The sequence below is a fragment of the Cetorhinus maximus genome, unplaced genomic scaffold (genome assembly GCF_964194155.1).
Source record: "Cetorhinus maximus unplaced genomic scaffold, sCetMax3.hap1.1 HAP1_SCAFFOLD_578, whole genome shotgun sequence".
In the NCBI taxonomy this organism is placed as follows: domain Eukaryota; kingdom Metazoa; phylum Chordata; class Chondrichthyes; order Lamniformes; family Cetorhinidae; genus Cetorhinus; species Cetorhinus maximus.
Genome location: NW_027596520.1, coordinates 147902 through 251125, shown reverse-complemented (window position 1 = coordinate 251125; position 103224 = coordinate 147902). Strand labels below are relative to the sequence as shown.

The 103224-nt window shown below is 49.9% G+C and overlaps 2 non-coding genes and 9 pseudogenes across 2 annotated transcripts; all 11 read left to right on the top strand.

The window, feature by feature from the left end:
- Positions 1 to 12928: 12928 nt before the first annotated feature.
- Positions 12929 to 13111, top strand: LOC144674178 (U2 spliceosomal RNA). Its single transcript, XR_013574483.1, has one exon. It is a non-coding gene; the product is annotated as a U2 spliceosomal RNA (small nuclear RNA).
- Positions 13112 to 18450: 5339 nt separating this feature from the next.
- LOC144674171 (U2 spliceosomal RNA) lies at positions 18451 to 18631 on the top strand (annotated as a pseudogene).
- Positions 18632 to 23974: 5343 nt separating this feature from the next.
- Positions 23975 to 24154, top strand: LOC144674174 (U2 spliceosomal RNA; annotated as a pseudogene).
- Positions 24155 to 29797: 5643 nt separating this feature from the next.
- On the top strand, positions 29798 to 29980 carry LOC144674170 (U2 spliceosomal RNA). Its single transcript, XR_013574482.1, has one exon. It is a non-coding gene; the product is annotated as a U2 spliceosomal RNA (small nuclear RNA).
- Positions 29981 to 35314: 5334 nt separating this feature from the next.
- On the top strand, positions 35315 to 35488 carry LOC144674179 (U2 spliceosomal RNA; annotated as a pseudogene).
- Positions 35489 to 40831: 5343 nt separating this feature from the next.
- LOC144674172 (U2 spliceosomal RNA) lies at positions 40832 to 41012 on the top strand (annotated as a pseudogene).
- Positions 41013 to 52200: 11188 nt separating this feature from the next.
- LOC144674169 (U2 spliceosomal RNA) lies at positions 52201 to 52378 on the top strand (annotated as a pseudogene).
- Positions 52379 to 55725: 3347 nt separating this feature from the next.
- On the top strand, positions 55726 to 55902 carry LOC144674177 (U2 spliceosomal RNA; annotated as a pseudogene).
- Positions 55903 to 59249: 3347 nt separating this feature from the next.
- LOC144674176 (U2 spliceosomal RNA) lies at positions 59250 to 59426 on the top strand (annotated as a pseudogene).
- Positions 59427 to 62772: 3346 nt separating this feature from the next.
- On the top strand, positions 62773 to 62948 carry LOC144674173 (U2 spliceosomal RNA; annotated as a pseudogene).
- A 19739-nt stretch (positions 62949 to 82687) lies between these two features.
- Positions 82688 to 82858, top strand: LOC144674175 (U2 spliceosomal RNA; annotated as a pseudogene).
- The last annotated feature ends 20366 nt before the right edge of the window (positions 82859 to 103224 follow it).

Here is a 103224-nt window from a genome sequence, read left to right as displayed (position 1 = left end):
TCCCACTCTGAACTGTTTCCACCTGCCTGTATTTCTCTATTCCCCTCAGGCTCCCCTTAAATGTTTGCAATCTGTTCTACTACTCTGTGGTAGTAAGTTTCATCAGAGTATGCAAGTATTTTCTCTTTAAAATCTTGATTTGATTTTAGTGGTTCTTGTATTCATTTAAGCAAATGTGGGACCCCTTTCCCTCAGCAGACTGTCACTGACAGCAATGAGTGTTCATCTGTCCTTGTCGTGTAATTGATCTCCCTATATTTTCTGAACATCAACTTGAATAGGCAAACAAAGCACCCCTCTCAACATCTTTTGCTTTTGGGGGATTTCTGATAGTACAGTGGACACGTGTTGGGGAGTAAGAAGCTGGGGGAAGTCTGGAGGGTATTAAATAATAAAAAGGTACATGTCTTTATTACATCATCTGATTTCTGGATTGTTTAAAAGAATGCAGTCTATTGCATTGAGCTAAAATGAATTGGTGCCAATATTCTACTCTTATTAGGAAGTGAAAACAATTTGGGTACAGTTTCCAGAGATGCTCAACTTGATTTCCAAACCATTAGTATTTTGGCTGTCAACACTGGCAGGGCACCTACAATCATGGCCCTTAAGGGTGTCAAAAATCAATTTCCAGACTTTGTAAACAAACATCCAGCTCTTGGTGCATGAATGGTTTCTTCAGAAGAGCCATTGCAAATCGTTGTAAAGCCTTTTTTATGGTGAAGGAGGGGCAACAAAAGAGAAGGGGCAGCATAGGACGTGAACATGTCCCAACACCGTGCCCTACCCTGCATAGAATGCAATGTACAGGTAACAAAATCACAAGGGCCTTGGTGAGATGTGCATTAGAATTGTATGCCTCAACATAGGGGGTATATGTCATCTCTGCCACCTACTGCATGAAGACCAGCAGCTTATCACCTGTCCAGTTTGAAGGTGTTGACCAAAGTACGTTTATAGCACAGACTCTGAAATGGGGGGGCCTCTGGGACATCTCTGTAATGCCTGAGTCTGTGGGACAGGAGAGCAGGGAAACTGGTCACATTTGTCACCTCAGCAAAGTGGTAGCAAGATGTGGCCATTCAGTCTCACGAGGTCACTGGCTTACTTATGGTCCAGGCTACGTAACTAATGCCATCAATGTTGTGTTTCATTCTCAAATAGAAAAGCACCTCCAAAGGACTTTTACACCCAGAATATACATTGTGCGTGACAACACATGAGGTTTCGGTCAATGTGAAGGATGCTGGAAATTATGATGTGTTCCTTCCAAATTTCTCTTGATCTCATCTTCAAAACAAAATCATTTCAATGGATGGCTTGTGGTTGACCTAAGTTTAGCTCCTCTGCCATGGCTCTGACCTCCAGATGAGTGCTCCAAATGTTACCTGAGGTGTGCCAGTGACAAATTGTGTGTGCCTCTACAACAGGATTGGTCATTTACAGATTCTTTGGGATTTTAAAGGGGCCACTTTTGCTGCCTACACTAACCTGTAGAGGCTCTGCAGTATCTTTAGTTTGTGAATATGGGGATATTTGAAACCTACCGCATGCAGTATAAATTCATCATGCCAAAAAAAGGCCTGAGCTGCTTCATTTGAAGTGCTCGGTAGAACGCAGTTTACCTTGTTGTAGAAGGTGTTGAGCTTCTTGTGTTGTTGGAGCTGCACTCGTCCAACCAAGTGGAGAGCATTTCATCACACTCCTGACTGGTGTCACAGAATTCCCTACACCCATTAGCAATAATGCCGGTAGTTGCAAACGTGTTACAAGAAATTAACAGCGAGTTGTCAACCCCCTGATCTTTCCTTCTAGTAGTTGACCCAGGCTGCTTGGCTAAGCACTTTTATTTTTATTTATTTATTTTTTTGCAACAATTTTTATACCATTGGATGGGCAGGATATTCCATTGACAAGGTCATTTTTTAAAAAATTCATTTATGGGATGTGGGCTTCGCTGGCTGGGCCAGCATTTATTGCCCATCCCTGAAGGAGGAGGAGGAGGTGGTGGTGGTGGTGAGCTACCTTCTTGAACCACTGCAGTCCATGTGGTGAAGGTGTACCCATAGTGCTGTTAGGAAGGGAGTTCCAGGATTTTGACCCAGCTATGGTGAAGGAATAGCAATATATTTCCAAGCCAGGATAGTGAGTGGTTTGGAAGGGAACTTCTACGTGGTGGTTTTCTCATGTATCTGCTGCCCTTGTCCTTCAAGATGGTAGTAGTCGTGGGTTTGGAAGGTGCTGTCGAAGGAGCCTTGGCGAATTCCTGCAATGCATCTTGTAGATGGTACACGTTGCTACTGTGTGTTGATGGTTGAGGGAATGAATGTTTGTGGACAAGTGTAGCTTAAGCTCGATAGGACAACGTGCTCCTTCAGAGATCCAGCACTGATCTGATGGGTAGAATGTCCTCCAGTGCTGTAACCAATGATATTAGATACTCTGTCCATATCCTAGGCTTTCCCTGTCTATCATCCCAGCTGTGTATGATCTGATGGTGTTCCCTTCACAAGCCCCTGTCGAGGTGCTATGTGTTTGCCTTATTTCAATATTAACTGTGTGCAGTCTCTTTGACCTTATACTGTGACTGAGTGCTTGAGAAAGCAGTTCATACATCACCTTCCTCCCTCTTGAGACTTTGGCCTGCTCTGCAGAGCTCTTTCCATATCCAGAGTATTGATCTCAGTCAGACCTCCCACTCATACCATGCTAACTGGCACTAAGTCTCACTTTCTTATGCTGTGCTCAGCACTAAATTTCTTGGCGTTGTGGGTGTGTTTTCCATAGCCTGGCTCTTTCTTTTCCCAGGAAGCCTTCGTAAACGGCCTCAGCATACAATCTGGCAACGTGCTCTCTTTTCCCCAGCTGCTCTACAAAGGTGACAACTTTACACCCCTGGTGGCAGAAATGTTATTCTTGAATCTGCAGCCTTAGCTGAATGCAGCAATTTCTCAGTTGCAGGATCAACCTTGTGTACCTTTTTTTTTCCTGAGTGAGCTTGAGAATGAATGAAAATTTTTCAGAGCAAATGGATTTGCCATCCTCCTTCAAATTCCTCAGGAAGCGCACCCTTTTGTGAGCAGGGCTAGAAGGGGTGGAATGTACAGAAGAATGGGGAGAGAGCAGTCCCCTCGCGTGACTCAAGGGGTTCACACAGACTCGAGGGTCAAATGGCCTCCCTTTGCATTGTTACATTCCATGATGACTCCAAAGCAGGATGGTGTGTTACTCAGCAAGGCTTGCAGGCAATGCTATTGTGAACTGGGACAATCAAGATTGTCTGTCTGTACAATTTGTTGCAGCATCAACTACAGTTGTCATCTGAAGCTTCATATGGCAATGTTCATTTAGTGAAATGCTTCCTTAGAGTAGATCAGGCAGGCATCAATTTGCCCTAAAATCCTGGAGCTGTGTAAAGTCTGAACAAGTGCATGACCTAGATGTTAAGTGTTCTGAATGGGTGCATCACATTTACAACACTTGCATTTGGCAGGGCAGTGATGAGTTCATTTTTGTTTTAAAGAAAGGAAACATGGGCTAGGGCGAGTCCTGAGCTCTGGTAATTAGGACACAAGTGATGTGGTGGGCAGATGCTGATACTGGTCAGATGGAATATTGGAAGTGGAGATGGAGGTGAAATGGGTGCTGTGCCACCACCAATTTTAACATCATTTTAACTTCCCAGTGTTTAATGCAGTTTGTTCGTGTAATACAGGATTAAGTTTAAAAACAAACACTGGAATATGACCTTGGAAACTCAAAAAAAGCCCAAATTTTTAAAGAGCACTACTCTGGTTTGGTTTTCCCTTTTCTTTAACAGTAAGATATGGAGCTGTAACATGGGCCTTCTAAGCAGTGACTCTTGGCAGAATGTTTAGTGGCCAGTTTCTGCTGTGTGATTTCTAGCATTTCCAGCGACTTTCTGCCCTGGGGTTTCACCTCAGCATACGTATTGTGCACCTCTTGTGCACACTTCACAAGCTTGCTACTGCCAGGATTACTACTTTTGCTTTACTTTGCAAAGTAAGCTACACTTGACTGATCCTCTGCTCAGTGCTAATTTTGCTGTTTGGATGGCGCTGAATATGCTAAAGTTCATCCAGAGGCATCCAAGTCCATGATATTACCCTCGCTGCTTAAGCAACACTTGGCCATAGGCACATACCTGCTGCATAATCCATTTGGTCAGCATCAGCCCTGATAATTTTTGTGTGTTAAATAAACCAATATCATTAGAGGATGATGGTAATACTCAAAAGTATAGCACGCGTGCAATTTCCCTTGTTCTCCAGTCTGAAGTTGCTGGCCATTAGTGACTGATACTGATAAACATTTTGATTATTATCAATGACTCAGAATCCTTGCATTTGAAGAACACTCTTTTTTTCAATTTGTGTGATTACGTCTAATAATGACCCTGGAACAAATTCCAGGCAGATTCTGTGAATCTGCTTTTACAAGCTCCGCTCCTTCTTCCAATCACAGCACCTCTTGCAGATGGAGAGCTTCAAATGCAAAGGGGAATGAGCTGGTTGAGTGGGTGAACCTGCTGAAAGTAATGTCTGGGAAGAGTGGAATCAGATTAAAGCTTAACTGTTTTTATTGTTAATTCAACAATTTACAGACTTTATTACATCCTTTAGGAGGAAGGGACTTGCCTGAAGGTGGCAGCTCCAAGTTTTACTTCGCAGACTTTTTTTGTACAATTATCACATGAGAGATCTGGATTTTGCTCATCGTGTCCAGAGGTGAAATGAGAACTACCAGAATGTTGACTGAAGCTTTGCACTTTCACACCGATTTTAATTTGGCGGGGAGGTTTTCTTTCCGGGACAGAGATGAGCATTTTACAAGATGCAGGCAGCAAATCAACTTGCAGATTCACACTGTCGGCACGAAGCTTAAATGACCAAATAGTGTCTATGGGGGAGAATTGTTGATACACGTACCTATAGGTCCTATAGGGTGTAATAGACAGAGATACCTTGATGTCAACTGACTCACAAGTTTCAGTTCCCAGCATGTGCACCTTTTGTATGGAAGCTCAGAGCTGGCAATGTGAATTCATAACTTGCACCTTTTATGGAGCCTGCTATTACATACTGACTCAGCTACAATTAACAATTAATGTTTTCAAAAGCACTTGAAGTTATTAAGCAATTAATTAATTAAGACATTAATTGCGTAAAAAGACAGACAATTAAGCACAGCTTGCTTTTGTGTCTGTCTGGGGGTTGAGTAACTGGAATTTTGATGTTGCTGAAATTGTCTGGAGTTGGATTCCAGACTTTGATTTTTCTTGCATCCCCTCCAAAACTTTCAAGAAAAGGATCATTAAAGGAAATTGCATGATGGTTCAAACCACAATGCAGGTGCTGTAGTGTCCGGACTGTCACATGACCGGCTGCGAGAGAAACACAGCTGGGAAGATGCTGGGTTAACAGCAGTGCAGTAATATTTTAACAGGAGCAATTACAGCACGAAGATATCGGGATTGGGAGGGTCCAAAATAACAGGCAACACTGAATTAACGCAAGAGTTATTTGAATTCATCTCTGAAAACAATACTGTTGTGACTTTCTTAATTCATTGGAGCACTTCTAATGCAGTAACTTTAAACTGGTGCTGAAAACTGACAGGTATGTTGGCTGTATATTTCTGCTCTGTTTCTCTGCAGCATCCTTCCTGCTGCACTAATACTGGTTTCAGGCTAGCTGAGCACTGATCAAACAATCAAACCATTACCAACTGAGGCAGGAGGGGATCTCCTAGAAAAGTTTCAGGTTCTCTTGACATATGAATGATTTCATATTTTGCAATTTACATTAACTAATGACGTGAATGTGTTCAATCCCAAGTACCAATACTTGATAGTAATGCAAAAGGGTTTCACCCTTACAGTAAACAGCTCTTAAACTGCTGTTGGAATTGATTTTTAGTTTCACCCTAGATGAAAGCCAATCCAGTAGATTCCAGATAAATTTTTCCATAAGCCCATTTTCATACTCATAGGTTGCTATATTATTCGATACGTAAACATTGCAAAGAATATGATCGAACCTCTCCAAAATATAGGATTGTGGGAGTGAACAAAGCATTTTGAGAAGCTCTTTTTAGTATAAAAACTCGTGGTCTTAGATTGACAGGTGGCAATTAAACGGTGGAGTTATAATAGGCCCTGATATCTTGGAATGATTTAATAGTAAAAGACAGCCAAGAGTATAAACCGGTACCCAACACTTTCCCTTTCCATCCTCCTTTTTCACTGTCAGTGGTAAAGTAAGAGCTTTCAGCCCAGAGAGCAATTAGTGCAGAGGGATTACTGTACATTGAAAGACACGGCATGTCTAACCCAAGCAAACACTTTCAATGTTTCCTGTCATCCAGCCAGCAGTGATCTGCAGCTGGATATTATCATCTCCACACAGAATAGAATCATAGAAAGTTTATGGCACAAAGCGGCCACTTGGCCCATTGTGTCTGCTCGGGCTGAAAAACGAGCCACCCAGCCTAATCCCACTTTCCAGCATTTAGTCTGTAACCCTGCAGGTTCCGGCATTTTAAGGTGCATATCCAGACACGCTTTTAAATGAGTGTTTCTGCTTCTACTAATCTTCAAACTTCTTGATCATTCCCCCTACATTTACATCCAAATTATTAGATATACCTCAAAAAGCAGGGGATCTAATACACGTCAACCCACAAATGCAACTATTTATATGGAAGTATTTCTTCTAGAGTGGCTGAGGTGGGATGTGGTCGTGTTTTATGGAGAAGGTGATGGTTGGGACTGAGCACAAAAAGATCAGTTCTATTGATTTGAAATTTTCACTTGAACGGCATTGCAAAATAATAAAGTAATAACGAGCATCACTGCGGTCCTGCAGCTGAACCTTGTAGAGTTTAAAGACTTTCCATTCTGGAACTACCTCACTCATTAAAAATTGGTTCCAGTGTCATTATTAGACCTGCATGTTAAGGACTAGCTGACTACACCTTTTGTAGCCTTCATGTGTACTGTGTATGGAAAAGCCTCAAACCATCCTTGTTCCTGTGAAAGGTCTTTGCATTTTGGTGATGTTTCTTTAACAGGATGTGCACAGCAGCTTGACCAGCTCCAGCTCAAAGGATTTTCCCAGCAGTGGCTGCTCTCACTCCAGGCCTTTATCTGTACCTCAGATCAGCAGGAGCTGAATACAAGATTTGTGCCAGCAGGTACAGGCTAGGTTGGGAGTGGACAAAACTGCAGCATTTCAGGTTCTACTTGGAATTTACTCAGATATAAAGAGTCAAATGTTTCTCCTTTAGCAGCCACTACAAAAAGAGTACAGAGCACTGATCTATTACAGAGCATTGTAAACTGTGAGGAGGACAGTATAGAACTTCAAAAGAACATAGACAAGTTGGTAGAGTGGGCAGATAGGTGGCAGATGAAGCTCAATGCGGAGAAGCGTGAGGGGATGCACTTTGGTACAAAGAACATGGAGAGACAATATAAAATAAGGGATACAATTCTTAAGGACGTGGCGGAGCAGAGGGATCGGGGTGTTTATGTGCATAGGTCATTGAAGGTGGCAGGACAGTGGTGCGAGCAGTTAGTAAAGCATGCAGTATCCTGGGCTTTATTAAGAGGAGCATAGAGTACAAGAGTGGAGAGGTTATGCTGAGCTCATATAAGATGCTATTTAGCCCTCAGCTGGAGTATTGTGTCCAGCTCTGGGCACCACACTATAGAACGGATGTGAACACATTGGAGAGAGTGCAGAAGAGGTTTACAAATATGTCTCCGGGGTAAGAAACTTCAGTTACGAAGATAGATTGGAAACGTTGGGACTGTTCTCCTTGGAGAAGAGAAGGCTAAGAGGAGATTTGATAGAGGTGTTCAAAATCATGAGGGGGCTGGATAGAGTAGATAGGAAGAATCTGTTCCCGCTCTGAAAAGGATCGAGACCGAGAGAGCACAGGTTTAAAGTGATTTACAAAAGAAGCAAACGTGATGTGAGAAAAATCTTTTTCACACAGCGAGTGGTTCGAGTATGGAATGCACTGCCTGGAAGTGTGGTGGAGGCAGGTTCAATCGAGGCATTCAAGAGGATTATCACTAGATGATTATTTGAATAGAAACAATGTGCAAGGGTAAGGGGAAAAGGGAGGAGAATGGTGCTAAGTCATAATGCTCATTCGGAGAGCTGGTGTAAATATGATGGGCCAAATGGTCTCCTTCTGAACCCTAACAATTCTGTGATTCTGTGACATTATCTGATTGGTTTTCCTTGTGGGAACTTTTATGTTTTTCATTCTAATGGTTCAGTTTCTGCTGTGTTTCTCAACCAAGAGGCAATCATTTCTATTCCTGCTCGCTACTGGATGGTGCAAAATACTTCAATCAATTAAATATTTTTGAAGTGCTGATATCTGTTGTGATGCTGGAAATGTGTCAGTTAATTTACTCACAGCAAAGTCCCACATACAGAAATGACATCATGACAAATAATGTTTTCAGTAATGTTGGTTGAAGGAGAAATATTGGCCAGGAGACCAGGGAGAATTCGGCCACTCTTTCTTGAATAGTGCCATGGAATATTTTGCATCCAGTTATGATGTTAGCTGGAATATCTGCTCAATTCTCTGGGGTGATACTAGATCTCACACAACCCTCTTCCCACAGAAAAACAGCAGTTTAGAGGTCTACTAATGGAAGTCAAATTACTTTTGGTTATTTTAATGGACTATCTCTTTAAATCTATGAGCAGTGGGCAGCCCAGCTCCACAAGCTTTTCACACACAATCTGGAAACAGGCTTTTTATTGGGGTGTGGGGAGCTGTGTAGCTGTTGGGATGAGGCTCTTTGTCAGAACACAGTACTCTCCAAACAAAGGGTCAAAGGGACTCGAAATGTTAGCTGTGTTTCTCTCTCCACAGATGCTGCTGGACCTGCTGAGCTTTTCCAGCATTTTTTGTTCTTGTTTCAGATTTCTATCTGCATCCAGCATCCATCAGCAGTATTTTGCATTTACTCTCTGATCAAATCATGAGTTGTCTGCAATTTTCCGTTTGAATGTCAGACCTGATCTGCAGGGTGTCTTTGTTTTCAATGTGTCTCACTTCTCACTTCCTTGCATGTCTGACCTATCCACATGTTCTTTGTTTTGCTAATGTCTTTAATTTCTTCAATGCTTCTTTCCATTGTTTCCATCTCACTCAACAATGCAGCAGTTTACATCACAGAAACGAGCTGAGATAATTTCACTTTGGGTACAATCGGGAAATTGCACGGGAAGAACACTTGAAATTGTGCAGGTTAGGTTAGGCTTCTGGCCACCAATTCATTTGGAAAATCATGAATGCAAAATCTCCCTGAACCAACGCAACAAGGCAGAATAATAAAAAGTAACTTTATTTTCTCTGTATTCCTTGATGCATTTGAATGGTAGGTGACAGATAATGTTTCAGTGATATATCTGAAACTGGTTTATTGTAATAAAATGAGAATTTGTAATCTGGGTGACCAGTTGTCCCTGAGTAAGCTGATTTAAAATGGCAGAAAAAAAATTATACTGAACCACTTAATTGTTTCATTGGGACACATCAGTAAGTTTCTTATTAAATTAAACAATTCTGATGCGACAAAAACTTTTAAAACATGCCGATGTCCACTACATGCTTTAACCTGGTCTTGCAGGGTATAGCAGAATGGTGCAACTCCCCTGTTTACGATGAGCAGATGTAACAGTCAACAGAACAATGTTTTTACAGCTGCCTGACCATGCTTTACATTTCTTCTGAAACTGCTCCTCATTAAGAGTTGCTTTTCTCACCTTCAATGTGCCATTTACATGTGGGTATTTGCGCTGAAGTTCAGCTCAGGGCCTTGCAATTTTTCTCCTGTGCAGCTAGGCCAGACACTGCCCCCTGTTGGATTTCTGTGCAACTGCAGGCACAACCACACTAAGGCAGTTGTCCACGTTAGAAAATAGGGTGACAGCACCTGTACCCCGCTTCACCCTGTTGGCTGCAGTTTCTTTTGCCTGTGCCAGCCTTCCTATCCTTTGTGCTGTACTCTCCTTCCCTCCACTTTCCTCAGCACAGCCTTAGCGAACCCAAGACCACGGCTCATTCTTCTAAACTCCAGAAAATATTGGCCACTCCATTCAATCTTTACTGAACCATTGTTGCATCCCTACTATGGAAAATATATCCTTCATTTGGTGAGGAGACCAAAACAATGGTACACAATACTCTGGGTATGATCTCGCCAAAGCTCCGTTTGTTGCAGCAAGAATTCATGTAAACACAAATAAGGATCCTCGGCTTTATAAATTGAGGCGTGGAGTCCAAAGGGAAGGAAGTTATGCCAAACCGTTATGATACACTGGTTAGGCTACAGCTGAAGGAACAGGAAGTGACGGAAGGTAAGAAATGCTTTATCTGATTGTGCTGTGCAGCAACACAAAGGTTGACAATTCTTCAGGTGTGAACCCTGGTGAGCACCACTGATCTTTTCCAACTATTAAACCACTGTCCAACAGCACAGAGTGAAATGTGCTCCTGTTACATTTTCCTGAAACTGAAGTCGGTTAAACACAGCAGCCCATGTTGAGCAATGTACATTGAGTTTGGCTGCTGGGTAGTGATGCAGCAATGATGTCATTAGCACAGTGACCTAAGACGCCCCAATGCTCAGGCCCAAGAATCCAGGCCCAAGTGTCACTCCGTGCTGAGATTCTACCTCTTCCCGGTGTTGGGAAGAATGGATATGGCTATGTTACCAGAGAACGCTCCATTCAGTTGGAACCTGCTGTATCACCTATCCCTTGTGGAACAGTTTATGCAGAAAAACCTGTTGACCACAAGTCCATCAGGCAGTGGGCTGCACATATTGTAATGTGGTCCTGCGGGAAAAGGAGATAATGAATGCTGTCGGGTGGTTTCCTGAGCTGACTGTCAAAGTAATTTGGAAGAATGCCTCATCACCAAAACTTTCAAATTAGTATTAGGATGTAGCTTGGCTGATAGTGACAAAGGCCCTCCCCATCATGTGCATGACGGGTGTGGACACCTGCCTCATCAGCTTGGATCAGGAGAAGGCCTTTGACAGAATACCGCACACCTACATGGTGGAAGTGCTCTCCAAAATGGGGTTTGGGGAGGGAATTCGAAATTGGATCCAACTGCTCTACACTAACATCAGTAGCGCAGTCTCAATCAATGGGTGGGAATCAGATAGCTTTCCGATTAAATCTGGAGTCAGGCAGGGCTGCCCTCTCTCTCCTGTCCTGTTTGTCTGTTGCATAGAACCCTTTACTGAGTCCATCAGGAAGGGTTCAGGCATAAGAGGAGTGACAATCCCAGGCAGTGGAGGCACTCAGGCCAAAGCCTCCCTGTACATGGACGATGTCACCGTCTTCTGCTCGGATCCGCTGTCGGTGCGCAGACGGATCCACATCTGCGACCAGTTTGAACTGGCCTCGGGAGCCAAGGTAAATCGTGGGAAGAGCGAGGCCATGTTCTCTGGGAACTGAGCTGACCGATCCGTTGTCCCCTTCACTGTCAGGGCTGACGGCCTGAAGGTGCTGGGGATATGGTTCGGAGGGAGCAGGGCATGCGTTAGAAACTGGAAGGAGCGAGTGTCTATGGTGAAAAGGAAACTGGGCATTTGGGAGCGACGCTCCCTCTCCATTGCGGGTAAGAACCTGGTCATCAGGTGTGAGGCACTCTCGCTGTTGCTGTACGTGGCGCAGGTCTGGCCCATTCCAGACTCCTGCGCAATGGCGATCACTCGAGCCATCTTCCGCTTTATCTGGAGGTCAAAAAGCGATCGTATCCGCAGGGACGCGATGTACAAGCCTCTAGATAAGGGGGAATAAAACATGCCCAACATCGCCCTCATACTGATGGCCACCTTTGTGTGTGGCTGCATCAAGCGGTGCGTAGACCCTCAGTACGCAAACACCAAGTGTCACTATGTGCTGAGGTTCTACCTGTCCCCGGTGTTGCGAAGGATGGGTCTGGCCACGCTGCCGCGGAACGCTCCAAGTAGTTGGACCGTGCCGTACCACCTGTCCCTGGTGGAAAAATTTATGCAGAGAAACACCTTTGACCACAAGTCCATCAGGCAGTGGTCAGCACGTAACGTCCTAGAGGCCCTGAGGGATAAGGAGAGGGTGGACCCTGTGGGATGGTTCCCCGAGCAGACTGTCAAAGTCATTTGGCAGAATGCCTCATCGCCAGAACTTTCCAACAAGCACCAAGACATAGCTTGGCTGGTGGTGAGAAAGGCCCTCCCCGTCAGATCCTTCCTACACGCCAGGAAGCTCACCCCCTCTGCACGTTGCCCTCGAGGTGGCTGTGGTGGGGAAGAGACCGTTGTCCACCTCCTTGTGGATTGTGCCTTTGCAAAGAAAGTCTGGAGAGAGATGCAGTGGTTGCTGTCGAGGTTCATCCCGAGCAGTTCTGTGACACAGGACTCTGTGCTCTACGGGCTGTTCCCAGGGACACACACCGAGACAAACATCAACTGCAGCTGGAGGATCATCAACTCGGTGAAAGAGGCGCTTTGGTCTTCCCGAAACTTGTTGGTCTTCCAGCACAAAGAGTTGTCCCCGACCGATTGTTGCGGACTGGCACAATCCAAAGTCCAGGACTACGTGCTGAGGGACGCACTAAAGCTTGGGGCAGCTGCCGCAAAGGCGCAATGGGGAAGGGTCGCTGTCTAAGACCTTTCTACCACAGCGCACCGAGAGACTGGGAACTGTTTAGAGCCCCTCGGGCTGTACAGATCAAAATGAAAGGCTGTAAATGATTGTAATATTGTTTGTACTGATGCACCTGGTGATACATTTTGTAAAAGTTTAACCTGGATTGTACCCTTGTAATGTTGTTTTTGAAATGGTTTGGAATGTGATTGAAGATATTTTATGAATAAAGTATATTTTTACAAAAAAAAAAATAAAAAAAATCTGTTCTTATCAGTTTAATATCTGATACGTCCCTTATCTGGGGACCATATATTAAATTGATTTTTGGAGCAGGGAGATGGAATAGGGGCTTGCTCCGTCCACTCCACGCATCGACCCGGTATTGCAGTATCTCTGGGAATGGTGCACCACCCCTTTCCAGGGGATTTTCAATGCTAAAAATAGTTTTCTTACAAACATCTGCTTTCTTTACTTTTCAACATGCACATCTTTCAAAACACAACTTTCTTTCTTTCTCATCGCTTCTCGGCCTTTTGGCTAACATCAAGTGTTGCAGGGGCGACACCATGGTCCTGCCAAGGCAAGGTCGGGATGGAAGGGCGATAACCAATCGCAATCCAAATCCATACCGTGGGTTACCTATCACCGTCCGAGTCACGGTGAACCACAGCGAAGGAGGATCACCTATGGATCGGGGCTTCTTCACCAGGAGGATCCTGTTGAAGGCGTGCGGCTTCCAAGCTACGGAGATCTTCACCCTGCACGACTCCCGCAAAGGCGGTTATTTTGACGTGTCGTTCAAGCGGGTGGCAGACTGCGTCCGGCTCCTGAGGGTGTTCGAGGAGAAGAGAGACCTGCCGGAGATGAAGATCCTGACAGCGGAGCCGCACTTTTCTCTGCCGTTGCAACGGGAACGTGAGGTGATGGTGCATGTGTACAACCCCTTCGTCCCTGTCGCCGACGTGGTCACCTTCCTCACCAGGTACTTCGATAAGGTGGGGAGCGGCACCGAGATTCGAGACGACTTGGGGATCTGGACAGGCAAACGCCTGTTTAAGGTCACGCTAAAGACCGACGGTAAGGGAGCCATTTTCCACCCTCCCTCCAGTTTCGCTATCGGGGGAAACCGGGGCTACCTGGTCTACGCTGGGCAACCCAAGCATTGTCGCTCATGCGGCAAGGCTGGTCATGTGGCGGCCAACTGCAGCGCCTCCCTCTGCAAGATCTGCAAACAGGAAGGGCACCAGACAAAAGACTGCAAACAGGCCAAGTGCTGCAACCTGTGTGGCGAGGCAAGTCACCTCTACAGGACCTGCCCCAAACGCTGCCGTACTTACGCACAGGCAGCCAAAGCCGACCAGGGGGAAGCAGAAGAAATGTTTCGTGTCACTCCAACCACCAAGGCCCCCAGGGAGCTCAACGGGACAAAGGAGGACACAGAGAGAGACAAGGTGGAGAAAGAGATTGAGGCAACAGAGAGCCAATCAACAGCACTACCCCCTGAACCTCCCAGTCCTCAGGACAGCGAATCAATGGAGGAGGAGGCAGCAGTGGAAAAGCAGCAGGGGGAGTGGCGGACGGTGAAGAACAAGAAAAGTAAGAGGGAGCGAAGAAGAAGCAAAGGCGTTTCCCAGAGAAGCGGCAAGAGGCGTCTCCCATCCGACACGGATGACAAGGGCAGCAGCTCTTCGGATGATGAAGTGCCAGAGCGGCACCGACAGAAGAGGCGGCAAAGCTCCAGGGCGTTGGAGGACGAGACACCCGAGCTCCAGAAAATTGGAGACAACAAGGAGACCAGCGCACCCCAACTTTGCCTGCAACCTGAGGAGGCCAGTGCACCACAGCCCCTGGAATCTGGGAGCAGTGAGGCAATCATCGCACCCCAGCTCCAGGAAGCCGGGAACAGCAACACCCCAGAGGGGGTGAGTTTTGGAGAAGCTTCTCCAGCAAAGGTCATCTCAAAACCCGCTCTCTACGTGAACCTCCAGATGCCACCGGAGCAGAACACGGCCAAGGAGATCTACCTCAGCCCATCCAAAGTGAAGGAATTTGAGCTCACTACGGGTATGAAGGAGCAGACTAAAGGTCTGGGACTCTCAGAGACAGTGGGTTTGGTAGGAGAATAAATGCTTTAAAATGGGTTTAAAGATTGTATCCATAAATGTGCGTAGCATTAAATCTACTACGCGATGTGTTGCGACCTTGGACTACCTAGCCAAGGTCAAAGCTGACCTGTTGTTTCTGCAGGAGTGTGCGATACCGCACCTCAGCTCCTACAGGCAATGGTCACGATGGTGGTCCCACGGGCCATCGATCTGGTCGGGCGGAAACGACTCTCGTTCCTCCGGCCTGGGTATTCTGCTGCGGGGAGGCAACTTCACCGTCTCCGAGGTCAAGGAGGTGGTGGGCGGGCGACTCCTGGTAGCAGACGTAATGTACAAGAACGCTCCACTCCGGTTAATTAACGTGTATGGCCCGGCACAAGGGGCTGAGCGGCTGGAGGTTTTTCAGCAGCTCCCACTGCTGCTGGCGACCTCCAGGCCGGTCATTCTGGGCGGGGACTTCAACTGCATCATCGATGCGGCTGGACGATCCGGCAGGGCCGGAAGCAGATTGGACGCTACGTCCAGATCCCTGATGGAAACAGTTAAGGATGCCAAGCTGCACGACGTCTTCAGCAACCCTGCAGACGGAGCGCAGCGTAGATACACCTGGTCACGGCCAGACGGGTCCATTCGTTCCAGGATAGACTTCCTGTTTGTGTCCCGTGCATTCACAGTCAGATCCACCGAGGTCAAGCCGGTGTTCTTCTCTGACCACTGCCTCCTACTGGCGGACTGCCACTTGGAGAAGGACCTGAGGGTGGGCAGGGGGGCATGGAAGCTAAATGTGCAACTGCTGACCCCAGAGAACATTGAGGAGCTCAAGAGGGATTACAAAGGTTGGAGAACCGTGAAACCCCTCTTTGAGTCCCTGACAGACTGGTGGGAAGTGATCAAGGGAAGCATCAAGAGGTTTTTCATCCGTAAAGGCACCCAGAAAGCTAGAAAGGAACAGAGGGAAATGTCCCGACTCCAGAAAAAGATGCAGAATCTGCTCCGGCTGCAGTCGATGGGGGTCGATGTCAAGGAGGAGCTCCAAGAGGTGAAGGGCCAGCAAGCCTCGCACTTTGCCTCGGAGGCCTCCAAGATCATCTTCCGTTCCAGAGTCCGCTCCGTGGAGCAGGATGAGACGTGCTCACGTTTCTTCTTCCAAAAGGTACACAGAGAGCGCTCTGTGATCAGCAGCCTGAAGGAAGAAGACGGCTCAGTAAAGTCATCACGGTCCGACATTCTGAGGATCAGCAAATCCATTTATGCCGGACTGTATGACGTGAAGCCCACGGACAGCACGGCCTCCCAGTCCTTCCTGTCCTCTATCACGGAGGTCTTAGACGACAGTACGCGGGAGAGCCTGGACAAACCGCTAACTCCTGAGGAACTGACTAAGGCCCTCGAGTCCTTCGAGAAGAGTAAAACCCCCGGAAGCGACGGCTTGCCGGCGGAGTTGTATTCGGCTCTGTGGGACTTGATCGGCCCAGACCTGCTAGAAGTGTACGAGAGTATGCTCCTGGCCGGCAGCATGTCAGAATCCATGAGGAAAGGCATCATCACCCTCATCTACAAGCACAAGGGGGAAAGGGAGGAAATTAGAAATTGGCGACCCATTTCACTGTTGAATGTGGACTATAAGATTCTGTCCAAGGTCATCGCCAACCGGGTCAAATCCGCTCTGGAATTGGTGATTCACCCTGACCAGAGCTGCTCTGTGCCAGGCAGGAAGATCTCTGACAGCCTGGCGCTGCTCAGGGATACGATTGCCTATGTACAGGACAGGGGTGTGGATACCTGCCTCATCAGCTTGGATCAGGAGAAGGCCTTTGACAGAATATCGCACACCTACATGGGGGATGTGCTCTCCAAAATGGGGTTTGGGGAGGGAATTCGAAATTGGATCCAACTGCTCTACACTAACATTAGTAGCGCAGTCTCAATCAATGGGTGGGAAACAGATAGCTTTCCGATTAAATCTGGAGTCAGGCAGGGCTGCCCTCTCTCGCCTGTCCTTTACTGTGTTGCATAGAACCCTTTGCCGAGTCCATCAGGAAGGATCCGGGCATAAGAGGAGTGACGATCCCAGGCAGTGGAGGCACTCAGGTAAAAGCCTCCCTGTACATGGACGACGTCGCCGTCTTCTGCTCGGATCCGCTGTCGGTGCGCAGACTGATGCACGTCTGCGACCAGTTCGAACTGGCCTCGGGAGCCAAGGTAAATCGTGGGAAGAGCGAGGCCATGTTCTTTGGGAACTGGGCTGACCGATCCTTTGTCCCCTTCACTGTCAGGGCTGACGGCCTGAAGGTGCTGGGGATATGGTTCGGAGGGACCGGGGCATGCGTTAGAAACTGGAAGGAGCGAGTGGCTATGGTGAAAAGGAAACTGGGCATGTGGGAGCGACGCTCCCTCTCCATTGCGGGTAAGAACCTGGTCATCAGGTGTGAGGTACTCTCGCTGTTGCTGTACGTGGCGGTCTGGCCCATTCCAGACTCCTGCGCGACGGCGATCACTCGAGCCATCTTCCGCTTTATCTGGAGGTCGAAAATGGATCGTGTCCGCAGGGACGCGATGTACAAGCCTCTAGATAAAGGGGGAAAAAACGTGCCCAACATCGCCCTCATACTGATGGCCACCTTTGTGTGCGGCTGCATCAAGCGGTGCGTAGACCCTCAGTACGCAAACACCAAGTGTCACTACGTGCTGAGGTTCTACCTGTCCCCGGTGTTGCGAAGGATGGGTCTGGCCACGCTGCCGCGGAACGCTCCAAGTAGTTGGACCGTGCCGTACCACCTGTCCCTGGTGGAAAAATTTATGCAGAAAAACACCTTTGACCACAAGTCCATCAGGCAGTGGTCAGCACGTAACGTCCTAGAGGCCCTGAGGGATAAGGAGAGGGTGGACCCTGTGGGATGGTTCCCCGAGCAGACTGTCAAAGTCATTTGGCAGAATGCCTCATCGCCAGAACTTTCCAACAAGCACCAAGACGTAGCTTGGCTGGTGGTGAGAAAGGCCCTCCCCGTCAGATCCTTCCTACACGCCAGGAGGCTCACCCCCTCTGCACGTTGCCCTCGAGGCGGCTGTGGTGGGGAAGAGACCGTTGTCCACCTCCTTGTGGATTGTGCCTTTGCAAAGAAAGTCTGGAGAGAGATGCAGTGGTTGCTGTCGAGGTTCATCCCGAGCAGTTCTGTGACACAGGACTCTGTGCTCTACGGGCTGTTCCCAGGGACACACACCGAGACAAACATCGACTGCAGCTGGAGGATCATCAACTCGGTGAAAGAGGCGCTTTGGTCTGCCCGAAACTTGTTGGTCTTCCAGCACAAAGAGTTGTCCCCGACCGATTGTTGCGGACTGGCACAATCCAAAGTCCAGGACTACGTGCTGAGGGACGCACTAAAGCTTGGGGCAGCTGCCGCAAAGGCGCAATGGGGAAGGGTCGCTGTCTAAGACCTTTCTACCACAGCGCACCGAGAGACTGGGAACTGTTTAGAGCCCCTCGGGCTGTACAGATCAAAATGAAAGGCTGTAAATGATTGTAATATTGTTTGTACTGATGCACCTGGTGATACATTTTGTAAAAGTTTAACCTGGATTGTACCCTTGTAATGTTGTTTTTGAAATGGTTTGGAATGTGATTGAAGATATTTTATAAATAAAGTATATTTTTACAAAACAAAAAAAAAAAAATCTGTTCTTATCAGTTTAATATCTGATACGTCCCTTATCTGGGGACCATATATTAAATTGATTTTTGGAGCAGGGAGATGGAATAGGGGCTTGCTCCGTCCACTCCACGCATCGACCCGGTATTGCAGTATCTCTGGGAATGGTGCACCACCCCTTTCCAGGGGATTTTCAATGCTAAAAATAGTTTTCTTACAAACATCTGCTTTCTTTACTTTTCAACATGCACATCTTTCAAAACACAACTTTCTTTCTTTCTCATCGCTTCTCGGCCTTTTGGCTAAGATCAAGTGTTGCAGGGGCGACACCATGGTCCTGCCAAGGCAAGGTCGGGATGGAAGGGCGATAACCAATCGCAATCCAAATCCATACCGTGGGTTACCTATCACCGTCCGAGTCACGGTGAACCACAGCGAAGGAGGATCACCTATGGATCGGGGCTTCTTCACCAGGAGGATCCTGTTGAAGGCGTGCGGCTTCCAAGCTCCGGAGATCTTCACCCTGCAGGACTCCCGCAAAGGCGGTTATTTTGACGTGACGTTCAAGCGGGTGGCAGACTGCGTCCGGCTCCTGAGGGTGTTCGAGGAGAAGAGAGACCTGCCGGAGATGAAGATCCTGACGGCGGAGCCGCACTTTTCTCTGCCGTTGCAACGGGAACGTGAGGTGATGGTGCATGTGTACAACCCCTTCGTCCCTGTCGCCGACGTGGTCACCTTCCTCACCAGGTACTTCGATAAGGTGGGGAGCGGCACCGAGATTCGAGACGACTTGGGGATCTGGACAGGCAAACGCCTGTTTAAGGTCACGCTAAAGACCGATGGTAAGGGAGCCATTTTCCACCCTCCCTCCAGTTTCGCTATCGGGGGAAACCGGGGCTACCTGGTCTACGCTGGGCAACCCAAGCATTGTCGCTCATGCGGCAAGGCTGGTCATGTGGCGGCCAACTGCAGCGCCTCCCTCTGCAAGATCTGCAAACAGGAAGGGCACCAGACAAAAGACTGCAAACAGGCCAAGTGCTGCAACCTGTGTGGCGAGGCAAGTCACCTCTACAGGACCTGCCCCAAACGCTGCCGTACTTACGCACAGGCAGCCAAAGCCGACCAGGGGGAAGCAGAAGAAATGTTTCGTGTCACTCCAACCACCAAGGCCCCCAGGGAGCTCAACGGGACAAAGGAGGACACAGAGAGAGACAAGGTGGAGAAAGAGATTGAGGCAACAGAGAGCCAATCAACAGCACTACCCCCTGAACCTCCCAGTCCTCAGGACAGCGAATCAATGGAGGAGGAGGCAGCAGTGGAAAAGCAGCAGGGGGAGTGGCGGACGGTGAAGAAGAAGAAAAGTAAGAGGGAGCGAAGAAGAAGCAAAGGCGTTTCCCAGAGAAGCGGCAAGAGGCGTCTCCCATCCGACACGGACGACAAGGGCAGCAGCTCTTCGGATGATGAAGTGCCAGAGCGGCACCGACAGAAGAGGCGGCAAAGCTCCAGGGCGTTGGAGGACGAGACACCCGAGCTCCAGAAAATTGGAGACAACAAGGAGACCAGCGCACCCCAACTTTGCCTGCAACCTGAGGAGGCCAGTGCACCACAGCCCCTGGAATCTGGGAGCAGTGAGGCAATCATCGCACCCCAGCTCCAGGAAGCCGGGAACAGCAACACTCCAGAGGGGGTGAGTTTTGGAGAAGCTTCTCCAGCAAAGGTCATCTCAAAACCCGCTCTCTACGTGAACCTCCAGATGCCACTGGAGCAGAACACGGCCAAGGAGATCTACCTCAGCCCATCCAAAGTGAAGGAATTTGAGCTCACTACGGGTATGAAGGAGCAGACTAAAGGTCTGGGACTCTCAGAGACAGTGGGTTTGGTAGGAGAATAAATGCTTTAAAATGGGTTTAAAGATTGTATCCATAAATGTGCGTAGCATTAAATCTACTACGCGATGTGTTGCGACCTTGGACTACCTAGCCAAGGTCAAAGCTGACCTGTTGTTTCTGCAGGAGTGTGCGATACCGCACCTCAGCTCCTACAGGCAATGGTCACGATGGTGGTCCCACGGGCCATCGATCTGGTCGGGCGGAAACGACTCTCGTTCCTCCGGCCTGGGTATTCTGCTGCGGGGAGGCAACTTCACCGTCTCCGAGGTCAAGGAGGTGGTGGGCGGGCGCCTCCTCGTAGCAGACGTAATGTACAAGAACGCTCCACTCCGGTTAATTAACGTGTATGGCCCGGGACCAGGGGCTGAGCGGCTGGAGGTTTTTCAGCAGCTCCCACTGCTGCTGGCGACCTCCAGGCCGGTCATTCTGGGCGGGGACTTCAACTGCATCATCGATGCGGCTGGACGATCCGGCAGGGCCGGCAGCAGATTGGACGCTACGTCCAGATCCCTGATGGAAACAGTTAAGGATGCCAAGCTGCACGACGTCTTCAGCAACCCTGCAGACGGAGCGCAGCGTAGATACACCTGGTCGCGGCCAGACGGGTCCATTCGTTCCAGGATAGACTTCCTGTTTGTGTCCCGTGCATTCACAGTCAGATCCACCGAGGTCAAGCCGGTGTTCTTCTCTGACCACTGCCTCCTACTGGCGGACTGCCACTTGGAGAAGGACCTGAGGGTGGGCAGGGGGGCATGGAAGCTAAATGTGCAACTGCTGACCCCAGAGAACATTGAGGAGCTCAAGAGGGATTACAAAGGTTGGAGAACCGTGAAACCCCTCTTTGAGTCCCTGACAGACTGGTGGGAAGTGATCAAGGGAAGCATCAAGAGGTTTTTCATCCGTAAAGGCACCCAGAAAGCTAGAAAGGAACAGAGGGAAATGTCCCGACTCCAGAAAAAGATGCAGAATCTGCTCCGGCTGCAGTCGATGGGGGTCGATGTCAAGGAGGAGCTCCAAGAGGTGAAGGGCCAGCAAGCCTCGCACTTTGCCTCGGAGGCCTCCAAGATCATCTTCCGTTCCAGAGTCCGCTCCGTGGAGCAGGATGAGACGTGCTCACGTTTCTTCTTCCAAAAGGTACACAGAGAGCGCTCTGTGATCAGCAGCCTGAAGGAAGAAGACGGCTCAGTAAAGTCATCACGGTCCGACATTCTGAGGATCAGCAAATCCTTTTATGCCGGACTGTATGACGTGAAGCCCACGGACAGCACGGCCTCCCAGTCCTTCCTGTCCTCTATCACGGAGGTCTTAGACCACAGTACGCGGGAGAGCCTAGACAAACCGCTAACTCCTGACGAACTGACTAAGGCCCTCGAGTCCTTCGAGAAGAGTAAAACCCCCGGAAGCGACGGCTTGCCGGCGGAGTTGTATTCGGCTCTGTGGGACTTGATCGGCCCAGACCTGCTAGGAGTGTACGAGAGTATGCTCCTGGCCGGTAGTATGTCAGAATCCATGAGGAAAGGCATCATCACCCTCATCTACAAGCACAAGGGGGAAAGGGAGGAAATTAGAAATTGGCGACCCATTTCACTGTTGAATATGGACTATAAGATTCTGTCCAAGGTCATCGCCAATCGGGTCAAATCCGCTCTGGAATTGGTGATTCACCCTGACCAGACCTGCTCTGTGCCAGGCAGGAAGATCTCTGACAGCCTGGCGCTGCTCAAGGATACGATTGCCTGTGTACAGGACAGGGGTGTGGATACCTGCCTCATCAGCTTGGATCAGGAGAAGGCCTTTGACAGAATATCGCACACCTACATTGGGGATGTGCTCTCCAAAATGGGGTTTGGGGAGGGAATTCGAAATTGGATCCAACTGCTCTACACTAACATCAGTAGCGCAGTCTCAATCAATGGGTGGGAAACAGATAGCTTCCCGATCAAATCTGGAGTCAGGCAGGGCTGTCCTCTCTCGCCTGTCCTTTTCGTGTGTTGCATAGAACCCTTTGCCGAGTCCATCAGGAAGGATCCGGGCATAAGAGGAGTGACGATCCCAGGCAGTGGAGGCACTCAGGTAAAAGCCTCCCTGTACATGGACGACGTCGCCGTCTTCTGCTCGGATCCGCTGTCGGTGCGCAGACTGATGCACATCTGCGACCAGTTCGAACTGGCCTCGGGAGCCAAGGTAAATCGTGGGAAGAGCGAGGCCATGTTCTTTGGGAACTGGGCTGACCGATCCTTTGTCCCCTTCACTGTCAGGGCTGACGGCCTGAAGGTGCTGGGGATATGGTTCAGAGGGACCGGGGCATGCGTTAGAAACTGGAAGGAGCGAGTGGCTATGGTGAAGAGGAAACTGGGCATGTGGGAGCGACGCTCCCTCTCCATTGCGGGTAAGAACCTGGTCATCAGGTGCGAGGTACTCTCGCTGTTGCTGTACGTGGCGCAGGTCTGGCCCATTCCAGACTCCTGCGCGACGGCGATCACTCGAGCCATCTTCCGCTTTATCTGGAGGTCGAAAATGGATCGTGTCCGCAGGGACGCGATGTACAAGCCTCTAGATAAAGGGGGAAAAAACGTGCCCAACATCGCCCTCATACTGATGGCCACCTTTGTGTGCGGCTGCATCAAGCGGTGCGTAGACCCTCAGTACGCAAACACCAAGTGTCACTACGTGCTGAGGTTCTACCTGTCCCCGGTGTTGCGAAGGATGGGTCTGGCCACGCTGCCGCGGAACGCTCCAAGTAGTTGGACCGTGCCGTACCACCTGTCCCTGGTGGAAAAATTGATGCAGAAAAACACCTTTGACCACAAGTCCATCAGGCAGTGGTCAGCACGTAACGTCCTAGAGGCCCTGAGGGATAAGGAGAGGGTGGACCCTGTGGGATGGTTCCCCGAGCAGACTGTCAAAGTCATTTGGCAGAATGCCTCATCGCCAGAACTTTCCAACAAGCGCCAAGACGTAGCTTGGCTGGTGGTGAGAAAGGCCCTCCCCCTCAGATCCTTCCTACACGCCAGGAAGCTCACCCCCTCTGCACGTTGCCCTCGAGGTGGCTGTGGTGGGGAAGAGACCGTTGTCCACCTCCTTGTGGATTGTGCCTTTGCAAAGAAAGTCTGGAGAGAGATGCAGTGGTTGCTGTCGAGGTTCATCCCGAGCAGTTCTGTGACACAGGACTCTGTGCTCTACGGGCTGTTCCCAGGGACACACACCGAGACAAACATCGACTGCAGCTGGAGGATCATCAACTCGGTGAAAGAGGCGCTTTGGTCTGCCCGAAACTTGTTGGTCTTCCAGCACAAAGAGTTGTCCCCGACCGATTGTTGCGGACTGGCACAATCCAAAGTCCAGGACTACGTGCTGAGGGACGCACTAAAGCTTGGGGCAGCTGCCGCAAAGGCGCAATGGGGAAGGGTCGCTGTCTAAGACCTTTCTACCACAGCGCACCGAGAGACTGGGAACTGTTTAGAGCCCCTCGGGCTGTACAGATCAAAATGAAAGGCTGTAAATGATTGTAATATTGTTTGTACTGATGCACCTGGTGATACATTTTGTAAAAGTTTAACCTGGATTGTACCCTTGTAATGTTGTTTTTGAAATGGTTTGGAATGTGATTGAAGATATTTTATGAATAAAGTATATTTTTACAAAAAAAAAAAAAAAAATCTGTTCTTATCAGTTTAATATCTGATACGTCCCTTATCTGGGGACCATATATTAAATTGATTTGTGGAGCAGGGAGATGGAATAGGGGCTTGCTCCGTCCACTCCACGCATCGATCCGGTATTGCAGTATCTCTGGGAATGGTGCACCACCCCTTTCCAGGGGATTTTCAATGCTAAAAATAGTTTTCTTACAAACATCTGCTTTCTTTACTTTTCAACATGCACATCTTTCAAAACACAACTTTCTTTCTTTCTCATCGCTTCTCGGCCTTTTGGCTAACATCAAGTGTTGCAGGGGCGACACCATGGTCCTGCCAAGGCAAGGTCGGGATGGAAGGGCGATAACCAATCGCAATCCAAATCCATACCGTGGGCTACCTATCACCGTCCGAGTCACGGTGAACCACAGCGAAGGAGGATCACCTATGGATCGGGGCTTCTTCACCAGGAGGATCCTGTTGAAGGCGTGCGGCTTCCAAGCTACGGAGATCTTCACCCTGCATGACTCCCGCAAAGGCGGTTATTTTGACGTCACGTTCAAGCGGGTGGCAGACTGCGTCCGGCTCCTGAGGGTGTTCGAGGAGAAGAGAGACCTGCCGGAGATGAAGATCCTGACGGCGGAGCCGCACTTTTCTCTGCCGTTGCAACGGGAACGTGAGGTGATGGTGCATGTGTACAACCCCTTCGTCCCTGTCGCCGACGTGGTCACCTTCCTCACCAGGTACTTCGATAAGGTGGGGAGCGGCACCGAGATTCGAGACGACTTGGGGATCTGGACAGGCAAACGCCTGTTTAAGGTCACGCTAAAGACCGATGGTAAGGGAGTCATTTTCCACCCTCCCTCCAGTTTCGCTATCGGGGGAAACCGGGGCTACCTGGTCTACGCTGGGCAACCCAAGCACTGTCGCTCATGCGGCAAGGCTGGTCATGTGGCGGCCAACTGCAGCGCCTCCCTCTGCAAGATCTGCAAACAGGAAGGGCACCAGACAAAAGACTGCAAACAGGCCAAGTGCTGCAACCTGTGTGGCGAGGCAAGTCACCTCTACAGGACCTGCCCCAAACGCTGCCGTACTTACGCACAGGCAGCCAAAGCCGACCAGGGGGAAGCAGAAGAAATGTTTCGTGTCACTCCAACCACCAAGGCCCCCAGGGAGCTCAACGGGACAAAGGAGGACACAGAGAGAGACAAGGTGGAGAATGAGATGGAGGCAACAGAGAGCCAATCAGCAGCACTACCCCCTGAACCTCCCAGTCCTCAGGACAGCGAATCAATGGAGGAGGAGGCAGCAGTGGAAAAGCAGCAGGGGGAGTGGCGGACGGTGAAGAACAAGAAAAGTAAGAGGGAGCGAAGAAGAAGCAAAGGCGTTTCCCAGAGAAGCGGCAAGAGGCGTCTCCCATCCGACACGGATGACAAGGGCAGCAGCTCTTCGGATGATGAAGTGCCAGAGCGGCACCGACAGAAGAGGCGGCAAAGCTCCAGGGCGTTGGAGGACGAGACACCCGAGCTCCAGAAAATTGGAGACAACAAGGAGACCAGCGCACCCCAACTTTGCCTGCAACCTGAGGAGGCCAGTGCACCACAGCCCCTGGAATCTGGGAGCAGTGAGGCAATCATCGCACCCCAGCTCCAGGAAGCCGGGAACAGCAACACCCCAGAGGGGGTGAGTTTTGGAGAAGCTTCTCCAGCAAAGGTCATCTCAAAACCCGCTCTCTACGTGAACCTCCAGATGCCACTGGAGCAGAACACGGCCAAGGAGATCTACCTCAGCCCATCCAAAGTGAAGGAATTTGAGCTCACTACGGGTATGAAGGAGCAGACTAAAGGTCTGGGACTCTCAGAGACAGTGGGTTTGGTAGGAGAATAAATGCTTTAAAATGGGTTTAAAGATTGTATCCATAAATGTGCGTAGCATTAAATCTACTACGCGATGTGTTGCGACCTTGGACTACCTAGCCAAGGTCAAAGCTGACCTGTTGTTTCTGCAGGAGTGTGCGATACCGCACCTCAGCTCCTACAGGCAATGGTCACGATGGTGGTCCCACGGGCCATCGATCTGGTCGGGCGGAAACGACTCTCGTTCCTCCGGCCTGGGTATTCTGCTGCGGGGAGGCAACTTCACCGTCTCCGAGGTCAAGGAGGTGGTGGGCGGGCGACTCCTGGTAGCAGACGTAATGTACAAGAACGCTCCACTCCGGTTAATTAACGTGTATGGCCCGGCACAAGGGGCTGAGCGGCTGGAGGTTTTTCAGCAGCTCCCACTGCTGCTGGCGACCTCCAGGCCGGTCATTCTGGGCGGGGACTTCAACTGCATCATCGATGCGGCTGGACGATCCGGCAGGGCCGGAAGCAGATTGGACGCTACGTCCAGATCCCTGATGGAAACAGTTAAGGATGCCAAGCTGCACGACGTCTTCAGCAACCCTGCAGACGGAGCGCAGCGTAGATACACCTGGTCGCGGCCAGACGGGTCCATTCGTTCCAGGATGGACTTCCTCTTTGTGTCCCGTGCATTCACAGTCAGATCCACCGAGGTCAAGCCGGTGTTCTTCTCTGACCACTGCCTCCTACTGGCGGACTGCCACTTGGAGACGGACCTGAGGGTGGGCAGGGGGGCATGGAAGCTAAATGTGCAACTGCTGACCCCAGAGAACATTGAGGAGCTCAAGAGGGATTACAAAGGTTGGAGAACCGTGAAACCCCTCTTTGAGTCCCTGACACACTGGTGGGAAGTGATCAAGGGAAGCATCAAGAGGTTTTTCATCCGCAAAGGCACCCAGAAAGCTAGAAAGGAACAGAGGGAAATGTCCCGACTCCAGAAAAAGATGCAGAATCTGCTCCGGCTGCAGTCGATGGGGGTCGATGTCAAGGAGGAGCTCCAAGAGGTGAAGGGCCAGCAAGCCTCGCACTTTGCCTCGGAGGCCTCCAAGATCATCTTCCGTTCCAGGGTCCGCTCCGTGGAGCAGGATGAGACGTGCTCACGTTTCTTCTTCCAAAAGGTACACAGAGAGCGCTCTGTGATCAGCAGCCTGAAGGAAGAAGACGGCTCAGTAAAGTCATCACGGTCCGACATTCTGAGGATCAGCAAATCCTTTTATGCCGGACTGTATGACGTGAAGCCCACGGACAGCACGGCCTCCCAGTCCTTCCTGTCCTCTATCACGGAGGTCTTAGACCACAGTACGCGGGAGAGCCTAGACAAACCGCTAACTCCTGATGAACTGACTAAGGCCCTTGAGTCCTTCGAGAAGAGTAAAACTCCCGGTAGCGACGGCTTGCCGGCGGAGTTGTATTCGGCTCTGTGGGACTTGATCGGCCCAGACCTGCTAGGAGTGTACGAGAGTATGCTCCTGGCCGGTAGTATGTCAGAATCCATGAGGAAAGGCATCATCACCCTCATCTACAAGCACAAGGGGGAAAGGGAGGAAATTAGAAATTGGCGACCCATTTCACTGTTGAATATGGACTATAAGATTCTGTCCAAGGTCATCGCCAATCGGGTCAAATCCGCTCTGGAATTGGTGATTCACCCTGACCAGACCTGCTCTGTGCCAGGCAGGAAGATCTCTGACAGCCTGGCGCTGCTCAAGGATACGATTGCCTATGTACAGGACAGGGGTGTGGATACCTGCCTCATCAGCTTGGATCAGGAGAAGGCCTTTGACAGAATATCGCACACCTACATGGGGGATGTGCTCTCCAAAATGGGGTTTGGGGAGGGAATTCGAAATTGGATCCAACTGCTCTACACTAACATCAGTAGCGCAGTCTCAATCAATGGGTGGGAAACAGATAGCTTCCCGATCAAATCTGGAGTCAGGCAGGGCTGTCCTCTCTCGCCTGTCCTTTTCGTGTGTTGCATAGAACCCTTTGCCGAGTCCATCAGGAAGGATCCGGGCATAAGAGGAGTGACGATCCCAGGCAGTGGAGGCACTCAGGTAAAAGCCTCCCTGTACATGGACGACGTCGCCGTCTTCTGCTCGGATCCGCTGTCGGTGCGCAGACTGATGCACATCTGCGACCAGTTCGAACTGGCCTCGGGAGCCAAGGTAAATCGTGGGAAGAGCGAGGCCATGTTCTTTGGGAACTGGGCTGACCGATCCTTTGTACCCTTCACTGTCAGGGCTGACGGCCTGAAGGTGCTGGGGATATGGTTCGGAGGGACCGGGGCATGCGTTAGAAACTGGAAGGAGCGAGTGGCTATGGTGAAGAGGAAACTGGGCATGTGGGAGCGACGCTCCCTCTCCATTGCGGGTAAGAACCTGGTCATCAGGTGGGAGGTACTCTCGCTGTTGCTGTACGTGGCGCAGGTCTGGCCCATTCCAGACTCCTGCGCGACGGCGATCACTCGAGCCATCTTCCGCTTTATCTGGAGGTCGAAAATGGATCGTGTCCGCAGGGACGCGATGTACAAGCCTCTAGATAAAGGGGGAAAAAACGTGCCCAACATCGCCCTCATACTGATGGCCACCTTTGTGTGCGGCTGCATCAAGCGGTGCGTAGACCCTCAGTACGCAAACACCAAGTGTCACTACGTGCTGAGGTTCTACCTGTCCCCGGTGTTGCGAAGGATGGGTCTGGCCACGCTGCCGCGGAACGCTCCAAGTAGTTGGACCGTGCCGTACCACCTGTCCCTGGTGGAAAAATTTATGCAGAAAAACACCTTTGACCACAAGTCCATCAGGCAGTGGTCAGCACGTAACGTCCTAGAGGCCCTGAGGGATAAGGAGAGGGTGGACCCTGTGGGATGGTTCCCCGAGCAGACTGTCAAAGTCATTTGGCAGAATGCCTCATCGCCAGAACTTTCCAACAAGCACCAAGACGTAGCTTGGCTGGTGGTGAGAAAGGCCCTCCCCGTCAGATCCTTCCTACACGCCAGGAAGCTCACCCCCTCTGCACGTTGCCCTCGAGGTGGCTGTGGTGGGGAAGAGACCGTTGTCCACCTCCTTGTGGATTGTGCCTTAGCAAAGAAAGTCTGGAGAGAGATGCAGTGGTTGCTGTCGAGGTTCATCCCGAGCAGTTCTGTGACACAGGACTCTGTGCTCTACGGGCTGTTCCCAGGGACACACACCGAGACAAACATCGACTGCAGCTGGAGGATCATCAATTCGGTGAAAGAGGCGCTTTGGTCTGCCCGAAACTTGTTGGTCTTCCAGCACAAAGAGTTGTCCCCGACCGATTGTTGCGGACTGGCACAATCCAAAGTCCAGGACTACGTGCTGAGGGACGCACTACAGCTTGGGGCAGCTGCCGCAAAGGCGCAATGGGGAAGGGTCGCTGTCTAAGACCTTTCTACCACAGCGCACCGAGAGACTGGGAACTGTTTAGAGCCCCTCGGGCTGTACAGATCAAAATGAAAGGCTGTAAATGATTGTAATATTGTTTGTACTGATGCACCTGGTGATACATTTTGTAAAAGTTTAACCTGCATTGTACCCTTGTAATGTTGTTTTTGAAATGGTTTTGAATGCGATTGAAGATATTTTATGAATAAAGTATATTTTTACACAAAAAAAAAAAAAAATCTGTTCTTATCAGTTTAGGCAGCTGCCGCAAAGGCGCAATGGGGAAGGGTCGCTGTCTAAGACCTTTCTACCACAGCGCACCGAGAGACTGGGAACTGTTTAGAGCCCCTCGGGCTGTACAGATCAAAATGAAAGGCTGTAAATGATTGTGATATTGTTTGTACTGATGCACCTGGTGATACATTTTGTAAAAGTTTAACCTGGATTGTACCCTTGTAATGTTGTTTTTGGAATGGTTTGGAATGTGATTGAAGATATTTTATGAATAAAGTATATTTTTACAAAAAAAAAAAAAAAAAAAATCTGTTCTTATCAGTTTAATATCTGATACGTCCCTTATCTGGGGACCATATATTAAATTGATTTTTGGAGCAGGGAGATGGAATAGGGGCTTGCTCCGTCCACTCCACGCATCGACCCGGTATTGCAGTATCTCTGGGAATGGTGCACCACCCCTTTCCAGGGGATTTTCAATGCTAAAAATAGTTTTCTTACAAACATCTGCTTTCTTTACTTTTCAACATGCACATCTTTCAAAACACAACTTTCTTTCTTTCTCATCGCTTCTCGGCCTTTTGGCTAAGATCAAGTGTTGCAGGGGCGACACCATGGTCCTGCCAAGGCAAGGTCGGGATGGAAGGGCGATAACCAATCGCAATCCAAATCCATACCGTGGGCTACCTATCACCGTCCGAGTCACGGTGAACCACAGCGAAGGAGGATCACCTATGGATCGGGGCTTCTTCACCAGGAGGATCCTGTTGAAGGCGTGCGGCTTCCAAGCTACGGAGATCTTCACCCTGCACGACTCCCGCAAAGGCGGTTATTTTGACGTGACGTTCAAGCGGGTGGCAGACTGCGTCCGGCTCCTGAGGGTGTTCGAGGAGAAGAGAGACCTGCCGGAGATGAAGATCCTGACGGCGGAGCCGCACTTTTCTCTGCCGTTGCAACGGGAACGAGAGGTGATGGTGCATGTGTACAACCCCTTCGTCCCTGTCGCCGACGTGGTCACCTTCCTCACCAGGTACTTCGATAAGGTGGGGAGCGGCACCGAGATTCGAGACGACTTGGGGATCTGGACAGGCAAACGCCTGTTTAAGGTCACGCTAAAGACCGATGGTAAGGGAGCCATTTTCCACCCTCCCTCCAGTTTCGCCATCGGGGGAAACCGGGGCTACCTGGTCTACGCTGGGCAACCCAAGCATTGTCGCTCATGCGGCAAGGCTGGTCATGTGGCGGCCAACTGCAGCGCCTCCCTCTGCAAGATCTGCAAACAGGAAGGGCACCAGACAAAAGACTGCAAACAGGCCAAGTGCTGCAACCTGTGTGGCGAGGCAGGTCACCTCTACAGGACCTGCACCAAACGCTGCCGTACTTACGCACAGGCAGCCAAAGCCGACCAGGGGGAAGCAGAAGAAATGTTTCGTGTCACTCCAACCACCAAGGCCCCCAGGGAGCTCAACGGGACAAAGGAGGACACAGAGAGAGACAAGGTGGAGAAAGAGATCGAGGCAACAGAGAGCCAATCAGCAGCACTACCCCCTGTACATCCCAGTCCTCAGGACAGCGAATCAATGGAGGAGGAGGCAGCAGTGGAAAAGCAGCAGGGGGAGTGGCGGACGGTGAAGAACAAGAACAAGAAAAGAAAGAGGGAGCGAAGAAGAAGCAAAGGCGTTTCCCAGAGAAGCGGCAAGAGGCGTCTCCCATCCGACACGGACGACAAGGGCAGCAGCTCTTCGGATGATGAAGTGCCAGGGCGGCACCGACAGAAGAGGCGGCAAAGCTCCAGGGCGTTGGAGGACGAGACACCCGAGCTCCAGAAAATTGGAGACAACAAGGAGACCAGCGCACCCCAACTTTGCCTGCAACCTGAGGAGGCCAGTGCACCACAGCCCCTGGAATCTGGGAGCAGTGAGGCAATCATCGCACCCCAGCTCCAGGAAGCCGGGAACAGCAACACCCCAGAGGGGGTGAGTTTTGGAGAAGCTTCTTCAGCAAAGGTCATCTCAAAACCCGCTCTCTACGTGAACCTCCAGATGCCACTGGAGCAGAACACGGCCAATGAGATCTACCTCAGCCCATCCAAAGTGAAGGAATTTGAGCTCACTACGGGTATGAAGGAGCAGACTAAAGGTCTGGGACTCTCAGAGACAGTGGGTTTGGTAGGAGAATAAATGCTTTAAAATGGGTTTAAAGATTGTATCCATAAATGTGCGTAGCATTAAATCTACTACGCGATGTGTTGCAACCTTGGACTACCTAGCCAAGGTCAAAGCTGACCTGTTGTTTCTGCAGGAGTGTGCGATACCGCACCTCAGCACCTACAGGCAATGGTCACGATGGTGGTCCCACGGGCCATCGATCTGGTCGGGCGGAAACGACTCTCGTTCCTCCGGCCTGGGTATTCTGCTGCGGGGAGGCAACTTCACCGTCTCCGAGGTTAAGGAGGTGGTGGGCGGGCGACTCCTCGTACAAGAACGCTCCACTCCGGTTAATTAACGTGTATGGCCCGGCACAAGGGGCTGAGCGGCTGGAGGTTTTTCAGCAGCTCCCACTGCTGCTGGCGACCTCCAGGCCGGTCATTCTGGGCGGGGACTTCAACTGCATCATCGATGCGGCTGGACGATCCGGCAGGGCCGGCAGCAGATTGGACGCTACGTCCAGATCCCTGATGGAAACAGTTAAGGATGCCAAGCTGCACGACGTCTTCAGCAACCCTGCAGACGGAGCGCAGCGTAGATACACCTGGTCGCGGCCAGACGGGTCCATTCGTTCCAGGATAGACTTCCTCTTTGTGTCCCGTGCATTCACAGTCAGATCCACCGAGGTCAAGCCGGTGTTCTTCTCTGACCACTGCCTCCTACTGGCGGACTGCCACTTGGAGGAAGACCTGAGGGTGGGCAGGGGGGCATGGAAGCTAAATGTGCAACTGCTGACCCCAGAGAACATTGAGGAGCTCAAGAGGGATTACAAAGGTTGGAGAACCGTGAAACCCCTCTTTGAGTCCCTGACACACTGGTGGGAAGTGATCAAGGGAAGCATCAAGAGGTTTTTCATCCGCAAAGGCACCCAGAAAGCTAGAAAGGAACAGAGGGAAATGTCCCGACTCCAGGAAAAGATGCAGAATCTGCTCCGGCTGCAGTCGATGGGGGTCGATGTCAAGGAGGAGCTCCAAGAGGTGAAGGGCCAGCAAGCCTCGCACTTTGCCTCGGAGGCCTCCAAGATCATCTTCCGTTCCAGAGTCCGCTCCGTGGAGCAGGATGAGACGTGCTCACGTTTCTTCTTCCAAAAGGTACACAGAGAGCGCTCTGTGATCAGCAGCCTGAAGGAAGAAGACGGCTCAGTAAAGTCATCACGGTCCGACATTCTGAGGATCAGCAAATCCTTTTATGCCGGACTGTATGACGTGAAGCCCACGGACAGCACGGCCTCCCAGTCCTTCCTGTCCTCTATCACGGAGGTCTTAGACCACAGTACGGGGGAGAGCCTGGACAAACCGCTAACTCCTGATGAACTGACTAAGGCCCTCGAGTCCTTCGAGAAGAGTAAAACTCCCGGAAGCGACGGCTTGCCGGCGGAGTTGTATTCGGCTCTGTGGGACTTGATCGGCCCAGACCTGCTAGGGGTGTACGAGAGTATGCTCCTGGCCGGTAGTATGTCAGAATCCATGAGGAAGGGCATCATCACCCTCATCTACAAGCACAAGGGGGAAAGGGAGGAAATTAGAAATTGGCGACCCATTTCACTGTTGAATATGGACTATAAGATTCTGTCCAAGGTCATCGCCAATCGGGTCAAATCCGCTCTGGAATTGGTGATTCACCCTGACCAGACCTGCTCTGTGCCAGGCAGGAAGATCTCTGACAGCCTGGCGCTGCTCAGGGATACGATTGCCTATGTACAGGACAGGGGTGTGGATACCTGCCTCATCAGCTTGGATCAGGAGAAGGCCTTTGACAGAATATCGCACACCTACATGGGGGATTTGCTCTCCAAAATGGGCTTTGGGGGGGAATTCGAAATTGGATCCAACTGCTCTACACTAACATCAGTAGCGCAGTCTCAATCAATGGGTGGGAAACAGATAGCTTTCCGATTAAATCTGGAGTCAGGCAGGGCTGTCCGCTCTCGCCTGTCCTTTTCGTGTGCTGCATAGAACCCTTTGCCGAGTCCATCAGGAAGGATCCGGGCATAAGAGGAGTGACGATCCCAGGCAGTGGAGGCACTCAGGTAAAAGCCTCCCTGTACATGGACGACGTCGCCGTCTTCTGCTCGGATCCGCTGTCGGTGCGCAGACTGATGCACATCTGCGACCAGTTCGAACTGGCCTCGGGAGCCAAGGTAAATCGTGGGAAGAGCGAGGCCATGTTCTTTGGGAACTGGGCTGACCGATCCTTTGTCCCCTTCACTGTCAGGGCTGACGGCCTGAAGGTGCTGGGGATATGGTTCGGAGGGACCGGGGAATGCGTTAGAAACTGGAAGGAGCGAGTGGCTATGGTGAAAAGGAAACTGGGCATGTGGGAGCGACGCTCCCTCTCCATTGCGGGTAAGAACCTGGTCATCAGGTGCGAGGTACTCTCGCTGTTGCTGTACGTGGCGCAGGTCTGGCCCATTCCAGACTCCTGCGCGACGGCGATCACTCGAGCCATCTTCCGCTTTATCTGGAGGTCGAAAATGGATCGTGTCCGCAGGGACGCGATGTACAAGCCTCTAGATAAAGGGGGAAAAAACGTGCCCAACATCGCCCTCATACTGATGGCCACCTTTGTGTGCGGCTGCATCAAGCGGTGCGTAGACCCTCAGTACGCAAACACCAAGTGTCACTACGTGCTGAGGTTCTACCTGTCCCCGGTGTTGCGAAGGATGGGTCTGGCCACGCTGCCGCGGAACGCTCCAAGTAGTTGGACCGTGCCGTACCACCTGTCCCTGGTGGAAAAATTTATGCAGAAAAACACCTTTGACCACAAGTCCATCAGGCAGTGGTCAGCACGTAACGTCCTAGAGGCCCTGAGGGATAAGGAGAGGGTGGACCCTGTGGGATGGTTCCCCGAGCAGACTGTCAAAGTCATTTGGCAGAATGCCTCATCGCCAGAACTTTCCAACAAGCACCAAGACGTAGCTTGGCTGGTGGTGAGAAAGGCCCTCCCCGTCAGATCCTTCCTACACGCCAGGAGGCTCACCCCCTCTGCACGTTGCCCTCGAGGTGGCTGTGGTGGGGAAGAGACCGTTGTTCACCTCCTTGTGGATTGTGCCTTTGCAAAGAAAGTCTGGAGAGAGATGCAGTGGTTGCTGTCGAGGTTCATCCCGAGCAGTTCTGTGACACAGGACTCTGTGCTCTACGGGCTGTTCCCAGGGACACACACCGAGACAAACATCGACTGCAGCTGGAGGATCATCAACTCGGTGAAAGAGGCGCTTTGGTCTGCCCGAAACTTGTTGGTCTTCCAGCACAAAGAGTTGTCCCCGACCGATTGTTGCGGACTGGCACAATCCAAAGTCCAGGACTAGGTGCTGAGGGACGCACTAAAGCTTGGGGCAGCTGCCGCAAAGGCGCAATGGGGAAGGGTCGCTGTCTAAGACCTTTCTACCACAGCGCACCGAGAGACTGGGAACTGTTTGGAGCCCCTCGGGCTGTACAGATCAAAATGAAAGGCTGTAAATGACTGTAATATTGTTTGTACTGATGCACCTGGTGATACATTTTGTAAAAGTTTAACCTGGATTGTACCCTTGTAATGTTGTTTTTGAAATGGTTTGGAATGTGATTGAAGATATTTTATGAATAAAGTATATTTTTACAAAAAAAAAAATCTGTTCTTATCAGTTTAATATCTGATACGTCCCTTATCTGGGGACCATATATTAAATTGATTTTTGGAGCAGGGAGATGGAATAGGGGCTTGCTCCGTCCACTCCACGCATCGACCCGGTATTGCAGTATCTCTGGGAATGGTGCACCACCCCTTTCCAGGGGATTTTCAATGCTAAAAATAGTTTTCTTACAAACATCTGCTTTCTTTACTTTTCAACATGCACATCTTTCAAAACACAACTTTCTTTCTTTCTCATCACTTCTCGGCCTTTTGGCTAAGATCAAGTGTTGCAGGGGCGACACCATGGTCCTGCCAAGGCAAGGTCGGGATGGAAGGGCGATAACCAATCGCAATCCAAATCCATACCGTGGGTTACCTATCACCGTCCGAGTCACGGTGAACCACAGCGAAGGAGGATCACCTATGGATCGGGGCTTCTTCACCAGGAGGATCCTGTTGAAGGCGTGCGGCTTCCAAGCTACGGAGATCTTCACCCTGCACGACTCCCGCAAAGGCGGTTATTTTGACGTCACGTTCAAGCGGGTGGCAGACTGCGTCCGGCTCCTGAGGGTGTTCGAGGAGAAGAGAGACCTGCCGGAGATGAAGATCCTGACGGCGGAGCCGCACTTTTCTCTGCCGTTGCAACGGGAACGTGAGGTGATGGTGCATGTGTACAACCCCTTCGTCCCTGTCGCCGACGTGGTCACCTTCCTCACCAGGTACTTCGATAAGGTGGGGAGCGGCACCGAGATTCGAGACGACTTGGGGATCTGGACAGGCAAACGCCTGTTTAAGGTCACGCTAAAGACCGACGGTAAGGGAGCCATTTTCCACCCTCCCTCCAGTTTCGCCATCGGGGGAAACCGGGGCTACCTGGTCTACGCTGGGCAACCCAAGCATTGTCGCTCATGCGGCAAGGCTGGTCATGTGGCGGCCAACTGCAGCGCCTCCCTCTGCAAGATCTGCAAACAGGAAGGGCACCAGACAAAAGACTGCAAACAGGCCAAGTGCTGCAACCTGTGTGGCGAGGCAAGTCACCTCTACAGGACCTGCCCCAAACGCTGCCGTACTTACGCACAGGCAGCCAAAGCCGACCAGGGGGAAGCAGAAGAAATGTTTCGTGTCACTCCAACCACCAAGGCCCCCAGGGAGCTCAACGGGACAAAGGAGGACACAGAGAGAGACAAGGTGGAGAAAGAGATTGAGGCAACAGAGAGCCAATCAGCAGCACTACCCCCTGAACCTCCCAGTCCTCAGGACAGCGAATCAATGGAGGAGGAGGCAGCAGTGGAAAAGCAGCAGGGGGAGTGGCGGACGGTGAAGAACAAGAAAAGTAAGAGGGAGCGAAGAAGAAGCAAAGGCGTTTCCCAGAGAAGCGGCAAGAGGCGTCTCCCATCCGACACGGATGACAAGGGCAGCAGCTCTTCGGATGATGAAGTGCCAGAGCGGCACCGACAGAAGAGGCGGCAAAGCTCCAGGGCGTTGGAGGACGAGACACCCGAGCTCCAGAAAATTGGAGACAACAAGGAGACCAGCGCACCCCAACTTTGCCTGCAACCTGAGGAGGCCAGTGCACCACAGCCCCTGGAATCTGGGAGCAGTGAGGCAATCATCGCACCCCAGCTCCAGGAAGCCGGGAACAGCAACACCCCAGAGGGGGTGAGTTTTGGAGAAGCTTCTCCAGCAAAGGTCATCTCAAAACCCGCTCTCTACGTGAACCTCCAGATGCCACCGGAGCAGAACACGGCCAAGGAGATCTACCTCAGCCCATCCAAAGTGAAGGAATTTGAGCTCACTACGGGTATGAAGGAGCAGACTAAAGGTCTGGGACTCTCAGAGACAGTGGGTTTGGTAGGAGAATAAATGCTTTAAAATGGGTTTAAAGATTGTATCCATAAATGTGCGTAGCATTAAATCTACTACGCGATGTGTTGCGACCTTGGACTACCTAGCCAAGGTCAAAGCTGACCTGTTGTTTCTGCAGGAGTGTGCGATACCGCACCTCAGCTCCTACAGGCAATGGTCACGATGGTGGTCCCACGGGCCATCGATCTGGTCGGGCGGAAACGACTCTCGTTCCTCCGGCCTGGGTATTCTGCTGCGGGGAGGCAACTTCACCGTCTCCGAGGTCAAGGAGGTGGTGGGCGGGCGACTCCTGGTAGCAGACGTAATGTACAAGAACGCTCCACTCCGGTTAATTAACGTGTATGGCCCGGCACAAGGGGCTGAGCGGTTGGAGGTTTTTCAGCAGCTCCCACTGCTGCTGGCGACCTCCAGGCCGGTCATTCTGGGCGGGGACTTCAACTGCATCATCGATGCGGCTGGACGATCCGGCAGGGCCGGAAGCAGATTGGACGCTACGTCCAGATCCCTGATGGAAACAGTTAAGGATGCCAAGCTGCACGACGTCTTCAGCAACCCTGCAGACGGAGCGCAGCGTAGATACACCTGGTCGCGGCCAGACGGGTCCATTCGTTCCAGGATAGACTTCCTGTTTGTGTCCCGTGCATTCACAGTCAGATCCACCGAGGTCAAGCCGGTGTTCTTCTCTGACCACTGCCTCCTACTGGCGGACTGCCACTTGGAGAAGGACCTGAGGGTGGGCAGGGGGGCATGGAAGCTAAATGTGCAACTGCTGACCCCAGAGAACATTGAGGAGCTCAAGAGGGATTACAAAGGTTGGAGAACCGTGAAACCCCTCTTTGAGTCCCTGACACACTGGTGGGAAGTGATCAAGGGAAGCATCAAGAGGTTTTTCATCCTCAAAGGCACCCAGAAAGCTAGAAAGGAACAGAGGGAAATGTCCCGACTCCAGAAAAAGATGCAGAATCTGCTCCGGCTGCAGTCGATGGGGGTCGATGTCAAGGAGGAGCTCCAAGAGGTAAAGGGCCAGCAAGCCTCGCACTTTGCCTCGGAGGCCTCCAAGATCATCTTCCGTTCCAGAGTCCGCTCCGTGGAGCAGGATGAGACGTGCTCACGTTTCTTCTTCCAAAAGGTACACAGAGAGCGCTCTGTGATCAGCAGCCTGAAGGAAGAAGACGGCTCAGTGAAGTCATCCCGGTCCGACATTCTGAGGATCAGCAAATCCTTTTATGCCGGACTGTATGACGTGAAGCCCACGGACAGCACGGCCTCCCAGTCCTTCCTGTCCTCTATCACGGAGGTCTTAGACCACAGTACGCGGGAGAGCCTAGACAAACCGCTAACTCCTGAGGAACTGACTAAGGCCCTCGAGTCCTTCGAGAAGAGTAAAACTCCCGGAAGCGACGGCTTGCCGGCGGAGTTGTATTCGGCTCTGTGGGACTTGATCGGCCCAGACCTGCTAGGGGTGTACGAGAGTATGCTCCTGGCCGGTAGTATGTCAGAATCCATGAGGAAGGGCATCATCACCCTCATCTACAAGCACAAGGGGGAAAGGGAGGAAATTAGAAATTGGCGACCCATTTCACTGTTGAATATGGACTATAAGATTCTGTCCAAGGTCATCGCCAATCGGGTCAAATCCGCTCTGGAATTGGTGATTCACCCTGACAAGACCTGCTCTGTGCCAGGCAGGAAGATCTCTGACAGCCTGGCGCTGCTCAGGGATACGATTGCCTATGTACAGGACAGGGGTGTGGATACCTGCCTCATCAGCTTGGATCAGGAGAAGGCCTTTGACAGAATATCGCACACCTACATGGGGGATGTGCTCTCCAAAATGGGCTTTGGGGAGGGAATTCGAAATTGGATCCAACTGCTCTACACTAACATCAGTAGCGCAGTCTCAATCAATGGGTGGGAAACAGATAGCTTTCCGATTAAATCTGGAGTCAGGCAGGGCTGTCCGCTCTCGCCTGTCCTTTTCGTGTGCTGCATAGAACCCTTTGCCGAGTCCATCAGGAAGGATCCGGGCATAAGAGGAGTGACGATCCCAGGCAGTGGAGGCACTCAGGTAAAAGCCTCCCTGTACATGGACGACGTCGCCGTCTTCTGCTCGGATCCGCTGTCGGTGCGCAGACTGATGCACATCTGCGACCAGTTCGAACTGGCCTCGGGAGCCAAGGTAAATCGTGGGAAGAGCGAGGCCATGTTCTTTGGGAACTGGGCTGACCGATCCTTTGTCCCCTTCACTGTCAGGGCTGACGGCCTGAAGGTGCTGGGGATATGGTTCGGAGGGACCGGGGCATGCGTTAGAAACTGGAAGGAGCGAGTGGCTATGGTGAAAAGGAAACTGGGCATGTGGGAGCGACGCTCCCTCTCCATTGCGGGTAAGAACCTGGTCATCAGGTGCGAGGTACTCTCGCTGTTGCTGTACGTGGCGCAGGTCTGGCCCATTCCAGACTCCTGCGCGACGGCGATCACTCGAGCCATCTTCCGCTTTATCTGGAGGTCGAAAATGGATCGTGTCCGCAGGGACGCGATCTACAAGCCTCTAGATAAAGGGGGAAAAAACGTGCCCAACATCGCCCTCATACTGATGGCCACCTTTGTGTGTGGCTGCATCAAGCGGTGCGTAGACCCTCAGTACGCAAACACCAAGTGTCACTATGTGCTGAGGTTCTACCTGTCCCCGGTGTTGCGAAGGATGGGTCTGGCCACGCTGCCGCGGAACGCTCCAAGTAGTTGGACCGTGCCGTACCACCTGTCCCTGGTGGAAAAATTTATGCAGAGAAACACCTTTGACCACAAGTCCATCAGGCAGTGGTCAGCACGTAACGTCCTAGAGGCCCTGAGGGATAAGGAGAGGGTGGACCCTGTGGGATGGTTCCCCGAGCAGACTGTCAAAGTCATTTGGCAGAATGCCTCATCGCCAGAACTTTCCAACAAGCACCAAGACGTAGCTTGGCTGGTGGTGAGAAAGGCCCTCCCCGTCAGATCCTTCCTACACGCCAGGAAGCTCACCCCCTCTGCACGTTGCCCTCGAGGTGGCTGTGGTGGGGAAGAGACCGTTGTCCACCTCCTTGTGGATTGTGCCTTTGCAAAGAAAGTCTGGAGAGAGATGCAGTGGTTGCTGTCGAGGTTCATCCCGAGCAGTTCTGTGACACAGGACTCTGTGCTCTACGGGCTGTTCCCAGGGACACACACCGAGACAAACATCGACTGCAGCTGGAGGATCATCAACTCGGTGAAAGAGGCGCTTTGGTCTTCCCGAAACTTGTTGGTCTTCCAGCACAAAGAGTTGTCCCCGACCGATTGTTGCGGACTGGCACAATCCAAAGTCCAGGACTACGTGCTGAGGGACGCACTAAAGCTTGGGGCAGCTGCCGCAAAGGCGCAATGGGGAAGGGTCGCTGTCTAAGACCTTTCTACCACAGCGCACCGAGAGACTGGGAACTGTTTAGAGCCCCTCGGGCTGTACAGATCAAAATGAAAGGCTGTAAATGATTGCAATATTGTTTGTACTGATGCACCTGGTGATACATTTTGTAAAAGTTTAACCTGGATTGTACCCTTGTAATGTTGTTTTTGAAATGGTTTGGAATGTGATTGAAGACATTTTATAAATAAAGTATATTTTTACAAAACAAAAAAAAAAAAATCTGTTCTTATCAGTTTAATATCTGATACGTCCCTTATCTGGGGACCATATATTAAATTGATTTTTGGAGCAGGGAGATGGAATAGGGGCTTGCTCCGTCCACTCCACGCATCGACCCGGTATTGCAGTATCTCTGGGAATGGTGCACCACCCCTTTCCAGGGGATTTTCAATGCTAAAAATAGTTTTCTTACAAACATCTGCTTTCTTTACTTTTCAACATGCACATCTTTCAAAACACAACTTTCTTTCTTTCTCACTCACCCGCACCATCTACACACAAAAAACACGCACGCTCACCCAACGCTCACAGACACCACTCTCATCTCACAAACACTCTACCTCACTCATACAAAAACATCTTTCACTTGCAAATACACCTCTCAAACACTCTCTCAGCTGCACCTTTCGCCTCACAACACTTTCAACCAGCTCTCTGCTGCCGCTCCCGCCCGCTGCTGCTGCTGCTGCTGATACAGCAACAGTCAAAACTCACACCTCAAAGCTCACACACTTTACACAGCTACTCGGAAACGTCTACATCCACGTTCACACAATCCTTACACTGCACAAGGAGCCCATTCCGCCCGTCGTGACTGCACCAGCTCTCCCAATGAACATTTCACTTCGTGCCATTCTCCTGCCTTCTCCACGTAACCCAGCACATGCTTTCTTTTCAAATAATCATCTCATTCCCTCTTCAATTGAACCTGCCTCCGCCACGCTATCAGGCGGTGCATTCCAGACCCTGACCACTCGCTGCTCCTATCACTTTTAATTCTTCTGCTAGTTACTTTAAACCTGTGCCCGCTCCTTCTCGATCCTTTCATCGGTGCAAGCAGTTTCTCCCTATCTACTCTCTCCAGATACCTCATGATTTTCAATACCTCTATCAAGTCTCCTCTCAGACTTCTTTTCCCCAAGGAATACAGTCCCAACTTCTCCAATCTTACTTCATAACTCAACTTCCTCGCCCCTGGAACCAAACTCGTAAACCTCTTCTGCACTCTCTCCAATGCCTTCACTACCCTCCTAAAATGCAAGTCAAAATGCAATCCATCAGAGTCAGCATGGCTTTATGAAGACTAAATCGTGTTTGACTAAATTGCTAGAGTTCTTTGAAGATGTGACAAGCAAAGTGGATAATGGCGATCCTGTAGATGTAGTATGTCTGGACTTCCAGAAGGCATTTGATAAGGTGCCGCACAAAAGATTAATACACAAGATAAGATCACACGCAGCTAAGGGTAATATATTTGCTTGGATAGAGCTTTGGCTAACCAACAGAAAGCAGAGAGTCAGGATAAATGGGTCTTTTGTGGATGGCAAGCTGTAACTAGTGGGGTGCCACAGGGTTCGGTCCTTGGGCCCCAACTATTTACTTGGATTCAGGAGTAGAAGGTACCATAGCTAAATTTGCAGATGACACCAAAATAGGTGGGAAAGTAAGTTGCAGTGAAGAAATGAGAAATTTACAAATGGATATGGACAGGTTAGGTGAATGGGCCAAAATTTGGCAGATGGAGTTTAACGTGGATAAGTGAGGTTATCCAGTTCAGCTCCTACAGGCAATGGTCATGGTGGTGGTCCCACGGGCCATCGATCTGGTCGGGCGGAAACGACTCTCGTTCCTCCGGCCTGGGTATTCTGCTGCGGGGAGGCAACTTCACCGTCTCCGAGGTCAAGGAGGTGGTGGGCGGGCGACTCCTCGTAGCAGACGTAATGTACAAGAACGCTCCACTCCGGTTAATTAACGTGTATGGCCCGTCACAAGGAGCTGAGCGGCTGGAGGTTTTTCAGCAGCTCCCACTGCTGCTGGCGACCTCCAGGCCGGTCATTCTGGGCGGGGACTTCAACTGCATCATCGATGCGGCTGGACGATCCGGCAGGGCCGGAAGCAGATTGGACGCTACGTCCAGATCCCTGATGGAAACAGTTAAGGATGCCAAGCTGCACGACGTCTTCAGCAACCCTGCAGACGGAGCGCAGCGTAGATACACCTGGTCGCGGCCAGACGGGTCCATTCGTTCCAGGATAGACTTCCTCTTTGTGTCCCGTGCATTCACAGTCAGATCCACCGAGGTCAAGCCGGTGTTCTTCTCTGACCACTGCATCCTACTGGCGGACTGCCACTTGGAGAAGGACCTGAGGGTGGGCAGGGGGGCATGGAAGCTATTCGTGCAACTGCTGACCCCAGAGAACATTGAGGAGCTCAAGAGGGCTTATGAAGGTTGGAGAACCATGAAACCCCTCTTTGAGTCCCTGACACACTGGTGGGAAGCGATCAAGGGAAACACCAAGAGGTTTTTCATCCTCAAAAGCATCCAGAAAGCTAGAAAGGAAGAGAGGGAAATGTCCCGACTCCAGAAAAACATGCAGAATCTGCTCCGGCTGCAGTCGGTGGGGGTCGATGTCAAGGAAGAACTCCAAGAGGTGAAGAGCCAGCAAGCCTCGCACTTTGCCTCCAAGAACATCTTCCGTTCCAGAGTCCGCTCCGTGGAGCAGGATGAGACGTGCTCACGTTTCTTCTTCCAAAAGGAACAGAGAGAGAGCTCTGTGTTCAGCAGCCTGAATGAAGAAGACAGATCAGTAAAGTCAGCGCAGTCCGACATTTTGAGGATCAGCAAATCCTTTTATGCCGGATTTTATGACGTGAAGCCGACGGACAGCACGGCCTCCCAGTCCTCCTTGTCCTCTATCACGGAGGTCTTAGGCGACAGTACACGGGAGAGGCTGGACAAACCGCGAACTCCTGACGAACTGACTTAGGCCCTTGAGTCCTTCGAGAAGAGTAAATCTCCCCAGAAGCGACGGCTTGCCGGCGGAGTTGTATTGGGCTCTGTGGGACTGGATGGGCCCAGACCTGCTAGGGGTGTACGAGAGTATGCTCCTGGCCGGCAGTATGTCAGAATCCATGAGGAAAGGCATCATCACCCTCATGTACAAGCACAAGGAAGAAAGGGAGGAAATTAGAAATTGGCGACCCATTTCACTGTTGAATGTGGACTATAAGATTCTGTCCAAGGTCATCGCCAATCGGGTCAAATCCGCTCTGGAATTGGTGATACACCCTGACCAGACCTGCACTGTGCCGGGCAGGAAGATCTCTGACAGCCTGGCGCTGCTCAGGGATACGATTGCCTATGTGCAGGACAGGGGTGTGGACACCTGCCTCATCAGCCTGGATTAGGAGAAAGCCTTTGACAGAATATCGCACACCTACATGGTGGATGTGCTCTCAAAATGGGGTTTGGGGAGGGAATTCGCAATTGGATCCAGTTGGATCCTACTCTACACTAACATCAGTAGCGCAGTCTCAATCAATGGGTGGGAATCAGATAGCTTTCCAATTAAATCTGGAGTCAGGCAGGGCTGTCCTCTCTCGCCTGTTCTTTGCTGAGTCCATCAGGAAGGATCCGGGCATTAGAGGAGTTACGATCCCAGGCAGTGGAGGCACTCAGATCAAAGCCTCCCTGTACATGGACGATGTCGCCGTCTTCTGTTCTGATCCGCTGTCGGTGTGCAGACTGATCCACATCTGCGACCAGTTCGAACTGGACTCGGGAGCCAAGGTAAATCGTGGGAAGAGCGAGGCCGTGTTCTTTGGGAACTGGGCTGACCGATCCTTTGTCCCCTTCACCGTCAGTGCTGACGGCCTGAAGGTGCTGGGGATATGGTTCAGAGGGACCGGGGTATGCGTTAGAAACTGGAAGGATCCAGTGTCTATGGTGAAAAGGAAACTGGGAATCTGGGAGCGACGCTTCCTCTCCGTTGCGGGTAAGAACCTGGTCATCAGGTGTGAGGCACTCTCGCTGTTGCTGTACATGGCGCAGGTCTGGCCCATTCCAGACTGCTGCGCGACGGCGATCACCCGAGCCATCTTCCGCTTTATCTGGAGGTCGAAAATGGATCGTGTCCGCAGGGACGCGCTGTATAAGCCTCTAGATAAAGGGGGAATAAACGTGCCCAACATCGCCCTCACACTGATGGCCACCTTTGTGTGCGGCTGTATCAAGCTGTGCGTAGACCCTCGGTACGCAAACACCAGGTGTCACTACGTGCTGAGGTTCTACCTGTCCCCGGTTTAGCGAAGGATGGGTGTGGCCACGCTGCCGCGGAACGCTCCAAGTAGTTGGACCGTGCCGTACCACCTGTCCCTGGTGGAAAACTTTATGCAGAAAAACACCTTTGACCCCAAGTCCATCAGGCAGTGGTCGGCACGTAACGTCCTATAGGCCCTGCGGGGAAAGGAGATGGTGGATCCTGTGCGATGTTTCCCCGAGCAGACTGTCAAAGTCGTTTGGCAGAATGCCTCGTCTCCAGAACTTTCCAACAAGCACCAAGACGTAGCTTGGCTGGTGGTGAGAAATGCCCTCCCCGTCAGATCCTTCCTGAAGTCTCACCCTCTCTGCATGTTGACCTCGAGGTGGCTGTCGTGGGGACGAGACCGTTGTTCACCTCTTTGTGGAATGTGCGTTTGCAAAGAAGGTCTGCAGAGAGTTGCCGTGGTTTTTGTCGCGGTTCATCCCAAGCAGTTCTGTGACACAGGTCTCTGTGCTCTACGTGTTGATCCCAGGGACAGGGACGCACATCGAGACAAGCAGGTGGAGGATCATCTACTCGGTGAAAGACGCTCTTTGGTCTGCCCGAAACTTGTTGGTCTTCCAGTGCAATGAGTTGTCCCCAGCAGAGTGTTGCAGACTGGCTGGCACATTCCAAGGCCGAGGACTACGTGCTGAGGGACGCACTAAAGCTTGGGGCAGCCGCCACAAATGCGCAGTGGGGAACGGTCGCTGTCTAAGACCTTTCAGCCATAGTGCACCGAGGGACTGGGAAAGGTATAGACCCCTCGGCCTGAAAGACTCACATTGAATGTATGCAGTGAATATTACATTTATCACAATTGTATTGAAGCACCTCAGAGTGCAACATGATCTATGTAGATAACTTGAATACTATTGCACTGTCTGACTGCCTGTAATGAGCATGTTGAAATGTCTGTAATGTTCATTGATCGTATTGAAGCGTCGCAGGGTGCGACATGATCTATTTGAAAAACTGGAATATGATTGCACTTTTTGCGATGGCCATTTTGAAATGTTTTGTAATGTTCTTTCAGATATTTTATGGATAAGGTATATTTTTCCACAAAAAAACGACAACAGTTACAAAGAAAACCAACAGCAGCAACAACAGCTCTTCTCCACAGTCTGAATTAGAATTTCAGAGTCAGAAAACAGAGCAAAAAAACACGCAGCGTCCTGAAATGACAAACCTGAAATGAAAGTGTACTTAGTGTATCAAGCCTTTAAACTGCATTGCTGAAAACTCCTTCCTGCCTGCTAGTGCAACAAGATGCTGCAAAGTATATTACACAGCGAATCAGGCCTTCAGTCGTCTTGACTTGTGCAGCTCCAGTGACTTCAGGCCTCCAAAAGCAGGCCAGTATTTGAAAGGGCTCCTCTTGACAAGTGTAAGACCCTGATCAAACTAAATATTTTAATTTTCTTAACCAGTGAGATTGAACGAACCGTGATGCATGTCCAAGACAAAATAGAATATAAAGCAATGTAAAGTAAATTAATAACAAATTGAGAAAGTAAATATGGAACACAAAATATTTTAAAACTAGGGCACAGGTTAAAAACATGATCCTAATTTCTGTTGAACTGAATGAGGCGAGTCATTACAGTGCGTGACCGATTTGTTTAAGTGTGCGGGCCCATTAAACTTTTTGCACAGCCGCGCAAATTTAAAGGGGCTTATGTGGCGGTGTGTCTGTGAGGAAACCTCTCCTCATATCTTGTATCCCACTGTGAAATCGTCTTCAGCTCCCAAATTGCACTCAGACAATGTGCTACATTTGCATATTGTGCAGGAGTCGGGGGAGGGGTCATGGGGCTGCCCCTTGTCTCTGTACTTGAAATGGCAGCCAGGCAGCAACTGTAGTGCTTCCTCAAATCCAACCTGAAGAAAAGGCAAGACATGTTGGGTGCTGAGAGGGAGAAGCATTGCCACTTTAGGTTCTACTTGGATTTTACTGAGGTAAAAGGTGATTGAAAAAGTCAAGCCTTTCTCCCCTAGCAGTTACCACTGAGGACAGAAATAATACCGAGCGCTGATCTATCACCGAGCACTGAGGCCGGCCAAGGGGAGGCATCTGAAAGCTGCAGAGAGAGCAAGAAGCCAGGATGGACGACTGAGAATACTGGCTGAGATAGACAGCAAAAACTGTGACACAAGCTCAGGTAAGCGTGGTGTTTTGCAGTTCAAGTTCATCACTTTGTGACAGTATAGGTATTTTTCACTTTCCTAGGATAAGGCTGTTCCCTTTCTAGAAGTTAGAAACAGCCGTGCAGATGTATTTTCTGCGCTCCTTTGCTTGCCTGCTGAATAGGACTGATGGGAGGGGAAAAGGTGATTAAAAGAGAGCCGACATCATTGCAGGCTGGCAGATGGTGTGCTGTGCTGTGCACGCAGGTGGTTTTGTTGTTTGGCTTGTGTGTGACTTCTGGTTGAAGCTGAAAGATTTCTAAAATTTTGAAGGAAATAATCTTCGAGAAGGGGAGAAACATTTTCAACATTTTAACAGGATCTAAGGCTGTTCGCTGTGTCGTACCTGTACTTATCCTTGCTGCCACCTGCCTTCTCACTGCTGATCATCATCTTGTGTTATTATAATGATATAATGCATTGGACTTATTTACTGTGACTTCATAACATGACACATTTCCCTTCTGGTGATGTCATGCTGACATCCCGTAAAGGAAATAGACCAACAGTCAGCCCAAAAGAAGGCCCAATGCCAAGCAAAGGAAGCCCATAAACGAGGATGCTAGACAGCTCGTACAAAAGAAAGCAGGGCATCAGGAAACAACTCAACAGCAGCTGACGTAGTACTCTCCAGGTTCAGTGCAGGAGAAGCACTGGAATCAGTAAAAAGTAATGCCCCTACATGTCTGAACATACAACTTAGGAGCAGGAGTAGGCCGCTGGGCCCCAAGAGCCTGCTCCACTACTCGGAAGATCATGGCTGATCCGATTGTAACCTCAACCCCACATTCCTGCCTACCAGCGATAACCTTCCAACCCCGCCTTGTTAATCTATCCAGCTCTGTCTTGAAAATATTCAAAGACTCTGTTTCCACCACCTTTCGAGGAAGAGAGTTCCAAGGACTCTCTACACTCTGGGAGAAACGCTGCTGACTTTGCCTTCCCTGTAGATGTGGAAGGACTTTAGCTGCATACCTGGTCAGCTGGCAAGCTCCACAGACCGATCGGCGCAGGCTTGGAGGGCCGAAGGGCCTGTTCCTGTGCTGTACTTTTTTTTCTTCTTTGTTCTTTGACTGCTCAAGCTGAAAGCAAAGACAAAAATACAGCAGGCCTCGATCGAAGAACTCCTCTGCGCTGTGAGCTAGTTGCTCACACGGAAACTCAGCTACAAAGACTCATGGATTGTCTCTCATGCCTGTCACGTGTTCTCCCTTGTGACTGAGTGTTTCTCGAAATTTTCCATTACCTGCCAGTTACACGACACATCTAGCGCAACCGTAGACAGCGACCTTTCTCCATTACGCCTTTGCCCCAAACTTTAGTGCGTCCCTCAGCACGTAGTCCTGGACCTTGGAATGTGCCAACTCTTTGCAATGGAAGACCAACAAGTTTCGGACAGCCAAAGAGTGTCTTTCACCGAGTGGATCCTCCGGCGGTAGTTGATGTTTGTCTCGGCGTGTGTCCCTGGGAACAGCCCCTGGAGCACAGAGTCCATACCTGTGTCACGGAACTGCTCGGGATGCACCTCGACAAGAACCACGGCCACTCTCTTCAGAGTTCTGGTGATGAGGCATTCTGCCAAATGACCCTGACGGTCTGTTCGGCGAACCGTCCGCCGGAATCCACCATCTCCTTTTCCCGCAGGGCCTCTAGGGTGATACGTGCTAACCACTGCCTGATGGACTTGCGGACAAAGGTGTTTCTCTGCATAAGTTTTTCCACACGGGGCAGGTGATACGGCACTTGGAGCGTTCCGCGGCAGGGTGGCCAGACCCATCCTTCGCAACACCAGGGACAGGTAGAACCTCAGCACGTAGTGACGCTTGGTGTTTGGGTCTACACACAGCTTGATACTGCCATACACAAAGGTGGCCATCAGGATGAGGGTGATGTTGGGCATGTTTTTTCCCCCTTCATCCAGAGTTTTTTTACATCATGTCCCTGCAAACAGGATCAACTTTTGACCTCCAGATAAAGCGGAAGATGGCTGGCGTGATCGCCACAGCGCAGGAGTGAGGAATGGGCCAGACCTGCGCCACGTACAGCAACACCTGTCCCTGGTGGAAAAATTTATGCAGAAAAACACCTTTGACCACAAGTCCATCAGGCAGTGGTCAGCACGTAACGTCCTAGAGGCCCTGAGGGAAAAGGAGAGGGTGGACCCTGTGGGATGGTTCCCCGAGCAGACTGTCAAAGTCATTTGGCAGAATGCCTCATCGCCAGAACTTTCCAACAAGCACCAAGACGTAGCTTGGCTGGTGGTGAGAAAGGCCCTCCCCGTCAGATCCTTCCTACACGCCAGGAAGCTCACCCCCTCTGCACGTTGCCCTCGAGGTGGCTGTGGTGGGGAAGAGACCGTTGTCCACCTCCTTGTGGATTGTGCCTTTGCAAAGAAAGTCTGGAGAGAGATGCAGTGGTTGCTGTCGAGGTTCATCCCGAGCAGTTCTGTGACACAGGACTCTGTGCTCTACGGGCTGTTCCCAGGGACACACACCGAGACAAACATCGACTGCAGCTGGAGGATCATCAACTCGGTGAAAGAGGCGCTTTGGTCTTCCCGAAACTTGTTGGTCTTCCAGCACAAAGAGTTGTCCCCGACCGATTGTTGCGGACTGGCACAATCCAAAGTCCAGGACTACGTGCTGAGGGACGCACTAAAGCTTGGGGCAGCTGCCGCAAAGGCGCAATGGGGAAGGGTCGCTGTCTAAGACCTTTCTACCACAGCGCACCGAGAGACTGGGAACTGTTTAGAGCCCCTCGGGCTGTACAGATCAAAATGAAAGGCTGTAAATGATTGTAATATTGTTTGTACTGATGCACCTGGTGATACATTTTGTAAAAGTTTAACCTGGATTGTACCCTTGTAATGTTGTTTTTGAAATGGTTTTGAATGTGATTGAAGATTTTTTATGAATAAAGTATATTTTTACAACAAAAAAAAAAATCTGTTCTCTGGCATCATCACCCTCATCTACAAGCACAAGGGGGAAAGGGAGGAAATTAGAAATTGGCGACCCATTTCACTGTTGAATGTGGACTATAAGATTCTGTCCAAGGTCATCGCCAACCGGGTCAAATCCGCTCTGGAATTGGTGATTCACCCTGACCAGACCTGCTCTGTGCCAGGCAGGAAGATCTCTGACAGCCTGGCGCTGCTCAGGGATACGATTGCCTATGTACAGGACAGGGGTGTGGATACCTGCCTCATCAGCTTGGATCAGGAGAAGGCCTTTGACAGAATATCGCACACCTACATGGGGGATGTGCTCTCCAAAATGGGCTTTGGGGAGGGAATTCGAAATTGGATCCAACTGCTCTACACTAACATCAGTAGCGCAGTCTCAATCAATGGGTGGGAAACAGATAGCTTTCCGATTAAATCTGGAGTCAGGCAGGGCTGTCCTCTCTCGCCTGTCCTTTTCGTGTGTTGCATAGAACCCTTTGCCGAGTCCATCAGGAAGGATCCGGGCATAAGAGGAGTGACGATCCCAGGCAGTGGAGGCACTCAGGTAAAAGCCTCCCTGTACATGGACGACGTCGCCGTCTTCTGCTCGGATCCGCTGTCGGTGCGCAGACTGATGCACGTCTGCGACCAGTTCGAACTGGCCTCGGGAGCCAAGGTAAATCGTGGGAAGAGCGAGGCCATGTTCTTTGGGAACTGGGCTGACCGATCCTTTGTCCCCTTCACTGTCAGGGCTGACGGCCTGAAGGTGCTGGGGATATGGTTCGGAGGGACCGGGGCATGCGTTAGAAACTGGAAGGAGCGAGTGGCTATGGTGAAGAGGAAACTGGGCATGTGGGATCGACGCTCCCTCTCCATTGCGGGTAAGAACCTGGTCATCAGGTGTGAGGTACTCTCACTGTTGCTGTACGTGGCGCAGGTCTGGCCCATTCCAGACTCCTGCGCGACGGCGATAACTCGAGCCATCTTCCGCTTTATCTGGAGGTCGAAAATGGATCGTGTCCGCAGGGACGCGATGTACAAGCCTCTAGATAAAGGGGGAAAAAACGTGCCCAACATCGCCCTCATACTGATGGCCACCTTTGTGTGCGGCTGCATCAAGCGGTGCGTAGACCCTCAGTACGCAAACACCAAGTGTCACTACGTGCTGAGGTTCTACCTGTCCCCGGTGTTGCGAAGGATGGGTCTGGCCACGCTGCCGCGGAACGCTCCAAGTAGTTGGACCGTGCCGTACCACCTGTCCCTGGTGGAAAAATTGATGCAGAAAAACACCTTTGACCACAAGTCCATCAGGCAGTGGTCAGCACATAACGTCCTAGAGGCCCTGAGGGATAAGGAGAGGGTGGACCCTGTGGGATGGTTCCCCGAGCAGACTGTCAAAGTCATTTGGCAGAATGCCTCATCGCCAGAACTTTCCAACAAGCACCAAGACGTAGCTTGGCTGGTGGTGAGAAAGGCCCTCCCCGTCAGATCCTTCCTACACGCCAGGAAGCTCACCCCCTCTGCACGTTGCCCTCGAGGTGGCTGTGGTGGGGAAGAGACCGTTGTCCACCTCCTTGTGGATTGTGCCTTTGCAAAGAAAGTCTGGAGAGAGATGCAGTGGTTGCTGTCGAGGTTCATCCCGAGCAGTTCTGTGACACAGGACTCTGTGCTCTACGGGCTGTTCCCAGGGACACACACCGAGACAAACATCGACTGCAGCTGGAGGATCATCAACTCGGTGAAAGAGGCGCTTTGGTCTGCCCGAAACTTGTTGGTCTTCCAGCACAAAGAGTTGTCCCCGACCGATTGTTGCGGACTGGCACAATCCAAAGTCCAGGACTACGTGCTGAGGGACGCACTAAAGCTTGGGGCAGCTGCCGCAAAGGCGCAATGGGGAAGGGTCGCTGTCTAAGACCTTTCTACCACAGCGCACCGAGAGACTGGGAACTGTTTAGAGCCCCTCGGGCTGTACAGATCAAAATGAAAGGCTGTAAATGATTGTAATATTGTTTGTACTGATGCACCTGCTGATACATTTTGTAAAAGTTTAACCTGGATTGTACCCTTGTAATGTTGTTTTTGAAATGGTTTGGAATGTGATTGAAGATATTTTATGAATAAAGTAATATTTTTACAAAAAAAAAAAAAAATCTGTTCTTATCAGTTTAATATCTGATACGTCCCTTATCTGGGGACCATATATTAAATTGATTTTTGGAGCAGGGAGATGGAATAGGGGCTTGCTCCGTCCACTCCACGCATCGACCCGGTATTGCAGTATCTCTGGGAACGGTGCACCCTCCCCTTTCCAGGGGATTTTCAATGCTAAAAATAGTTTTCTTACAAACATCTGCTTTCTTTACTTCTCAACATGTACATGTTCCAAAATCCAACTTTCTTTCTTTCTCTCTCTCTCTCTCTCTCTCTCTCACTCACTCACCCGCAGCAGCTACACACAAAAAACACGCACTCTCACCCAACACTCGCCGGCAGGGCCGGCAGCAGATTGGACGCTACGTCCAGATCCCTGATGTAAACAGTTAAGGATGCCAAGCTGCACGACGTCTTCAGCAACCCTGCAGACGGAGCGCAGCGTAGATACACCTGGTCGCGGCCAGACGGGTCCATTCGTTCCAGGATAGACTTCCTCTTTGTGTCCCGTGCATTCACAGTCAGATCCACCGAGGTCAAGCCGGTGTTCTTCTCTGACCACTGCCTCCTACTGGCGGACTGCCACTTGGAGAAGGACCTGAGGGTGGGCAGGGGGGCATGGAAGCTAAATGTGCAACTGCTGACCCCAGAGAACATTGAGGAGCTCAAGAGGGATTACAAAGGTTGGAGAACCGTGAAACCCCTCTTTGAGTCCCTGACACGCTGGTGGGAAGTGATCAAGGGAAGCATCAAGAGGTTTTTCATCCTCAAAGGCACCCAGAAAGCTAGAAAGGAACAGAGGGAAATGTCCCGACTCCAGAAAAAGATGCAGAATCTGCTCCGGCTGCAGTCGATGGGGGTCGATGTCAAGGAGGAGCTCCAAGAGGTGAAGGGCCAGCAAGCCTCGCACTTTGCCTCGGAGGCCTCCAAGATCATCTTCCGTTCCAGAGTCCGCTCCGTGGAGCAGGATGAGACGTGCTCACGTTTCTTCTTCCAAAAGGTACACAGAGAGCGCTCTGTGATCAGCAGCCTGAAGGAAGAAGACGGCTCAGTAAAGTCATCACGGTCCGACATTCTGAGGATCAGCAAATCCTTTTATGCCGGATTGTATGACGTGAAGCCCACGGACAGCACGGCCTCCCAGTCCTTCCTGTCCTCTATCACGGAGGTCTTAGACCACAGTACGCGGGAGAGCCTGGACAAACCGCTAACTCCTGAGGAACTGACTAAGGCCCTCGAGTCCTTCGAGAAGAGTAAAACCCCCGGAAGCGACGGCTTGCCGGCGGAGTTGTATTCGGCTCTGTGGGACTTGATCGGCCCAGCCCTGCTAGGAGTGTACGAGAGTATGCTCCTGGCCGGTAGTATGTCAGAATCCATGAGGAAAGGCATCATCACCCTCATTTACAAGCACAAGGGGGAAAGGGAGGAAATTAGAAATTGGCGACCCATTTCACTGTTGAATGTGGACTATAAGATTCTGTCCAAGGTCATCGCCAACCGGGTCAAATCCGCTCTGGAATTGGTGATTCACCCTGACCAGACCTGCTCTGTGCCAGGCAGGAAGATCTCTGACAGCCTGGCGCTGCTCAGGGATACGATTGCCTATGTACAGGACAGGGGTGTGGATACCTGCCTCATCAGCTTGGATCAGGAGAAGGCCTTTGACAGAATATCGCACACCTACATGGGGGATGTGCTCTCCAAAATGGGCTTTGGGGAGGGAATTCGAAATTGGATCCAACTGCTCTACACTAACATCAGTAGCGCAGTCTCAATCAACGGGTGGGAAACAGATAGCTTTCCGATTAAATCTGGAGTCAGGCAGGGCTGTCCTCTCTCGCCTGTCCTTTTCGTGTGTTGCATAGAACCCTTTGCCGAGTCCATCAGGAAGGATCAGGGCATAAGAGGAGTGACGATCCCAGGCAGTGGAGGCACTCAGGTAAAAGCCTCCCTGTACATGGACGACGTCGCCGTCTTCTGCTCGGATCCGCTGTCGGTGCGCAGACTGATGCACATCTGCGACCAGTTCGAACTGGCCTCGGGAGCCAAGGTAAATCGTGGGAAGAGCGAGGCCATGTTCTTTGGGAACTGGGCTGACCGATCCTTTGTCCCCTTCACTGTCAGGGCTGACGGCCTGAAGGTGCTGGGGATATGGTTCGGAGGGACCGGGGCATGCGTTAGAAACTGGAAGGAGCGAGTGGCTATGGTGAAGAGGAAACTGGGCATGTGGGATCGACGCTCCCTCTCCATTGCGGGTAAGAACCTGGTCATCAGGTGTGAGGTACTCTCGCTGTTGCTGTACGTGGCGCAGGTCTGGCCCATTCCAGACTCCTGCGCGACGGCGATCACTCGAGCCATCTTCCGCTTTATCTGGAGGTCGAAAATGGATCGTGTCCGCAGGGACGCGATGTACAAGCCTCTAGATAAAGGGGGAAAAAACGTGCCCAACATCGCCCTCATACTGATGGCCACCTTTGTGTGCGGCTGCATCAAGCGGTGCGTAGACCCTCAGTACGCAAACACCAAGTGTCACTACGTGCTGAGGTTCTACCTGTCCCCGGTGTTGCGAAGGATGGGTCTGGCCACGCTGCCGCGGAACGCTCCAAGTAGTTGGACCGTGCCGTACCACCTGTCCCTGGTGGAAAAATTGATGCAGAAAAACACCTTTGACCACAAGTCCATCAGGCAGTGGTCAGCACGTAACGTCCTAGAGGCCCTGAGGGATAAGGAGAGGGTGGACCCTGTGGGATGGTTCCCCGAGCAGACTGTCAAAGTCATTTGGCAGAATGCCTCATCGCCAGAACTTTCCAACAAGCACCAAGACGTAGCTTGGCTGGTGGTGAGAAAGGCCCTCCCCGTCAGATCCTTCCTACACGCCAGGAAGCTCACCCCCTCTGCACGTTGCCCTCGAGGTGGCTGTGGTGGGGAAGAGACCGTTGTCCACCTCCTTGTGGATTGTGCCTTTGCAAAGAAAGTCTGGAGAGAGATGCAGTGGTTGCTGTCGAGGTTCATCCCGAGCAGTTCTGTGACACAGGACTCTGTGCTCTACGGGCTGTTCCCAGGGACACACACCGAGACAAACATCGACTGCAGCTGGAGGATCATCAACTCGGTGAAAGAGGCGCTTTGGTCTGCCCGAAACTTGTTGGTCTTCCAGCACAAAGAGTTGTCCCCGACCGATTGTTGCGGACTGGCACAATCCAAAGTCCAGGACTACGTGCTGAGGGACGCACTAAAGCTTGGGGCAGCTGCCGCAAAGGCGCAATGGGGAAGGGTCGCTGTCTAAGACCTTTCTACCACAGCGCACCGAGAGACTGGGAACTGTTTAGAGCCCCTCGGGCTGTACAGATCAAAATGAAAGGCTGTAAATGATTGTAATATTGTTTGTACTGATGCACCTGCTGATACATTTTGTAAAAGTTTAACCTGGATTGTACCCTTGTAATGTTGTTTTTGAAATGGTTTGGAATGTGATTGAAGATATTTTATGAATAAAGTAATATTTTTACAAAAAAAAAAAAAATCTGTTCTTATCAGTTTAATATCTGATACGTCCCTTATCTGGGGACCATATATTAAATTGATTTTTGGAGCAGGGAGATGGAATAGGGGCTTGCTCCGTCCACTCCACGCATCGACCCGGTATTGCAGTATCTCTGGGAACGGTGCACCCTCCCCTTTCCAGGGGATTTTCAATGCTAAAAATAGTTTTCTTACAAACATCTGCTTTCTTTACTTCTCAACATGTACATGTTCCAAAATCCAACTTTCTTTCTTTCTCTCTCTCTCTCTCTCTCTCTCTCACTCACTCACCCGCAGCAGCTACACACAAAAAACACGCACTCTCACCCAACACTCGCCGGCAGGGCCGGCAGCAGATTGGACGCTACGTCCAGATCCCTGATGTAAACAGTTAAGGATGCCAAGCTGCACGACGTCTTCAGCAACCCTGCAGACGGAGCGCAGCGTAGATACACCTGGTCGCGGCCAGACGGGTCCATTCGTTCCAGGATAGACTTCCTCTTTGTGTCCCGTGCATTCACAGTCAGATCCACCGAGGTCAAGCCGGTGTTCTTCTCTGACCACTGCCTCCTACTGGCGGACTGCCACTTGGAGAAGGACCTGAGGGTGGGCAGGGGGGCATGGAAGCTAAATGTGCAACTGCTGACCCCAGAGAACATTGAGGAGCTCAAGAGGGATTACAAAGGTTGGAGAACCGTGAAACCCCTCTTTGAGTCCCTGACACACTGGTGGGAAGTGATCAAGGGAAGCATCAAGAGGTTTTTCATCCTCAAAGGCACCCAGAAAGCTAGAAAGGAACAGAGGGAAATGTCCCGACTCCAGAAAAAGATGCAGAATCTGCTCCGGCTGCAGTCGATGGGGGTCGATGTCAAGGAGGAGCTCCAAGAGGTGAAGGGCCAGCAAGCCTCGCACTTTGCCTCGGAGGCCTCCAAGATCATCTTCCGTTCCAGAGTCCGCTCCGTGGAGCAGGATGAGACGTGCTCACGTTTCTTCTTCCAAAAGGTACACAGAGAGCGCTCTGTGATCAGCAGCCTGAAGGAAGAAGACGGCTCAGTAAAGTCATCACGGTCCGACATTCTGAGGATCAGCAAATCCTTTTATGCCGGATTGTATGACGTGAAGCCCACGGACAGCACGGCCTCCCAGTCCTTCCTGTCCTCTATCACGGAGGTCTTAGACCACAGTACGCGGGAGAGCCTTGACAAACCGCTAACTCCTGATGAACTGACTAAGGCCCTCGAGTCCTTCGAGAAGAGTAAAACCCCCGGAAGCGACGGCTTGCCGGCGGAGTTGTATTCGGCTCTGTGGGACTTGATCGGCCCAGCCCTGCTAGGAGTGTACGAGAGTATGCTCCTGGCCGGTAGTATGTCAGAATCCATGAGGAAAGGCATCATCACCCTCATCTACAAGCACAAGGGGGAAAGGGAGGAAATTAGAAATTGGCGACCCATTTCACTGTTGAATGTGGACTATAAGATTCTGTCCAAGGTCATCGCCAACCGGGTCAAATCCGCTCTGGAATTGGTGATTCACCCTGACCAGACCTGCTCTGTGCCAGGCAGGAAGATCTCTGACAGCCTGGCGCTGCTCAGGGATACGATTGCCTATGTACAGGACAGGGGTGTGGATACCTGCCTCATCAGCTTGGATCAGGAGAAGGCCTTTGACAGAATATCGCACACCTACATGGGGGATGTGCTCTCCAAAATGGGCTTTGGGGAGGGAATTCGAAATTGGATCCAACTGCTCTACACTAACATCAGTAGCGCAGTCTCAATCAACGGGTGGGAAACAGATAGCTTTCCGATTAAATCTGGAGTCAGGCAGGGCTGTCCTCTCTCGCCTGTCCTTTTCGTGTGTTGCATAGAACCCTTTGCCGAGTCCATCAGGAAGGATCCGGGCATAAGAGGAGTGACGATCCCAGGCAGTGGAGGCACTCAGGTAAAAGCCTCCCTGTACATGGACGACGTCGCCGTCTTCTGCTCGGATCCGCTGTCGGTGCGCAGACTGATGCACATCTGCGACCAGTTCGAACTGGCCTCGGGAGCCAAGGTAAATCGTGGGAAGAGCGAGGCCATGTTCTTTGGGAACTGGGCTGACCGATCCTTTGTCCCCTTCACTGTCAGGGCTGACGGCCTGAAGGTGCTGGGGATATGGTTCGGAGGGACCGGGGCATGCGTTAGAAACTGGAAGGAGCGAGTGGCTATGGTGAAGAGGAAACTGGGCATGTGGGATCGACGCTCCCTCTCCATTGCGGGTAAGAACCTGGTCATCAGGTGTGAGGTACTCTCGCTGTTGCTGTACGTGGCGCAGGTCTGGCCCATTCCAGACTCCTGCGCGACGGCGATCACTCGAGCCATCTTCCGCTTTATCTGGAGGTCGAAAATGGATCGTGTCCGCAGGGACGCGATGTACAAGCCTCTAGATAAAGGGGGAAAAAACGTGCCCAACATCGCCCTCATACTGATGGCCACCTTTGTGTGCGGCTGCATCAAGCGGTGCGTAGACCCTCAGTACGCAAACACCAAGTGTCACTACGTGCTGAGGTTCTACCTGTCCCCGGTGTTGCGAAGGATGGGTCTGGCCACGCTGCCGCGGAACGCTCCAAGTAGTTGGACCGTGCCGTACCACCTGTCCCTGGTGGAAAAATTGATGCAGAAAAACACCTTTGACCACAAGTCCATCAGGCAGTGGTCAGCACGTAACGTCCTAGAGGCCCTGAGGGATAAGGAGAGGGTGGACCCTGTGGGATGGTTCCCCGAGCAGACTGTCAAAGTCATTTGGCAGAATGCCTCATCGCCAGAACTTTCCAACAAGCGCCAAGACGTAGCTTGGCTGGTGGTGAGAAAGGCCCTCCCCGTCAGATCCTTCCTACACGCCAGGAAGCTCACCCCCTCTGCACGTTGCCCTCGAGGTGGCTGTGGTGGGGAAGAGACCGTTGTCCACCTCCTTGTGGATTGTGCCTTTGCAAAGAAAGTCTGGAGAGAGATGCAGTGGTTGCTGTCGAGGTTCATCCCGAGCAGTTCTGTGACACAGGACTCTGTGCTCTACGGGCTGTTCCCAGGGACACACACCGAGACAAACATCGACTGCAGCTGGAGGATCATCAACTCGGTGAAAGAGGCGCTTTGGTCTGCCCGAAACTTGTTGGTCTTCCAGCACAAAGAGTTGTCCCCGACCGATTGTTGCGGACTGGCACAATCCAAAGTCCAGGACTACGTGCTGAGGGACGCACTAAAGCTTGGGGCAGCTGCCGCAAAGGCGCAATGGGGAAGGGTCGCTGTCTAAGACCTTTCTACCACAGCGCACCGAGAGACTGGGAACTGTTTAGAGCCCCTCGGGCTGTACAGATCAAAATGAAAGGCTGTAAATGATTGTAATATTGTTTGTACTGATGCACCTGCTGATACATTTTGTAAAAGTTTAACCTGGATTGTACCCTTGTAATGTTGTTTTTGAAATGGTTTGGAATGTGATTGAAGATATTTTATGAATAAAGTAATATTTTTACAAAAAAAAAAAAAATCTGTTCTTATCAGTTTAATATCTGATACGTCCCTTATCTGGGGACCATATATTAAATTGATTTTTGGAGCAGGGAGATGGAATAGGGGCTTGCTCCGTCCACTCCACGCATCGACCCGGTATTGCAGTATCTCTGGGAACGGTGCACCCTCCCCTTTCCAGGGGATTTTCAATGCTAAAAATAGTTTTCTTACAAACATCTGCTTTCTTTACTTCTCAACATGTACATGTTCCAAAATCCAACTTTCTTTCTTTCTCTCTCTCTCTCTCTCTCTCTCTCACTCACTCACCCGCAGCAGCTACACACAAAAAACACGCACTCTCACCCAACACTCGCCGGCAGGGCCGGCAGCAGATTGGACGCTACGTCCAGATCCCTGATGTAAACAGTTAAGGATGCCAAGCTGCACGACGTCTTCAGCAACCCTGCAGACGGAGCGCAGCGTAGATACACCTGGTCGCGGCCAGACGGGTCCATTCGTTCCAGGATAGACTTCCTCTTTGTGTCCCGTGCATTCACAGTCAGATCCACCGAGGTCAAGCCGGTGTTCTTCTCTGACCACTGCCTCCTACTGGCGGACTGCCACTTGGAGAAGGACCTGAGGGTGGGCAGGGGGGCATGGAAGCTAAATGTGCAACTGCTGACCCCAGAGAACATTGAGGAGCTCAAGAGGGATTACAAAGGTTGGAGAACCGTGAAACCCCTCTTTGAGTCCCTGACACACTGGTGGGAAGTGATCAAGGGAAGCATCAAGAGGTTTTTCATCCTCAAAGGCACCCAGAAAGCTAGAAAGGAACAGAGGGAAATGTCCCGACTCCAGAAAAAGATGCAGAATCTGCTCCGGCTGCAGTCGATGGGGGTCGATGTCAAGGAGGAGCTCCAAGAGGTGAAGGGCCAGCAAGCCTCGCACTTTGCCTCGGAGGCCTCCAAGATCATCTTCCGTTCCAGAGTCCGCTCCGTGGAGCAGGATGAGACGTGCTCACGTTTCTTCTTCCAAAAGGTACACAGAGAGCGCTCTGTGATCAGCAGCCTGAAGGAAGAAGACGGCTCAGTAAAGTCATCACGGTCCGACATTCTGAGGATCAGCAAATCCTTTTATGCCGGATTGTATGACGTGAAGCCCACGGACAGCACGGCCTCCCAGTCCTTCCTGTCCTCTATCACGGAGGTCTTAGACCACAGTACGCGGGAGAGCCTTGACAAACCGCTAACTCCTGAGGAACTGACTAAGGCCCTCGAGTCCTTCGAGAAGAGTAAAACCCCCGGAAGCGACGGCTTGCCGGCGGAGTTGTATTCGGCTCTGTGGGACTTGATCGGCCCAGCCCTGCTAGGAGTGTACGAGAGTATGCTCCTGGCCGGTAGTATGTCAGAATCCATGAGGAAAGGCATCATCACCCTCATCTACAAGCACAAGGGGGAAAGGGAGGAAATTAGAAATTGGCGACCCATTTCACTGTTGAATGTGGACTATAAGATTCTGTCCAAGGTCATCGCCAACCGGGTCAAATCCGCTCTGGAATTGGTGATTCACCCTGACCAGACCTGCTCTGTGCCAGGCAGGAAGATCTCTGACAGCCTGGCGCTGCTCAGGGATACGATTGCCTATGTACAGGACAGGGGTGTGGATACCTGCCTCATCAGCTTGGATCAGGAGAAGGCCTTTGACAGAATATCGCACACCTACATGGGGGATGTGCTCTCCAAAATGGGCTTTGGGGAGGGAATTCGAAATTGGATCCAACTGCTCTACACTAACATCAGTAGCGCAGTCTCAATCAACGGGTGGGAAACAGATAGCTTTCCGATTAAATCTGGAGTCAGGCAGGGCTGTCCTCTCTCGCCTGTCCTTTTCGTGTGTTGCATAGAACCCTTTGCCGAGTCCATCAGGAAGGATCCGGGCATAAGAGGAGTGACGATCCCAGGCAGTGGAGGCACTCAGGTAAAAGCCTCCCTGTACATGGACGACGTCGCCGTCTTCTGCTCGGATCCGCTGTCGGTGCGCAGACTGATGCACATCTGCGACCAGTTCGAACTGGCCTCGGGAGCCAAGGTAAATCGTGGGAAGAGCGAGGCCATGTTCTTTGGGAACTGGGCTGACCGATCCTTTGTCCCCTTCACTGTCAGGGCTGACGGCCTGAAGGTGCTGGGGATATGGTTCGGAGGGACCGGGGCATGCGTTAGAAACTGGAAGGAGCGAGTGGCTATGGTGAAGAGGAAACTGGGCATGTGGGATCGACGCTCCCTCTCCATTGCGGGTAAGAACCTGGTCATCAGGTGTGAGGTACTCTCGCTGTTGCTGTACGTGGCGCAGGTCTGGCCCATTCCAGACTCCTGCGCGACGGCGATCACTCGAGCCATCTTCCGCTTTATCTGGAGGTCGAAAATGGATCGTGTCCGCAGGGACGCGATGTACAAGCCTCTAGATAAAGGGGGAAAAAACGTGCCCAACATCGCCCTCATACTGATGGCCACCTTTGTGTGCGGCTGCATCAAGCGGTGCGTAGACCCTCAGTACGCAAACACCAAGTGTCACTACGTGCTGAGGTTCTACCTGTCCCCGGTGTTGCGAAGGATGGGTCTGGCCACGCTGCCGCGGAACGCTCCAAGTAGTTGGACCGTGCCGTACCACCTGTCCCTGGTGGAAAAATTGATGCAGAAAAACACCTTTGACCACAAGTCCATCAGGCAGTGGTCAGCACGTAACGTCCTAGAGGCCCTGAGGGATAAGGAGAGGGTGGACCCTGTGGGATGGTTCCCCGAGCAGACTGTCAAAGTCATTTGGCAGAATGCCTCATCGCCAGAACTTTCCAACAAGCGCCAAGACGTAGCTTGGCTGGTGGTGAGAAAGGCCCTCCCCGTCAGATCCTTCCTACACGCCAGGAAGCTCACCCCCTCTGCACGTTGCCCTCGAGGTGGCTGTGGTGGGGAAGAGACCGTTGTCCACCTCCTTGTGGATTGTGCCTTTGCAAAGAAAGTCTGGAGAGAGATGCAGTGGTTGCTGTCGAGGTTCATCCCGAGCAGTTCTGTGACACAGGACTCTGTGCTCTACGGGCTGTTCCCAGGGACACACACCGAGACAAACATCGACTGCAGCTGGAGGATCATCAACTCGGTGAAAGAGGCGCTTTGGTCTGCCCGAAACTTGTTGGTCTTCCAGCACAAAGAGTTGTCCCCGACCGATTGTTGCGGACTGGCACAATCCAAAGTCCAGGACTACGTGCTGAGGGACGCACTAAAGCTTGGGGCAGCTGCCGCAAAGGCGCAATGGGGAAGGGTCGCTGTCTAAGACCTTTCTACCACAGCGCACCGAGAGACTGGGAACTGTTTAGAGCCCCTCGGGCTGTACAGATCAAAATGAAAGGCTGTAAATGACTGTAATATTGTTTGTACTGATGCACCTGGTGATACATTTTGTAAAAGTTTAACCTGGATTGTACCCTTGTAATGTTGTTTTTGAAATGGTTTGGAATGTGATTGAAGATATTTTATGAATAAAGTATATTTTTACAAAAAAAAAATAATCTGTTCTTATCAGTTTAATATCTGATACGTCCTTTATCTGGGGACCATATATTAAATTGATTTTTGGAGCAGAGAGATGGAATAGGGGCTTGCTCCGTCCACTCCACGCATCGACCCGGTATTGCAGTATCTCTGGGAACGGTGCACCCTCCCCTTTCCAGGGGATTTTCAATGCTAAAAATAGTTTTCTTACAAACATCTGCTTTCTTTACTTTTCAACATGTACATGTTCCAAAACCCAACTTTCTTTCTTTCTCTCTCTCTCTCTCTCACTCACTCACTCACCCGCAGCAGCTACACACAAAAAACATGCACGCTCACCCAACACTCACAGACAGCACTCTCATCTCACAAACACTCTACCTCACTCATATAAAAACATCTTTCACTTGCAAATACACCTCTCAAACACTCTCTCAGCTGCACCTTTCGCCTCACAACATTTTAAACCAGCTCTCTGCTGCCGCTGCCGCTGCTGCTGATACAGCAACAATCAAAACTCACACCTCAAACCTCACACACTTTACACAGCTACTCCGAAACCTCTACATCCACATTCACACAATCCTTACATTGCACAAGGAGCCCATTCCCCCCGTCGTGCCTGCACCAGTTCTCCCAATGAACATTCCACCTCGTGCCTTTCTCCTGCCTTCTCCACGTAACCCGGCACATGCTTTCTTTTCAAATAATCATCTCATTCCCTCTTCAATTGAACCTGCCTCCGCCGCGCTATCAGGCGGTGCATTCCAGACCCTGGCCACTCGCTGCTCCTGTCACTTTTGCTTCTTTTGCCAGTTACTTTAAACCTGTGCCCTCTCCTTCTCGATCCTTTCCCCGGTGCAAACAGTTTCTCCCTATCTACTCTCTCCCGACCCCTCATGATTTTCAATACCTCTATCAAGTCTCCTCTCGGACTTCTTTTCCCCAAGGAATACATTCCCAGCTTCCCCAATCTTACTTCATAACTCAACTTCCTCGCCCCTGGAACCAAACTCGTAAACCTCTTCTGCACTCTCTCCAATGCCTTCACTACCTTCCTAAAATGCAAGTCAAATTGCAATCCGTCAGAGTCGGCATGGCTTTACGAAGAGTGAATCGTGTTTGACTAATTTGCTGGAGTTCTTTGAAGATGTGACAAGCAAAGTGGATAATGGGGATCCTGTAGATGTAGCATGTCTGGACTTCCAGAAGGCATTTGATAAGGTGCCGCACAAAAGATTAATACACAAGATAAGATCACACGCAGCTAAGGGTAATATATTAGCTTGGCTAGAGGATTGGCTAACCAACAGAAAGCAGAGAGTCAGGATTAATGGGTCTTTTGTGGATGGCAAGCTGTAACTAGTGGGGTGCCACAGGGTTCGGTCCTTTGGCCCCAACTATTTACTTGGATTCAGGGGTAGAAGGTACTATAGCTAACTTTGCAGATGACACCAAAATAGGTGGGAAAGTAAGTTGCAATGAAGAAATAAGAAATTTACAAATGGATTTGGACAGGTTAGGTGAATGGGGCAAAATTTGGCAGATGGAGTTTAACGTGGATAAGTGTGAGGTTATCCATTTTGGTCAGAAGAATAAAAAGGTGACTTATTATTTAAATGGAGAGAAACTTCAGAAATGCTTCAGCACAGAGGGATCTGGGTGTCCTCGCGCATGAATCGCTGTAAGCTAGTATGCAGGTACAGCAGGTAACAAGGAAGGCAAATGGAATCGCTTCTCGGCCTTTTGGCAAAGATCAAGTGTAGTCGTGAAGCAATGGCTATAACCAGTCGAGCCCCATATCATGGGGTACGTAACACCGTTCGGGTGACGGTGAAGGACAGCGAAGCTTTCTTTACTTTCCAACATGTACATGTTTCAAAACCCAATTGGATCCAACTGCTGTACACTAACAGCGCAGTCTCAATCAATGGCTGGGAATCAGATAGCTTTCCGATTAAATCTGGAGTCAGGCAGGGCTTCCCTCTCTCCCCTGTCCTGTTTGTGAGTTGCATAGAACCCTTTGCTGTGTCCATCAGGAAGGATCCGGGCATATGAGGAGTGACAATCCCAGGCAGTGGAGGCACTCAGGTCAACGCCTCCCTGTACATGGACGATGTCGCTGTCTTCTGCTCGGATCCGCTGTCGGTGCGCAGACTGATCCAGGTCTGCGACCAGTTCGATCTGGCCTCGGGAGCCAAAGTAAATCGTGGGAAGAGCGAGGCCATGTTCTTTGGGAACTGGGCTGACCGATCCTTTGTCCCCTTCACCGTCAGGGCTGTCGGCCTGAAGGTGCTGGGGATATGGTTCAGAGGGACCGAGGCATGTGTTAGAAACTTGAAAGAGCGAGTATCAATAGTGGAAAGAAAAGTGGGCATGTGGGAGCGACGCTCCCTCTCATTTGCGGGTAAGAACCTGGTCATCAGGTGTGAGGCACTCTCGCTGTTCCTGTACGTGGCGCACGTCTGGCCCATTCCAGACTCTTGCGCGATGGCGATCACCCGAGCCATCTTTAGCTTTATCTGGAGGTCGAAAATGGATCGTGTCCGCAGGAACGTGATGTACAAGCCTCTGGATAAAGGGGGAGAATACGTTCCCAACATGCCCTCAAACTGTGTGCGGCTGCATCACGCTGTGCGTAGACCCTTGGTACGCAAACACCAAGTGTAACTATGTGTTGAGGTTCTACTTGTCCTCAGTGTTGCGAAGGATGGGTCTGGCCACGCTGCCGCGGAACGCTCCAAGTAGTTGGACCGTGCCGTACCACCCGTCCCTGGTGGAAAAATGTATGCAGAGAAACACCTTTGACCACAAGTCCATCAGGCAGTGGTCGGCACATATCGTCTTAGAGGCCCTGCGGGAAAAAGAAAGGGAGAATCCTGTCGGATGGTTCCCCAGCAGACTGTGAAAGTCATTTGGCAAAATGCCTCATCGCCAGAACTTTCCAACAAGCACCAAGACGTAGCTTGGCTGGTGGTGAGAAACGCCCTCCCGGTCAGATCCTTCCTACACGCCAGGAGTCTCACCCCCTCTGCATGTTGCCCTCGAGGTGGCTGTGTTGGGCACGAGACCGTTGTTCACCTCCTTATGGATTGTGCCTTTGCAAAGAAGGTCTGGAGAGAGATGCAGTGGTTTCTGTCGAGGTTCATCCCGATCAGTTCTGTGACACAGGACTCTGTGCTCTGCTGGCTGTTCCCAGGGACACACACCGAGAGGAACATCAACTGCAGCTGGAGGATCATCAACTCGGTGAAAGAGGCGCTTTGGTCTGCCCGAAACTTGTTGGTCTTCCAGCGCAAAGAGTTGTCCCCGACTGAGTGTTGCAGACTGGCACATTCCAAAGTCCAGGACTATGTGCTGAGGGACGCACTAAAGCTTGGGGCAGCCGCCGCAAAGGCACAATGGGGAAGGGTCGCTGTCTAAGACCTTTTGTGCTACAGCGCACCGAGAGACTGGGAACTGTTTAGAGCCCCTCGGGCTGTACAGCTCAAAATGAAAGGCTGTAAATGATTGTAATATTGTTTGTACTGATGCACCTGGTGATACATTTTGTAAAAGTTTAACCTGGATTGTACCCTTGTAATGGTGTTTTTGAAATGGTTTGGAATGTGATTGAAGATATTTTATGAATAAAGTATATTTTTGCAAAAAAAATCTCTCTCCAGACCTTCTTTGCAAAGGCACAATCCACAAGGATGTGAACAACGATCTTGTCCCCACCACAGCCACCTCGAGGGCAACATGCAGAGGGGGTGAGACTCCAGGCGTGTTGCGGATTCCCTCCCCAAATCCCATTTTGGAGAGCACATCCACCATGTTTGTCCAGACTCTCCCATGTACTGTTATCAAAGCCCTTTGTAATGGTGGACAGGAAGGACTGGGACTCCGTACTGTCTGTGGGCATCACATCATACAATCCGACATAAAAGGATTTGCTGATCCTCAAAATGTCGGACTGCGATGACTTTACTGAGCTGTCTTCTCCCTTCAGGCTGCTGATCACAGAGCTCTCTCTGTGTACCTTTTGGAAGAAGAAACGTGAGCACGTCTCATCCTGCTCCACGGAGCGGACTCTGGACCGGAAGATCATCTAGAGAGGCCTCCGAGGCAAAGAGCGAGGCTTGCTGGCTCTTCACCTCTTGGAGTTCCTCCTTGATATCGACCCCCATCGACTGCAGCCGGAGCAGGTTTTTCTGGATAAAAGCAAAAAACTGCGGACGCTGGATATCCAAAACTAAAACAAAAAGACCGGAAAAACTCAGCAGTTCTGGCAGCATCTGCGGAGAGGGACACAGTTAACGTTTCAAGTCCGAATGACCCTTCAACAGAGAAGTTCTGTTGACGGGTCATTCGGACTCGAAACATTAACTGTGTCCCTCTCCGCAGATGCTGTCAGACCTGCTGTGTTTTTCCAGGTATTTTTGTTTTTGTTCAGGTTTTTCTGGAGACGGGAAACGTTCCCCCAGCCTCTCCCTCTCTCTCTTGCCTTCTGAATACCTTTGAGGGTGAAAACCTCTTCATGTTACTAACAAAAACACATGAACATATGAATTAGCAACAGGAGTCGGCCTCTCAGCCTTTCAAGCCCACTTCGCCACTCAATAAGCTCCCGGCTGATCTGATCGTAACCTCATTTCCACATTACCCCCTACCCTCGATAACCTTTCATCCACTTACTTCTCAATAATTAAAAATATGCAACGATTCTGCTTCCATCGCCTGTTGAGGAAGAGAATTCCAAAGTTTCACGACTCTCTGAGAGAAAAGAATTTCCCCTCACCTCTGTCTTAAACAGTGGCCCCAAATACAAGATTCTCCCACAAGAGGAAACATCCTCTCCACATCCACCCTCTCAAGGCCCCTCAGCTTCTTGTATGTTTTAATCAAGTCGCCTCTTACTCTTCTGAACTACAGCGGATACAGGCCTAGCCTGTCCAATCCTTCCTCATAAGGCAATCCGCCCAATCCAGGTACTAGCTGGGTAAACCGTATCTGAATGGCTTCCAACGCATTGACATTCTTCCTCAAATAAGGAGACCAATAGTGTACACAGTGCTCCAGATGGGGTCACACCAATGCCCTGAATAACTGAAGCATCAGCTCTCTACTTTTCTATTCAACAGTGAGGCCCGAGTGCGCAGGCGCAACTGTTGCTGACGCCTTTCCAGTCAGCGGAAGGAGTTACAGTATTTTCAGTGGTAGCAATAGAATCAACATCAGTGCTGCCTCTATTAAATAGCTCAAGGAACGCTGCTTATGGAAAACAAAGAAAAGATTGCTTTCTATTATTCTGCCTGGTGCGTTGGTTTATTTTAGATTTTACTTTTCTGATTGTGCAATTTAATTAACGGTAATTAATGTTCAGTTCAGGGATCTGTCACCTGCAACATTAAATGACATTTGATTTTGTGTTATTGGCCTGAGTTTGCTTCATTTGTTCTGCAGGTGCAGCGTAGGCCAATGTTTAATGATGCACCGAAATATCGCGAGAGTGCGCGTTGACGTTGGGACGCTCGGCTGATGTCAACATGTGTCATTTCAGGCTCGAGTGAATGGGACACGCGCCCGCCCGCCAAGCGAAAAATTCTGCCCATTGAGTTCAGTCTTTAGCCTGATTTGGGCAGTGAAAGAAGTTGTTTTGGACAATGGAGCCCCAAATACTGGAAAACCGTTCAAACAAAAGCACCATTCACTTGCAAATACACCTCTCCACCACACTCTCTCTCTCTCTCTCTCTCTCCCTCACTCCACTGCAGCTTTTACCTCACAACATTTTAAACCAGTTCTCTGCTGCCGCTGCTGATACCGCTCTTAAAAGTACAGCAAGCTCCCAGCTCAAAGCTCATAGACTTTACACAGCTGCTGACAAGCGTCTAAATTCACGATCACACAATTGTTACGGTGCATAAGCAGGCCAATCGGCCCATCGTGTCTGTACTGGCTCTCTGAATGAGCATCTCAATACCGAGTGTCATTCTCCTACCTTCTCCCAGTAACCCTACAGATTGTTTCTTTTCAACTAATTATCTAATTCCCTCTTGAATGCTTTGATTGAACCACACTCTCAGTCAGTGCGTTCTGGACCCTAGCCACTCTGTGTGAAAAAGCTTTCTCTCAAATCGTTTTTGCTTCTTCTGCCAGTTGCTTTAAATCAGAGCCCCTCGGGCTGTCCAGCTCACAATGCATTGAATGCATTGAATGCTAATTGTATTATAATTGTATTGAAGCACCTCAGAGAGCAACTTGATGGATGTTGATAACTCCAACCCCATTGTCTGACTGTCTGTAATGACCAGATTGAAATGATTGTAATATTCATTGATCGTATTGATGCACCTGGTGATCCATGTGTAAAAGTTGAATCTGACTGTACTTTTTGTGATGGTGAATTTGAAATATTTTGGAATGTTCTTCCAGATATTTTATGAATAAAGCATATTTTTCACAAAAAACGTTTCAGTTCTTCAAAAGAATCCCACCTCAGCAGCACCCCTCCCCTAGCCATGAGGTGGAACCTGGTGGGGGATGGGGGCAACAGCTAAAGCGAGACAAGACCTGTTGGAGTGGATGGCTCCCTTACATGTGCAAATCAGGACCCAGACGCTTCATGTGGGGCCGACAGTAAACTATTAAAAAAAGCTTTACTGCCGGACATTCGGAAAACAATCTCAAAATTACAGAAGCTGCAACATGACACAGCTCAGCCCAATTGAGGCCGTGCAATACAATGAGACAAATTATCAACTTTTGCCGTCACACCATTATTTCCTTCACAATCACTTGAGATTCCATTTTTACAATGTTTATCCGTCCTTCTCCAAGGTTATTTTCTACAACATTTTAGGAATTTTTCAACCTCAACCTGCATTTGAATGCAAGGCAAACTTGGGAACAAAATCACTTGTGAGCACAGAACAATATCTGCCAGGTTGCACCAATTTCCTCTCACTTTACTTTTAATCATCTCCCCATCATTTCATGAAGCCCCTGTGCGACAGGCAAGGTGAGTGGGAAGGGGCAGCAGAAAAGAACAACCGTGCAGATTGAGCAACTTGCAGAAAGGAAAAGGCTTGTTCTAGGAAAGTGAAAATTATCTGCGCTGTAAATACATCTTGCACAACATTTTGAACTTGATCTTCAAACTAGCATGCTTACCTGAGTGTCTTTGCTGCTCAATTCTCCCAGATCTCAGCTTTCCTCTTTTCAATTGAATTTGTCTTGGTCTCTTGTGCTTAGCACAGTTTTCAGGTTCCTCCTGGCAATGCACTGGGCTGGTCAATTCTTGTGAGTGCTCCGTGATAGATCAACACTCGGTATTTCTGTCCTCAGCAGTGGCTGCTAACCTTTGATTGTTTCAATCAAGGCTTGTATCAGTAACATCCATGCGGAAATTAAAATGCCGCTACTCTCTTCGCTCACTGCTCCTAGTCTGGTCTTTTCCTCACACTGAATTTGAATAAACATTCCAGGCTGCTGAATCGATCAGATATCAGGGAGAGAGAGAAGCCCAACACCTTGACTCCTCCCCTCAGCCCAGTAAACAACAGTCACTGTACTTGATTTGCTGTTGATCTCTAAGCTTGTGAAAAAGTACATTTTGTTTCATAAAATGTGTAAAGCTACATTCCAGAACAGTTCAAATTTAACACATCAGTTTCATTCCATACAGGGTGCCTCACTACACTTAGAGTTACAGGTTACATTACAGCATTCATTTCATGTTAAACATACAGCCCGAGGGGTTTTACACAGCTTCCAGCAAGACTTGGCTTGGCCGGTGGTGAGAAAGGCTCTTCCAGTCTTTTTTCATTCATTTACACAGGACGTGGGTATCACTGGCTAGACCAGCATTTATTGCCCATCCCTAATTGCCCTTGAGAAGGTGGTGCTGAGCTGCCTTCTTGAACCGCTGCAGTCCATGTGCTGTGGATACACCCACATTGTGTTAGGGAGCGCTTCCAGGATTTGGATCCAGCGACAGTGAAGGAACGGTGACATATTTCCAAGCCAGGATGGTGAGTGAATTGGAGGGGAATCTGTAGGTGGGGGTGTTCCCATGTGTCCGTTGTCCTTGTCCTTCAGATGGTAGTGGTCGTGGGTTTGCAAGGTGCTGCCTAAGAAACTTTGGGGAGTTCCTGCTGTGCATCTAGCAGAAGGTACACACTGGTGCCGCTGTGCGTTGGTGGTGTTGGGAGTGAATGTTTGTGGATGGGGTGCCAATTAAGCGGTCTGCTTTGTCCTGGATGGTGTCAAACTTCTGGAGTGTTGTTGGAGCAGCACTCACCCAGGCAATTGGAGAGTATTCCATCACACTCCTGACTTATGCCTTGTAGGTAGTGGACAGACTTTGGGGAGTCAGAAGGTGAGTTACTCGGCGCAGGATTTCTGGCCTCTGACCTGCTCTTGCAGCCACAGTATTGAGATGGTAGTCCAGTTCATTTTCTGGTCAATGGTAACCCCCAGCACATTGATAGTGGGTGATTCAGCGATGGCAATGCCATTGAATGTCAAGGGGTGATGGTTAGATTCTCTCTTGTTGGAGGTGGTAATTTCTTGGCACTTATGTGGCGTAAATGTTACTAGCCACTTGTCAGCCCAAGCCTGGATATTGTCCAGGTCTTGCTGCATTTGGACATGGGCTGCTTCAGTAACTGAGGAGACACGAACGGTCCTGAACATTGTGAAATCATCAGCGAACGTCCCCGCTTCTGACCTTTTGATGGACGGAAGGTCATTGATGAAGCAGCTGAAGATGGTTGAGCTGAGGATACTACCCTGAGGAACTCCTGCACTGTTGTCCTGGAACTGAGATGATTGACCTCCAACAACCACAACCATCTTCCCTAGTGCTGGGTATGACTCCAACCAGCGGAGAGCTTCCCCCCCATTTCCCATCGTCTCCAGATTTGATCGGGCTCCTTGATTCCACACTCGGTCAAATGCTGTCTTGATATCAAGGTCAGTCACTCTCACGTCACCTCAGGAGTTCAGCTTTTTTGTCCATGCTCGAACCAAGGCTGTAATGAGGCCAGGAGCTGAGTGACCCTGGCCAAACCCAAACCTGTCAGTGAGCAGGTTATTGCTAAGCAATGGCCGCTTGATTGCGCAGTTGATGACCCCCTTCCATGACTTTACTGATGAACGAGAGTAGAGTGATGGGGCGGTAACTGGCTGGGTTGCGTTTGCCCTGATTTGTCTGTACAAGACATACCTGGGCAATTTTCCACATTGACGGGTAGATGCCAGTGTGGTAGCTGTACTAGAACAGCTTGGCTAGGGGCACGGCATGTTCCGGAGCACAAGTTTCAGTACCATTACCGCAATATTGTCAGGGCCCATAGCCTTTGCAGTATCCAGTGTCTTCAGCCATTTCTTGATATCAAGTGGAGTGAATCGCTTTGGCTGAAAACTGGCATCTGTGATGCTGAGGACCTCAGAAGGAGGTCGAGATGGATCATCCACTCGGCATTTCTGGCTGAAGATTATTGCAAGTGCTTCAGCCTTATCTTTTACACTGATGTGCTCCGCTCCACACTTGGTCAAATGCTGTCTTGATATCAAGGTCAGTCACTTGACTCTGTCTGTCATTTGCTGCTTATGCTGTTTGGCTCGCAAGTCGTCCTGTGATGTAGCTTCACCAGGTTGATACCTCATTTTTAGGTATGCCTGGAGCTGCTCCTGACATGCCCCCCTGCACTCTTCAATGAACCTGGGTTGAACCCCTGGCTTGATGGTAATGGCAGAGCAGGGAACTTGCCGGTTTATGAGGTTAGAGATTGTTTCGGGTACAATTCTACTGCTGCTGATGGCCCACAGAGCCTCATGGATGCAGTCTTGAGTTGCTAGGTCTGTTTGAAATCCATCCCATTTAGCACAGTGGTAGTGCTACACAACACAATAGAGGGTATCCTCAATGTGAAGATGGGACTTTGTCTCAACAAGGACCGTGTGGTGCTCACTCCTACTGATACTGTCATGGACAGATGCTTCTGCAGCAGGTAGGTTGGTGAGGATGAGGTCAAGTATGCTTTCCCCTCTTGTTGGTTCCCTCACCACCTGCCACAGACCCAGTCTAGCAGCTATGTCCTTTAGGACTCGGCCAGCTCGGTCAGTAGTGGTGCTACCGAGCCACTCTTGGCGAAATGGACATTGCCGTCTCCTACCCAGAGTACATTCTGCACCCTTGCCACCCTCAGTGCTTCTTCCAAGTGGTGCTGAACATTGGTGAACACTGATTCTTCAGCTGAGAGGGGTGGTAGGTGCTAATCAGCAGGAGGTTTCCTTGTCCATGTTTGACCTGATGCCATAAGACTTCAGAGTCCAGAGTCAATGTTGAGAACTCCCAGACCAACTCCATCCTGACTGTATACCACTGTGCTACTGCCTCTACTGGGTATAATCCTGCCAGTGGGACAGGACATAACCAGGGATGGTGATGCTGGTGTCTGGGACATTACCTGTAAGCTATGATTCAGAGTATGACCATGTCAGATTGTTGCTTGACTCGTCTGTGAGGCAGCTATCCCAATCTTGGCACCAGCCCCCGCAGGTTACTAAGGGGAACTTTGCCAGGTCGACAGCGCTGAGATTGCCATTGTCATTTCCGGTGTCTAGGTCCATGCCGGGTGGTCAGTCCCGCTTCATTCTGTTTTGACATTTTAGCGGTTTGATACAATGAGTGTCTTGCTGGGCCATTTCAGAGGGTATTTAAGAGTCACATTGCTGTGGATCTGGCGTGACATGTAGGCCAGAGCACTAAGGAGAGCGGGTTTCATTCCCTGAAGGACATTAGTGAACCAGGTGGGTTTTTACAACAATCAACAATGGTTTCATGGTCATCATTAGAATTATAATTCCAGATTTTTATTGAATTCAAATTCCACCATTTACCGTGATGGGATTTGATCCCGGCTCCCCAGAGCACTATGCTGAGTCGCTGGATAACTAGTCCAGTGACAATACCGCTTTGTCACAACCTCCCCCAAGTCACATCCTTCCCAAACGCCTGCATTCTCACCCCCTCTGCACGTTGCCCTCGAGGTGGCTGTGGTGGGGAAGAGACCGTTGTTCACCTCCTTGTGGATTGTGCCTTTGCAAAGAAGGTCTGGAGAGAGATGCAGTGGTTTCTGTCGAGGTTCATGCCGAGCAGTTCTGTGACACAGGACTCTGTGCTCTACGGGCTGTTCCCAGGGACACACACTGAGACAAACATCAACTGCAGCTGGAGGATCATCAACTCGGTGAAGGATGCTCTTTGGCCTGAAACCTATTGGTCTTCCAGTGCAAAGAGTTGTCCCCGACGGATTGTTGCAGACTGGCACATTCCAAGGTCTAGGAATATGTGCTGAGGGACGCACTAAAGCTCAGGGCAGGGGCTGCAAAGGACTCGTTCATGTCACAGTTGCTGGAGCAACATTCTCAGAAGCTGTGTGAAGATTTATGGAGTGTGCGCAGTGCATGGTCATCATCATCTTCCTGCAATTGAGTGACTATTAGGGCCTCCCCTGCGTCTCCATGACAGAAGCATTCTCACATTCTGCCATAAGCCAGACGGGAGCCAAACGTTCACAAATGTGATGTGAGGGACTATGGTGTCTCCTCACTGCATGTCATCATCATCCTCCACAAATCTAGCAACTATGAGGGCCTCCCGAGCGTGCCTGCCTCGTCTAGCCTGTGCGAGGTCCTCATCCCCGTCATCGCCGCCTCCGAGGACCTCCTCAGCCTCATCCCCTTCGGCGTCCTCCTCATCGGAGGAGGTCTGCAGCTCCTCCAGCTCCTCCTCAGCCAGCTCGTCTCCCTGTTGGAGCGCCAGGTTGTAAAGGGCACAGCAAACGATGACCCTCAGCCACCAGTCACCTCAACGGCAAGGCTGCACTTGCCCCCCACTCCCCCTCACCCACAAAAGTCGCCTCCGAGGCAGGGCAGCACATACCCCCGACCCCGCCTGTGCCCCTGAAGCCTGGAAAGCAACAGGCAACCCCAGTGAGCTGTTCACTCACCTCCAGTTTACCCAAAGTGCAGCCGCCAAGTGCACGTCACCTCTGTGCTGTTGTGAAACACGTCAGCGTGCTTTCCCGCTGACGTGGACGGATGATCCAGCGGGGGTGCAAGAGCCTGGCGGGATGGCCTGATAATGATATGCTGGTGTATTACAATGAGGTTCCCGATGACCGATGGTGGGAAACGCGGCCTGTCGTTGGCGGGCTGAGCGGACAATCACAACCTGCCTTCCCACCATCGTGAAACCGATCGCGCCACCTATCATGCCCACCACCAGCGGGCACGGAAAATTCAGGGACAAATGCGGGTTAATTAAGAAGAGCCAGCATGGATTTCTTAAGGGAAAATGGCGTTTCCCTAACTTGCTGAAATTTTCTGAAGAGGTAACAGAGAGGGTTGGTGAAGGTGATGCTGTTGATGTGGTGTACATGGACTTCCAAAAGGCATTTGATACAGTGCCACACAGACTTGTGAGAAAAGTTATATCTCATGGAATAAAACAGACAGTAGCAATGTGGATAGAAAATTGACTGAGTGACAAGAAACAGAGAGTAATAGTTAATGGATGATTTTAGGGCTGGAGGCGGGTTTGTAGTGGAGTTCCCCAGGGGTCAGTATTGGACCCTTGCTTTTCCTGATATATATGAATGGTTTAGACCTTAGAGTAGAGGAAAATTTTTCAAAATTTGCAGACGATACAAAACTTGGAAGCAACTGTGAACCGTGAAGAGGGCAGTGGAGAACTTGAAAAGGACACAGACTAGTTGGTCGAATGGGCGGATATGTGGCAGATGAAGTTCAGTGTGGAGAAATATGAGCTGATGCATTTTGGTAGGAAGAACATAGAGAGACAGCACAAAATAAAGGGGGCGTCGACACAGATGGACCTGGGTGTGTATTTGCATAAGTCATTAAAGGTGGCAGGACAAGTTGAGAGAGCAGTTAACACAGCATTCAGTATCCTAGGCTTTATTAATAGGGGCTTGTATAAGACACGAGTTAGACCACAGCTGGAGTACTGCGTACAGTTCTGGGCGCCACATTTTAGGGAGGATGTGAAGGCATTGGAGAGAGTGCCGAAGAGGGATGTGGAAGATCAGTTACGGAGTAAGATTGGAGACGTTGAGACTGTTTTCCTGAGAGAAAAGAAGGCTGAGAAGAGAGTTGATAGAGGTATTGAAAGTCATGAGAGGTCTGGAGAGAGTAGATAGGGAGAAATTGTCCCCACTTGTGAAATGATCGAAAATGAGGGGATACAGATTTAAAGCAACGGGTCAAAGAAGCAGAAGTGACATAAGAGAAACCGATTTCACACCGTGAGTGGCTAGGGTCCGGAATGCACTGACTGAGAGTGTGGTTCAATCAAAGCATTCAAGAGGGAATTAGATAATTAGTTGAAAAGAAACAATCTGTAGGGTTATTGGGTGAGGGCAGGAGAATGGCACTGGATATTGAGATGCTCATTCAGAGAGCCAGTACAGACACGATGGGCCGATTGGCCTGCTTACGCACCGTAACCATTGTGTGATCGTGAATTTAGACGCTTGTCAGCAGCTGTGTAAAGTCTATGAGCTTTGAGCTGGGAGCTTGCTGTACTTTTAAGAGCGGTATCAGCAGCGGCAGCAGAGAACTGGTTTAAAATGTTGTGAGGTAAAAGCTGCAGTGGAGTGAGAGAGAGAGAGAGAGAGTGGTGGAGAGGTGTATTTGCAAGTGAATGGTGCTTTTGTATGAACGGTTTTCCAGGATTTGGGGCTCCATTGTCCAAAACAACTTCTTTCACTGCCCAAAATAGGCTAAAGACTGAACTCAATGGGCAGAATTTTTGGCTTGGTGGGCGGGCGCGTGTCCGATTCGCTCGAGCCTGAAATGAAACATGTTGACATCAGCCGAGCGTCCCAACGTCAACGCGCACTCTCGCGATATTTCGGTGCATCATTAAATATTGGCCTACGCTGCACCTGCAGAACAAATGAAGCAAACTCAGGCCAATAACACAAAATCAAATGTCATTTAATGTTGCAGGTGACAGATTCCTGAACTGAACATTAACCGGTGTTGTTTGTCACACCATTAAAAAACTCAAAGCAAAATGGGGGAACAAAACATCACCCGTGACAAGACCATCTTGTGCTTAAGGTGCTTTAAATTTACATTTGTGGGTGCTATGTCTAGGTGCTGCCCCCTCGCTGGCACTGGCATTGGAGGCAGCCTGCTGACTCTGCTGCCTTGTTGGCCTGGGTGACCTTGGCGGTCGTCCTCTGGCCAGTGGAGCCTGTGCTGTCCCCACCTGGGAGGGAGCGGCCAGTGCCATGGCTGCCATCTCCCCAGTCGCCGCAGCCTCATCAGATGCCACGGTCACTGGCAGAGGGGCAGAGGGGCTGCTGCCATCATCCGTAGGGCCCTGAGAGGAGCCCGCAGAGACAACAGGCAGCTCGTGCGCCAACGTGAGGTCACTCAGGACCTCCCTGCTCACCATTGATGGACGGGCACCTAGCTGGTATACTGGGTACCCCATCCATCTCACACACGGACACTGACCACCTGAGGTCATTGCCGGTGTGAGCGCTTGCAGGTCCGAGTGTATCCCCAGGGACCCCTGATCCTGTCCCTGGGGCAGCCTCTCCCTGACAGTCACCACTCTCTCCTTGGCTGAGGCAGTGCGCTCAGTGGTCATGCTCCGCATGGACTCCTCCATAATGGAGACCATGGCGCACATACCCTCATAGATCTCCGCTAGATCCTCCCGCACACCCCGCTGGACGTCCAGCATCTGCTTCCTAATGGACGACTCCAGAGGCTCATCATCAGCCTTCGACTGAGCATCGTCCTGGTCTCCAGCAGTCCTCCGACTGCCAGCACCCTGGGCACTCTCTGCCTCTGCCTGCACCTCAAACGAGTGTGAAGTGCCCTCACCAATGTGCACTGAGATACTGGACGGCCATCTAATGCTGGTATCTGCGCTGGTGCCTGCTTGACAGAGCGGGTGTGAGGCAGGTGCGTGGGGAACATGGTGATCTTCCGGGGTCAGGGGTGGCCCTTCAGGGTCCTGAGTGCGAGCGCCTGCTGCTGAACCCAAAAGGGAGAAGATGAACATGTCGTTAGTGAAAGTCATCAGACTCTCACTGTACATGCCAGGCACCCTGGTGAGACAACGGAGATCTGCTTCATGGTGCCCTCGTCTTTTGATTGTCAATGGGGACTCCAGGTTCGAGGCGCACATCAATGAAGAGGCTACACTAGAATGGTTGCACAAGCTGAAGTTCTCACCTCAGTGCGCTGCACTCTGACCTTCGTCTGATACCCCAACCTCACCATGGCTGGTTGACCGAGGTACTTGCTGCCCCTCGAGTTCCAAGGCCTTCTGCTTATAGTGAGTGAGGATGAGGAGGTGTGGGGTTCCCCGCCAGTCTGTGACCTCTCAATATTGTTATGGGATGTCTTCTCCTGAAAGTATAGAGGAGCAGTGAGTCCACTCTCTACCTGCAGCGCCATTGCAGCCAGTCCAACCCCAGCTGAGGACCATCTCGCAGGGCACATCCGATTCGTGGCACTCGACCCGCAAGGCACTCAGTCCATGCAGCCAGGGCTCACCCCCTTGGCGAACTTCGGCATCATTGGCAGCTGCCACTGACTGTAACACCCCTGAGGTCCATGAGGGATGGCCAGCCCCTAACTGTTCTCCACACTGACCCATGCCAACATGCTACTCATGGGCACTCATCCTTCCTAAGAATGGGTTTGGGTGCATGCCCAGTGCTCTTATTACCATTGCCACTCATTCCTTCCAGTTTCTAACACATGCCCCGGACCCTCCGAACCATATCCCCAGCACCTTCAGGCCGTCAGCCCTGACGGTGAAGGGGACAAAGGATCGGTCAGCCCAGTTCCCAAAGAACATGGCCTCGCTCTTCCCACGATCTACCTTGGCTCCCGAGGCTAGTTCAAACTGGTCGCAGATGTGGATCAGTCTGCGCACCGACAGCGGATCCGAGCAGAAGACGGCGACGTCGTCCATGTACAGGGAGGCTTTGACTTGAGTGCCTCCACTGCCTGGGATCGTCACTCCTCTTATGCCCGGATCCTTCCTGATGGACTCGGCAAAGGGTTCTATGCAACACACGAAAAGGACAGGCGAGAGAGGACAGCCCTGCCTGACTCCAGATTTCATCGGAAAGCTATCTGTTTCCCACCCATTGATTGAGACTGCGCTACTGATGTTAGTGTAGAGCAGTTGGATCCAGTTGCGAATTTCGTCCCCAAACCCCATTTTGGAGAGCACATCCACCATGTAGGTGTGCGATATTCTGTCAAAGGCCTTCTCCTGATCCAAGCTGATGAGGCAGGTATCCACACCCCTGTCCTGTACATAGGCAATCGTATCCCTGAGCAGCGCCAGGCTGTCAAAGATCTTCCTGCCCGGCACAGTGCAGGTCTGGTCAGGGTGGATCACCAATTCCAGAGCGGATTTGACCCGATTGACGATGACCTTGGACAGAATCTTATAGTCCACATTCAACAGTGAAATGGGTCACCAATTTCTAATTTCCTCCCTTTCCTCCCTTCCCCCCTTGTGCTTGTAGATGAGGGTGATGATGCCTTTCCTCATGGATTCTGACATACTACCGGCCAGGAGCATACTCTCGTACACTCCTAGCAGGTCTGGGCCGATCAAGTCCCACAGAGCCCAATACAACTCCGCCAGCAAGCCGTCGCTTCCAGGAGTTTTACTCTTCTCGAAGGACTCAAGGGCCTTAGTCCCTGGAACAGAAGATGATCTTGGAGGCCTCCGAGGCAAAGAGCGAGGCTTGCTGGCTCTTCACCTCTTGGAGTTCCTCCTTGACATCGACCCCCATCGACTGCAGCCAGAGCAGATTCTGCATGTTTTTCTGGAGTCGGGACATTTCCCTCTGTTCCTTTCTAGATTTCTGGGTGCCTTTGAGGATGAAAAACCTCTTGATGCTTACCTTGATCACTTTGGAGAGAGAAACTGAGTGAACTTTTCAGGTGAATGACCTTTCATCACAACCTGAAACGTTAACTCTGTTACTCCACACAGAGGCTGAAAACCTGCTGTGTATTTCCATCATTTTCTGTGTGTATTATCACAGAGATATTCTGTTTCTGCTCATTACTGAATATTCCAAACACTTTACTCCATGAAGCACTTTTGAAGTGTTGAAATGTGTTTTGCTGTTGTAAGTGTGGCAGTTATTTTGTACCCAGCAAGGACCCATATACAACAACGGGATAATGACAAATAACCTCTTTTAACTGATGTTGGTTGAAGAATAAATGTTCAGCAGGAAACCAGGGAGAATTCCCCAGCTTGAATCGTACCTGGGATCTTTTTCAGCTACTTGTTAAAGCCTTGATTTCCGATCTCCTCCAACAGGACTGTCAGCTTGGATTAAGTGCACAAATCTCTGGAGTGAGATTTGAACCCACAACCTTCTGCTTGAGAGGCTACAGAGTCAGCAAGTGAAGCACAGGAGAAAATGGAGCTGGATCGTGAGTTTGGAGCTATACTGATGTAAGTGAAGATACTTTTAGTCAGCTGAATGGAGTGTCTCTTTAAATCTCTGCGTAGCTCTTTTCACAGACATTCTGTAAACAGCTTTTGGCTGGGTGGGTGGGGGAGGGGGGGAAGCTGTGTTGTTTTTTGCAACTGTCCCTAACCTGTTTGACCAGAATTTTCTATTTTAAATTCAGACTTTAGCGACATGTCCTCTTTGTTTTCAGTTGTCTCACTGCCCCCCTCACATCAGTGTCTTAGCTTTTCACATTGACATTTTTTTTGCTGATGTCTTGAAATTCTTTAATGTTTCTTTCCATTCCCTGGTGTAAATATCATCTCAGTCGTCTGCACACAAGTTTACAGCACAGAAACAGGCCGGGACAATTCCGGTTCGACTGTCATCTGGAAATTGGGCCCAAATAGCGTTTGAAAGTGCACTGGTATGGTTATGCTTCGAGTTACCGTTAATTAAATTGCACAATCAGAAAGGAAAAATCTAAGATCAACCAACGCAATCAGGCAGAATAATAGAAAGCAATCTTTTCTTTGTTTTCCATAAGCAGCGTTCCTTGAGCTATTTAATAGAGGCAGCACTGATGTTGATTCTATTGCTACCACTGAAAATACTGTAACTCCTTCCGCTGACTGGAAAGGCGTCAGCAACAGTTGCGCCTGCGCACTCGGGCCTCACTGTTGAATAGAAAAGTAGAGAGCTGATGCTTCAGTTATTCAGGGCATTGGTGTGACCCCATCTGGAGCACTGTGTACACTATTGGTCTCCTTATTTGAGGAAGAATGTCAATGCGTTGGAAGCCATTCAGATACGGTTTACCCAACTAGTACCTGGATTGGGCGGATTGCCTTATGAGGAAGGATTGGACAGGCTAGGCCTGTATCTGCTGTAGTTCAGAAGAGTAAGAGGCGACCTGATTAAAACATACAAGAAGCTGAGGGGCCTTGAGAGGGTGGATGTGGAGAGGATGTTTCCTCTTGTGGGAGAATCTTGTATTTGGGGCCACTGTTTAAGACAGAGGTGAGGGGAAATTCTTTTCTCTCAGAGGGTCGTGAGACTTTGGAATTATCTTCCTCAACAGGCGATGGAAGCAGAATCGTTGAATATTTTTAATTATTGGGAAGTAAGTGGGTGAAAGGTTATCGAGGGTAGGGGGTAATGTGGAAATGAGGTTACGATCAGATCAGCCGGGAGCTTATTGAGTGGCAAAGTGGGCTTGAAGGGCTGAGAGGCCGACTCCTGTTGCTAATTCATATGTTCATGTGTTTTTGTTAGTAACATGAAGAGGTTTTCACCCTCAAAGGTATTCAGAAGGCAAGAGAGAGAGGGAGAGGCTGGGGGAACGTTTCCTGTCTCCAGAAAAACCTGCTCCAGCTGCAGTCGATGGGGGTGGATGTCAAGGAGGAACTCCAATAGGTGAAGAGCCAGCAAGCCTCGCTCTTTGCCTCGGAGGCCTCCAAGATCATCTTCCGTTCCAGAGTCCGCTCCGTGGAGCAGGATGAGACGTGCTCACGTTTCTTCTTCCAAAAGGTACACAGAGAGAGCTCTGTGATCAGCAGCCTGAAGGAAGAAGACGGCTCAGTAAAGTCATCGCAGTCCGACATTTTGAGGATCAGCAAATCCTTTTATGTCGGATTGTATGACGTGAAGCCCACAGACAGTACGGAGTCCCAGTCCTTCCTGTCCTCCATTACAAAGGGCTTTGATGACAGTACATGGGAGAGTCTGGACAAACATGGTGGATGTGCTCTCAAAATGAGATTTGGGGAGGGATTCCACAACACGGCAGGAGTCTCACCCCCTCTGCACGTTCCCCTTGAGGTGGCTGTGGTGGGGACAAGACCGTTGTTCACCTCCTTGTGGTTGTGCCTTTGCAAAGAAGGTCTGGACGTCGGTGATAGACGCTCTTTGGTCTGCCTGAAACTTGTTGGACTTCCAGCGCAAAGAGTTGTCCCCGACCGAGTGTTGCAGACTGGCACGTTCCAAGGTCCAGGACTACGTGCTGAGGGACGCACTAAAGCTTGGGGCAGCCACCGCAAAGGCGCAATGGGGAAGGGTCGCTGTCTAAGACCTTTCTGCCACAGTGCACCCAGGGACTGGGAAATGTTGAGAGCCCCTCGGGCTGTACAGCTCCAAATGAATGTCTGCAGTGAATACTAATTATATTGAAGCACCTCAGAGAGCAACATGATGTATGTTGATAACTCCAATACTTTTGTCTGATTGTCTGCATTGACCATATTGAAATGATTGTAATATTCATTGATTGTATCGATGCACCTTGTGATCAATGTGTAAAAGTTGAATCTGATTGTAGTTTTGTGATGGTGATTTTGAAATGTTTTGGAATGTTCCTCCAGATATTTTATGAATAAAGTATATTTTTCAAAAAAAAATCTGTTCTTATCAGTTTAATATCCGATACGTCCTTTATCTGGGGACCAAATATTAAATTTATTTTTGGAGCAGGGAGATGGAACAGGATCTTTCTCCGTCCATTCCACACATCGACCTGGTATTGCAGCGTCTTCAGGAATGGTGCAGTTTTGCCCTCTACAGGGTGAAAGGGAAACTGAAAAGAAGAAAAAGTCATTCAGAGCATTGTCCTGCTTTCCATCATTGATCTGGTTGAACTGAACTTGTGCTGAGTGGCAGGACAGGCTCATTGGTGCCAGACTGAGTGATGCCCCCTTTAACTTTAATTTCTCCTTTAACTCCTCTCAATTCCTCCAAATAAAAGGTGTGGCCATGGGTACCCGCATGGGCCCCCGCTATGCCTGTCTCTTTATGGGGTATGTGGAACATTCCTTGTTCCAGTCCTACTCCGGCCCCCTCCCACAACTCTTTCTCCGGTACATCGATGATTACTTCGGTGCTGCTTCATGCTCTCGTCGGGAACTGGAAAAATTTATTAATTTTGCTTCCAATCTCCACCCCTCCATCATTCTCACATGGTCCATCTCTGACACTTCCCTTCCCTTCCTTGACCTCTCTGTCTCAATTTCTGGTGATAGACTGTCCACCAATATCCATTACAAGCCTACCGACTCCCACAGCTACCTTGACTACAGCTCCTCACACCCTGCTTCCTGTAAGGACTCCATCCCATTCTCTCAGTTCTTTTGCGTCCGTCGCATCTGTTCTGATGCTGCTACCTTCAAAAACAGTTCTGCCACCACCAAACACACCTTCCCTTCACCCCCCTTGGCGGCATTCCGTAGGGATCGTTCCCTCCGGGACACCCTGGTCCACTCCATCACCCCTACTCCTCAACCCCCACCTATGGCACCTCCCCATGCACACGCAAAAGATGCAACACCTGCCCCTTCACTTCCTCTCTCCTCACCGTCCAAAGGCCCAAACACCCGTTTCAAGTGAAGCAGCATTTCACTTGCATTTCCTCTGACTTAGTCTACTGCATTCGTTGCTCCCAATGCGGTCTCCTCTACATTGGAGAGACCAAACGTAAACTGGGCGACCGCTTTGCAGAACACCTGCGGTCTGTCCGCAAGAATGACCCAAACCTCCCTGTCGCTTGCCATTTTAACACTCCACCCTGCTCTCTTGCCCACATGTCTGTCCTTGGCTTGCTGCATTGTTCCAGTGAAGCCCAACTCAAACTGGAGGAACAGCACCTCATCTTCCAACTAGGCACTTTACAGCCTTCCGGACTGAATATTGAATTCAACAACTTTAGATCTTGAACTCCCTCCCCCATCCCCACCCCCATTTCCGTTTCTTCCCCCTCCCTTTTATTTTTTCCAATAATTTATATAGATTTTTCTTTTCCCACCTATTTCCATTATTTTTAAATTTATACCTTTTATGCCCTGTTAGTCTTATATCACCCCACCCCACCCCCACTAGAGCTGTACCTTGTGTGTCCTCCCATCCATTCTTAATTAGCACATTCGTTTAGATAATACCACCACCTTCAACACCTCTTTGTTCTTTTGTCTCTGACATCTTTTGGTTATCTGATCCTATCACTGCTTGCTTGTCCCTACAACCACACCCTCCCCCCCCCGCCCGACTTCTCTCCCCCCACCCCCCCACCTTAAACCAGCTTATATTTCACCCCTCTCCTAGTTTTACTCAGTTCTGTTGAAGGGTTATGAGGACTCGAAACGTCAACTTTATTCTTCTCCACCGATGCTGCCAGACCTGCTGAGTTTTTCCAGGTAATTCTGTTTTTGTTTTGGATTTCCAGCATCCGCAGTTCTTTGTTTTTATATCTGAATGATGCCCCCCGTTGGATTTTGGTGCAACTGCAGGGCTGCTGCTGGTTTGCACTTGTGCTGCTTGTCAGGGTGGAGCCCGGGACTAGACGATGCCCCCTGTTGGATATTGGTGCAACTGCAGGGCTGCTGCTGGTGTGCACTTGTGCTGCTTGTCAGGGTGGAGCCCGGGACTGGACAATGCCCCCTGTTGGATTTTGGTGCAACTGCAGGGCTGCTGCTGGTGTGCACTTGTGCTGCTTGTCAGGGTGGAATCCTGGACTGGAAAATGCCCCCTGTTGGATATTGGTACAACTGCAGGGCTGCTGCTGGTGTGCACTTGTGCTGCTTGTCAGGGCGGAGCCCGGGACTGGACGATGCCCCCTGTTGGGTTTTGAAGCTGTTGCAGGCGCTGCTTCAGGGAGGCAGCATCAAGCAAGAAAGGTCCTGATGCTCAATGCTGGCTGTCGGGTCTTCAGCCCGTGTTCGGCCACACGCAGCAAAACGGACGGTGAAGCCGGAGGCCGAGGAAGACGGGACGGGCGCATGGGTTTCTGGGTTATCGCTTCTCGGCCTTTTGGCTAAGATCAGTTGTAGTGAAGCGACGGCTAAAACCAAAGGAGCCCCAAACCAGGGGGTACGTAACACCGTTCGGGTGACAGTGAAGGACAGTGAAGGAGGAGCACCCATGGATCGGGCCTTCTTCATCAAGCGGATCCTGTTGAAGGCGTTTGGATTGGAAGCGGAGGAGATCTACTCCCTGCAAGACTTCCCCAGCGCTGGATATTTCGACGTGACCTTCAGGAATGTTGCTGCCTGCGTCAAGTTCCTGAAGGTGTTCGAGAAGAAGAGAGACCAGCCGGAGATGAAGATCCTGACGGTGGAGCCGCTCTTTGCTCTGCCGTTGCAACGGGACCGTGTGGTGACGTTGCATCTCTACAACCCCTAAGTCCCTGTCGCCGACGTGTTCACCTTCCTCGCCAGGTACGTCGACAAGGTTGGGAGCTGCACCGAGGTTAGAGACGCCTTCGGGATTTGGACCAGCCATCGCCAGGTTAAGGTCACGCTCAAGACCGACGGTAAGGGAGCCGTCTTCCACCCTCCTTCCAGATTTGCTATCGGGGGAAGCCGTGGCTACCTGGTCTACGCTGGACAACCCAAACTTTGTCACTCATGCGGCAAGTCTGGTCATGTGGCGGCCAACTGCAGCGCCTCCCTCTGCAAGAACTGCAAACAGGAAGGGCACCAGACAAAGGACTGAAAACAGACTAAGTGCTGCAACCTGTGTGGCGAGGCAGGTCACCTCTACAGGACCTGCCCCAAACGCTGCCTCACTTATGCACGGGCAGCCAACGCCAATGAGGGGGAAGCAGAAGAAATGCTTCGTGTCACTACTACCAAGGACTCTTGTAACACTCCAAACACCATGGCCCCCAGTGAGAGCAACGGGACAAAGGAGGACACAGAGAGAGACAAGGTGGAGGATAAGATTGAGGCAGCAGACAGCCAATCAACAGCACTGCCCCCTGAACCTCCCACTCCTCAGGAGAGCGAATCAATGGAGGAGGAAGCAGCGGAAAATCAGCAGGGGGAGTGGCAGCTGGTGAAGAGAGCCAAAAGGAAGAAGGGGCTAAGAAGGGACCAAGCCACTTCCCAGACAAGTGGCAAGAGGCGTCTCCCATCCGAGACGGATGACAAGGACAGCTGCTCTTCAGACGAAGAAAGGTAAGGGCGGCACCTACAGAAGAAGCGGAAAAGCTCTAGGGAGTTGGAGGACGAGACACCCGAGCTCCAGAACATTGGCGACAATGAGGAGACCAGCGCACCCCGACTTTGCCCACAACCTGAAGAGGCCAGCTCACCCCAACCCCAGCAATCTGGGAGCAGTGAAGCGCTCAGCGCACCCCAGCTCCCGGAAGCCGGGAGCAGCAACGCCCCAGAGGGGGAGAGGATTGGAGAAGCTTCTCCAACAGAGGACATTTCAAATCCCGTCCTCTACACGAAACCCCAGATGCCACCTGAGCAGAACATCTCCAATGGGGAGGTTCAGGACAGTTTCCTCAGCCTATCCAAAGTGAGGCAATTTGTGAACACTATGGGTATGCAGGAGCAGACCAAAGGCCTCGGACTCTCAGAGACAACAGGTTTGGTAAGACACTAAATGCTTTAAAATGGGTGTAAAGATTGTATCCAGAAATGTGCGTAGCATTAAATCTACTACTTGATGTGTTGCGACCTTGGACTACCTTGCCAAGGTCAAAGCTGACCTGTTGTTTCTGCAGGAGTGTGCGATACCACTTCTCATCTCCTGCAGGGGTCCAAGTGAGGCCTCACCCTCCCACTTCAATCCAGCTTCACTCTCTGCAACATCAAACATTCCAGTTAGAGAGGGGAAAGGGGGACGTCCAACATCTAGAGGATCAATGTCCCACCAGCTTCAGGTACAAGATCTCTCCTTCCTCTGGGACCTAACCACAACTCCCTTGTGGCACCACAGTTACCCACATGGCAACAGGCACAAATGTCAATGCTCGATTCCTCCAATGGGGTGCAGCTAAACAAGAGAAAGAGCCCATCAACCAGGTTGTGCATCACATCCCCACACAACATCCCTGAGGGAGAGAGAGGGGGAACTGACACATTCTGCACCTTCTGGAAAGTACAAGCTTTGTTCCTGGAATCCCTCTGATCCAATGGAGCAACTTTCAGGTGACAGGTGATGAAAATCTGAGGGACACATTCAACACAAGTCATGATTCAGTGACTCCCTCCCAACATGGAGACCCCAATGATCAGCTTCCTCTTACCAAGGAACGGTCATCTCCAAGGAAACGGAACACATCCAGGTCAAAGCGGAGCTTGTCCAGCTCCCGCTCGTCTCTTGGCAACACAAAGGTTGAAAAGGAGTCCTCAGCTTTGCTGTCCAGGAGGCAACTGAAGAAAGATTAAAAAGGGACAGGAAGTGAATCAAGTGAAGCCATTGAGATGGGACCAGCTGGAGAAAGCAGAGAGATCCTTGCCCATTGTGGTCAATGAAGCTGTATCTCCGGGTGGAGTCCTTGTCTGGGCTCAGTGTAGCTACACAGCGGTCAATGTAGAGCTTCAGGGGCATGTGGTTGATCATTGAAACAGAGGCCTCAATGTGAATGAGCTCACCCAGGTAGTAGACAGTCGAAGTGCGCTCTGTAAGCCAGTCACCTGAAGTACAAGAGGACAAGGGTTAGAGACAGTGGCTGTAACTCCCAGTGAGTGACTACAGGAAATCACTCCCCATCCACCCATCACATACCATTCATTAGGCGCAGAGAGAATGACAGATGCCCTTCTCCAGACTTGGTGGAGCTGAATGGGATCCAGGTGGGCTTGATGGGGTCACTGCTCACATTGCCCTTCCTGGAAAGGCAGGGGAGTCATTTTAGGACATATTCAGAGACCACCAGCAGCTGTAGATCTTATTGACAAAGCGAATAAAGATTCTCACCTCAAATAACGACACTCAATGGGAACGACAGCTCCATTCGTTCTCACAATGACAGATCCATGATACTCTGGGGTGTGGTTCAGGTGGGTGGTGTAGATGAGGAAATCTCCAATCATCTGAAAGAATCAGGTGAAGGAATGAAGAACTGATCTGAAATGAGAATGTTCTCCACAGGGGTTAACAATGAAGTCATCCCATCCCCTGAAAACAATTCTGAGGGGGATGGACAGGATCAGTGTGAAGAGGCTGCTTCCCCCCAGCCGGAGGAGAGTTGATTATTAGGGGTAGGCATCTCAGGTCAGGGGGTCACTTAAGATTAATGTGACAGGGAATTACTTCATACAGCAGGTGGTGAATGTTTGGGATTCTATCCCAGAGAGCTGTGAATGCTCAGTCACCGAGTACATTGGAGACAGATGGATTTATTTTGGGGAATGAAGGGAATGTTATGATGTGGCAGATGATGCTAGTCAGGTGGATCAAATCTACGAGGGAAACTTGATTAGGCACTCAACTGTTTTGCAATTAGTATTTTATTTTGAGATCAGTGCCCGGAATTCAGGAACAGCAAAGACTGCCACAAATTCAGGAGGTTTAGATAAAAATGTAAACATTTAAAGAAAAGATTAAGCACATCCATTATGTCTACAAATTACTATAAGAACTCCCAAAATTCTGATTAATCTGGCTCCCAGTGACACCTTCATTAAGGCAACAGTTAAAAAACAGATTTGTACAGACCCAGGCAAAGCAACACCACCTGGACAGGAGAATTCAATACGAGTTGACACATCCTTGGTTCCTTTAGACAGGAACTTGATGCAGAGGCTGGAGGCTTCTCACATTTATGAAAGATCTTAGGATGTCTTCAATACTGACTCAGCCTCATCCTCTCTACAGGTAAATTCCATTGTTCCCATATCTTGTTGCAACTTCACTTTTCATAATATAAAACTTTAGTACTAATTTATCAGTAACCTTTTGAAAAAAATTAACACTTCAGCTTAGTTTCTGAAAGCTGGGTGTCACATCCCACCATTGCTTGGAAATTCAAGCTATCCAAATTTATATAAAAAAGCAAATTTTCATCACATCTCATTCTAAACCTGGTTCGATTAAACTGGACTGAAACCTCCAGTTGGATTGATCTGAATGAGGGGAATAGAGCTGAAAATCCTCAAAACAACAAAAGGAAAAGCTTGGAGGATCCAAAGAGAAGGTTCAAGACCAATGGGGCTGATGTCATAGGTTGGAGAGACTCAGGGATCAGTTAAAGTAAAGTACAATACAAGATAGAAAGCTAATTTGTAGTTTTATAAAGCAGGAGACAGCTATCTCCTCAATATCATTGACATCTCACCCAGTGTTGGAATGAAGAGTGGGGAACAACCTACAGCCCAAGCTTAGAGCAAGAGCTGAGGATTCCCATTACCTGCAACCTGCTGCCACACTCATGGAGTCCATAGTCAAAGAGGACAGTGTGGTTCTGAGAGTAGATCCTGGTTGGCCGACAACCTGCTGTCCCCGGGGTCAGGTCAGCAGCTTTGATCAGGTGCCTGGTTCCAAATAAATCCAGCTGGACCCTGAGCAGCAGCTTGTCCTCTCCACACTGCACCATCACAGTCTGCAGTGGAGACACACTTCCACCCTCAGACACACGGAAATGGGAACCAAAGGGAGGCCCAGGAGGAGAGACTGTCTGAGGCACAGGGGTGGCTTTGACTCTGCTCCATGGAAACCTCTGGCCCAGAAACAGTTGCCAAGTATCAGAGCCACAAACAGCTCCAGCTAACACCAGCACTGGGAACAAAGGCCTCACTACAAAATCACCCATGATACCAAACAACTCAACCATCCCTTCAGCCACCGAGCAGCACCTTTTATACACACAAGCTGCACTCACCTGACACCAATGAGACCGGAAGCAGCAACATTGAACCAATTAACCAGCCCCAAACTCCACAATCTCCACCAATGACAGAACTCATGGATTTATTACCAGGAAGGCTGATTTTATTTGGACCAATAGGAGTTGGTCTGGCGGGGGGGAATGATGTCGATGAACAAAAGGGAAGGTGCGTGATAGGGTGGAGGGCAGGAGAGATTAAAGGATAAAAGGTTTCATGGTGCAAAAGCCAAACGCAGTGGTAATGGGTAAAGTAAAGAAACAAAAGATGTGTCCAGATGAGGTGTGAATGGCTGCATAGCAACCGTCTGAATGTAACGTAGAATCGTAGAATTTTTACAACACAGAAAGAGGCCACTCGGCCCATCGTGTCTGCCCCGGCTGAAGAACGAACCCCCCCCAGCCTAATCCCACTTTCCAGCACTTGGTCCGTAGCCCTGCAGCTTCCGGCAGTTGAGGTGCATATCCAGACACCTTTTCAATGAGTTGAGGGTTCCGGCCTCTACTCCCCTTTCAGGCAGTGAGTTCCAGACCCACACAATCCTCTGGGTGAGAAAAGGTTTTCCTCATCTCCCCTCTAATCTTTCTATCAATCACTTAAAATCTATATCGCCTCGTCAATGTGCTCTCTGCTAAAGTAAATAGGCCCTTCCCATCCAGTCTATCCAGGCCCTTCACAATTTTGTACATCTCAATCAAATCTCCCCTCAGCCTCCTCTGTTCCAAGGAGAACAACCCCAGCCTCTCCGATCTTTCCTCATATTTGCAATTTTCCAGCCCAGGCAACATCCTGGTAAATCTCCTCTGTTCCCTCTTGAATGCAATTACATCCTTTCTGTAACAAGATGACCAGAACAGCACACAGTACTCAAGCTGTGGCCTAACTAATGTTTTCTATAGTTCCAGCATAACCTCCCTGTTCTTATATTCTACACCTCGGCTAAGAAATGAAAGGATTCCATCTGCCTTCTTAACCAAATTCTCAACCTGTCCTGCTACATTCTGGGATCTGTGGACATTCACTCTAAGACCCCTCACTTCCTCTACACCTCTCAGTTTCCTCCCATTTATTGTGTAATCCTTTGCCTTGTTTGACCTCCCCAAATGCATCATCTCACACTTCTCTGGGTTGAATTCCATTTGCCACTTTTCTGCCCACTTAACCAGTCTATTGATGTCTTCCTGCAGTCCACAGCAACTCTCCTCACTATCAACCAATTTTTCTGCAAACTTCTTGATCATTCTACTTTTATGCCCAAATCATTAATATAGACCACAAAAAGCAGGGGGCCCAGTACTGAGCCCGGCAGAACCCCACTGGAAACAGCCTTCCAGTCACAAAAACATCCATCCTTTGTTTCCTGCCACTGAACCAATTTTGTATCCAGCTCGCTACGTTCCCCTGGATCCTATGGGCTTTTATTTTTTTAAGCAGTCTGCCATGTGGAACCTTGTCGAAAGCCTTGTTATAATCAATGTGTATCACATCAACTACACCACCCTCATCAATCCTACTTGTTACTTCCTCAAAAACTTCAATCTAATTAGTCAGATATGATCTGTGTACTATAGGCCCCCAAACAGTCAGGGAGAGATAGAGGATCAAATATGTAGACAAATTTCAGAGAAGTGTAAGAATAATAGGGCAGTAATGGTAGGGGATTTTAACTACCCAAATATTAACTGGGATAGTTTCAGTGTGCAAGGTAGGGAGGGAGTAAAATTCTGAAGTTGCATCCAGGAGAACTTTCTTAGACAGTGCGTAGAAAGCCCAGCAAGGGAGGGGGCAGTTCTGGACCTAATATTCTGAAATGAGCCCGGGCAGGTGGAAGGCATATCAGTAGGGGAGCATTTTGGAGATATTGACCATAACTCAGTTAGATTTAGGATAGTTATGGAAAAGAATAAGGTTGGGCCAGGAATAAAAGTTCTAAACTGGGGAAAGGCTAATTTTACTAAGATGAGATGCGATTTGGCACAAGTGGACTGGGAGCAGCTACTTGCAGATAAAACTGTCAGAGCAGTGGGGGGTCTTCAAGGAGGTAATAGCAGAAGCACAGGGCAATTATGTTCCCGTAAAGGCAACGGGTGGGGGGAACCAATCCTGGAGAACCCTGGATGTCAAGAGGCATAAAGGTTAGGATGAAGAAAACAAGAGAAGCTTATGGCAGATACCGAGGGCTCAATACAGCTGAGTCCTTCCTGGAATGTAAAAAGTGTAGAGGGAACTTAGAAAGGAAATTAGGAAAGCTAAGAGAGTGCATGAGAAAGCATTGGTGGATAGAATAAAGGAAAACTCAAAGGGGTTATTTAAATATATATAGGGTAAGAGAATAACTAGGGAAAGAGTAGGGCCAATTTGGGATAATAGAGGTAATCTGTGTGTGGACCCGGAAGACATGGGTGCAGTCCTCAATGAGTCCTTTACGTCGGTCTTCACAATGGAAAAGGACGACTCAGATACAGATATCAGGGTGGAGGACTGTGAAATATTAGAGGAAATTAACATAGAGAGCGAGGGGGCACTTGCAGGTCTAGCGGCCTTAGAAATGGATAAATCCACAGGCCCGGATGAGATATATCCCAGGCTGTTGAGGGAGCCAAGGGAAGAGATTTCAGGGGCCCTGGCAATAATTTTCAAATCCTCTCTGGCCACAGGTGTGATGCCAGAGGACTGGAGGACTGCTAAAATTGTTCCAATATTAAGAAAGGGAGGAATGGATAGATCAGGAAATTACAGGCCAGTCAGTCTAACCTCAGTGGCGGGGAAGTTACTAGAAAGAATTCTGAGGGGCAGAATATATCTGGCCTTGGAGAGACAAGGATTAATCGGGGACAGTCAGCATGGGTTTGTTAAGGGAAGGTCGTGTTTGAAAAATTTGATCGAATTTTTTGCGGAGGTAACCAGGAGTGTTGATAAGGGTAATGCATTTGACTTTAGCAACGCTTTTGAAAAGATCCCCCATGGCAGACTGGGCATGAAAGTAAGAGCCCATGGGATCCAAGGCAAAGTGGCATGTTGGATCCAAAATTGGCTGAACTACAATGTCAGCATTCTCCCCCTCTTTTGTTAAGACAGATGCAAAGTATTCATTCAGACCCACACCCACATCCTCCGCCTCCACCCACAGGTTACCTTTTCGGTGTTTTATGAGCACCACTCTTTCCTTCGTGATCCTCTCACTCTAAATTGATCAATCATCTTTGTGTTGATTTTGCTTGCCAATATTCTTTCATGCCCTCTCTTTACTGTCCTAATTTCCTTTTTGATTTCACCCCTCCGCTTTCCCTACTTCTCTCAGCTTGATCTCTTTGTCTAAATCATTAACAGGGATTGTAAATAGTTGAGGCCCCAGCTCTGATCCTTGCAGAAATCCCCTAGTTAGCGGCTGAGAAAACGAAAATGTCCCGTTTATCCCTACGCTCTGCTACTTCTCCATTGTCCAATCATCCACCCATGCTAAATGGATACATGGATCCATGTCAGAAGTTTAATGGTTAATTTGAGACAATGTCAGAAGAGTAAAAATACAATTTTAGAAGCAAACAAGCTCTAACAAAATGGCCCAGGGAACTTGTTTTCAATAACATCCATTGCATCCGTGATCCCGGGCTGGAGTAACAGAGAATTCCTCTGAATACATTCAGAAATCCTTGGATATACTCATCAGGTCTGACAGCATCTGTACAGAGAGAAATCGAGTTAACGTTTCAGGCATCAGAACTGGACAAGTTTGAAATGTCATCGACTTTAAGCAACAGGAGGGTGAGAAAAAGGACAATAGGGAAGCTCTGTGATTGGGTGTAAGACAGGGAGAGATTAAATGACAGAAGAGTTAGTCGTGCAGAGTCAAAGGGAGTGGAAATGGGACAAGTAAAGAAACAAAAGATGTGCATCGAGCAGTTGTGCTGCATTCCGAATGTGAGAACAAGAGTAAGAGTGAAACATGAAAAGAAATGGAGACAGTATGGAGACAGAGATTCCAGTCTGTAATGGTTGAACTCAGTGTTGAGTCTGGAAGGCTGTAAAGTATCCAATTGAAAGATGAGGCCAGAATCTTCCGAGGAATGTCAATCACTGTCGGATTGCCACTCCGCTCCTACTATCCTCCAGCACACCGGAGCGCGGCGTTCCTGACCAGGTCTTCCCATCCCGGCTTCTCCAGAAATGCGGAGCGAGCCTGAAATGGAACTGCTTCTTCCTAGCGTCGGATCGTTGGGGGAGGACAGGCCACGCCCCCTTTTTACAACACCAGCTCCCGGATTTTTTGTTATTCATTCACTGGATGTGGGCTTCACTGGCTGGGGCAGCATTTATTGCCCATCCCTACTGGCCCTCGAGAGGGAGGTGGTGAGCTGCCTTCTTGAACCACTGCAGTTCATGTGGTGTAGGTACACGCACAGCGCTGTTAGGAAGGGAGCTCCAGGACTTTGACCAGTAAGTAAAGAGTTTAAATGTCCCAAAGCTTCTTTGGAAAGCTACAGAGAGAAGGTAAGTGAGTAATGGGGGTGGGCGGGCAAGGGGGTAGGTTGTGTGAGGTAAATGGGTAAGGGGATAGGATGTCAGGTAGGTAAGGTGGAAGCTGGGTAGGTTGGCAGGTGGGTGAGGTGGGCAGTTTGGCAGGTGGGTAAGCGGGTAGCTGGGGCAAAGGCTAGTCAGGTTGAGTCGGGGGAATAGGGTGCGTCGGCGGAGTCGGGTGGAGCAGCTAGTCAGGTCGAGTTGGGGGTGTTGGGAGGTCAATGGGGAGTCAGGTGTCAGGGGGTAGTTGGGGGTCACGAGGCAGTCAGGTGGGGGGGACATGGTGAGTGATTGGTCGGTCAGCTGTGCAGTTACCCAGGAGTTAGACTAGGTTTTCATCGGTCTAACATTTCCTGGTTATCTATTCAGGTAAGTACACGGGAACTGTTTGAAGTTGGAGACTTTTGCGGAGGGTCCCAGTGAGCAGGTGAATTGCCCATCAGATGTTAAAACTTCCCTGGCAGTTCCCGTGGAGTCAGTGCGTTGGGACTTCCGATAATGTCCCATGGCGCATCTTCCGGGGTACATCCATCCGGACTCCGACTATCTGGAGATCAGAAGCTCTCTGCTGAGGAATTCAGAGCTGGAGATTGCCTGTGAAATCAACCTAAAAACTGAAAGCTGCCTCACAGTGTTTGACAAGGAGTTAAATACACCGCAGTGTTTATTAAAAGTTCATCTCATGGGGTTTGTTACTGAGCCCCCAGAGCAGGACAGGCCCAGGCTCCAGATTATGCTGTGTTAGCTGAAGTCTCCTGGTGTGATAGCGAGCCAAACGGAGCACGGAGCTCCATCCCGGGCCTGCGTTGAGTGAGCTGATCCCGTGCCAGAGATCACCCAATGCCCTCCCCTACGTCCTGTCACCATGTGGAAATCTGCCAATTCCCAGTTCCATGTCACCTTGGCAACAGGCCTCTCCCCTAATTCTTTTTCACCATGGGAACAGGCCCCACCCTCAGTCTCCCATCACTATTGGCCGCAGGCTCTACCCTCACTTCACTGTCACTGTGGGAAACAGGACCCACCCCCATTCCCTATCACCATGGGGAACAGGACATGGCCCCTGCTGGAAATGTGAAATAAAATGAGAAGGTGCTTGAAGCTCTCAGTGATTCAGTTTTTCTGATCAATGAATGAGTCGAACAATTTGGGTGAAGGGATACTTCAGCATATCCTTCAGATGTTCTCTAAACTTAGTCTGGGTCACGGCATAAATACAAGTGTTTGTGCAGCAACTCAGGAGCTGCAGCATGAAGCCCAGTTCCAGCACAACTTCATCAATCCAAACAGAATCATATCCCAAATCCCACATCCGGTACCACACGGAATAAACCATTAACGTCGTCCATAACAGGATGAAATTTGCCGAGATAACAAACAGTAAAATGATGGATTTCCTTCGACTCTCCATCTCTGGGTCTCTGGGACTCTCCCCACTGCTGTCAGCCCGGAGTCTCCTGCGGGCTCTGCCGCTCACTAAAATGTGTCTGACAGTGAAAACATTGAGCAGCAAAATCAGAACAAATGGGACCGCTGGGTTTAGAATATTATGGAGGAACTCGATTGATCCCCAGACTTGAGAATACTGAATACCCCCTGTTACATCACAAAACCAGGGGACATTCAACAGCAAATATTCACCTATGAACATAAAATACCAGAAAATGTTCTTTAAACAGCTCAGCACAGTCACTGTTCCCAGAACCACAGTCGCTGTTTTCTCAGTGCAATATTTACTTTTCAGCTTCTGGACACAAATGGCCACAAATCGGTCAATGGTGAAAGTGACAGTGAACCAGACAGAACAGTCAGTGGCTACATAAAGGAAAACAGCGTGTATGTTACACACGGGAATGGAAAACAGGAACTGGAACTGCTCCCCATAAACAATTGGTATGTGTCTTAATATCAGGTCCAGGATAATGACCAGTAGATCTGCCACTGCCATGGCCACCAGGTAGCAAGTAACACATTTGGAGAGACCGCACTTTTGCTGAGACAGTATTCTAATGGCCATTAAGTTAACTGTGAAGAAGGAAAATAAAGTGGGGTAAAATACATCAGGTTGAGAACAAAGTTACTAGCTTGATTGAGAACTTATTAAGGTTTTAACATTTGTTATTGGATTCAGTCATATATTGAAATGAGGCCCAAACAATCCTCATCCACCATCACTCTCCTCTGTCTGGCTGAACTTGTTCTCCCACTGAATAACTTTTCCTTTAACTTGTCTCACTTCCTCCAACTAAAAGGTGTGGCTATGGGAGCGGAGCAGAGGCAAGTCAGGAACCAGGATCAGCATAAATAGATACTTGGGCTCAGAGCACAGCCTTTCTTGCCTGAGAGTGGAGCAGAGGCAAGTCTGGAACCAGGAGCATTTCAGCTTCTGTAGAAGCTGAGTGGTAAAAGCAACTGTGACATCACATGAAACCAGGAAGCTGATTGGCTGGTAAGAGCTTGGTGTAAGGGTTAGTGTGTTAAAAGCCAGCTTAGGATGCAGGAGTTAAAGTAGGTCTTGTAAATAACAAGAAGTAAAACTTTAAAATAAAAAATATATATACAACAAAATAAGTAAAATAAAATAGCTAAAATAAAATAATTAAAATAAATACTTAAAACACATACCCGTGTAATTAAGGAATGTGTAACTTTTAGTTGTAATTGTGGGTGATGCTAGCATTTAATAAACACAGTACTGTACTATACGTGGGAAATATTCCAAATTAATTAAGAAAATAATTGTTTTAAATGAGTAATTTAGAATAAATTATAAAATAAATACCGTAGTAAATGCTTCATACAAAGTTTAAGGTATGTCAGCGCAGCTCGGCCATGTGGAATGTACATCCTGTGGGATGTGGGAAGTCGCGCAGGCACAGAGTGGACTCAATGATCATATCTGCAGGAAGCGTCACTAGTGGCAGAAAGTTGAGCTCTGATTTGGGGAGCTTGAGTGGCTGCTGGAGTCACTGCAGTACATCCACAAGGCCGAGGATAACGTGGATAGCACTTTTAGAGAGGTAGTCACACAGCAGGTTCGAAGAACACAGAGAGGGAATGGGTGACCGCCAGAGTATCTAGGAGAAACAGGCAGGTAGTGCAGGAATCTGCTGAGGCTACCTCACTCTCTAACTGCTTTTCCATTTTGGATACTGGTGAGCGAGATGGTTCCTCGGAGGGCGATATCAAGAGCCAAGTTCATGGCACCACAGGTGGCTCAGCTGCACAGGAGGGGAGGAGGAAGGGCGGGAGTGCTATAGTAGTAGGGGATTCCATAGTTAGAGGAGCAAACAGGCATTTCTGTGGCCATAGACATGACTCCAGGATGGTATGTTGCCTCTCTGGTGCCAGGGTCAAGGATGTCACAGGGCAGCTGCAGAACATGCTTTTGGGGGAGGGTGAACAGCCAGAGGTCGTGGTCCCCATTGGTACCAATGATATAGGTAGGAAAAGGGATGAGGTCCTGAAACCAGATTTTAGGGAGTTAAGAAGATAATTAAAAAGCAGGACCTCAAGAACAGTAATGACAGGATTATTCCCAGTGCCACGTGCCAGTGAGCACAAGAATAGGAAGATTGAGCAGTTCAACACGTGGCTAGAGAAATGGAGGAGAAGGGAGGGCTTTAGATTTCTGAGGCATTGGGCCAGGTTCTGGGGGAGGTGGGACCTGTACAAGCTGGACGATCTACACCTGAATATGACTGAGATGAATGTCCTCGCGGGGAGCTTTGCTAGTGCTATTGGGGAGGGTTTAAACTAGATTGGTATGGGGATGGGACCCTGAGGGGAAATTCAGAGTGGAGAGGAGAAAAACTGGCAGTGGGGAGTAGGGAAGCATCAACTGATACCAAGGATATATCAGCCAGTTGTATCAAGGTTAATAGAACCTTGGAGAGTTTGTTAGAACTAGAGTAGGCAACAGCAAGTCATTAGATGGGACCAGAATGAGGGGGAAAGGATAAAAAGCCTAAATCAGGGCTAATGTGCATGTGTGTGAAAGCACGGAGTGTGGTTAATAAGATTGGTGAACTGCAGGCACAGGTTAACAAATGGAATTATGTGATACTATTGTTATAACAGAGACCTGGCTCAAAGAAAGGCAGGACTGGGCTAAATATTCCTGGTACAAGGTGTTTAGGAGAGACAGGAAAGGAAGAAAATGTGGTGGTGGGGGTTAGGGTGGCAGTGGGAAGTGGCAATTCTGGTTAAAGATGGCATTACAGGATTGGAGAGAGAAGATGTTCCAGAGGGGTCAAGGACAGAATCTCTCTGGCTGGAGGTAAGGAATGAAACAGGTGCAGTAACATTGATTATATACGACACAGACCACAAACTAGTGGAAGGGATATGGGGAAACAAATTTGCAAAGAAATTATGGAGAGGTGCAAGAGTTATAGAGTAATCAGAATGGGAGACTTCAATTATCCGAATATGGACTGGGATAGGAATAATACAAAGGGAAAAGTAGGCAAGAGTTCCTGGAATGTGTTCAAGATAATTTTCTGCATCTGTATGTTTCCAGTCCAACTAGAGGACATGTACTTTTGGACCTGGTTCTGGGGAATGAGTTGGCCCAAGTGGATCAAATATCAGTGGGAGAGCCTCTAGGGGACAGTGACCATTGTATCATAAGGTTTAGGTTAATCATGGAAAAGGACAGGGAACAATCCAGAACGGGGATAATTAATTGCGGGAAAGCCAAGTTCGATGGGATGAGAAGGCATCTGAGATGAGTGAGTGGGAATCAAATGTTGGCAGAAAAGACGGTGGCCGACAATGGGCCACCTTTAAAGAAAAAGTATTGCAGCAAATGTCAAGGGATATTCCCTGAAGGGGAAAGGTAGGACAAATAAATCCAGAGAACCCTGGATGATGAGAGAGATAGAAGATGAAAAGGAGGAAGTGCGCACACAACAGATGTCTGTTGAAAATACAATGTAAAATCAGCCTCAATATGGCAGGACCGGGGGGAAATGAAAAAACTAATAAGAAAAGCAAAGAGAGAGCATGAAAAGAGGCCGGCAGCGAACAGAAAAGGAAATCCCAAGGTCTTCTACAAGCATGTAAATAATAAAAGGGTGGTAAAAGAAAGAGTAGGGTTGATTAGGGGCAAAAAATGGGACTTGCATATGGAGGCTGGAGAAATAGTGCAGGTGTTGTCCGAGTACTCTGCATCTGTCTTTACAAAGGAAGAGGATCCTACCCAGGCCAAGGTGAGAGAGGAGGTAACTGGTACACTAGAAAAACTTACAATCAAGAGGAAGGAGGTGTTGGAAAGACTATCTTTACTTAAAATAGATAAGGTACCAGAACCGGATGAGATGCATCCAAGAGTACAGAGAGACGTGAGTGGAAATTGCAGAGGAAATAATGATAATCTTCCAGTCTTCCTTAGACACAGGGGAGGTGCCACACGACTGGAGAATTGCAAATGTTCCACCCTTGTTTAAAAAGGGGTGCAAGGATTAAGCCGGCAACTACAGAGCAATCAGAATGACCTCAGTGGTAGGGAAACTTCTGGAAACTACAGGATGGGGTAAAATCAATAGTCACTTAGACAAGTACATGATAATGAGGGAAAGCCAGCATGGATTCATTAAGGGAAAATCATGTTTAACTAACTTGCTGGAATTTTTTGAGGAAGTAACAGAGAAGGTTGATAAGGGAAACACTGTTGATGTGGTGTATATGGATTTTTAAAAAAGGCTTTTGATACAGTGCCACACAACAGACTTGTGAGAAAAATTCTAGGTCATGGAATAAAAGGGAAAGTAGGCACTTGGATAAGAAATTGGCTGAGTGACGGGAAACAGAGAGTAGCGTTAAATGGTGGTTTTTCTGATTGTGAAAGGTTTGTAGTGAAGTCTCCCAGGGTCAGAGTTGGGACACTTATTCTTCATGATATATATTAAGGACATAGACTGTTGTGTGCAGGGCATGGTTTCCAAATTTGCAGATGATACGAAGATTGGAAATGTTGTCAACTGTGATGGAGATAGTCTTGAACTTCAAAAGGACATAGACACGTTGGTGGATTGGGTAGACAAGTGGCAGATGAAGTTCAATGCAGAGAAGTGGCAGGAAAAAGATGGTGAGACCATCTAAAACAAAGGGAGGTGCAGGAACAGAGGGACCTCGGTGTATGCGTACATAGGTCATTGAAGATGGCAGGGCATGTTGAGAGAGCAATTAATAAAGCATATAGTATCTTGGGCTTTATTAATAGGGACATTGAGTACAGGGGTAAGGTGATCATGCTGAACTTGCATAAGACACTAGTTAGGCCTCATCTGGAGTACTGGGTCCAATTCTGGGCACCATACTTGAGGAAGGACGTAAAGTCATTGGAAAGAGTACAAAGGAGATTAATGAGAATGATTCTAGGGATGAACAACTGCAGCTATGAGGATAGACTGGAGTGATTGGGACACTTTTCCTTGGAAGAAAGAGGGCTGAGAGGAGACTTGATAGAGGTATTCAAGATCCTGAGGGATATGGACAGGGTAAATAGTGAGAAACTGTTCCCACTCAAGAAAACATCAAGAACCAAAGGGCACAGATTCAAAATAATGGGCAAAAGGAGTAGAAGGAGGAAAATTTTTTTCACCCAGAGGGTGGTGGAGGCAGGTTCGATCAAGGTATTCAAAAGGCAATTGGATTGCTAACGGAAAAGAGAGAATGTACAAGGTTATGGGGATAATGCAGGGGAGTGGGAAGAGGTAGAATGTTCTTTCAGAGAGCCAGTGCAGACTCGATGGGCCGAATGGCCTCCTTCTACACTGTAAAGATACTGTGATACTGTGGGTACCCGCATGGGCCCCAGTTATGCCTGTCTTTTTGTGGGATATGTGGAACGTTCCTTGTTCCAGTCCTACTCAGGCCCCCTCCCACATCACTATTTTCGATGCATTGATGACTGTATCGGTGTCGGTTTGTACTCTCATCGGTACCTGGAAAACTTATCGATTTTGCATCCAATTTCCACCCCTCTCTCACCTTCACATGGTCCATTCTGACACTTCCCTTCCCTTCCTTGACCTCTCTGTCTCCATTTATGGAGGTAGAATGTCCACCAATATTCATTACAAGCCCACTGACCCCCACAGCTACCTCAACTCCAGCTCCTCACACCCTGACTCCTGTAAAGACTCCATCCCATTCTCTCAGTTCCTTCACCTCCGTTGCATCTGTTCCGATGGTGCTACCTTCCAAAACGGCGTATCTGGCATGTCATTCTCTTTCCTTAACCGATTATTCCCCGTCACTGTGGTTGACACGGCCCTCAACCATGTCCGACCCCTCTCCCACACCTCTGCCCTCACCGCTTCCTCTCCCTCCCAGAACCATGATCGTGTCCCCTTTGTCCTCACTTTTCACTCCACCAGCCTCCGCATTCAAAGGATCATCCTCCACCATTACCGCCAACTCCAACATGATGCCAACACAAAACATATCTTCCCCTCACCCACCCCCCCTACCAGCATTCCGTAGGGACCGTTCCCTCCCTACACCCTGATCCACTCCTCCATCCCCTTCCCACGGCACCTTCCCATGCAATCACAGAAGGTGCAACACCTGCCCTTTTACCTCCTCCCTCCTCACCGTCCAAGGGCCCAAACACTCCTTTCAGGTGAAACAGTGCTTCACTTGCACCTCCTTCAATTTGGTCGACTGCATTCGCTGCTGCTAACGCGGTCTCCTCTACATTGGGGACACCAAACGCAGACTGGGTGACCGCTTTGCGGAACACCTTCGGCCTGTCCACAAGCATCGGACAGAGTCAGCATGGATTTACGAAAGGGAAATCATGCTTGACAAATCTACTGGAATTTTTCGAGGATGTAACTAGCAGAGCTGATCAGGGGAAGCCAGTCGATGTGGTTTATTTGGGCTTTCAGAAGGCTTTCAACAAAGTTCCACATAAGAGATTAGCGTGAAAAATGAAAGCACGTGGGATTGGGGGTAGTGTATTGAGATGGATAGAAAACTGGTTGGCAGAAACAAAGAGTAAGAATAAACGAGTCTTTTTCCGAATGGCAGGCAGTGACTAGTGGGATACCGCAGGGATCGGTGCTGGGACCCCAGCTATTCACTATATATATTAATGATTTAGATGAGGGAATTAAATGTAATATCTCCAAATTTGCAGACGACACAAAGCTGGGTGGGAGGGTGAGCTGTGAGGAGGATGCAGAGATGCTTCAGTGTGATTTGGACAAGCTGAGTGAGTGGGCAGATACATGGCAGATGCAGCATCATGTGGATGAATGAGAGGTTATCCACTTTGGTAGCAAAAACAGGAAGGAAGATTATTACCTGAATGGCTATAAATTGACTGGAGGATGAGGAGCATGATGGACGCTGGGCTATTGGAGGACTGGTGGATAGGAGGTTGTTCGAGTGGGAAAATCAGATCCTCTTTCCCTCCCCCTACCCGGATTTTAACCTAGCGACAGATTTAAAGATAAATCTGTTGAATGAGTTAATAAATTTTATTTATTCTGAGAGGGGAATGTGCAACGAGACCTGGGTGTCCTTGTACACCAGTCGCCGAAGGTAAGCATGCAGGTGCAGCAGGCGGTAAAGAAGGCAAATGGTATGTTGGCCTTCATAGTGAGAGGATTCGAATACAGGAGCAGGGATGTCTTGCTGCAATTATACTGGGCCTCGGTGAGACCATACCTGGAATATTGTGTGCGGTTTTGGTCTCCTTATCTGAGGAAGGATGTTCTTGCTATAGAGGGAGTGCAGCGAAGGTTTACCAGCTGATTCTTGGGATGGCGGGACTGACA